This window comes from Octopus sinensis, linkage group LG10 (assembly GCF_006345805.1).
Source record: "Octopus sinensis linkage group LG10, ASM634580v1, whole genome shotgun sequence".
In the NCBI taxonomy this organism is placed as follows: Eukaryota; Metazoa; Mollusca; class Cephalopoda; order Octopoda; family Octopodidae; genus Octopus; species Octopus sinensis.
Genome location: NC_043006.1, coordinates 26,971,498 through 27,111,907, shown reverse-complemented (window position 1 = coordinate 27,111,907; position 140,410 = coordinate 26,971,498). Strand labels below are relative to the sequence as shown.

The following is a 140,410-nucleotide window of genomic DNA, read 5'->3' as shown; positions in this document are numbered from 1 at the left end:
GGGCATCCAGCTGTAGAAACATTGCCAGATAAGACTGGAGCCTGGTGCAGCCTTCTGGCTTCCCAGATCCCCGGTCGAACCGTCCAACCCATGCTAGCATGGAGAACGGACGTTAAACGATGATGATGATGATATATACATATATAAAGAAGGGTCTTTCTTTATGTTGTTTGTCTTGTTTTCCATTTGTGTCTTTCATTGTTCGAAAAAAATAGTTCATATTCTTTATACTCGTACTTTGTATTTTTTTGTTGTACACGTTTCATGACGTCCTGTGCCCACATATGCATATATGTATAGATGTATGTACATAAACGTATGTGTGGTGTGTGTGTGTGTATATATATATATATATATATATATATATATATAGATATATATATAATATATATATATAATATATTGATCAAAATAAAAATAAAAATAAAAACATGAGGCGAAGGATTCAGCGGTACATATGTTTCGGGCTTTATTAGACAGATTCATAACAAATCATAATGTATGTCTGTGGCCTTCTTCAGCCGCGCACAACAGCTTCCACAAGGACATGTGTTACTTCCGAAATTCTTGTTGGGGATGCAAATCTTCTCGTTCCCGTACGACATAATGCGGCAGCAGCATCGAATTGAATCGTCCATCTCCTTCTTCTCTCAGTGTAGAATGAGAAAACTTGGATGTTGAGGTAATGTAAATAAATAAATACGTATAGAGGTGAAGATGGAGGGGCGAGAGTTCGGGATGAGGGATAAAAATATAAAATAATATAAAATAATATAAATGTAGAGGATAAAGATATAAAGAGTTGTAAGGAGATGTAAAGGGGGTAAAAGAAATATAAAGAAATAAAAAAATGTAAAGGCATAATGTTGTAAAGTAAAAATAGAAATGGAAATAATAGTAAAAGAAGTAAAAGAACCTGATAAAAACATGATAAAGTGTAAAAGAATGTAAAGATAAGGGATGTATAGAGGTCGCGGACCCAGCATGGTGGTCAGGAGATTGATAAAACCTAGTTGTAGAACTGTCAGTAAATTAACGGTTTCGTCGTAAATCAGAGCTGATGAGAGTTTAATCTGGTTCCTTGAATTAAATGGACTTCCAGTACATACATATCATCATGGGTACATACACCCACATACACGCGTACATATACGTCTCCAAGTCTATAAGCAAACCACGCACTCGCGTGTAACACGTACATAAACACACACACGCCCCACACGCACACGCGCACACACACACGCACACAACAAACAGAATATCCGCATATATACCGGACATTACGCGCGTACACGCTCACATGTATATACGCGCGCCCCTCACTACATACGTACACGTATATGCCCACGTCTCTAGGTCTAGGTATAAGATATTAAAGGATGTGTATAGAACGTATGTAAAGAATCCCGTACTCATGTTAATACGCGCACGCACACACGGCTGTGTGTCCGTATGTGCGTGCACATATATATATTCACATACACACACAGAGACACACGCGCCCATGGGTATAGTCATAAGATATCGAAGTATGCATGTACATATACGCGCGCATATGTATGTATGCGCATACACACGTACGCGGACGCTCGGATACTCAAAAGGCGGATCCATAGGTAAGTAAATAAACATATATAGAGGTGTAAAGCGATAAATTAGGGGTAAGAATGAGGGTAAGGGTAAAGATTAGAAATAAAAATACAGTATAAATAAGAAATACAATGTAATAGTTAGAAATGAAATATAAGAATTATAAGGGTTATAAGAGTTAAGGTAAGGGATGAAAATGAAAATGAGAGTAAATGGCAGTAGAATAAACGTAAAAATAAAAGTAAAAATAAAATTAAAAATAAAAATAAATGGAAGTAGGATAAAAGTAAAAATAAAAATGAAAATAAAAATAAAAATAAAATAAAATAAAATAATAAAATATAAAAATAAAAAAATAAGGTAAAAATATAATTTTGTAAAGTTTAACATGAGATGGAGGTGGCCCACATATATATATATATATATATATGTGTATATGTACACACACATACACGTGTGTGCACATACACACGCACACACACACACACACACACACATACACACTCACATATAGGAAAACGGGATGTGCTGGAGCCGACAGGTTGCACCGGGTGGGAGGAAATAGCATGGGGGAGTTGGTATAAGACCTAAGCATTGTAGTATTTGAAAGTATTAATAAGTTTATGTATACAGGATGGTTTGAACTCTGACCTTTTGTTAATAAGATTGTGTTTGTCTTTGAATGTTCAGGAGTTCTACACAGCATAGTTGGCATCCTGCTCTATTATTTAAATAAGGTGCAGCTGATCCGATGATGGACCATCTGAGTTTGAAGCTTATGCATTTGTCTTTTAATTCCCAAATTCTTTTAGAGAGGGAGGTGCTGTTAGCCTTATGTCTATGTCTCAGCGAGGACCGGAACACTACAACCAAGCTCTCTATAGTGCCGGATATAACCAGAGAATATCATATGCAGACCAACCGGGAGCGTCCGTCGACCATAAGACTCCCAATTATAATCGAACTCAGCACTCAACTCACACTACGATAAGTCTAATTCAAACTCCAAACAACGTATAGGAAATAGGCGAACTAATAGAACAGCACACAATAGTAACCCTCCCGACGGGAACAATATAGATCCTATTAGGAGAAATAGAAGGGATAATAGTAGATACGCAAATACATATGGTTCAACATACCTTTCAACTTAGCAGTTAGGGGTAGGTTATGTAAAAGAATATTCTCTATAATTTCCAACTTCCCACCCACCCCAAATATAGAAGTATCTTCTCCAACAAAACTATTAGGATTTCCTACTCTACCCTGCCCAACATGAGCTGCCTCTTAGCTAAACACACTATATTAATATTAGAACAGCTAGATCAAGAGCAAACCATAGCGAACAACAGACCCCCCTCATCTAGACAGTAGGCATTATAACCAGACTGGCAACCATAATACCCAAGCAGCTAGTAATAACACCCCGCCAACACAACAGAGGAAACACTACACCCATCAACAACCAGGAGGATAACAACGCCCCCACTCGTATTGCAACACCTCCGCCTAGGATTAGCAGCACACGACCGAATAATGCAATGCAATGCAACTGCAGATGTGCATCAGAGTGCCCGTTGCAGGGCGCATGCAGGGCGAAAAACGTAATATACTCATGTGAGGTGAGTACTCAATTTAACACACTCACCTATATTGGTTGCTCAACCTCCTGGAAAGATACTACTACAACCACCGGTCCCTCGCTGAGACATAGACATAAGGCTAACAGCACCTCCCTCTCTAAAAGAATTTGGGAATTAAAAGACAAATGCATAAGCTTCAAACTCAGATGGTCCATCATCGGATCAGCTGCACCTTATTTAAATAATAGAGCAGGATGCCAACTATGCTGTGTAGAACTCCTGAACATCTTGAAATTCAAAGACAAACACAATCTTATTAACAAAAGGTCAGCGTTCAAACCATCCTGTATACATAAACTTATTAATACTTTCAAATACTACAATGCTTAGGTCTTATACCAACTCCCCATGCTATTTCCTCCCACCCGGTGCAACCTGTCGGCTCCAGCACATCCCGTTTTCCTATATGTGAGTGTGTATGTGTGTGTGTGTGTGTGTGTGTGCGTATGTATGTGCACCACCGTGTATGTGTGTGTACATATACACATATATATATATATATATATGGTGGGCCACCTCCATCTCATGTTAAACTTTACAAAATTATATTTTTACCTTATTTTTTTATTTTATATTTTATTTTATTTTATTTTATTTTATTTTATTTTTATTTTTATTTTCATTTTTATTTTTACTTTTATCCTACTTCCATTTATTTTTATTTTTAATTTATTTTTACTTTTATTTTTACGTTTATTCTACTGCCATTTACTCTCATTTTCATTTTCATCCCTTACCTTAACTCTTATAACCCTTATAATTCTTATATTTCATTTCTAACTATTACATTGTATTTTCTTATTTATACTGTATTTTTTATTTCTAATCTTTACCCTTACCCTCATTCTTACCCCTAATTTATCGCTTTACACCTCTATATATGTTTATTACTTACCTATGGATCCGCCTTTTGAGTATCCGAGCGTCCGCGTACGTGTGTATGCGCATACATACATATGCGCGGCGTATATGTACATGCATACTTCGATATCTTATGACTAACCCATGGGCGCGTGTGTCTCTGTGTGTGTATGTGATATATATATGTGCACGCACATACGGACACACAGCCGTGTGTGCGTGCGCGTATTAACATGAGTACGGATTCTTTACATACGTTCTTATACACATCCTTAATATCTTATACCTAGACCTAGAGACGTGGGCATATACGTGTACGTATGTAGTGAGGGGCGCGCGTATATACATGTGAGCGTGTACGCGCGTAATGTCCGTCTATATATGCGGATATTCTGTTGTATGTGCGTGTGTGTGCGCGTGTGGCGTGTGGGTGCGTGTGTGTTTATGTACGTGTTACACGCGAGTGCGTGTGTTTGCTTATAGACTTGGAGACGTATATGTACGCGTGTATGTGGGTGTATGTACCCATGATGATATGTATGTACTGGAAGTCCATTTAATTCAAGGAACCAGATTAAACTCTCATCAGCTCTGATTTACGACGAAACCGTTAATTTACTGACAGTTCTACAACTAGGTTTTATCAATCTCCTGACCACCATGCTGGGTCCGCGACCTCTATACATCCCTTATCTTTACATTCTTTTACACTTTTATCATGTTTTTATCAGGTTCTTTTACTTCTTTTACTATTATTTCCATTTCTATTTTTACTTTACAACATTATGCCTTTACATTTATTTATATTTCTTTATATTTCTTTATACCCCCTTTACATCTCCTTACAACTCTTTATATCTTTATCCTCTACATTTTTATATTATTTTATATTATTTTATATTTTTATCCCTCATCCCGAACTCTCGCCCCTCCATCTTCACCTCTATATACGTATTATTTATTTACATTACCTCAACATCCAAGTTTTCTCATTCTACACTGAGAGAAGAAGGAGATGGACGATTCAATCGATGCTGCTGCCGCATTATGTCGTACGGGAACGAGAAGATTTGCATCCCCAACCAAGAATTTCGGAAGTAACACATGTCCTTGTGGAAGCTGTTGTGCGCGGCTGAAGAAGGCCACAGACATACATTATGATTTGTTATGAATCTGTCTAATAAAGGCCCGAAACATATGTACCGCTGAATCCTTCGCCTCATGTTTTTATTTTTATTTTTATTTTGATCAATTTACTCCACCACCTACACCACCAAACGGTATACACAGGTGCTTATAATTATCAAGTACTCACCCCGAATTTCTACACTCAACTATATATATATATATATATATATATATATATAATATATTAAATTAGAGATAAAACCACTATTAGGCAAATCAAACAGTGAAAATCATAAGCCAATACATAAGCCAATAAAATTAATTAAAAAATATATAAAAAATATAAAATATAAAAATCCAATTAAAATATTTAAATTAAAGTTAAAATTTTTAAAAATTATTTAAATTAATAATTTAAACTTATAAATTACAAATATATATATTTTTTTATATTTTATTTAATTATTTATTTTTTTATTTTATTTTTTTTTTTATATTTTCATATTTATTTATTTATTTTTTTTTATAAACTATCAAAAAGTATTAGAAGTTTAATAAGATTATATGATTGAATGCTATGCATCCTCTTCCAAGTAAGTTTTATCTTAACAATTCTGATGCGCACTCTATATGATCTTTTTACTCTTTCGTTTTTCTTTCTTTCTCTCTCTTATTCTTTTACTTCCTCTTCTCCCACTATTCTTGCCTATTACTGTCACTCCTCCTTCCTTGCTCACATGGTATAAGTATGTACATATATATATGTATAAATGTATATATATTTGCAATCTGATTGCAAAAGGGTTAATGACTTACAAATGTCTCTACTCATGTAAACACTATATATATATGTATATATATGTATTAGGTTATTAGTATCATAATGCCTAAATGAAATATATATATGTCACTTAGGCATTGCAATACTAATAACCTGGTGTAGAACTCAATATATGTATGCCTCTAAACAAAGCATTAGTCAAGTACAGGGCAGCAATAAGAAAAGAGATGACAGAGGAATAAATGATTATCTTATGCACTTCATTTAGCTCTCAACTATAAGTCCACCACATCTTAGAGTGGAAACAGCCGTAAGCTAATGAAGTTCATAAGATATGCATTTATTCCTTTGTCCTCTTTTTCTTATATACACACATTGAATGACATATAACCTTAATAATAACCACTAAACACCATTGTTTCTTTTATAGCACCCAAGAGTAGAATTAAGTTTTTTGTGTGCCGGTAGCACATAAAAAAAGCACCAACCGATCGTGGCCGATGCCAGACTCTTCTGGCACCTGTGCAGGTGGCACGTAAAAAGCACCCACTACACTCGCGGAGTGGTTGACGTTAGGAAGGGCATCCAGCTGTAGAAACACTGCCAGATCAGACTGGAGCCTGGGGCAGCCCCTGGCTCCCCAGACCCCGGTCGAACCGTCCAACCCGTGCTAGCGCGAAAAACGGACGTTAAACGATGATGATGATGATGATGATATATTACTTATATTATTATATGATTGAACGCCACGCATCTTCTTCCAAGTAAGTTTTATACATACATATATATATCATCATCATCATTGTTTAACGTCTGTTTTCCATGCTAGCATGGGTTGGACAGTTCGACCGGGGTCTGGGAAGCCAGGAGGCTGCACCAAGCTCTAGTCTGATCTGGCAGTGTTTCTACAGCTGGATGCCCTTCCTAAAGCCAACCACTCCATGAGTGTAGTGGATGCTTTTTACGTGCCACCGGCACAGTTGTCAGGGGAGGCTGGCAACATCCACGATTGGTTTGTGCTTTTTACGTGTCACAAGCACGGAAGCCAGTCAAGGCGGCGCTGGCATTGGCCACGTTCGGATGGTGCTTTTTACATGCCACCGGCACAGGTATCACAACTACAATTTCCATTTGATTTTTGATGTCGATGTTGATGTACTTGACGCAATAGGTCTCCTCAAGCACAGCAGGTCACCCATGATATATATATATATATATATATATATAATATATATATATATATATATGACAAGGATACAGCAAATAAATTCTTTATTAAAGATATATTCAGATTTTATATGAGTGTCAAGAAATGATCATTAAAAGGCATAATACTTACTTGCAGAAGTGATGATTACATGTTGTAGAAACTGGGTTGGTCATTAAATCCAAACTAAAATCAAAACAAAAACAACAGCAATGAGCCTTTAAATGAGACTTAGATTAAATGAGAAAACTTTGTTTTTTTAATGCATAGATATACATTACATTTAAATGAAGGACATCATTATAAAAAGAGAACTGATAGTATTAAGGTTCTCTTTAAGCAAACATCTTACTACACAGTGCAGGTGTGACTGTATGTTAAGAAGTTTGCTGCACAACCACAGGGTTCTGGGTTCAGTTCCAATCTGTGGCACCTTGGGCAAGTGTCTTCTAGTATTGCCTCAGACCAACCAAAGCCTTGTGAGTGGATTTGGTAGATGGAAACTGAAAGAAACTGATAAGAGAGATAGTGTGTGTGTGTGAGAGAGAGTGAAAGAGAGAATATGTATGTGTGCATGCTTGTGTGTGTGAATGTATCTTACTGTCTCTGACATCATGTAATAGTTGTAAGCAATAGCAATAAATTTGGGAAAAAAATGCTCCTTTATCCATATATATATATATATATAAATTAATGAAAAATCAGTGCATATTATACATGACTGATGTTCTGTAGACAGTGTGACAAAATTATGTACACAATGTATCAGCATCATCATCATTGTTTTAACATTCATTTTTCTATGCTTGCATAGGTCAGATGAAATTAAATCAGAGATATTTTCTAGAACTGGACATCCTACCAGCACCAAATCTCACCTGTTTCCAAGGTAATTCCTCTAGTTCCTCAAACATGAACATCACAATGGACGTTCATGATTTCACAGAAGATTGCAAACAAATTTGTTTATGAGACAAGGGGACATGAACACACACATACATCACGTTTCTTTCAGTTTCAATCAAACAAGTCCACTCACAAGGCTTTGGTCAGCATGCCCAAGGTGTCATGTTGTGAGACTGAACATGAGCAACATTCTTAACCACACCACCATGACTGCACCTAAGAGTTAGTTCCAATGCCAGGGATTAAACCCAGGCCACCTTGGTGAGAGTCAGGAATCCTAAGTATTTAACAATAACATTATTTTGATAACTAACATTTTATTGTGCCAGGGAGAAGCACCACTGATGCTATATTTCTGGTAAGACAGCTGCAGGAGAAATACATAGCCAAAGATAAACCTCTGCACTTGGCCTTTATTGAGTTGGAGAAAGCCTTTCACCAGATCCCTTATCTGGTGATCAATGTGGAAACTAGGGATAGACAAGTGGTTGGTGAGAGCTGTACAAGCTATGTACAGGGATGCTACAAGTAAGGTGAAGGCTGGCAATGAGTACAGCAAAGAATTCCCAGTACAAGTAGGGGTTCACCAAGAATCGATGCTCACACCTCTCTTTGTTCATCATAGTCCACCAGGCAATAACAGGAATTTATGACAAGTTACCCCTGGGAGCTCCTCTATTCTGATGACTTTGCTCTTATAGCTCAATCACTACCAGAACTAGAAGTTCCAAGTATGGAAGCAAGGTCTAAAATCGAAGGGCCTTAGAGTTAATCTAGCAAAAAAACCAAAGTCTTAATAAGTAGGAAGGCAGACAAATCTTGATCTGCTTGATCTGTAGAAAAGACATAGGTAGAAACTCCATAAGATGCGAGCTTTGGACACATAATAGGTGTGGCAAGGTTAACAGGGAAACTAGCTTTTGAATGTGGAAGATGCACAGGTACAATAAACGCTGAAAATGTACAGAAAATAGATTCCATCAACTGCCAGGGGTGCAAGCTAAAAGTAGCTTATAGCTTCTGTTATCTAGATGACCAAGTAAGTAGTGGAGGTGGATGCTCCAAGAGCGTAGCTATGAGGATAAGATTAGGCTTGGCAAAGTTCAGAGAGCTCCTACTTTTGCTGGCAACAAAGGGACTCTTTCTCAGAGTGAAAGACATTATATGATGCCTGTGTGTGAACAGCCATGCTACATGGCAGTAAAACACAGGCTGTGACAGTCAAGGACATGTGTGGGCTTGAAAGAAATGAAGCCAGTATGCTTCGACAGAGTGTAAGCAACTTGAGAGAAAAGTTAGGCATAAGAGGAATCAGATGTGGTGTGCAAGAGTATGCACTGGTATGGTCACGTGATACATATGGACAAGGACTGCTGTGTAAAGAAGTGCCGATCTCTAACTACGGAGGAAACCTGTGGTAGAGGTAGACCTAGGAAAACATGGCACAAAGTGGTGAAGCATGATCTTTGAACTTTGAGCCTCACAGAGGCAATGACTAGTGACCGAGACTTTTGGCGATATACTGTACTTGAGAAGACTCATCAAGCCAAGTGAAACTGTAGTCATAGCTGATGTTGGTGTCGCGTAACTGGCACCCATCCCGGTGGCTTGTAAAGAGCACCATTCAAGAATTGGGTCTCACGAAGGCAAAGTGGCTGAGTTCCATTCAAGCATTCAGCTTCATAAAGGTAAAGTGGCTGAGTTCCTTTTGAGTGTTGGGCCTCACAGAGGTAATGACCAGGGCATTATGTCATGCTTGAGACAAAGACCCATCAAGCCAAGTTCCTTTCAAGTGTTGGACCTCACAGAGGCAAAATGGCTGAGTTCCTTTCGAGTGTTGGGCCTCACGGAGGAAATGACCAGGGCATTACGTCATGCTTGAGACAAAGACCCATCAAGCTGAGGAAAATCGCAGTCGTGGTAGATACCAGTGTCATGCAAATGGTACTCAAGTCAGTGGCATGTAAAAGCACCCATTACACTCTCAGAGTGGTTGGCATTAGGAAGGGCACCCAGTTGTAGAAAACCATGCCAAATCAGAATGGAGTCTGGTGCAGCCTTCTGGCTTACCAGCCTTGGTCAAACCATCCAACCCATGCCAGCATGGACAACGGACGTTAAATGATGATGATTAAATTCTTTAGCACATTGGTTGCTAAATGTTTCTTTGATGCAATGTGCATACAGCTCAGGCATGAGTTATTGTCCCAAGACTTTATTCCCACAATTATAGATGCATATTATATACAAATACAGTGGGGACCAGAAGGATTAACTGTAGTTTGGCAGGCAGGAAAGCTTGAGGGCTGTATGATGGACAAAGGCATTCTTTGTACACCAGACAGTGGTTTTACAAAAGTTGTGCTGCCACCCAGTTTTCGTGAGTGGGTAGGCTCCTCCAGGCATTATAGGCTTTGTTTTTTTATATTGAAACAGTTACAAGGCAGTTATGAGTAAACACTTTGAGGGACTGGATATGAGTAATCACCCTGTGCGAGGAATGTGAAGGAACTTAGGTCAGAAATGAAGCCTATGTGATGCCAGGGATAATTAGTATAAACTGATAGAGCTCTGGTCCTCAGCCCCCTCTTACTCATCATAGACCTCCAGACAATAACAGAGGAATTCAAGACAGGTTGCCCCTGGGAGCTCCTCTATGCTGATGACCTTGTTCTAATAGCCGAATAACTGCCAGAACTAGAGACGAAGTTTAGGGTGTGGAAGCAAGGTCTAGAATCTAAGGGCCTTAGGGCTCACCTAGCAAAAACCAAACTCTTAATAAGTAGAAAAACTGACAAATCACAATTCAGGTAGATGGCCCTGCTAGATCTGTAGAAAAGGCGTGACATGGTGTAAGCTATGGACACATAAAGGGTGCAGCAATATCAAAGGAAGGTTAACCAGGAAGATAGTTTTTGTGTGTGGCAGATGCACAGGGGCAATAAACACTGAAGATGTACAGTAAACAGATTCCATCACATGCCAGGGGAAAAACTAGAAGTAGTTGGTAGCTTCCGCCACCTTGGCAACCAAGTCTGTAGTGGGAGTGGTTGCTCTGAGAGTGTAGCGGCTAGAATAAGAATAGGCTGGGCAGAGTTCAGGGAGCTCCTATTTCTGCTAGCAACTAATAGCCTCTCACTCTGGATAAAAGGTAGACTGTATGATGCATGTGTGCAAACTTCCACGCTATGTGGCAATAAAACATGGGCCATGACTGCTGAGGGCATGCATAGGCTTGAAAGAAATGAACCTAATGTAATCCACTGAATGTGTAATGTCAGTGTGGCTACATGACAGAGTGTGAGTGCCCTGAGAGAAAAGTTGGACATAAGAAGCATCAAATGTAGTGTGCAAGAGAGACAACTGTCCTGGTATGGTCATGAGAAAATGCCACACCCTAACTGTGGAAGTAACCGGTGGAAAAGGTAGACCCAGGAAGACATGGGATGAGGTGGTGAAGCAAGACCTTCAAACATTGGACTTCACAGAGGCAATGACAGGAGATCAAGACCTGTGATCCAGCTTTCTGTTCTGCAACATTAAATTCTCTGAAAAATCTCTTCATAGATTATATAAACTACAAAAATAGAAGTCAAAATGGGAAAGACCCAGTAGGAGTGTTTTCAATCATAGATTTGTTCCGCCAAGGGTAACCTGGGACTAAATAATCAAAATTTATTGTCCATAAGCAAGTTATAGTGAAAAAAACTTGTCTGTAGTTATTTTATCTGTTATTTACTCCATGTATGAAACACACGCAGCCATCCTAACATGCTGGGAATAGTAAATATAAATGAACTATTACACTTTTGAAAAATAGTATTTTTAATAAGAATCATCAAATTTCATCATCTACACATTTCAAAATAGATTTCTACAAAATTTCATTAAATATATGCATTTACTTTTTAAAGAAAGCTACAAGGAAACAAAAAGTCCAAGCAAATCTATATATGAGCAAGCAATAAACACTTATTTTCAATTCCAATATGTTTGAATTAAGTATGTAAGTCTTAGGATAATCGTCACTTATATGCTGTCTCCTACCTGCCTATTCTGCTGCAACTGCAATGACCTCCTGCAGTTGCTTGGATTCATGTTATTTCTACCAACTTGTCTCTAATCCCCCATATTGTGTCCAACTCCATCAGACCTTACACTAACCACTATACTCAGTGCTTCTTTCCCAAAACATCGCACTCCAGAATTCACTTGCTGCTCAAGCCTTTCCTGCAGATGCTGACTTCAAATGGCTCAAGAGCAAAACTAATGGCATTGGCTTCACTGGTTTGAATGGCATTCCTATAGAAGTGTGTGTCCCACGACTTTTTTCCTCTTAACTTTCAGAAAAAGGAATACTTTTTTGGGAAATTTTCAACAAATCCCTTGCTGTGAATTCCAAATATATAGGAATTTGTTGGAAACATTTTTCCAAGGGGTGGGAAGAGGAGTTTCAAAAAATTCACACAACCCAATTATTTTTCCTCATAACTTTGAGGAAAATGGGTGTCTTTAATGAAATTTTATACAAATACATTACAAAAGAATTTGTTGGGAAAACATTTTTCTCGAGGGTAGGGAAAGGAGTTTTAGAAAATTCATGTATTGGCTTTGTTTTCCCACAACTGGTAAAAATTAGGTATTTCTATGAAAATTTCTGCAGATACTAGTCAGATGGTGATGATTAAGATTATATCAGAATTTGTTGAGAAAAAATTGGGGGGGGGGAGCAGGTATTTCACACACTTTTACTGTTTCCTCATATGTATTTGCTTCCCAACCACATGGTTCTGGGTTCAGTACCACTGCATAGTACTTCGGCAAGTCTCTTATTACAGCCCCAACCCCACCCACTCAGTTTTCTACAGGCAAAATGCATTTCCCACACATTGAGGTCAATTAAGACGATTGTAATGAAAAAAATACACAGGAGACAGGATCGGAAAGGGGAATTTCCGAGGAATTTCTCTAGCCCCACCCCCTCCGTTTTCCGCGGAAAGAATGCATTTCCGACAGCTTACGAGGTCAACTAAGACGATTGCACACACACACACAAAAGAACGGGGGAGAAAATTATTTAAAACTGAAATCGATTCTGGTGTGAAACTATAAAGTGACCCTCCACTCTTCAACACTTGCACTAAGAATAAACTCAAGGTGAACTTACTACTTGCTCTTATAGCAAGTTGATGCAGATAATTGAAAAGGTTGCAGGACACAACGAAAATTTTAGAAAAATAAAGAAGGAAACAAGTGGAAATTATACCGCTGAGTGGGTTAAATTATAAGGCACTAGAAGAGAATGACTCTCCCCAGACACACCAATATATATATATATAATATATATATATATATATATATATATATATTATATATATATATATATATATATATATATATATATATATATATACACACACACAAGGATAAACATATTAAAAGGGGTCCGTGAGAAAAGTCATTTAAATAAAAGGGTTGGGAACAACTGAACTAAGAGGAACAGGAGGATAGAAGTTCGCTGAAGATGTCACAGATGCGTGACGAAAGATTTCCAGACAATGAACATGTAATATAAACAATAATAAACGAATGAAGAACAATATATAGTGCTAGTGTTTATTTGGGAAAAAAGACCGTCCTCAAATATGATATTATATATATATATGGTCAAACTAAAGCGTTAAACCCTTTAGTTTAACCATATATATATATATATGTGCATGTCTGTAAATATACTTGTGTGTAAAGGTGGCTCACCAAATTGGACAGTCCATATTCTTCTTCATACTGTTTAGAATTTTCTGAATCTTTTGCTGGCTCATTGCGGAAGGGTAAAATGTGAATGTCGCAAAGAAGTTTCAATTTTTTTTTTCTTAGAGCAGCTAGAAACTAAATCAAATTAAGTTATTTTCAAATTAAATCTATAATAATATTGTCTACATAGAATCTTCGAGTTCTTTGAAATAAGAAACTTTTCAAACTACAAAACATTGTAATTCCCGCCGAATTATGTAACTCTTGCGTGTGATGAGAGTAGCCTCCCTTGATCATTCTTGCCTAGTTTCGTTTCACCTGAATTGCAGCAGTCTTAAAATATTCACGTAGCCTGTCGGCGTAACAAGACGCGACCTACATACAGATGCGTCTTTCCAGTTTTATATCGTGTCTCTACCTAACTGCGCACTGCTGCGATAAATTGTATGTGGTGCAGTGCGACCATCTGGACATGTTGCATTCTCTCTATTGTCCAGTCTATTTTTATCCCCCTGCAGGATCTAATTTGATCATTTTCAAGTTTCAGAAATAAGGTCTAAAATGGGGTAAAATGAATGCCTAATTTCAATAATTTCTTCTCTTAAACTACACGGTGAGTGAATATATCACGAAGTGGACACTCCAGCAGATCATGAAGAAGATATAAATATTTTATGTTGAGTTTTATATATATCATCATCATCATCGTTTAACGTCCGTTTTCCTCGCTAGCACGGGTTGGACGGTTCGACCGGGGTCTGGGAAGCCAGGGGCTGCACCAGGCTCCAGTCTGATCTGCCAGTGTTTCTACGGCTGGATGCCCTTCCTAACGCCAACCACTCCGCGAGTGTAGTGGGTGCTTTTTACGTGCCACCGGCACAGGCGCCAGGGGAGTCTAGTATCGGCCACGATCGGTTGGTGCTTTTAACGTGCCACCGGCACGGAAGCCAGCCAAGGCGGCGCTGGCATCGACCACGTTCAAATGGTGCTTTTTATGTGCCACCGGCCCAGAAGCCAGTCGAGGCGGCACTGGCAACGGCCACGTTCGGATGGTGCTTTTTATGTGCCACCGGCACAGGTATCACAACTACTATTTCCATTGATATTTATTTCGATGTTCATGTACTTGACTCAACAGGTCTCCTCAAGCACAGCGGGATGTTCTGGGATCCAAGGTACTTTGAATGGGCAGGGGCTATGCGGAACTGGTACAGGAAGCAGCCCGGGTCTTTGCAGTCACAGCATATCTCCAGAGATCTCGGTCCTTCGCCATTGCCTCAGTGAGGCCCAACGCTCTGAGGTCATGCTTGACTACCTCATCCCATGTCTTCCTGGGTCTACCTCTCCCCCTGATTCCTTCAACTGTTTGGGAGCGGCACTTCACACATCTCTCCTCATCCATCTGCAGTACATGACCATACCATCGCAAGCGTCGGTCTTGCACACCACATTTGATGCTTCTTATGTCCAGCATTTCTCTCAGAGTGCTTATACTCTGTCGTGCGTGCACACTGACATTACACATCCAGCGGATCATGCTAGCTTCATTTTTTTCAAGTCTACACATGTCCTCTGCAGTCACAGCCCATGTTTCACTACCGTGAAGCATGGCAGTTCGCACACATGCATCATACAATCTACCCTTCACTCTGAGTGAGAGACCCTTTGTCGCCAGTAGGGGTAGGAGCTTTCTAAACTTTGCCCAGGCTATTCGTATTCTAGTGGTGACACTCTCTGAGCATCCACCTCCACTACTAACTTGGTCACCCAGGTAGCAGAAACTAGTGACTACTTATAGTTTCTCCTCCTGGAGTGTGATGGAATCTGTTTTCTGAGTATTTGTGGTGTCTATTGTCCCTGTGCATCTGCCGCACATGAAAGTTATCTTATCAGTTAATTTCCCTTTGATGTTGCTGCACCTCTTATGCGTCCATAGCTTACACTGGGTGCATCTTATGGAGTTTCTACCTACGTCTTTCCTACAGATCAAGCAGGGCCACCTGCCCTTTGGGGTGTGTGCTGAGTTCGCCTTTCTGCTTACTATAACTTTGGTCTTTGCTACATTTACTCTAAGGCCCTTTGATTCTAACCCTTGCTTCCACACCCGAAATTTCTTTTCTAGTTCCGGTAATGATTCTGCTATGAGGGCCAGGTCATCAGCATAGAGGAGCTCCCAGGGGCAACCTGTTTTGAATTCCTCTATTATTGCCTGGAGGACTATGAGGAATAAAAGGGGACTGAGGGCTGAACCTTGGTCTACACCTACTTCTACCCGGAATTCTTCACTATATTCGTTGCCAATCCTCACCTTGCTGACAGCCTCTCTGTATAAGGCCTGTACAGCCCTTATTAGCCATTCGTCAATCTCCAGTTTCCGCATCGACCACCAGATAAGGGATCGGGGGACCCTGTCAAAGGCTTTCTCCAAGTCCACAAAAGCTATGTAGAGGGGTTTATCTTTAGCTAGGTACTTCTCCTGCAGTTGTCGGACCAGGAATATAGCATCAGTGGTGCTTCTACCCGGCACAAAACCGAACTCATCTAAGCAAATTCTCTACCTAATGAGATGGGTTATGACCCTCTGTGTGACCTTCATCACCTGATCCAACAGTTTAATACCCCTGTAGTTATTTCTGTCTAGAGCATCACCCTTACCCTTGTAGCAGTTGACTTGGTGCTGCTACACCAGTCATTGGGTATGACTCCATTATGAACTACCTGGTTTACAATGCGGGTGACTAGGCCATAGCCCACATAACCAGCTGTTTTAAGCATCTCAGCCGTGATTCCTGATGGGCCGGGGGCTTTACCTGGTTTCATACCCTTAATTGCCTTAACTACAAGGGAGCTGTCTATTCGGATAGCTTGTCCCTCTACTGGGTCAACATTTGGCAGGCTCTCCTCCTCCCATTCATTCTCCACATTCAGCAGTCTTTCATAATGGCTTCTCCAAGCCTCTTTCTTTTCACCAACATTAAAAGCAAGTGCCCCATCATCCATGCGAACACATTTCTCTCCTGTAACATCACTATTTTCTCTCACACACTGTCTAGCAATCCGAAATACCTCAGTTCTTTGGTCCTCACGTCGCTGGACATTGGCAAACTTCTTCTTTTCTGCTACATCTTTGGCTATATACCTGCCGCCCAGCCTCCCTTTTAGCTACTTGGTACAGTTCCCTGCTACCCCCATCCCTCCAGGCTTTCCAGGCCTGTTTCTTTGCACTAATGGCACTATCTACCACCACGTAACTCTAGGTCTGGAAGGGACTTTGCACCATCCACAGACTTGGTCTGTGGCACTCAGCAAGCTGTCCCGTAGGAATTTCCAGCTACCTTCTATGTCCAACGTCTGTAGCTCCTCCTCCCTCATATATATATATATATATATATATAATTATTACCTTTGAAGGTTTTTATTCCCATCCTAGCCACTTGAGATCGATATTTAAATTAACGATCTTATCCTAATTTATATAAATATATATATATATATAATATATATATATAATATATATATATATATAGTCGAGTTTCATTAATTTCGTTACATGCCATTTTTTCCTTGATCCTCTTTCATTTGACCCAGATATTACATTTTTTTTTTACATATCTGATCTTTCTGATGTCTTAGGGAAGGATGTTGATGTGTATGAGTCTGTTTTCTGGAGAACTGAAACCGCAAATTTACTTTATCTTGTACTTACTTATTTTGCCACAGCTAAATTTGTTTTTTACATGTTCAAAGAAATGGGCAACAATTTTCTGAAACAATGCTTTTAATGCATTTAGGGAAAGCTATTTGCTTAGCTGGTTTAGTTTTTGTGAGGTAGTGAACATTTGTAAAAAAAAAAATATTTTGTCTCAAAATCAAAATTGCAGTAAAAACCTAATCCCACCCCCAATGTTCGTTTGATTTCCAGTACAAAACGGAAGGGTCTGTTAAGGAACAACTTGCTGGAATCCCCAAATGTTTACAGAAATTCTAAAGTATAGCATTTTATTGGGATCTTTTCCTTTTGAACGGCACATATCAACACAATTTCTAGTTAACTAAATACTTTTAAACTTCGTATACTGGTAGAATGTGTTTATAAAACTTCATTTTTTCTTGGCTTTATTGAGAAAATTCTATATGTTGTAACGTATTTCCACTTTAATTTCAAGCATTTTGGCAATTTTAACCAATCGCTGACCTCCATTTGGGGTGAAAACATTCCGTGCTGTATGAATATGTCCCTCGTTTAAGAAACAGATTGGGTTTATTTACATTTGCGAAGAAAAAAAGAAACCCTTCCCCCACCCCTAACCCTAACCCTAAATCTAAAATAGATTGAAATGCGATAGATCGATACTAGGGTTATAATTATGGGTGACAATTTCATACGACACCGCTACGGAAAATGGGATTTTTTTCTAGCGGTGTCAAATGAAAATGTCACCCATAATTATAACCCTAGTGTCGCTCTATTGCATTTCAATCTATTTTAGATTTAGGGTAAGATTTAGGGTTAGGGGTGGGGGAAGGGTATCTTTTTTCTTCGCAAATGTAAATAAACCCAATCTGTTTCTTAAACGAGGGACATATTCATACAGCATGGAATGTTTTCACCCCAAATGGAGGTCAGTGATTGGTTAAAATTGCCGAAATGCTCGAAATTTCAGATGAAATATCTTACAAACTATAGAATTTTCTCAATAAAGCCAAGAAAGAATGATGTTTTATAAACACATTCTACCAGTATACGAAGTTTAAAAGTGTTTAGTTAACTAGAAATTGTGTTGATATGTGCTGTTCAAAAGGAAAAGATCATTTTATTGTTTATAAAATATACTATAACACGGTTAATTAAGTCAGTTTAATTAGTCTGGTTCCCTCATTGATTCATAAAATATTTTCACTGGAATTATGGAATCCTCGTTTACCTTAAAATATTCTAAAATGTACTGTTTTATGTTGGTAAAATATACCATAAAACGATGATTAACTTCGTTTAATTAATCTTTGTAGTCACTTAGGTATAGGGGCCAACTGAGAGTATTAAGAGCCCTTGGGTATAACTGTTTACCTTTGAATGTGCGTTTTAGTAGAGATAACATGTTGAGGGCGGGTCCCTCAGTGCTCTAGACCCTCGGGGGGTGCCCAGTTGACCGACGGCTCAGTCCACTTCTGCTTGTGTAAAATAATGATTTATTTGTAAATTGAGTGAATATGGCATGTTTCTATGTGATTCCTTTTTTGTATGAGAAGTCGTTATGTACAGATTTGACTTCACTGGTTTGTGTATTTCTGAGTTTATTGAGGTTTGTTTTCAAGAGAGTGAGGCCCAGGTAAAACTGCCTTCGTCCATAAAGTGTACACTTCTTTTTATTAGCCACATGCTGAACATGTGATTGCTTTATATTTGTGCATTATTTAACTCTCTCTCTCTCTCTCACCACCACCACCACCACTACAATGATCTCTGCTTTTCGGAATTGGCTAATGTTGTATCATCTTCACTCAAGGTCACCTGCTAATATCTGTAAATACAAAATAATATAAAACTGACACTTAAATGGCAGTAAGTAGTTTGATAACAATCTACATTTCAGGGCATTGAGCTGGCTAACACACTGAGCAGGATTTAAAACTGAAACTGCATTAACTTATTAAAGAGAGATCACTGCTATCAGGTGATATCGGCCTAATTGTCAACCAATAGTATTTCATCTGCAGTCATTCAATTGTACGACACTGAGTGAAAAATTTCTTATATTACAATATAAAACTTGGCTAAGAATTCAAGTTTTGCTCCACAGTCAAATCAGAGAAGGTCCATGTGAAAACAGGTTTCTAGGTCACTGCTATATCATGTGTTAAAGAAATGTTTGTCCACCATGACTATATAATTTTCTACCTCTCAAAACACAAACAAATAACTGTTTAATTCTTAGCTGTAACACAACATATAATAATAATGAAATTATTGTATACAGTGCTCAGGTGCACCACAACTTGTCAGAAAGTGCATATAAAGTACATGCAGTAATGTAAAAATGTCTGGAAAGCGAACAATGTATGAGTCAGATACATGCCTGTGTGTGTATGGAGGGGAGAAAATCAGGTGTTGTGTTGGCGAATCTCAGAAAGCATGGAAGTTTTGAAGGATGCAGTGCTCCGACAACTAACAACTGATGCCGGCAGTTTGTTCCATGCTTCAGCAACTCTCAGCGTGAAAAAATGTTTCCTGAAGTCATGGGAACTGTGTTGTTTTCTGACTTTGTAAATATGTCCACAGGTGTTAGATGGGTGGAGTTTGAAAAGGTGCTCAGAGTTATTGTTTGTACGATGGTTGATAATTTTATGGGTGTCTGCCAAGTCAGCTGCCAGACGTCGGAGTTTCAATGTGTCCATGCCCAGGGAAGTCAGGCGTTCAGGATATGGCAATTGCCTGATGGAGGGTATTCTTTTGGTTGCACGTCGCTGAACAGCTTCCAGACGATTGATATCCTGGGCAAGATAGGGGTTCCAGACCGGTGATGCAAATTCCAGGTGAGGTCTTACCATAGCTATATAAAGCCGCAGATAGATAACCGGAGAGCGGCTCACAAAGGATTTGGTGAGTGATGCCAAGACACCCTCAGCCTTCTTGACAATTTTAGCGATGTGTTTTGTCCAACGCAAATCACTGTCGACAATATTCATGACTCTACTGCTAAACAGTGATCCATCCTCCAGTAAGTAACCAGTGCAATTATTAACACAGTAGATCGTGGTAATGACTTATAAAAACATCTAATATACTGTATAGTATGTTATGGTTGCATAATGAAATACCACATACCTACAAATCTTTAATATGTATAGTTTATGTATAAATAAATGGTCTCATCAAAAATCTAAGATGAACTTGATTGTATATAGGAAACAGCACAACTCAATTCAATCCTACCAAACAGTGAACATCCAGCTAACCAAATCTTCTATATGAGCAAATAGTAACAAATACTTTGAGGCTTGTATTTTAGGAGCCTTGTGCTTTAGCATGTGCATATGTTATTTTGTAAAAGCATGTATTATAATCCCTTTCAATTCCTCTTGCATACCTACTCTTCCTATATATGCTGCACCCTTTCTTTCATTATCTTATAATTTCACATTCAATTTTCCACTAACTCTTCCTCTTTTCCCGGTAATCTGACTCACTATCTCATAATAATTCTGCTTGTCTTTCTGTTACTTAGCCCGTCTGTAATGCTTTCACATGATTAGAGAAAAGGAGGGAGAGAGGTGTCCATTATGTGAGGTAAAATGAATGTAATTGTAATGCTTTCATGTGATTAGTTGAAGGGAAAGAGAGGAGACAGAAAAAGAAGATAAGGTGATGAGTAAGACAGAAAGAGGGAGAGAGAGTCACCCATGACGTGAGGGAGGGGGAACGTGGTTAAAAAATTAGTTGAAGGTAGAGGCGGAAAGTTAAAATTATAAGTTTAGCAGAGGGGTGATGTTCTAATGGTGAGGTTAAAGGAAGGCAGAGAGAGGTGGTAGTGGTGGTGATTGGATAGTGAAAAGTATATTTTCTTTAATTGAACTAAATTTTTTATATCACCTATTACTTAACGCATGGGCATAAAGGCAATTCCATAAAATAGTCACACTTATTTAACATGGCAGGTATATGCAATTTAACTGAAGGTTGTATCATATGTGCAGGTATTTTTTCTTTATGGGAAAAATGGAAAAATAACAGTGAATATTTATTTTATTAAGTCTATAAAACTGTGTATAAAGTATATAAAGTGCATCAAGTAATTGTCATATTCCAATTTCTTTCACTTTCCAATGAGTAACAGATGAGCAACAACTATCTTTCCATACAGACACAACACAAGATATGCTTTCAGGCTTTTTGACTAAAGTTTTCAGAAATAACCCAATAAGTTCACCATTAATTCTATGAAATATGGGTTCTGCTAGTGTTTACTTGTTCTTCTATAAAAAGATCTATATGAAGTATTACAAATTTCCTCTTCTCATATAATTTCATCTCATCTTCTGCTGATGCACAACATTATTTGTTTCTAGAAAATTTAGTGATTGTTCTAGAAATGTAAAGAAGGCTAAAAGGAAAAAGAAAATATGTTAGTATTAACATACTTAATGCTGTGGAGGTGGGGGGGGTCATTGAAAAATTAGCAAGAAATAACTATACAGGCGCAGGAGTGGCTGTGTGGTAAGTAGCTTGTTTACCAACCACATGGTTCCGGGTTCAGTCCCACTGCGTGGTACCTTGAGCAAGTGTCTTCTACTATAGCCTCGGGTCGACCAAAGCCTTGTGAGTGGATTTGGTAGACGGAAACTGAAAGAAGCCCATTGTATATATGTATATATATATATGTGTGTGTGTGTGTGTTTGTCCCCCTAGCATTGCTTGACAACCGATGCTGATGTGTTTATGTCCCCGTTACTTAGCGGTTTGGCAAAAGAGACCGATAGAATAAGTACTGGGCTTACAAAAGAATAAGTCCCGGGGTCGAGTTGCTCGATTAAAGGCGGTGCTCCAGCATGGCCACAGTCAAATGACTGAAACCAGTAAAAGAGTAAAGAGTATACAGTAAGGAAAAAGCTACATTAATCAATGACTAAGATTAGTCTAATTATTTTAGCATGCATGCAAACATGGGAGAGAATTCCAGATGTGTTTTAATACCTGTTTCAACTTTTGGTATAAGACCAGCAATTTTGAGGTAGGAGAGTTTGACTGGTACTTATTTTATTGACCCCTGAAAGGATGAAAGACAAAGTCAACCCCAGTGGCATTTAAACTTAGAACATGAAATTGCAAGAAATGCAACTAAACATTTCTCAGCGTGGTAACACTTCTGTCAGTGCACCATCTAGGTATATTTTAATGTTTTTCATTCATCATATATACTTATTCGGATCTCAGCTGAAGAGACTGAAATAGTAATGAAAGAAACAGTAAATTATTTTACAATATGGTAGTTTGGTTAGTATAAAAAAATAGAATCATTTAGACAATAAATAATTCCAAGATGTCATCTACAAGAAAAATAATACTTGAATTAATTAGTATTAACTAGGCAATGCAATGCCAGACATATTTCAGGTGCTGCATTAAATATTCTTGAGTTAGGTGTGATGTAAAATCTGGAGCCTTTATTTAATGACTGGGGGTGTTGTTCTAGTCCCTTGACCTATTGTTGCAGAGGATTTAATAATATTGTATTACTATACAACTGTATGTAGAGGAAACAACAAGTTAAAAGTGTAATTTCAAGGCATTTAAGCATCGTCCCCATATTGCCTATATTTTTTTTGCTTTTTAGATAAGTTGTTTATACTGATGTTTGTTTTCAGACTTTTCCTTCAGACTTTTCCTTTCAGACTATTTCCTTCCAGACTATTTCCATCACCACCCCCACTGTCACCATTACAGCATCAACAACACCATCTTTTGGAGGAAATGCTACCGCTAGCACACTCACCAGGCTAAGTGATGTCACTGCCCATTCAGTTATCCAAATGACAGGATATATGTAAACTCACATTTTTTTAACTGTATCCTTCTGAAGACGGGTCTTTGTACCTGAAATATATAAAGGTTTTTCAACTTACCTGTCCACATTGTTAGAAGCTTTCCTCATTTCCCTATCCATTTATTATTTATTTTAATTGGACATTCCTAGACCAGCTCAAAGATAAAACTTAGAACCTGAAGATGGTTGGAAACAATACTAATCAAAATATTGTGTCAGTATCGGTGACAGTAAACATCTATGATGAGGACAATTGTATAAAAACATATCATTTTCCTTTAACATCCATTTTTCATGCTGGCATGGGTTGGACGGTTTGATCAGAGCTGGCGAGCAGAGGAGCTGCACCAGATTTGGTTTGGTTTCTATGGCTGGATGCCCTTCCTAATGCCAACAACTTAAGGGTGTGCTGGGTGCTTTTTATATGACACTGGTACAGGTGTTTTTATGTGGTGCTGGCATGGGTACTTTTTATGTGGCATCAGCACAGGGCTCTTGCAGGCCAATCCGCTTCAGCAGGGAGAGCAGCATTAACCCCTACTGTAGAGGACAGGTCTTCTTGGGTACAGCAAGGTGCCAGATATATCAGTCCTTTGTCATCTCCTCTTTAAGGTTTAGTGTCTTGAGATTGTCTTTCAGTACTTCATCCCATGTTTTTCTGGGTCTCCCTCTTCTATGAGTTCCATCCACTTTGAGTGATCAGCATTTCTTTATAGAGCTATCTACATCCATGTGCATCATATGACTAAACCAATGCGGTCTTCTCTCTTGCACACTGCATCTAATTCCTCTTATGCCTAAATTTTCTGTTAATACTCTAGCACTCAGTTGAACATATACATTGATATTGTACATCCAGTAAAGCATACCAGCCTCATTCCTCTCTAGCCCTCACATGTACTCCTCATTCAGGGCCCATGTCTCACTACCATCTAGAATTGCTGTTCATATACATACACCATACAATCTTCTTTTCATCTGAAAAGAGAGACCTTTGGTTGCAAACAGAAGTAAATGTTCTCTGAATTTTCTTCATCTTATTCTTATTTTAGCTATTACACTTTCCATACAACCTCCCCCACTACTAATTTAGTTCCCAAGTTAGCTCCAGGGCATTTGAGGAAATTAACTTTCCGAGTATTTGTAATTTTATGGCTCCTGTTTATCTTCTACATATGAACACTACTCTGATAACCTTCCTATTGTTCCACTGCACCTCTTGTGTGTCCACAGCTTACACTGGGTACACCTTATTCCTGCCTACACATTTCCTACATATCAAGCAGGGCCATTCACCTGAAGCAGGTAGAGTCTTGTCTATTTTCTTGCTATCTAAAACCTTAGGTTTTTGCTAAGTTAGCCTTAAAGCCCTTAGATTCTAGTGTTTCCACACCTGGAATTTCTTTTATAGATCTGATGTAGAAAAACAATTGGAGTGGGGAGTCAAGCACTGAAGCAATTTTAAATAAGCAGTAATATTTTACACTCAAGTGATTCAATCTACTTCTTTAAACATAAAGCAGAAAGCCAAAGATCTTGTTAACAATGGTAATTATGAGCTATAAACCCAAACAGATCTATCTGGTAAAATTGGTTTCAAATTTTGATACAAGGCCAGCAATTTCAGGGGAGGGATAAATCGATTACATTGACCTCGGTGCTAAACGGGTACTTATTTTATCAACCCCAAAATGATGAAAGGCAAAGTTGACCATCATGGAATTTGAACTCAGAATGTAGACAGACAAAATGCATCTAAGCATTTTGTCTGGCATGTTAATGATTCTGCCAGTTTACCATCTAAATTTACCAGGTTGTATTGATACCTAATAAAGGCATATATTTGGGAATTGTAAGCATTCTATTAAATTAATCCTGTTTTCATCAACCCCAGAGAAAAATGAAAAGCAAAATATAAAGGAAGTCCACTAAATGTAACGACATTTTGTTCTGTGTTCTATTGATTCTGCCATCTACAGCTTTTTTGGTTCTGTTTTTATCCCCCCCCAATTTTTTTTTCTTAAATTTTGAAATTCAAACTCTTTCTTTAAAATGAAATATCTCTTGTTATTACAGATAATCTGTGTCCTGTTATGTCAAAGCATTTAAAAGCTTATCAGAAACTGAATGATACACTTAAGTTATTTCTTTTAATCAGAAACATTGCAAAAAAAAAAGTCTTTTCATCTTGTCAATATAAATCCTGAATATTTTGGAAGACAGCAAAACTGAAATTCAGTGAACCTAAGAAACCTAATCATACTGTAGAGCTTCAGTTTTGCTACCTGATAATGGAAAAGTACCTGAAATTTTCTTTTCAAAATCAAAACTAGATTACAAATATGGTTAAATGTAAAAGATAATTCAGTGATGGACTGTTATTTTCAAATTTCAAAACAATACAAAATAAGCAAAGATATCTTATAAATCAGAGTAGATTGAACTATCTTGCATTTATGTATATTGGACGGAGATTTCTACGAAAATATTCAAATCCAGAGTTAAAAATTAGTTTGCTCATGCTATATGTAAACATTAAATTAAATTGATATTTCTACTGTAAGCATGTTAATTTTTTATGTAATTAATTAATATGAATAATTTTATTCTCTTTTAATCAAAAATAAATTATTAATCTACCTGTACATGCATATATGTGTGTGTATGTTATGTATATATGTATGCATATGTGTATACTTATGTATATGTATGATGGATTTTCTTGATTGCAGGGTAATATATCAGAGAGAATCAAAGCACCAGATGAGAAGTGAATGCAGATGCATAATGGTATGCTTGCACTCGGTGATCCTGGGAAAAGAAAGGTATAGAAGTGCTATGAGGAGAAAGAGAATCTTCCAAATATGGATTCTACAGAGAGACCAACCACTCTAGCAATACAATAAAGCTATTAAGGATATGAAGACAGGAAAAGCCTCTCAACAATCAGGAATTACCACTGAGATACTTGGGGTACAGCTTACTCATTCATATAAGTAATCAGGTTGTACAGGAAAGTATCATACCCAATGGCTGGTGTAGCAATTTCATAGTTAACCGTTACAGAGGTAAAGTAACAGGGGTATCAAATAGCTGAACCAGGTCATGAAAGTTATGGAAAAAAGTTATCACTTAATTAGAAAGAAAATTAACTGAGATTAGGTACAGTTTGGTTTTTACCAGGGGAAAATGCTACTGATGCTCTCTTCTTAGTGAGGAGGCAATTGCATAAGAAGTATTTAGTAAAAAGTAAGCCCCTGTACTTAGCATTTATTGACCTGGAGAAAGCTTTCAACATGGTGTCTTGCTCTGTGATCTAGTGGTTACTGAGAAAATTCAGTGATGAATGGCTTGTGAGGGCCATACAAACCATGTACAGAGGTACTGTCAGTAAGGTGACAGTTAGCCAACAAGTACTGCAACAAATTCAGTGAGCAAGTAGGGGTCCACTCAATCTCTTCCTATTCATCATAGACCTCCAGGTCATAATATAGGAGTTTAAGACTGGCTACCCATGGGAACTGCTATATGGTGACTACATTTTTATAACTGAATCTGTAGTAGAATCAGAAAGGAAATTCCACGTGTGCAAGCAAACCTTGAATCAAAGAGTCTTAAAGTTAGATTTACAAAGCCCAAAGTTTTACAAGCTAGAAAAATAGGCAGGACTCTATTTCCACTAGAGAAACGGCCTTGCTCAATATGTAGAAATTCTATTTGGTGTACTCAATACAAACAATGGGTACACACAAGCAGTTGTATCATGAGTAAATTAACAGAAAAAGTAAACTTTGTGGCAGATGTGCAGAAGCAATTTTCTACATATATGCAAGAGGAAAATGAAAAATAGATTTTCTTAAAAGTCTGGGAGGATCCCCAGATATACCAAGAAAGCTTCTGTTACTTAGGTGACCAAATTAGCTATGTTCTGAAAGTATAGTAGCTAGAATAAAAGCACGTTGGAGAAAGTTCTGAGAGCTATTACTCTGTTGGTAACAAAAGATTTCTGTCTTAGCATGAAAGTAGATTGCCTGAGGTTTTTGTACAAATTGCATTGCTGTATGTTAGTGAGCTGTGGGCCATGAATGAAAAATACTTATGAAAACTAGAAAGAAATGATGCTAATATCCTCCAGTGGAGTGCAATGTCTGTATGAATGACAAAGTACTAGGCATAAGAGAAATCGAATGCAGTGGGCAATAGAGAAGACTATGCTGGTATGGACATGTGATATGTATGGATGAAAGCAACAGTATAAAAAAATGCCAATCACTTAATGTGGAAGCTTGTGGAAGAAGGAAACCATGACAACATGGCTGATCTCAGAAATTTGAGTCTTTTAGGGTAGATGACAAAGGGGCAAGATTATTGGTGATATGCAGTACCCAAGAAGACCTGTCCATCACAGAAATACAGAAGTCCTGGAAGCTAATGTGCATACACATAACTGAACCTCTTGCTCAGCTTATCTCTGTCAAACTTTTCTCACCACTCCCTCATCTCCTTATCACTCATCCATCCATCACCCTCCTAACTACTGCAGTATTTTGAGGCTGTAATTACATGAGAGCAGAACTACATATTTCATCATACTTTTCTGTGCTGCCAGTTATCTCTTCTAATCCCTCATTCCACTTTCTTTGGCATCCATCTTTCATTCTGAATATCGTCCTTCCTCATCACATTTTCCATTGACCATCATCTGTATACTCCCATTATTTCTTCCTCTCTTTTGAATCACCTCCTATTCATTTACCCATTATATACCTCTGACCACTTCAACTTGTGTCTCTCAAATACATCCACCCACCTTTATATAATATGGGGTAGCCATTGCATCTCCTTTACAAGAAATCTGTTCTTGCACCTTCTTTCATATGTTCATCTGACATAAACCCACTCCTCTCTGTACTACACTCTCACTCATTTGAAGGAGATTTTAGTCTTGTGAGTTATGTGGTGACTTCACTAGTACTGGTGCCATGAAAAAAGTACTCAGTACTCTCTGTAAACTGGTTGGTATTAATTAGGAAGGGCATCTAGCCATAGAAACTGTACCATTGCAGTCATTGACACATGACAGTGTCCTCTGACTAATTGGATCCTGTCAAACTATCCATATCAGCATGGAAGATGGACATTAGGTAGTAATGATGATGACAAGCTTTAGCTGTATGAAAAAACATGTTGGTCTAATATTTTGCAGCTCCTAGCCTAACCTTACATTTGATCTTTAAAAAAAGTAAAAACAGGTACTGCAAGAATTAAGAATGATAAGCTATAAAACTTGAAACAACTCAGAAAGTTCTTTATAATAACAGAGAGTTGTATTTTCTTTAAAGGAAGAAGTTTAGGGTTTTAAATCTATTAGGGTTATCTTGAAAGTAATGCAAAGGCAAGTATAGCTTTTTGATTTAATGACATAAGTCATTCAAATTGCACATGTTAGTAGAGTGACTTTTCTCCTATACAAAGGTATTACTCAGCATACACACCACAACAAGCAATGAATTAGATTGTTTTAAAAATAATAGCAGATTTCAGAAACATAATTTTATTCTGGAAAAATTAACAATAGAAATGTTTTGATTAGTCAAAGTATGAGCTGTGAACATCTATGCATCTCTTCCACAATTCAACGAGAATTATTTATGCCTCGCTGATAAAAACTTATTGGCTTAGATGCTAAGAAATCTTTGAAAGTTGATTCCACCTTTGGTTTGGACCTGAAAGTGTTATCATTTAAAAACATGTTTAAATGCTTAAAAAATGGTAGTCAGTGGGTGAAAGATCAAGAGGATGTGGTAAAGTCTCATATCCCAAGTCTGTGAGTTTCTGCAGTGTCATTCTTGCAACATGTGGCTTTGCATTATTGTGGAGCAGAATTGGGCCATGCCAATTCACCAATGCAGGTCTTATTTTTTGCAAGTGAATATGCATTTCAGCAGGTTGATTGCAGTAAACCTCTGCTGTAATTCTCTGATTGGCTTCTAGAAAGCTGTAATGGACAACACCAATTGCAGACCACCAGGCAGTCACCATAATCTTTTGCTGATGCAACTTTGGCTTTGGAAAATGTTTGGGGGACTCATCACAATCAAGCCATTGACCTGATTGTTTATGGTTATCATAAAGGATCCACTTTTCGTCACAAGTGACTATTCAATCAAGAAAAAGATCATTAGTGTTTTGCAGAAAAAGCATTGAGCACCCTTCAAAACGCAAAACTTTTTGATTTTCATTGAGCTCATGTGGTACCCATTTATTGAGCTTTTACCTTGCCAATCTTCTGCAGATTGCATCAGACCATTGCAATACCGACACCAAAGGCCTGAGATATTTCTCTGACACATTGTAAGTTTTGTTCAACAATTGCTTTTAATTGTTCATTGTCAAAACTGCATGACCATCTTCTATCTTCTTCAAGGCTGTCATCACTACTATGGAATTTTTGAAACCACCTTCATACTGTACGATCACTTGTGGACTCCTCTCCCCATGCTCTGTTGATATTGGCAGCAGTTTGGGAGGCATTGTGCCCAAGCTTGAACTCATGCAAGAAAAGTAAGCAAAGGTCCTTTTTTGTCATGTTCATAATTAAGGGCACCTATGCTTCAAGAATGTTTTCCATCTGAAATAAGTAAAAAATTATTAAAGAGCATACATCAATTATTAAGTATGTCGAAATTCACCTAAAATATAATTATAATGCTATGATAAAATTACATTTCAAAACACAACACTTAGAGTGGTCATTATTTTCAGAGCAACCTAATATTTGCACATTCACTGAACTCAATTTCTGAATCCTCTTTGGAGAAAATTCAGGTGTGCACTATTAAACCTACTTTATCATCAAAGACTGTCCTACATTGAACCAAACATGTGGAAGGTCAGAAGGTACCAGATTTGGGCTCATATAGTGAATGGGGGATCACTTACCAACCCGATTTGTTGTCTGATTAATCGATAAAGTTATGTGTGGTCACACATTGTCATGGTAAATGTAGATCATTTTCAGATTCTTGTTCAGTCTCTTCATCCTGTTGGTTTTTCTATGCTTTTTAGGCATCTCAGTGTACTGCTCACTGTTCATGGTACAATCACATTCCAGAAAATTCTGTGCTAGTTGCTGGTTCCTAAACTTTTTAGGTCTTAGTGAAGAATTGTGATGCCTTTTCATGGACTGAGCCTTCATTTCTGGATCATAAAGATGAGGCCAAATTTCATCCTTTATCACTAGATTGGACTGCATGCTTTATCTGTTCAGAGATTAGAGAGCCCAGAACAAAGAGAAATGTTTCCACCTTTCACTGATAAACATTGTTTCTTCTGACGTATTATATCTTGTAAGACATACACTTCAGCCGTGTTCTTTTTTTTTTTTTCACACATAGCGGTGTGAATGGCGGTGTCCCAGCATGGCCACAGCTGAAACTAGATAAAATGAAAAAAAAATAGCTATAATCTGTACACCTCCTGGTATTCAATTCATATTCACTACATTTGTTTTTAATTTTCTGAAAATTTTCAGACTCAAGAAGATTCATTGCAACAACTATGTTCACATCTTCTAATTGCAAGACTGTTTTATTCACTCTTTTGGAAATGTCATTCCAAGGAATTCCCAGAAAGATTATCTCTAGTTTCTTCATTTTTTAAATTCAGTCCTTTTGCCTCTCTTCTTGACTTTTATCTTCTGTCCAGTGTCTGAATAAAATCAAAATGTCACAATGATTAAACAGATGCTTGACCTCAGCATCTTTTTTCTGAAGATGATACCAGAATATTCCATCAATGTATAAAAAAAAGAGAAAAAGTAATACAGATTGTAATGATAAAAAAAAAAAAAAACTTGGTGGCTGCTTTCCAAGTTTTATTCAAATCTATTGTTTAATTTCAGTCTAAAATATTATGGTATACATGCAGTTATTTTATATTATAGTCAGACAACTTCTAGTTGCAAGTTTCACTTTCTAAGTATGGAAAACTTTACATATGCGCACCAATTATTAGTAATATTATGTTCTGCCTTCTTAGAAAAGAAAAGTTTTATTAGTATCAAACAATTTTACAGAACCACTTATATGGATTGAGAGGCTTTAGTCAAGTGGATTTCTTTCATTATTCTCTTCACTGTGATATGTCATATCTTCTTTATCATCTGATCCTAGAACTATCAGTTTTCAGTTTTATTTTGTTCCACAACAAATGTGGGGAGTGTCTAGAACAGTGGTTCCCAAACTAGGGTCCACAGACCCCTGGTGATCCGCAAAGGTAGTACTGAAGGGGTCTGTGAACTAAATTCAAAATTTCCTATATATATACATACATAAGGATAAGCATATTAAAAGGGGTCTGTGAGAAAACTAATTTAAATAAAAGGGTTGGGAACCACTGGTCTAGAACTTGAAGCAAGAGATTATTTTTCAAGTCCCTGTCTGGGATTGAACTTAGAATCCAAGGGTTAGTAGCCCACACTCTTATCCACTATGCTGTATGCCCGTGGGCAATTATAGAGTGAATCAACAGAAAAATAACATCAGCAACATGCCTTAGGAATGAGAACAGTGTACCCCATTAGTCAAATGAAGGTTTGGGTTCGAAATTCCACCAGAACACCTGATGAAGGTTGGAGAGTACATTAGCTGAAATGTGATAACAACAAACAAGGTGAGTATACCTATCCATCCATTGTAAATAATGTACATAATTCCTCATCTCAAAAATATAGAATAGTAAGTATGAATTATGTGAAGCAGTGGACAAAGATCCCTTGAAGTCCATACTCAGGTGTTCCATAGACTTTGTTGCTTTGATAAGAGTGTCTTCTTGAGAGTGATAGCCCAGCATAGACCCATAAGATGCACAAATCTTCCTCACATCTTCTGTAGAGAAGGGAGATTCTTTGCTCCAATAAAATGCAGTAGATATTTTAATCTTGAATGACATAGTCTATCGTGTATGTCAATAAACTTGGAAATAGTTAAAACTGAACAGGTGTAAGCTTGATTAAATGTGTCAATAATTCATTCTGTAGCTTAATGCTGAAGATCCAGTCTCCACTCCCAAATCTTTGCATTATTTTTGTACACCCTATTGTGTCACTGACCTCTGATGAGAAATCAGGTTACAGTGGCACTGTTTTTTGCACTGCCTCAATAATAGCAGTTGCTTCTTTCTCTGCAATGTAGTAGTGTAATTAGCTTCCTTGTAGCATTATTAACATGAACACTATAGGCTGTTCTCATTAGTTAAGGTTGTCTGAAATATTTGCATCAGATGCATTACATTCTACCTCAAAGGGTGATATTATTCAATAATGATTTATTTTTATTTATTTATTAATGACTTAATTAGGAAATCAATATCTTGTAAATAGATGCAAAAACACTGTACTAATATGGACATGTGATTCACAAGGATAAGGACAGCTGTATAATGAAGTGCTAATCCCTTAATGTGGATGAAGCTTATGGAAAGCAAAACATGAGACGAAGTAGTAAAGATTGCTCCTAGGACTTTGAACCCTAGTGAGTAGATGACAAAGGAGCAGGACGACTGGTGGCATATGGCTCCTGAGAAGACCCATCCATCTCAACAAAATTGAGATTTTGGAAGCACAATATATATATATATAATATTAATTCGAGACAAAACCACTATTTTGCAATACAAACAAGGAAAGACTTAATCAATACATAAAAATTTTTAATATAAAGAAATAAACCGCCACTACAATCGTTTCATGTCTTCAATGACATTCGTCAGGTGGATTTTCGATCTCCTTTTTATTGCATTGCAATTAACTTACCTAGTGTATTAAATGGGTGAAGGTAAAGAGATATTTCACCATTAATTTATGTTGCAAATAAGAAAATAGAGGAGAACATTAGTTGGTTCATCAACTTTAGGACATTAAAAATGTTAATTTATTAATTTATTAAACTGATATTTTTAATAATTACTTGTATCCTTATTTTATATGCATTGAATAATATGCTATATGTATGTTGTTATTATAATTATCAGTTTAATAAATAAATAAGTTAACATTTTTAATGTCCTAAAGTTGATGAACCAACTATTGTTCTCCTCCATTTTCTTATTTGCTATATATATATGCACAACTGGGGTCCTCACCCATAAGCCCCCTCACCGTCCATCATCTCTCTATCATCAGCTCCTCTATAACCTGCATAATTCAATGTTCTGCTGCTATAATTAAATATGATCAAAATTGCATATTTCACTAGTTTTCCCTGATACCATTTATCTGTCTTACTACCAAAAAACATTTCACTTGATATCCAGCCTTCATTAATACCGTTACTCTTAACCCACATTTTACATTGATCACCATCAGGTACTATCAAATTATCTCTCTTTAACCATCATACATTTCTCACTCTCTCTCCATGCACTATGCTGCCTCTCCCCTTACCCTCTTGCAATTTACCCATCTACATGACATCTCTCTCTCTCTCTCATCCATCAAGAATTTATGCTACATGGTATTTAACATATCTGTATTTGCTTTTCAAATACACACCACCACCACCAGCCATTCTGAGTTAGTTCTCTTAGCTTTTGTATATCTACATCAATATTTATCTCTCTCTCATATATATATATATATATATATATATATATATATATATATAATATATATATATATATATATATATATATATAGAGAGAGAGAGAGAGAGGAGAGAGAGAGAGAGATATGTACACACACGTTTATTTTATGTCAAGTTATACATAAAAACAATTGAACACTAGAGCACCGTATTTATTTTCACAAGGAAAAGTTTTACAATGACTTTAAAGTTTTGGTTTACTTGCAGATCGAAATTTACCTTGATTTTTTTTTATGCCGTATAATATGGTTTCATTATATATATTTTCATTTAGAAGGGTGTGTGGTGTAGTGATGTATATGAACATTAGGTGTGATGTAACCTAGTGGGGAGAAAGAAGTAATTGTATAAGAAGAGGTAAGGAGAAGAGAAAAAATAGGCATTTATAGAGTGGGATGCAGAGGTAAGGATGATAGATATATTTTTACTGGTTTCACAAAAAGAGGTTGTATTTGTATCATATAGGAACTGCTGAATGGTTATATTTAGAAGTGGTGGTGGGGATTGTTGTTTGAATACAGTTGAGCATGTATGTAAAACCAGGTGCTGTGAGTTAGATTTGTCTAGTTCATGTGGTAGATAGATTGCTTTCAGGACACAACTTGTGGGTTTTGTTAGATCTGTTTATAATTTCTTAAAGGTTTGTTAGTGTAAGAGGTTGAAGGTAGGTGTTATGCTACTTTTAAGATTCATACAGGAATGTTTATAAATAAACATGTGATAGTTCAGATCTATATGAGTGTACGCCAAAGATAGATCAAATTTAGGGATTAGTGTTAAAAGCTTGCTTCAAAGTGAATTTTCAATTAGCTTTTTTAATGAGATTCGGTAAATATAAATTTTCTGTTGGTGTATAGACCTACCTACGTTTCTAACAAGCATTTAGGCATACATAGAGGCAACTACACATTCATACACATGCACATCAAACACACAAATACGTGTGCATATGTATGTATACACGCGCGTTATCATTAGTACAATCTTTGGCACGGTTTTTGTTTTGCGTTTTATGGGTGTTGTCAATTTTTCGTCCGGTAATCAATGTTTTTTTTTTTTTTTATTTCACAGTTAATGTTCCTTGGGAATTTTTCTTCTTTTGGACTAGATACAGTTTGTTTTCGTTCTTTTTGTCTCGAAAGCCAAGAATTCCATGCAACATAGAACGAAGATTTTTATACACTCTTTTTAATCAGAGGTTGCAGAAATATTCACTTATTAAAAAAAAAAGAAAGAAAAAACTTCTGAGACCCTCTAGGGATTAAGGGCTTAGCAGAATTCTGGTTATAACCCTTTATAACCTTCTTTTTAGTTTTTGGAATTTTCGGAAAATTTTTGCGAATTTATGTTCTACACGCGGGAATTCATACGGTTATAGAAAAAGTTTTGTGTGATTTAAGGGCGATTTAGCTGTTATTTTTAGCAATTTCACAACCACCTTCCTCGTTATTTTTCTCCCCGTAAACACATCTAATGGAATAATGATGCACCCGAGGGTTTTAAGCAAAAAATTCAGACTGTCCGTACTTTAAACTCTGATTTTTAAAGTTTCCAAAAAGAGTGGAACTCTCAGGAATTATGGGATGAGGTGGCTATGAGGGATGGGGGTGTTTAAAAATTTAGAATTCTTTTTTTCATAATCGTATGAATTCACATGTGTAGAACACAAATTCGCAAAAATTTTCTGAATATTCCAAAAAATGAAAAAAAAGTTAAGGGGTGCTTAAACCAAAATTCCGCCAAGGGCTCTTTACACAGATTAGCATTGAGCCCTTAGGCTCGTGGGGCTTCCGACAAACCAACCCAGTGTTGCTGTACCTTAAACCGGTACTAGCTGTGACTTTGGACTATCGTCAGGTATCGCAATCCTGTGTTTTTTTCTCGGAATTATATCCCCTCAATCATTTTAGAGCAAAATAAAAAATTGTTTACACATTTTGTAGGGTTTGCTGATTACAGTGTAAACATAACAAAGGCCACAACTAAGAGTGATATCAAAAATGCATTCGGTGTTGTTACTAGCAAATACACACTGTTTGCCACCAGTCATGAATATAGTAACGTGTAACGAACCACCCTTTTCTTTGTGAAGACTGTATGCTTGACCTACGATGAAGTATGACCATTTCCCCCAAAAGATGACAGACAGGGTCTGTAGTGGACAGCTGTACAATGAAGTCAAGTATATTCCTAGCAAGCAGCTTAGCTATGAAAAGAATTTTAATACAATTAATTCAAGTGTGTTGTTTAGTTTTGAACTTGAATAAAAATTTTAAGACATTTTTTTTAATGAACGCGAACGTTTATTTAAAAATTCTTTTTGGTATATACTAAACGAAAACTTAGTTTAAATATTGTATTTTTTTTTAAATCGAAATATTTGTAGTGAAAAGAAATACCTTTATTTCAAATTAAACGCCAAATATAATTAAATCACACTTCTCTTAAAAAGGAAACATCGGATAATGTAATCGTAGATAAATAAGATGAGACTGTCACGGATGGAAGGCATTTAGTCGTAGGTATACTCGATCAGAGCTGATGTGAGGTTATATGAACAGTAAATATGAGGCATTCAGCTTTCACTTCATTTAAGTTCTTATAAATCAAACTGCTTGATAAAAAAAATGCCAGTGACTCCTTAGAATTTATTCCTCAGTGATACTCTTTTGTGGGCAATTAAGGATTTCAAATTTTGGTGGTAAATAAAAACATGTTTTGAAACATTAAACAGCGGATATTACATCGTGAAACACCGCTTTGTCGAAATAAAAGTGAAAGGATAAAGCTTGATAGTAATTTCGTTTAAAATTATTTGAAATTTCAGTTTCAGTTTAGAAAATAAGAAGCTAAAATAATTTCGTGCTGCTCAATTGAATTCATTCCCTCTTGCTTTTATAATTCACTGTATTAGGTAACATGTGAATGACGGAACAATTTTGACGAACGCTAAATTCTTGAGAATAACCGAATCGGAATGACCTAATTCTGCAGTTTTGTGGACACCTCATCGTGTGGCGACTAGTTTTCTTTGAAGTGTATGAAGTGGACGGAGAATTATGGCATCGTCAAAAAATGGCACCTTAAAAGGGAAACCAGAAATTGGTATTGTGGTAAGTAGATTTTGTATGGTAACCTTTCGAAATTTAATTTCTGTTTTTCTTTTATGCTTTGTATCACGTGTAGCATGTTCTTACCTGAAATTTCCACAACGTCTAACAATCACTTAAACCATTATTTTCCTTTTACTAGATTTTACCGTGTTTTTTTTTTTTTAATCTATAAAAGATCCTGCTGGTGTTGTAAAACTCAGACTTTTCATTATAATATTTGTCTGCAACTATTTAACTATTGAAAGCATAGTTCGTTTAATGGTGATGTTTTAGTGTTAGTTTCATGCAGTGTGTAATGAATGGAATGAAGTGAATTGCTTATTATAGATTTTGGTATGACGATAGGGCATTGCAATCTATCTCTATTGATAGTATCAACAAGAATATCTTCAGTCATAAATGTGTGCGAGTGTGCTATGTACTTTCTGTTTACTGTTACTCAATGTTTACGATGTTTTATTTTCAAGCCTAATTTCACCACGAGGGAATCTCGACCTGTTGGAAGTAGCAGCCAAATCTGCTTCCACTTTATCTTAAATAAAGGAGATATTTGACTAGGGGTTGTTTCTTCGTTTGTACTATAGAATATCCGATGAAAGTAATGTGCATTCAATAATGTAAGCATTAGACATTGTTAGTTTCCCTTTTAGAAAATTTGAAATGCTTAAATTTTTTTTTTAATGAAAATGTATTTACCAATGCAAGCTAAATATATTTTAGGCACGTGGTTCACATTTGACTCGAAAACCATTGAGAGAACACGTCAGTAACATTTAAAGTGTTGTTTTCATTTTTTAAGGTGGATTATATAATTCCACGTGCAGTCAACATTAATTTATACCATGATATTATCTTTCTGCTCATTTGATTTGACAACATTTTGAGAAGGTTGGTTGAGTTAACTCAATAACTCAATCAACCTTCGCACTGATCAAAAGTGGTAAACATCCATTAATGTTATACCACCCGAAGAAATGAATCCATGAAGATGACCTACCCGATGCTCACGGGTACAACGGACTACACTAGTCATCCCTGCTATCTTGAGAGACGTGTGATTTGTGGAAACGCGCGTAGCGATGCATTAAATGTTTATAAATTCCATCCAAGAATTATTGTTATTACTATATTTATCCTACATTATATCTGTACTGCTCAATGCGACCCCAAAACCTGGTTCACCAATCAGCATAATTAGACTATGGACGGCATAATGGAATAGGAGCTTTATTTGCATATTCGAAACGTTTAGTGTGTATGTATATATATATATATATATATATATATATATATATATATATATATATGTGTGTGTGTGTGTATAGAAGTGGAGCAAAATTAGTAACCGGGGTCAGATGTGTAATTTCTGATTTCTCGTTTACCCTCCACATACACCTGTTTGAAACCATTATATTGCAAGTATTACATCATCCTGGGAAGTAATACTTGGTCACTATGGTTATTATTGAAGTCGAGCTAGTTTCAATATAGCCAGGTGACGTATTTTTTTCAAGAATTATTTCCTCCACTTCGACCCGATTGTGATTGAGGTTGTTAATGAAATAATATCTGGATAATTTTTTGTGTTCAATAATCAATATTCTTTTCTCTGTTGGTGTCCAAGTCAGTTTTACCCTCACTAATGTCCAATTTGATCATTTTCAAGTTTCAAGGAAAAAGTCTAAAATGGGGCAGAATCAGTAATATCTAATTTCAATAATTTCTTCATTTTAACTGCATGGTGCGTAAATATATCGGGAAGAGAATCGCACCAGCAGATCGTGCAGAAGCTTCAGATAATATATTACGTAAAGTTATTTATTTATTTCTTTGTTTTAATTTTTTAGTCTAGTTTCGTTAATTTCCTATCCTGTACCATTTTCCATGACCCTCTTTCATTTGATCTAAATATTTTAAATTTTGCATTTCTTATCATTCTGATGTTTAAGGATGGATAGTGATGTGTATGAGTCTGTTTTCAAATGTAATTTTGGAGAATTGAAGCAGCAAAATTACCTTGTCTTGTCTTACTCATTTTGCCCCAGCTTAATTTGTCATGTATATATGCTCAAAGAGAACGGTGATAATTTTCTGCAATAGTGTTCTGAATGTGTTATAGGTTTTAATGAATTTTTAAAAAGTCATTTGCCTAGCTTATATAGTTTTTGCAAGTTGGTGAACATTTGTAAAAAATATATTTTGTCTCATAGTCAAAAAGGCATTAAAAAAACACCTCTCTCTCTCTCTCTCTCTCTATATATATATATATATATATATATATCCTTAAAATCCTTTAAAATGTTTTAGCCCGAAGGCCGCGGCCATGCTGGGGCACCACCGATGCTCACGGATACAACTTATATATATATATATATATTATATTGCGTTCTATAACTTAGAGTGTGCTTCTTCAATTTATGTTTTGCCGACGGGATAGATATTTAACACTATACTTTTCGGATAATATATATATATAGGAAATTTAAAGTTATGGCCAATCATAGAGCGAACATTGGTTTCACACTTCCTAAAAAAATATATTAAATATATTATTGCTCTAATGCTTTAGAGTGTGCTTCTTTTTCGGATATGTAAACTATTGACAGTTTATGTGTGTGTGTGAGCCGTCTAAGAGTCCATAAATCAGGAAAAAATGCACTCGTATGTCTGTCAGTTGAGTTGATATATTAATCGAAGAGTACAGTATTATATATCCATTACGACCGATCTTACGAATCGGTTTTGCACCAGGGGTTCAACGGAGTGTTAGGTAACAGTTCGATTATGTAACCCTGCGCAGGGTTACATAGTCGGACTGTTACCTAACATTCCGTTGAACAACTAGTGCGAAACCGATTCGTAAGATCGGCCGTGTACTCTTAGATTAATATTGGAGGTGCCCCAGCATGGCCACAGCCTCAGCGCTGAAACATATAAAAGAATAAAAATGTATATACATATACGCGTGTGTAATGTTAAGCTTAAATAATAAACCGCGATGTTATAGTAAATAGGAAATAAGTTTAGAGAAAGTGCGTCAACGAGTGTCCTATATGAATTAAATCTAAAACCTTAAACGGAACAGTCCATTAGTAATAAAACTATTGCTATTTCTTGTCGGAAAGTGAAAGACGATTACTTTCGTTATTTTGATGGTTGGCTATTCTGTAAGAGAGTCGTTTTGTTGACAAGGTTAGCGTAATCTTCTATAAACCGTATTTATCGCTTGTCTTGTTTAATCAGTCAGTAATGATCCACCTTGTGGTGTTAGAAGATAGCTTAGCCGCTGTTTGATATGTTTAATATATTACATGAAAGGATTGCAGGCCCTATTGTAGAATATTCCAACAAAATTGTGTTGTTCTGTTTTACTTTCTGACTTGATGAGATAATGTTTTAAATTTTAAAGGACGAATCGTAATTGCAAAATTCTTTCGTTATGTAACTTCCTCATATATTTTGCCTCCCAAAATATGACCTTCGACCACTTCAATATTCTTATTTTTAAACGATATTTGTTTTAGATTTGTTATTTTAATAGATAATGATTTTATTGCTCGATTCTATCTCCAAGACTTTGTGATGTCGCTAATCAATGTCACATTCTGTCTTTCCGTTTATGAAAGAAATCAATATTTCTCCATTTTCGAACCCTGACTACTTATGCTTTTATTACATCGTTGTTTTACTGTATCTTTCTTTGGATAATTATATGTCGTTTTGTCGTCTAATGACATTTATTTTTCGATAGCTCTTTCCCTCTCATCTCTGTCCCTTTATTTACATTAGCAATCTTAGTGAAATAATAGTTGGTGCTGACCAAAGAAAAAAATTACATTGAATCTAATAGCGGTTAAATTCAGTTATATATATATATTTCTTTACTGCCCACAAGGGGATAAACATAGAGGGGACAAACAAGGACAGACAAAGGAGTTAAGTCGATTACATCGACCCCAGTGCGTAACTGGTACTTTATTTCAGTTGCCTTTCTTGTGTGTGTGTGTGTATGTACAGGCAGGAAATTTGTATACATGACATTTTATACAGATACCTTTCAGACGGTCTAGATTACGAGTACAAAGAAATTTGTAGGTAAAAGGTTTTTGAAGAGGGCGGGGAGAGGAGTTTCTGGAAAACGGAGTTTCGGATCAGAACGGCCCACATAAGTCGGAACGATGGGAGGCATCTTTGTTTCCCACTCTCACATCTATCGATGTTTTTCAATATTTTTCTCCCCATAAACACATTTAATGGAATGATAATGTCAAAGTAACACACGTAGTTCATTGCTGGGATATAAACAAATTTTAAAAATTTTTAATTTTTATTCGCACTCCAACTGAGCGAGGCCGTGTATGCGTGTGTGTAAGAAAAAGTATTAAAATAAATCATCTTTTGCATATCTCTTGTTAAAAATCACTCTGGATAAATCCCAACAATAATCTTCTCAGGCTTTCCAATATTTTAGAATTATGTAAATAGAAACAATCGGGAGCAGGGAGTGGGGATAAAAAAATCATAAAAAGTTATGAAAGGGAAAATGTTGAGTCGTATGAATTTTCCGAAACTCCTCTCCCCAACCTCTTGGAAAAAGTTTTCCCAACAAATCTTTACATACACTCAATCTACAGGATCTAAGCCATTATTTGTTGAAAATTCCGTTAAAAAGTATCCAATTTTCTGGAAGTTATGAGGCAACAAAAGCGGGAGTATAAACATCTGTAGTTAAACTTATATACATATATATAAATACATATATGCGTGTGTACACACACACATTATTATTATTATTATCATCAACCTGTCAGTGTTTTTGATAATTGCTGTCAAAACAACCAATGTCATCTCTTATGTCAACAGCCATGTATGCAATTTTATCAAGATCACTTTGGTTGAGATAGTAAATTACTATTTAGACATCAGCTTCTGCTGCTCATTAAATGTGGTAAACTGATGCAAATCCCTTGGAGTCGGATGAAAAGTGAAGGAACGCATAGTTCAAAACAAATGTAAAGCATCCTAAAATATTTTTCAGAAAACTTGTTGCACTAATAGAAAATACTTACTGAATTCGTTGAGAATGACTAAGGTTGAAGAAAAATTAAGAAATTATACCAAAATTTTGCTGTACAAAAGTTTTGAACTAGTTGTCTCTCAAACTCTGTACTCCACTGAAGTGAAAAAGGTGCAGGAATGGGTGGAGTGGGGTAGAATGTAAACAGTTGAATTCTGGAGAGAAAGTTCTAGAATATAGGGGGGGGGGGGATCCCAGAGGGTAAAAAAAGCCTTTTATTGTAGTCTACAGTATGAATTGCAGTGAACAAGAAATATGAATTTTAAGTTATTATTTGTGGTAAGCTGAATTTCTTTGCTTGGGAACTATTTTGGGTATATGACTTTACATTTCTTATTTAAAAGCCATATTAATTAATTTAAGTAATTTAGTAACTATGTGATGGAAAACATTATAGAAAAGAACTTGAACTTTTATTTTAGTTAAAAGTCCCACTGGCTCTCTGGAAGTTGTGACCTGAGAGAAATGTTGGACATAAGAAGCATAGGATGTGGCATGCTAGAGAGACGTTTGCTCTGGTATGGTCGTATACTACGGATGGATGAAGAGAGATGTGTGAAGAAGTGCCACTCCCAAACAGTTGAAGGAATCCAGAGTAGCGGTAGACCCAGGAAGACATGGGACGAGGTGGTCAAGCACGACCTTTGAACACTTGGCCTCACAGAGGCAATGACAAAGGACAGAAACTTCTGAAGATATGCTGTGACTGCAAAGACCCGGCAAATAAAGTGAGTTCACGGCTGTATCCAGTTTCACATAACCAGCTCCAGCCCATTCAAAAGTATCTTGGATTGTAGGGTGACCTGCTGTGCTTGAGTCAAGTACATCAACATCAAATGGAAATTGTAGTTGTGATACCCATGCCGGTGGCATGTAAAAGGCACCATCCGAATATGGCCCATGCCAGCGCCGTCTTGACTGGCTTCTGTGCCGGTGGCACATAAAAAGCACCAACTGATCATGGCTGTTGCCAGCCTCCTCTGGCCTCTGTGCCGGTGGCATGTAAAAAGCACCCACTACACTCACGGAGTAGTTGGTGTTAGGAAGGGCATCCAGCTGTAGAAACACTGCCAGATCACACTGGAGCCTGGTGCAGCCTCCTGGCTTCCCAAACCCCAGTCGAACCGTTCAACCCATGCTAGCATGGAAAACAGACGTTAAACGATGATGATGTAACCTAATTAGCAGTGAAGGAGGTTATACAGAAAGTGTAATTGCTAGACTAAGAATAGTTCAGAGAGCTTTTACCTTTGTTTGCAACCAAAGATTTCCCTCTTTCAATGAAGGGAAAATTGTATGATGCATGTGTACAAACTACAACACTGCATGATTGTGAGACATGGGGCCTGAATGTGGAGGACATGTGAAGGTTGGAGAGGAACAAAGCTAGCATGCTCTGCTGGGTGTGCAATGTCAGTGTGCATGTGCAAAAGAGCATTGTTGTATTGAGAGAGTTGGGCATAAGAGGAGACTGTGCACTGGTTTGGTCATGTAATGTAGATGGATGAAGACAGCTTAAAGTGGAGGGAAGTTGTTGAAGAGGGAGGCCCAGGAAGACATGAGATGAAGTACTGAAGGTTCATCTCAAAACATTGAATCTTACAAAAGAGATAACAGGAGAAAGATTATGTGGTGCATTGCTGTACTTAAGACCTGCCCACCGCAATAGAATTGAGATCCTAAGACTGAGGTGCCACGTAAAAAGCACTGGTGATGGTGCTAACCACTCTGTAGAGTGGTTGGCATTAGGAAGGGCATCCAGCTGTAGAAACCAATCCAAAACAGACAATGGAACCTGGTGTGTTCCTGTCAAGTCCAATCCATGCCATCATGAAAAATGATTCTAAATGATGAATGACAAACAAGTTTCTTAGTATAGTTAAAACAAAATGGATTTGTAGATATAAGGCTTTTCAATTTTAATTTAGTTGGTTGAGCAACACCTACAATCTTTTGAAGTCCCTGCCAAACTTAGGACAATGCAGTTGATATTCAGGCTCTGCAGAGTGATGCTTGCAGAAAAAAAATGGGCGTGGGATGATTCCCAAAGGCCGAAAGTTGTGAGGAAGAATGATAGGGTTGGTATTTTGTGCATTGTTTGGAGAGGGTATGATTCATGGTAAAAATAGAAAATCAAAACTAAAATATTTTCAAATTTGCAATTTCGGCAATGTTATAGTTGTGGGGTTGTCATCAGAAAGTATAAAGGATTTTGAAGTCAAGAATTTGTATTGACTTTGAAGCTTTCAGTTGGAGTGCAAGTTTGCTTCCTTGATATTGGGACACTAACAGACTTGTTAACATTTTGTTTAGTTGATTATGGTAACTAGATCTTTTTTCCTGCATTTGGAGGAAGGGGCAGTGATCATGACCTTCACAGATCTTCCAAGATTGATGAGATTGATGTCAGTTAATCCTCATGAATTTTTGCAAGTCAACATCTGCAAGAAAAACACAAGCTAGAGGGGAATTCTAGAGGACCAATATTCTGGGAAAGAAGATCAGGGCATGGTGATTAGTGCAGGGCATGGGGGCAGGTGTTGAGTGGACACAACAAGGGTAATAGAAAGGAGAAACGGGTGAGTCAAGAATCTTGAGTAGAAGTGGTTTGAGCCCAGCCAGCTCCATGGGGAAGAAGCTATTATAGTAGTTGCAAAAGAGGCTTAAGCATATCTGTGAGTTACTCCTCAGTGAAACCATCCAACCAATGCCGGCATGAAAAGCGGATGTTAAACAATGATGATGATGACTTCATGTCAGTCATTTGGGTGGCCTTTTCTGGATGCAGTCTAAAATGTTTGTGTGTGCAGCAGAACAAGTGTCCCCGATATGAAAGCAATGTTCCACCTGAGCTTTGTAGAGTATTAGTAATTGTTAGGGGCTGAAGTATGTTCTGGCAGTTAAGAGATGGGCTTGTCATTGAGATGTAATCGTGGCTATATCGAGGATGTACTTTTGTGAAGAGAGATCCTTGTTAATAGTTAAACCCAACAGTTGAAGCAATTATGAGGATTCTAATTGCAAGCTGCTCCTGATTCAAGAGGAGTATGATACAATGTTTTCTTGATGTGAGTTCATTTTCTTGCTGTTGAAAGAGTCAAGATTGACGTTCCCATTGGAAGATGGTTTGAAGGCCTCTGTTCATGGAATCACTCAATGTTGGTTTGGTGTGTGGTGTCTAGCTTGCATGTAGGTGGTGTATGGTTGGAGAACATTATGCAAGATCTTGAAGGACAATGTTTTGGAATATTCTCTTTACATTTTATCTTTTTGTAGATAGTATAGCTGTGGAGAAAAGGTTACTGTTTGGGTGATAAGTCTCTTGTTAACTGTTTGCTTGAAAATCATCAGCATGTGTATTTTCTTTGTTTCATATATTGGACAAATTTCAAAAAAAGCAGCATTTTATCTGGATTGAACACAAATTTGAATAGCTTTCTCTTTTCCTCTGATAAGTTCTTCAGAGAATTTTTGGTTTTATCAGCTCTACTTTTTCATAGAATTTGGTTGTGTTTTATTTTTATGACTGGATGAGGGTTTTTCTTATCAATTTTCACTATGGTGTGGACCAAGTGTGCTTATCATGAAACCAGCACTAAAGACATAATCAGTGGGCCCTGGAGCTTTCGTTATTCTATTTTAGCCAGACCAGTTGTGGTTACTGTAGACATACTGTGGAAATACTTCTTTCAAGTACTTTTTACTGTAGTTGTTAATCGAACAAAGAATTATTTATCTATTTGTTAGAAAAATTTTGTATTTACACTTGATTTTATATACTGTCACTCAAAAGAGTTAAATGGTAACAGAATTAACTTTGTGAATAAAAATATCAGCTGTATTAACACATATACTCCTTCAAGAGTCCAGAAAACAATTTGTGGAATATTTTGAAGAACTCTTTAAACAGTTATAATTTTATAACAAGGAGTGGTTGGCGTTAGGAAGGGCATCCAGCTGTAGAAACACTGCCAGATCAGACTGGGCCTGGTGCAGCCTTCTGGCTTCCCAGACCCCAGTTGAACCATCCAACCCATGCTAGCATGGAAAGCGGACGTTAAACAATGATGATGATGATGTAATAAGTTTTGTAGCTAAGTTTGATTTTACTTGCAAGTTTTACTATTGGACAAATCATAGACTTGATTTAAAATGCTGAAGACAGTATTCTTGAGAGAATTCATAAAATATTCTGTAATTGTTGTTGTTCAGCTCTAGGTTAACCATGATGAATATGATCTATAATCATTGTTATTCCAACTGTGATTATCCCATCTTTTTCTACAGGCATATATAAGGTAGCAATATCCATTGCCTTTTTTGGTTTATATAGTTGGGTGTTATTTGATAAAGATTTACAATTAGTTAAACAATCACATCAAGGTTTGGTTTGAGCTTTCCAATAATTGATATGTCATAATAACAAATTGAAACATACAAAATAGCTTTTGAACTAATTTTTAATTTGGATTTTTTTGTTCCTATTTATAATTCCTGGCATTATGCAAACAAATTGTATCAGTGATAAACCCTTTAGTATTCAGATTTCTTTATCAAATGTTAAACTTATTTATTCACATTGTTTTGAATTTATTAGGCATTGTCTTGTAGCTTTGAGAGTTCAATAATGTGATAGTTGCATTCTTAGAATGAGATTGTAGAGTAGGTGTGAGGGAGAGATCTGCTCTTGTTGGTTTGAACATAAAACAGATAAAATACTTGGGTCATATACGGCCGGTTTAAATGCTAAAGGGTTCAAAATTGATTTGTTCCATTCTGTCTTGAATTTGATTTTTCATTTTTTTTTCTTTTTCTTTTTTCTTATATGATTGCAGAAAGTGAGTCTGTTTCAGATGAAACTATCTATTGAAAAAAAACAATACACTGAAGAAAAAATTAAAAAGGAAGAAAATTTACATAGTACACTCATTTTGAACATTTAAAACATTCAAAATGAGTGTATTACACAATTTTTTTAAAATCTTTTCTTCATTATACTGTTTTTTTTTTCAATGGATATTTTCATCTGAAATAGACCCGCTTTCTGTAACCATGAAAAGCAGAAAAGAAAACTCAAATTCAAGATAGAATGGGACACGTTTATTTTTAATCACTAGTGGAATACAGTCATCTCTCACAATACAGAAATGTTGTGGTAACGTGTAATTCCAGAACACAAAATCTATTTTTTTATCAACTTCCCATATTATATAGAAGTCAATGGAAAAAAAGATTTTGTGATGTGGAATTCCATATTGTTGCAAGATTTTCATGAAGGCAACATTTCTGTAATACAGATGGTACCTGTAACATGAAAAAGGAAGTTTAGAAGTTAAAGTAAAACACTGGAACCATGTGGGAATCCCTTGATATATGCAATGTAAGAAATAGTCGATATCCCAATTTATATATATATAGTCTTTGTTTCAGTACTAGAGTTACTTATATAACCACAGTTTTGCATTTATTTGAAACTTTTAAGTTTACAAAAATATAATTTCAGTATTTTATAATATCCTGTGTCAAGTTACATACATTGAGGACTCTTCTTCATACCTTTCTAAAGGATATTATATATAAGATTATAGTCTTTAGAAGTTAACTTTCCTTCGAGTCTGATTAAAAAAAAATTTTTTTTTTACTTGAATATGATTTCAGATGAAGTAAAATTTCAAATATTTGATATACAATCTCTTTATAAGCAGTTTATCCTATGTTGTGTGTGTTAATATGTATAGATTATTTCTCCTACTTACATGGAACAGTTCAGATACAGTTGACCATGAAAGAAACCATGACTATATTAGATGTAGTAGATAGTTTCTATTACCTGTGCAACCTAACTGGTGTAAGTCGTAGTCAAAGTATATTTTTGGGAGCTATTAACAAGGTATTTTTCAGGCAAATGGAAAACTGTATGATACATATGAAATTTAATACATACGAAATATGATACCTCATGGTAATGAACATGAGTACTTAATATAAAAAAAAAAAAATGGAGGCTGGAGTAAGCTAAGTTATGCACGATCTATTTGATATGTAATATTAATTTGTATGACAAGTGGAATGTGAATGAGCTGAAATGGCAGCTAGGTATTAGAGGTTTTAGCTAATGCATGCTTGGTGAAAAATTGCTGTATGGTGGCTGTGGACAGTATCCTTCACAGAGGAAGACATGGGAGGAAGCTGTGAGGTTAGATTTCAAAATGTGTTACTGAAGAAATGACATTGTATGAAGTAGCAATTTACTCTTATGTTCAGAATGGAAAATAAACATTAAAACAACTGTTTAAAGCTGAATAAATGGAGGATAAAGGCTTTATTTCTATACTACTGATAGAAGCTAGAATAACTCTTACATAAATATATCATTGAATTAACTTAACAGATGTGTAATACTCAAGTATTCAAATAAATGTTCTTATAAAACAGTATGTTAGTATTTTATGTTAGTATGGAATGCATTTAAAAATTATGAATGTTTTTGCAAAGAACTAGTCTAATATTTTAATAAAATAATCCAGTGATTTTCTTTGCTAACTGGATTTTAGTGGCTGTCTCAAACAAAAAAAAATAGTCCAAACAAACTTACTTTATGATCTGGGTATTTGAGTGATTATATTTAAATACTGTTATGTTAATTTTCTTATTGCAACTAAAACTAATGGATGTTGACAAAAGAATGACATACTAAAAGGTGTCCTGCTTTTTCTGTCCTTGCTCATCACAGTTCATTTAATAGATGATTATAGTAAGCGATTGTTTGAAATAATCCCTTCTGATTACTTAGTAATTCTATTGATTTCTTTTGACTCTCACTCTCCCTATTCTTTACTTTGCTTGCTACGTTTCATTACTCTAGTAGTCATTTAAAACATGCAGGTAAACTGAGACATTTCAGTAGTGAGCCAGCAAAATGAAGTTATCTTTTTTAAAAAAATTTCATCTAATTTAAATAGGATTTTGTCTTAATTCATTTTGTTATTGCTACTGGAGTATAATGGAGGTATGTTTATATCTGTATATAATACTGTTTTGTTCTTTTATTATATATCTCTAAAAAGCTAAATGATGAATTTGCTGTTTTTACAAAATTTATTTTAAACAATTATAATCTTCTTTCATAAGGTACATAATTAGAATGTCATTTAAAAAAAAATAATAAATTTTAAAGTTGTTTTCTCAAGACATTTAAAAAAAAAATTTATACAGCATTCTATTTATTGACTACTGTTCATTATAGATATAAGCACATGGCTCACTAGTCAAAAGTATGAATTTTTAGGTCTGTAAAATATTGGTTTATTTGTGTTTATGTCTCTTAGATTTTATTTTCTTTTAGTTTTATCAGTTATGATTTATTGCCAATGAAAACCTACTTCACAACATCCCTATGATGTTATTATCTGTTATATGTATTATCTGTTATGTACCTTTACATGTCTTTGTAAGCTAGTGATGATTTTGAGTGCTGTTGTTGAAATTGTTATACAAAATTGAGTGTATTCATAATAGCATAAAAGTTTTATAATGTCAAAATTTACTGCATCAATATCTGAGCTTAATCCTGTTAAAACTTTAATTTTTACTATTTGTGGATTGGGAAAATATGTACCAAGAATCAACTGTGGTAGACAGAGTAGCTTTAAGCATTGTTTACAGATAATTATTATGAAGTAATTGCTTGGCTAGTATAAAATTGTTACAGCATAAATTAAAATTAAATCAATTTTGATATATAAATAATTTATGTAGGCATAATTCTTTTCTTTATCTCATAAATGGTTGTGTGTGATGCTATAGAAGTTATTTTAGGAAACAATACACAATGTATGATATAATGAGTAACAGAGATTTGTAATAAGCAATTTTTTAAATATCACTAAGCTGGTTTTCTTCAGGTGTTACAGGTGGTGGCCATGTATCTCCTCTTCTGCAACAAATCTATTCCTGTCCCTCTGTCATATAGTATAAAGCTGCTTCCTTCTATACTATACTCCTGTTCGATTGAATAACTTGGTGACCTCACTAGTGCTGATACCACTCTGTAAAGTGGTTAGCATTAGGAAGGACATCAAGCCATAGAAATCTTGCCAAAACAGACATTGGAGCTCTAAACTATCTTTTGACTTATCAGATCTTGTTGAACAGTCCAACCCATTCCAGCATAAAAGATGGATGTTTGATGATGATGATGATAATGATGTCACCATCATCATCATCATTTGTGACATTCCATTTTCCAGTTTTGTTTAATCTTAGTCTAAGGAGTCACTGTTTGGAAATGAAGGATACTGCTTGTATAGCAGTGGTGTCATTTACAGCCATCATGTGATGTCAAGATGAGGAGACACACACTCACACATATGATGGGCTTCTTTCAATTTCTGTCTACTGAATCCACTCAAGCTTTTAGTTGGCCCAGGGTTATAGTAAAAAACACTTACCCCAAGTGTCATGCCACGAGTGGTTACTTACGTAAAATGACTTGTGTGAATGTGGCCTATCATTTCTATGTGGCCCTTCCGTTTTGTACTGGTGGTCATTGTTTACATACAGTTTCAGCAACTTTGTATTTGGCTAGAGACACTACATAATCTTTTGAGACCCTCTTGAGCTATCTGGGTTTTTTCAGGGGTAGTTTTGAATATGTATTGTAAGATGTTACTTGTAACATATGAATTACTTCACTGCTTGAAGGTTGTTTTAAGATTGATGGAGAAGAATACAAACTGACCAGACACCATGAAGAACTATATCCACCAAAAACAGAAAATGTCCACAATTAAAACAATAGTACAAACATCTCTAAATAAAATCCAGAAGGTAATGGCAGAGTAAAGCTTTGTGTATGTCCAGGGTATAACTTTAAACTAAATGCTGTAGTGGGGCTCTGGTTCAGGAGTTCAAGGGTCTTGAGGAGTGTGGAACCACCTCTTAGCCACTATTGTCTCCAGGTCAACTCTGACCTAGAGTAGTAAGTAGCACCTGTCATGGTCCTGGTTGTGAGTTAACTAGCATATGTGATGACATTCCATTTCAGTGCAGAGATACAGACATACACTTGGTTGATGTCAGAGGATAAAGTAAAGCCATTGGGAGTGAGGGACCTGTAGTTGTCATGAGAGGAACACATTGATGCAAAGCCTGCAATTTTATGTGATTATGGGCCATCTTTCTTTGGCCTGTCACTCGGTTCTAATTCTGGTACTCATGTTCTACAAGTGTATATCACTGTAATCCAATGATGTACAAATGTCTCTTTATGGTGATCTTATTTGTCATCCCATCTGCTGAAAGTCCTGTGGTGATTGGAAAATGTTGTAACTTACTGTGCAGAAGCACATTGTAAGTTCCAACTTATGTATGTTGTTACCTATGCTTCAAACCATGCAGATGTGCAACAGAACTAAATAGTCGAGCCTGGTGCAGCCATCTGGTTCGCCAGCCCTCAGTCAAAATCGTCCAACCCATGCTAGCATGGAAAGCAGACGTTAAATGATGATGATGATGAGAGTCATGGATGAAAAGTCAGAAATGACGCACTGACAATGAAGAAGAACAAGGAGACAGCAATCATCTGTGAATATGGTGCAATCACCGTGTGTGTTATATGTATATGTCTTCTTGGTTTTCCCTCTTCCATAAACTCCAACCACTACTTATGCAGCTGTCATCACCCATATATACCACCACATGTCCACACCAGTGCAGTCTTCTTTCGTGCACACTACATTCGATTCCTCTTATGCCCAGTTTTACTCTCAGCACATCCAACAGCATATGCTCACTTCACTTCTTTTCCAGTTTTCTCAAGTCCTCTTATGCTTAAAACCCATCTATCACTACCATACAGCATTACAATTCTAACACAAGCATCATACAATCTGCCCTTCACCCTGTGGGGAATAAACCTTTGTTGCCAACAGTGGTAGTAGCTCTTTCAACTTTCTCTAACCCACTTTTACTCTGGCTACTATTCTTTTGGAGCAGCCACCTCCCTCGCTAATTACATCCCTTAGGTAATAGAAGCTATCAACTACTACTAGTTAGCCATCCAGGCATTCAAAAGAGTCCAGTGTGTTCATAGTATGTACTGTTCCAGTGCATCTGTCACATACAAAGCTGTTTTCATAGCTTATATGGTGTACAGTTTATGGAATTTATTCATACTCCTTTCCCTGAAGATACCAGGGTCCTGTCTTCATTCTTACTAAAGCCTTTGTCTCAATTAAGTTTATCGTAAGACGTCTTGATTCTAGGTTCCAGAATATCCTCTTAAATTCCCCTATGAGAACTAGATCATCAGCATATAGGAGTTCTTATGGATAATATATGAAGGAAAATAGGATTATAAGCTCTGGTATAAGCAAGTGCTCAAGAACTGAAGGATTGCAATTTTCTAGTTGGATCACATTCTATTTTTGTACTCTGAAAATTGTGTTCTCTTAATCACATTCTTCATCATCATCTATTTTCCATATTGGTATGGGTTGGACAGTTTGACGGGAGCTAGCAAGCCAGAGAGCTAACCAGGCTCCAATTGTCTGTTTTGGCTTTGTTTCTATGGCTGGGTGCTTTTTATACGGCATCAGTACAAGTTTTTTTACATAACACCAGCACCAGTGGGATTGCCAAGTAACTTTCACGACAAAAGCCTCTTAGTTGAGAGAGGGAGTGGAACCGAGGGAAGTGGCTGTGTGCCAGGCGAGAGGTCAAAGTATGATAGAAGGACAGACATGGTTGTCTTATTATAGAGGAGATATTTGACTACCCCAGCAGGAGAAGGAAGGTAGGAAAGAGATAGAGAGCCAGAATGAGAGAGAGAGAGAAATAGATGGTCTTGGAGAGTATTGGGGCCTACCCATAGTGAACGGGGGTGGGCTTATAAATAGTATAAAGGGGATGGAGGGGGGGGGGCTATCTGATATAGTTCTCTACTGTCGCCCCTCTTCCAGGCCTGTTTCTTTACACTAATGACCCTGTCTGCTACAATGTTCCACCACCATAGGTTGAATGGGGCTTTGCACCAGCCACAGATTTGGTCAGTAGCTTTCATTAATTTGTTTTGTAAGAACTTCCAGTTGTCCTCAATGCTATATGTCACTATCCCCTCTTTGCCAAATGCTTCAATTAAAATGTTTTTAAATTTCTAACTATTGAGAGGATCCTTTAGTTTCCAGATCTTTCTCTTTCAGATTGGTTTGCTTCTTGGAATCCTTGTAACCCAAAGTATGATGTCACTAATGACTAATGAGTGCACTCTTCACCTAGGAAGGTCTTTACATTTATAAGCAACTACTTTCCCTGGTCTCTGTCGAGAGTGTAGTCAATCGGGCTTGTGTGGCCACTAGATTGGTAGGTGAACAGGTGACTGGCTGGTTTCCTGAAGTTAGTGTTGCAGATCATTTGTATCGCAGGACTCCAGTAGCTTATTTCCCTCCTCATTGCAGGAACCGACTCCAAATAGAGTACAAAAAGAGTAATGTAGTGCATAGAGACATACACACAGAGAGACATACATATGTATGTACCTGATATATATGTCATGATTTCTAAAGTTTTAGTCTTTTTCTTCTAGAATAGGGTTAGATATTGCAATATTATAATGTTAAAAGTTCTGTATCTTTTTAATATCCTCCCTCAAACCATGAATCTCCATGGTGTGGATAACAACACTTTATGGTGTAGATATTAACACTTGTATAATATACTGCACAATACTTTGAATGAACTTACATCACATGAAACCAGTATGAAACTCTCTTGATCCATCAAAAAGAAGCACATGAAAAGTTGATTAAATAAGGGAAGAGTTAAAAATTAGATATACTGTATTGGTTCGTGAAGTGTGAGATGAGATTCTGCTGGGATTCGATTATATTGCTGGAAAATATGTGCAATCTCCTATTTAAAATGAAAGTGATGTAACGAGGTGAGTTGGGGGGGGGGACTTATAATAGAAAATAAATTATTGTGGAGAAATAACTAGCAAGTGTGCTAATTGTTAAGTTGTCCTTTTTACAGATTAAAGATGATTATGCTGGCTACCCTTTGAATATGTTCTGTGTTCCTAAACATTATGAAGCTGATTTGACTGATATTATGATACCTGCAGGACTCATTAATGATAGGTAAGTGTAATCTAATTTAACCATAGCTATGTTTTTAATTGTTCATCAAAATAGCATGTGATATTATCTATTTTCCTTTATTCCATAGCCTTAATTCTATTTCTTATTCCAGTGCAGCAGATTTTGTATCTCTACACTTTTTACATTCTTGTGGCAATGCTGTATAATGTGTATTTTACTTGCTAGCTGTAAAATGCACATTATATGTATTTTTTCTGCTGATTTTTATTATAAATGAATTAACTTTTATTGACTCTAAGAAATTGATTTATTAATTTAGTGTTTAGAGCTATTAACCCTTTCATTACCATACTGCCCAAAACCAACTGAATGACCTATATTTTAATGGATATTTTGTAAAAACATAATTTTACCATGTAAACAATCAAGTTACACTGTCCTTCATTTTTGTACTTGCTATCAGAGTGCTATGAATTTTTGGAGATTTTTTTCCCCCATTTTTTTCCACTTCAATCTTCTGAAATGTTTTGCTACGGAATGAAAATTGATACCGTTTCATGTAGTCAAACTGCAAGTTTGAATTCAAAGTATTTTCAAAAGGAGACAAAGAAAAGTTCAAGAAAATATACAACAAACGTAAAAACCCCGTGTATGATTATGAATCAGATATTTCTTTTTCTGAAAGTGAAAAAATACCAGCAATAATTTTGATAGTGATAAATATAAAAAAATGGAAATCATACCTGAATTTAGTAAGAATTTAAAAACTGTTTATCTTAGTTATTTTTTGGGAGATATATTAGATCTAGTTTCAGTCTTTGCAAAAAAACAATACCATTAGATTATTTTTTAAACTTTTTCCTTTGGATCGATTATTGCAGAAACAAGTTGTCATGCAAAACATAAATAAAGAGGTAAAAAAAAATATTTTGAGGTTTCCTGCACACTTGAAAGAAAGTTAGAAATACAAGCACTTTTAGGAATATTTTGTGTGTGTGTAAATAAACAAGTCAGAGATGTCTGAATTCATGATTATTTTAAAATTTGAAACACATAAGGAGTGTATTTCGGTTAGAAATATAGTAACAAAAGGGTTTATGTGTATATTTTCATTTTACTTGTTTTTGTGTATGAGTTGAATAGTTCCTAAAATTTGGACAACTGTTTATTTTTATAATTGTGTACCAATGATTGACCATATAATCGAGTCATGTCTTCAGTTGCATGTGAAATCAATCATGTGGTATCTTGGAAACTCAAGAATTTTCAAATCTATATGTATAAGTCAGTTACTCTTTTACTCTCTCTACTCTTTTACTTGTTTCAGTCATTTGACTGCGGCTATGCTGGAGCACTGCCTTTAGTCGAGCAAATCGACCCCGGGACTTATTCTTTGTAAGCCCAGTACTTATTCTATCGGCCTCTTTTTTTTTTTGCCAAACCGTTAAGTGACAGGGACGTAAACACACCAGCATCAGTTGTCAAGCAATGCTAGGGGGACAAACACAGACACGCAAACACACACGCACATACATATATACATATATACGACAGGCTTCTTTCAGTTTCCGTCTACCAAATCCACTCACAAGGCATTGGTCGGCCCGGGGCTATAGCAGAAAACACTTGCCCAAGATGCCACGCAGTGGGACTGAACCCGGAACCATGTGGTTGGTTAGCAAGCTACTTACCACACAGCCACTCCTAAGTTTTTTTTTTCTCATGTTCTGAAATTCAGTTTATTAATTACTTAAAACATTACAAATGTTTAGAAATATTCAATTAAGTATATACAGGGATATTAGAATCTGTGTTTGCTCCATCACTGAGAATTGTATATCTTACAATAGCTGTGGTATTGTACCTCTGGATAGATAATATTGTTTTAACTATCTCAGTTTATCCAACTGTCAATTAGATTCACTCATATTTTATGACATGATGTTAAAAGAAAGAAGGGCTCCAGCATTAAAACCTATTAGTCTTACAATATGTAACTATTCAGTTGTGTAGTGTTTTGCTTAAGCTAGCTTGGGAAAAAGTTTGTGTGTGCGCGCGTGTGTGTAGATGAATTGATCTATCAGAAAACTTTAGCTGAAAGGTGGTGTGAGATTGTGGTCTTAGGATGTTCCTTAGCATTTGGAATATAGTTGTACATTTCTTTTGTAATGTTGTCATCAAATGATTTTCCTTATTTTGTGTTATTATTGGTCATATTCTTTAGACTGATAATGTTAAAATGAATAAATGAAATAAATGAAACTAGGAATTTAATGAAGTAATTTATGTAGTTAGTATGTGGAAGGAACAATTATTATATAAACAAAACTCAGCTTTATTCAAACATGACTTGTGAAGTAATTACAGTGGGATATCTGCTGCTGTAAGTAATTCAAAAACCATAAGGGCTGTTGTCTTATATTTTTATTTAAATGATGTTTAATCCTTATCTAAAAATACATTTTATATTATATAATTTTATAGAATTGAACGAATAGCTCGTGATATTGTTCAAGATATAATCCCTCAAGAAAATCGAGGAATTGTGGTTCTGTGTGTACTAAAAGGAGGCTATAAGTTCTTCGCTGATTTGTTAGATAAGATTAAACAGTTAAATCGCAACAGTGAAGAATCCATCCCAATTTCTATTGATTTCATCCGTTTACAAAGCTATAAGGTAAGTAATCCATATCAAATTACTGCTGAAAAAAATGATAAATAAAAATAAAGAAATAATTTTTTATGAAGAATATACTGAAATTCCTTAGTTTTAAAATTTCTAAAATATATTTTTCTGTAATTTGAACCAGATAAATCTTCAAAATTGCCTTTCCATCTATCTCACTCATTTAAGTATGGAAAAGTGGATATCAAAATGATTATTATAATAATGATGATGATTTGTCTGTGTGTGTTAGTATATATATATATATATCATTATCATCATTTAAGGTGTATTTTCCATGCTAGCATGGGTTGGATGGTTTGACTGGATACAGTGAGCCACAGAGATGTGCCAATATCCAGTGTCAGCTTTGGTATGGTTTCTACAGCTGGATGCCCTTCCTAATGCCAACTATTTTAGCATGCATTGGGTACTTTTTCATGTCACTGGCACAAGTGTGGTTACCATGTAACTTGCAAGAGAATGATAGCAGAAAATCTCCCACTACTAGATAATGGAGAGTGATTTGAATGTGATGAAGTGGCTTTAAGCCAAGGCTAAGTATGGTAGAGGGACAAACATAGGTGACCTACTACAGAAGGGATACATTGCTACTGCACATTATATAGGGATTTACCATGCCCCTGAAAATCCAGGAAACACTGTTGTGAAGTGTATAATAATAACCAGTTAAAATTCAGAAGTGAGAAGTAACAAATATTTAATCCTGTATGTTCTCATACACATTCAATTTAAAGGTGCATACTTCATGTATATGTATTAATATATATATGCACACATAACAACATAATGTTATACTGAAGAGAACTTTTCCTCAGAAAATTTTCAGGACTGTACATATTGATTTCTAACATACAAGGTGAAAGCAACTCAATTTACAAGATTAGCAGGATGAAAAAAATTCTTATGTAACCAAAGAACTTTTTATAAGTATGTGTGTGTGTACACAAACACACACACATGAACGCTCAAAGAGGCAGCCAGTAAATTAGAGGCTAAGAGTTCTACTTGAAGCATCTGATGAATGAGGAGATAAAATGTAGAGGAAAACTGGGAGTTTCTACTGGATAACTTGCTAAAGACCATGGACCAGATGTGTAGTTGGAGCAAGGTTTCAGTTTGTGGCACAGCTGGAGTTAATGTCTGCTCCAGGTGATACTTTTATGAGAATGGCACTTTTGGGTCTGCTGTATATACCTATGTAGAGGGCAGGAAGAGGCACCAAACTCAATGGGTATCCTGGGCTGACCACACTCTAGCTTTATCACTGGCCTCAGACAGACAAAATGTGGCATAGTGGTGGGATAGCATTGTTCATAGGGTTATAAATGATGAGACAAGCTTTGGCAAACTGGATGAAAGGAAATGACAGGAGTAAAAGTTTGACATCAGGTAGAATTGCACATGCTTTTTTGGTGCACAGATCAGATTTGCAAGGTGTTCAAAATAGCAAGACAGTGTACTAGAGACAATTAAGCTCTCATCAGAGAGTAGTTTAATCACACACTGACACTGAAAAGAAAGAGGTGTGAAACTGCATGTGACAATTGCATGGGAGAGCCAGAGTTTACCCCAAGTAGACCAAAGAGAGTGAATTGGCCATTCAGGTTGACAGTAGTATGGTAGATAAGGCAGGTAAGGATGTGATGGCAAGGAAAGCATCTAGCCCATAGAAAATAGTTGCTGAGATCCTTAAAATATTAAGTGAGGTAGGCTATGGTTTAATCACCTGAATAGTCAGTCAGGTAATACCAGTGACTGTTGTAGCAGCATTATTGCAAACTGTTATAAAATCAGATGCTCTGGACAGATGAAATTACAGAGACATCAAACTGTTGGACCAGGTCATAAAAGTTACAGAAAGAGTTTTCAAAATTGATTTGGAACAGGATTAGCCAAGATGAGATACTGCTTAGTTTATCTTCATAGTGAGACAGCTGCAAGAAAAAGACTTAGCTAGAAGTAATAAGTAATCCTCTGTACCTGGTATTTGTTGACGTGGAGAAGGCTTTAAACAGGGTGCCTTGCTTTGTCATCTGGTGGGCACTTGGGAGTTAAGGGTAGATGAATGACTAGGGAGGGATGTACAAGATATGTACATAGATGCAGCCAGCAAGGTGAGAGTTAATGAGTTCAGTAATGAATTTAGCATGCAGGTAGGGTTCCTTTCTTTTTTATTATAATCCTCCAAGTCATAACAGGAGTTCAAAAGTGGATGTCCCTGGGAACTTCTGTATGCTAATGACCTTGTTTTACAGTGAAATCTGTGGAGGATTTGAAGAAGAAATTCCAAACATGGTAGCAAAACCTGGAATTGAGGCATCTTAAGGTAAACTTAACCAAGACTAAAGCTATACGTAGAAAATAAGGAAAAACTGATGCCTTTAGGAAAATCACCCCTACCACTTCATCCCTCCCTTTCTCACTAACACCTGATACTAATCTCTGACTCCTTTCCCCTTTTCTTTCCATACACTTTCTTCTCTGTTTCTCTCTATGCTATGATGCTGTCCCAACTATACATTTGTTCCTCTTATAATTTTAGCCTCTCTCTGTGTCCCCCTCTGTCTTTTATTCTTTTAGACTTGGACTTGACACAATGACCTCACTAGTGTTGGTGCCACAAAAAAGAAAAAAAAAGCATCCAGTACACTCTGTACAGAATGTTGATAGTTACACAAATCCTTTACATTTCTATAGTTTTCCTTCAAGAAATAATAATTTGCTTACTTTTCACAATCTCTTTCAGAATGACAAATCTCAAGGTTCCATTCAAGTTATTGGTGGTGACCGACTGGAAAATTTAAAAGGCAAAGTGAGTGGAGAATTTTTTTTTTTACAGAAAACAACTTTGAATGTAAAAAATTATTTTCATTTCTTCTTTTATCAAAATTATTTCCAGATAAATTCTGGAAAAGTGGAAACTTTTTCATATGTCACAGATAAGAAGGTAAATAGAAATTTGACAGTGCATTAAATTTTAACAATCAGTGACTCCTAGAACTTCAAGTAATAATGATCTAAGAAAATATTCCTGAAAATAAAGGAGGAAATGATGATACTAAAAGCTAAGATATTAGGTCTTTGTAAAACCCCATGTAATTTATGCACTTTTTTTCACAAAAAAATAAAAACTTTAGCGGGGGCATAAATTACATGAGTAGATCATTTCCAGAATTTTTTTAGAAATTTTTTTGTTGGAAAAGGACTTACAAATGTAAATATTCGTATGGGAAGTTGACTCATTTAATGTCAGAATACAGAAAAAATGTAATGAAGTAGTCTTTTATTTATGCTGAGTGGTATAATGCTTACTTTTACTGTATAAATTTACTAAAACCATTAAATGGTTAACTACTTTTTGAAGTTTGACATTCATGCTGGTAATCACGGTCTGAGCCATATTTTACATTGCTTTGAGTTTCTACCCATAGCAATGGAACCCAGCAATTCCTTAAATAGATCAGTTTTTCTCTACTTAGGGAGTCTAGCTTGCATTTGCACCAGGAAGCTATTTGCTTGCTTTCACTACGTTACGGCACAATGAAACTTCTCACTGCTGATATCGCCACTATCAGGTCTTACTGCATCTAACATCAACATCATAATTCATCCTTGCGCATGTAAACTCACTAAGTGAATATGACTTAGCATTCCTACAGAAACCTTCATTTACCTTATACGATGTTTAATGTCATTTCATATTCATGTTGAATTATGCTGCAATCTTATGTTCTCTTCATAGAACACTTGTAATGTATGTATTAGCAGTTCTTTTGGTATAGCAGATTTTTGCTATTCTTGTTTATGTCTCCTCGTAGAAGTGTATATTCTAACGAGTCGCTTCTTAAATTTCACACCTCTCTTGTTCAATAAACACTGAGTTAAACTTGCAAAGCTCTTTATTTTGGTTGGTTACCAAACTATCAGTTTGGTCTCCCAGCTAAAACAGTAATGACAAATTTTTAAGTTTGTTTGACATTTTATAAGTGTGAAAGGGATTAAAATTTCAATACTCTGTATCAAAGGTTCCGACAAGAATAGGCAGAAAATCAGAGCTTGAGACAAGACACTTTCGACCAATCAGAATTCTGTTTACATAATCAGTTTGATCAGTCACCTTCCTGTGTTGATTGAGTAAAGTGTCATCCAAGCTGATGTTCATTGGTAATTAAACTTATTTTGCAACACTTGTGCATATTTATCAGCTTTGTTTTTGTTGATAAGAATTATCAAAAACTTTTCTTGTGATCGTGATTTGAGATGACATACAGAAGTATGCTAAAGATTGGATATAATCTCTTGTGGGCAAGAAATATAAAATAAAGTTTATTATAAACAACACAAACACCTCGCAATTTAATATCTGTCAATGTGACACCTGTTAAGCAGAAATTATTTTTATTTAATGAAAATTTAATAAAATCTAATCATAAGTAAGTGAAATTATGCTAAATACAACTAAGACCTTTTCTACCTGGCCATACTGGCAATTCTGAAAACTTTTGGGTGTGAATTTTACGTGAGTAGAAGCTTTTTTTTTTAACAATTTTTATCTTGAAAATCACCTGCATAAATTACACAGGTGCACAAATTACATGGGTTTTTACAGTAATTTTAAGTTAAATATATTTCCCCATTGTTAGATATGTTTAAAGCAGAATATTGGAAACGAATGACAGTGACATTCATTTACAACTATCATGTGCTGTCAAGAAAAAGGAGACACAAAATCACACACTCTCATGCATGTATGTTCCATACATACAGACGTGTGTGTGATAGTGAGTACGTGTATATTTGTCTCTTCTTGTCTTGATATTGCATGAAGCAAAAGGTAAAAATTTGCAGATGTCCTGTAACATGAGAATCAAAGGTGTGCCAGATAGTGTAGTAGAGATAATTGAGAAATCATTGGTGAGAAGTATATTCAGAATGATGCTGGCAAGCTCACCATGGATTTAGAAGACGAGAAAATGACATGGAAATGCTATTAGGAGAGGCTAGCTGAATATAAAGAATTCCTAGGATAAAGCAGGCCTACCTCCTGATGATACAGCAATGTGGTAGATAAAGCAATTAAGGATGTGAAGTGTGGGAAACGTGTGACTCCATCTGGAATATTTGCAGAGATGTTCAAAATATTTGGTGAGTTAGCTAATCCAGTTATATAAGGTGTCATATCCAATAACAGACATTGCAGTATGGTTGTAAACTGCTACAAAATCAAAGGAGATGCCTTAACGAGAGGAAACAACAGAGGAACCAAACTACTGGGTTAGATTATGAAAGTCATGGAGAGCGTCATAGCTGAATTGACCCATGATATAAAACTCAGGTGTGATGCCATTTGGCTTTGTGCCCAAAGTAAGTACCACAGGTGCAATCTTCCTTGTGATGAAACTGCAAGAGAAATACCTAAATAAGATTAAATCACTATTCCTGGCATTCATTGTCTTTGAGAAAGTACTTGACATGTTGCCATGTTCAGTAATTTGGTGGTCAATAAAGAAACTAAGCATATGTGAATGGCTTGTGAGGGCTGTACAAGCAATGTGCAAAGATGCAGTAAGAGTCAACACTTTCAGTGATAAATTAACATGAAAATAGGAGTCCATCAACGCTTAGTCTTCAACCCTCTTCTATTCATCACATTCCTACAAGCCATCACAGAGGAGTTTAAAACTGGTTGTCCATGAGAACTCCTATATGTTGATGATCAAGTTTTCATAGTAGAATCTTCAGTGGAATTAAAGGAGGAAATGGAAGCTAAACCTACAATCATGAGGTCTTAAGGTAAACTTAGCAGGAAAGAAGACAGGACCCTAGTATCTTCAAGGTCTTGCTTGATATGCAGAAAAAGTGTAGGCATAAACTCCGTACGCTATACTCAATATAAGCTATGGACACGTAAGCGGTGTAGTGGAACCACAGGTAGACTAACAGGGAGTGAATTTTTATCTGTGAAGGATGCACAGGAGCAGTATATACTATGAGCAAACTAGAAGTAGATTCTCTTAAATGCATTGATGACTCACTAGGAGTAGATGATAGCTTTTATTTTCTTGGAGACATAATAAGCAGGAGAGATCGTTACTCCAAAGTATAGTAGCCATGGTAAAAAGAGGCTGGAAAAGTTCAGGAAGCTGCTACCACTAACAACAAGCATCTCATTCAGTTCAATGTTAAATTAACATTTTAAAAAATGAACATTCTCATCTTTTGAACAGTCCTAGTTATGTCAACGGACATGTTTTGATTTTCTTGGACCTTTTCAATGATCAATAGACGGAGGTTCTTCCATATGTGAGAACAAGAGAGAAATAAAAAAGAAATTTTTAGATATATTTTATTGTATATATTTTCAGATATAAAGATCTATTTTCTTCAACCCATCATTTTCTGTCATTGACTATTAATATTAACTTTCTTTTGTAAGATGAAAATGTAGCATTTTCTAAAGAAACTGCTTGCATTGCATATGCTTGATATAAAATCGAATATGTCTTCCTTATTTCCAGTTTCATCTCTATTATTTCTTTCTATATTTGTCATTCAAATATTTCTTACGCTTTAATGGTCATCAGTAGCTTATTAAATCTCTATTTCACAGTGTGTTCTCGTAGTAGAAGATATTATAGATACTGGTGGAACTATGATCAAACTAAAGGAATTGCTTGCTAAGCATGAACCAAAGTGTGTTAAAGTAGCCAGGTAAATATTTTTATTCTCAAAAGTGCTTTTGTAAATTTTAGTTCATCATTTCAATTTCCTTTTTTAAAACAATTCTACTGATCCCAGAATGAATAGATTACACAAGTCTGCATGATTTTTGATGTTTAAATGTCTACATAACTTTTTAGGATAATTTTTAATGCTGATTTCAGATATGTTATTAGTTTTTCTCCATTAGGTCTAGTTTTTCTGTAATGAAGCTTTGATTTTTTTCTGTATTATGGTACCAGAAAATCAGATGACAGTAATTATCTGATTTATTTTGCTGAACAAAATAGATTACTATAAACCAATGCTCACCTAATATTAGTAAAAGTAAAATAGCAGCCAATCAAACAGTTGTTGGCAACTCTGATGGATGATGTGACCTTGAAATGCTGTGTACATGATTGCTAACTGACGCTTTAGTGTTGTTTTAGTAGTTTCAGAAATCAGTTGTGATATTTACGTATAAACTCCATTTAAAATGTGTACATATAGATGTAAGTGCGTGAACAATCCAGTCATATTCTGCTGCATTTGTGACAGATATGTTGTCATTAAGCAGGGGCAAAATATAACTGATCTTGTAACAAGTCTATACTTTGCTTATTTTGGTGTTCAACTCGGTTATGAAAACAAACCTTGGGCTTCACGGAAGGGCTGACACTCTGGAAAGCTGGTAGGAAAGATGAAATGCATTTTGGAATACCAATGGCATGGTGAGAGCCAAGTAACCACGCTGTTGATTGTTATTTCTGCATTACTAAAGTTGATAGGTACAGTGCAAAAAATGAACATAAGATAGTGTATCGTAGTATTCCCTTGGTTATACGGCCTATTGCACATGGGGTTATCATTCGAGTTCCTGTCCACACATTTGCTTTGAAGAATGTTACATCAGATTGTGATGAAGAAGATAAATGTGAAGGTGATGACTACACTCCTGACAAAGTCAAAAGTTATTTACAAAGGAAGGGCTCACTGATTTGGTGAGAGATTTGAACCTACCGAAGGATGCAGTGGAACTTCTTGGTTCTAGGCTAACAACGAAAAAGCTTTTGTTACCGGGGAACCTTCTCTTGGTACCATCACAGGAAACACGAGTTGTTACCATTCTTTGCTCAGGATGAATCTGGTGTTTTGCCGTAATATTCCAAACCTGCTAAACTATTTTGAGATTGAAAGCAATCCCTTAGAACAGAGGCTATTCATTGATTCCTCCAAAAAGCGTTTGAAGGCTGTCTTGATAAACAAAGGAAATAAGTCTTCATCCGTTCCAGTGGCACATTCTGTACAACTAAAGGAGACATATAAAATGAACTTTTGTTAAATATAAAGTATGCAGAATACCGCTGGCAAGTGTGCAGAAATTTCAAAATTATAGGCATGCTTTTAGGCCAGCAGGCAGGCTACACAAAATTGTTTCTTATGTGAATGGGACAGCAGAGTTAATGGTTAAAAACTGGCCACAAAGAAGTTTGTTACCTGGAGGCAAAAACATTATGCATAAGCCCTTGATTGAACCTACAAAAGTATTGCTATCACCATTGCACATCAAACTGAGTTTGATGAAACAGTTCATTAAATCTTTGCCTGCAGATGGACCATGCTTGCAGTATCTCTCAAAAAGATTCCCAAATATAACCAGGGAGAAAATTAAAGCAGGAATATTTGTTAGTCCAGATTATGGGAAATCTATGAGCGAATTTCAAAAACAGGCATGGGTGAGCTTCAAATGTGTTATCAAGAATTTTGGGGAAACAATAAGTGTTCAAATTACAAAGTCATAGCTGATACTATGTTGCAAAGTTAAAAAAAACTTGGGTGCAACATGAATATATTTTTCTAAGCTAGTAAGATGCTTTTACATTTTGCTGGTGCAATTGTTTTTACAGTTGAGTGCACTTATTTCCACTAATCAGCTAACAATAGTAAGAAAAGCAATGGTTGAACTAACCTTTGGTGAAAAGCATTTTTATGACTTTTATCTTTTTTTTTTCCATACGGTATGTTTAGTGTGTCCTTCTTGTTTGAAAATAGTAAGGAATGATTTTAGGGTGATTTGCCTGCTATTTTTAGCAACTCAAGTGTCTATTAAGGTTCCCAAATTGGTTGTACAATTGGTTGTTAGTTGAATAAACTAGAACTCAATGAATTTGTACTTTGACCTAGGGTCAAATATAGTGCATCTACGTTCATTTTAATCATAGATGTATTTGTCGTTGAGAATTTGGATAATGATATCTCTTCTTTAAATCATTTTGTATACTTGTATAATATACCTTTCCTTGACATTGGGTCTCCAGCTTCCTAACAAAAGCAATGATACCTATGTCTGTCTAGTTGTGAATGACTATTTCTAACTGAAACACTACATTGCTTGCTCTGTATAGATAGCTTTTGCAAATGAAATAAAAAGATTCTAATAAACTTCTTCTGTTCCCGTCAACAAATTTATTGAACAACTTAAAGCTGTTCAATAAATCTTTTCACAAATAGACAGTTAAGATGCCATCAATTTACACTTGTTTACATTGGAACATAATTTAAACTTTAATTTCTTTATTCTGAATTTGTTAAATGACTAATCATAGCAATTCTTTCTTTCTTTTTTTTTTTTTGTGTGTTAATACTTCTAGCTTGTTGGTGAAGCGAAGTGCTCGCAATTGTGGATATAAACCTGACTGTGAGTAATTCACCCCATTATCTTTTGTAATGAATTTTTTTGATAGTCAGTAAAAATCACTTTCTTACCTTCATGAGTTCTGGATTTTCCTTCACTTTCTTCTAACCTGACTTCATGTTAGCAAGAGAAGGAACTCAGACTATAAAAGACTATTAATGTGATTTAGCATAGTTAATTGAAGTAAGTAGGAATGTGTTTGATTAGATTTATAAAATGATATAATGTTGAAAAATAGACTGTTTGTCTGAAATTAAATTTACTATTTAATAATGAAGTGGAAGTTGTCTGATACTTTGACTTCAAATTTATAGTGCTTAATAATTCAATAGGCCTAAGTTTTCAAAAATGCCAAATTTCATAGGAAAGAGTTTTTGATGATTGTTTAAATTCAAGCAATTAATCTAAGTTTATATTTCTGAATTGAAACTTAGCTTCAGACTAATGTGCATGGACTGTAAATATTTGTAAATTATGAGATTTAGTAAAGTAAATTTCTCTTCTCTTTCATGTTCACAATGGAAGAAGAATGATTTCTCTTTAATTATTTAGTTAGAGATAATTATAAATGAAATACTATCATTTTTTTCAGTGTTTATATTTTCATTGTTTTGTTATATTAGTGATAATTGCAATGATTAATCCCCTTCCTCATTTTTTGTTTTCTTTACATCAGGTTATACAGTATCCATATGAAATGTGTTTTATTTATTTATTTGTAATTATGTCTTACAGTTACAGGCTTTGAAATCCCTGATGAGTTTGTAGTTGGATATGCTCTTGATTATAATGAGCATTTTAGAGATTTGAGTGTAAGTATTTCTAATATATTAATAGTTCAGTCATTCTGCATTCTATTCTGCTTTTGAAAATTTTTGAATATTGAAATCAATATGGATTATTTTTCTACTGCAGTGAAAAGAAATATGCATTTGTATGTTTGTGTGAGAGAGAATAAAAATTCTATTTTACATCTTTTAGTTTGACAAAGTCTTTTTTTGACAGGGTCCACACTCTTTTATGTTCAAAATTGTCTGTGAGAATTGATAATATAGTGTGGTTCTTCCCATAAATAATTTAAGTTTCTGTATGAATATATTGCCAGATTTACATTGACAGAGGTGTTTATGTTGATGAGGGCTACTAATATATAATACTGACCAACATTGAAAGCAAACTAGCAGAATGGAGGATTGTTTCATCAGAATAGGTATGGGAGGAATTAGTGATTTGTTATAAAGGATCAGCCAATGAGGAAATTTGAATTCAAGTGTTGTAATCCAGAAAAGGAATTTGTTTAGGGAGTTTGTGTACTTACCTTTTATGTAAAGTATATGACTATTTATGTGTCGCGTAAGAGGTGAAATTCAAAGATAAGTTAATAAAGGGAAGAAGGGTAATATTTATGCCCTTTGCAACTCCTCCCAAACAAGTAAGAATGATGCAATTAATGTTTGATTTGATTTGTAGGTCAATGTTCAAGAGAATTGTAGTTCCGGAGAAGGACCACATGTGTGTTTGTATGGGGAAAGTGAGGCAGTTAGATACTCACACTTATCTCTGATCTTCATAAAGACACCCTCTAATCTCAATTTTATTAAATTACAACTGTCTCTACACCTATGACATCCTATCACCAGTATTCAGTCATGACTACCTACTCTGACAGCCAATTAATTATAACTGGCAACAAATGTCCTTCACCCTTTGACAAATAGTAAGCAGGTGATCAAAACCATATTCTGAGGTATGACTCTCATATACCTCACATAACCAAAGCTTATCACTCAAATCCCAAACTAGTTTACTTAGATACACTGTAGCAGTACACATTGGTAGAAGGGATGTGTGACTTTTTTTTTTCAAAGTATTGAAAAAATATCTCACCTCTGCCAAATGCCTCTTATTTATTATCACAACTCTTGCAAAAATACCATTCAAAGGCATCTTTTACTTTACCCTTCATAAAGCAAAAATAGTCTTCATGCATTGCACTGACTGCAAGTTCTCCCTGCACTAAAATAGTAACTGGACCGTTTGATGCCTTACCAAAAGAATCTACCAATGTTGTACACAGCAAAACATCCATTCACAACAAGGAAAAGCTAAGGAAAATATTCACTGGCAACAATCAACAGAAATTTATTACTTGATGGTCCTTAAAAATCAATTTGTATGCAGTCAAAAGAGTGCATACATCTGATGAACTGATGTGGGTTTTGAATAATAGTATCAGGGGACTCTGTAAATGTATTGCATGTCATCCACTAAAATGAAAGATTTAGAAACAAAATGTGCCAATCAACCTTGTCATGCTAAGCTAGCAGAGAATTGGGGAATTTTAAAAGATATGTAACAGAATAGTATGAGTTCTGATCTTCTGTATGATACTTTCTCATTGATTTCTGATCAGTTATTAAGGGAAATCGTCTGCCTAACAAAAAGTAGTGTCACCTTTTGATAACCTCAGATATTTCATAAGCCTTTTTCTCTACCTAACAATGCTTTTTCTCAAGGGAACTGTATCAAGAAAAGAGTGCTACAGGCCTGCCATCTTGATTAATTGTAGTTCTAATGGCAGCCTCTGAAATGACTATTTTTAAGTCATTAATAAGAGGTTATATTTTTTTTCAGAAAAGTGAGAAACTCATTGGGAAAAATAAGCAAACACAAGTTATTTGAGATAAGGATTGTTTATTAGCAGGTTCAGGCATGGTTTTTTTTTTATTTTTCAGCTGACTTAAATAGGAGTGACTTGTGACACAATTCAATACGGCTAATTTGATAACTTAGAATGCAGACAGATTTAATTGATAATTTACATTCATTGTTGTTCACTGACATGAATTCTGTCATCAACTTTCTATGATTTAGATAGCTTCTTTTTTTTTTATTATGTTCCTCTGTGGTATTACCATGTTTATTGCTGTATATGCTTTCCAACTCATTTCCACAAACATCATTATCTACAATTCAGTGGAAACACAATGCTACTTATTTGTACGATTGAAATGAAGAATTAATGCCATAATAGCATGTACTACATTAATCAATAATAACTTTCTTGTAAAATGTTTTGTTAACCAAGTCATCTGAGTAAGGTGAGTTTATTAATAATTTAGGAGTAATCTACTACTTTCCTTTTGCTGTTACTGTTAACAAATGACTTGGCTTAATAATGTCTTCTCTGAACATTCTGTTTATTTCTGATCAAATAAAATTGGCATCAGATAATTTAAATTTCCAGGTTTAATATCTGGTGAAAGGGTAGAGATAAATCTGGGTAGATCAATTTTAAGTGAGTCCAGATCTCCAATTCCATTTTTTGGTGGGGGCATCAAATTGAATTTTGGTATTCTTTCTCATCACTTGCTGAGTGTGGAAGAAGGAGCAGAACCTGCGACTTAGGCAGGCCCTCCAAGAGAGGTGAGATTGATGCCATTAATATTCCATTTGAGCTATTGCAGGTCAACATCTGCAAGACAACAGTTAGTGTAAGGAAAGGGGAGTTGGATGCACCAAGAGTGAAAATAGGTGGAGAGGCAAGTGGATTTTTGTAGGGCCACTGAACTGATTGGTACTCCATTACAAAAGGACACACTTAAGCCTCTGGTACACACCTATGTACCCAGTTGGGTGGCCCTTCTCTGGATGTGATCTAGGGTGTTAGCTGTTGGAGGATGAAATATTTTCTGAACCTAAAAAGAAAAGCTTGTCACTTGTTCTTAGCTATGCTAAGTATGTGTTTCATCAGAAGAAATATCAAGAATAGCCTCTAAGCTGCGGTTGTGTAGCACATACAAGTGTTTGCCAAACAGGCAAGCTTTTACTTCTAAGTTTTGTTCACAGTATTTCTTGGTGTAGTCAATCAGTATAATATCATTTTTTAGCCAACAACCTTAGAGCATGCGCAATTAGTTTACAGATGAAATTTTTTAAACTGTGTGTCAAGGAGTTCTTTTAGAGAAGTTCTGTGAACTTCTAAGTCAATGTTAAAATTTTAAATTAGTTTTCTAATTAGAACCTTTTGTGTTTAATAAATGTGTGCTGCAAATATTTCTATTCTGTCCTTCAGCAGATGAAAATGAAATAAAAAAAAAAAACTTTTCAAAATTGGTTGAATTTATTTATTCATTGTAATTACAATTATTCTGTTAAATTCTTAGCTTATACTGCATGTTCTTTTGTTGAATATCATATTTCATTGTACCACTAAAATCTGATACTTTTATTAACAATAAAAGATGTTTTTACTTTATATTGTTTTGAATATTATATTAAAAATATGCTGAATTAAACATTCATATATATTATATTTTATATTTATAGCATATTTGTGTGATTAATGAAAATGGAAAGAAAAAATATGCTGTGGCATCCTAAAAATCTGAGACAGCCTATCTCAGATGTGAAATGAATCTGACTTTTTTTTTGTCAAAAGACATTTAACACCTAGTGACAAAATATATTAAAATCTTATTTTTCCAATTACTTTCCTGATTTTATTTATTTTTTTTTTCAATAAATTTTTGAGAAATATTAACTTAATCTATATTCTTCTATCTTATCTAATTACATCTGAGTAATGATCTCAGTTACTCTTATTATTTAGTTTCTCATTTTACATTGTTTATTAGTTAAGAGGAAAAAAAACTGCATTTAGTCAAAAGTGAGATTGTAACATTACATTTTTTTCATTCATTAAATTAATTTTCTTCATACAACACTTTTTATTTTCATGCAGCCATTTGTGACTAACAAAAAAATATTTTGAGTTGATACTGATCCTCATGTAATGAAATCTTGGTTTGATAATAAACTGCACAACTGTTTATGTTTGTTAATTTGGTATTCATTTATATTAGATAAAAATCAGATGTCTTCCCTTGAATTGTAGATTGTTCAATAGTTTGTAGTGGACAGGTATAAAGATGATGGAAATCGAAACCAATTGTTGTAATTTCAGAAAATACTTGAAATAAATATCAGCAAACATATTCTTACAAATACACTCTGTTGAAATAAATGGTAATAAAATTTTTATTCTTTTCTGACAGTCTTGTATTTTGTTTTGATTCCATACATTTGATATCTCATATAATTTCATCAGAAATAAAATCTTTATTAGTTTCGGAAAGTGGATTCTAGCCCATTAAAATCTACAAAAGTCTTTTCAGTAATTAGTATTTTTTTAAACCTTGAACACAATAAGCCATGATTATTTAAATTGTATTCTTTAAAACTCATTAATGTTATAGTATAAAAATCTATTCTATTAACCAAATTCATTTTAGTTTTGTAATTGACAAATTGTTGTTGGAACTTTCTCAAAGCATTTCCTCTAACCACTAACATTTCTGGGAAGGACATCTGACTGAAAGCTCTTTTGGTAAAGAGGTGCAGGTGTGGCTGTGTGGTAAAAAGCTTGCTTCCAAACCACATGATACTTTGGGCAAGTGTCTTCTACTATAGCCTCAGGCCAACCAAAGCCTTGCAAGTGGAATTGGTAGATAGAAACTGAAAGAAGCCCATTGTATATATGTATATGTGTTTATCCCCTCATCACCACTTGACAACCAGTGTTGGTGTGTTTACGTCTCCATAACTTAGCAGTTCAGCTAAAGAGACTGATAAAATAAGTACTGGGCTCAAGAAATAAGTCTTGGGGTTGATTTGTTCAACTACAACTGTTCAAGGTGGTGCTTCAGCATGACCACAGTCAAATGACTGAAACAAATAAATTAATAAATGTTCCAATTTGGAGATTTATATATGCCGCATTTGAATAGGAAAATAGATTTAACAAACAAATCATTTTTATCTTTACAATAGTTGTACTTAAAGTGAACAAACTGAAATCTACTGTTGCCCCAATGTTTTTACGCTTTTTCTTTTAAAGAAATTACATGATTTAAAGGCTATTTTATGAATATTGATTATTGGCTTGATTATTGCTATAATTTTGATCAGGATAAAATAACTTATAGTGATTGAAATATAATTCTAATACCAAACTGATTACAGGTTTCTTTGAATATTATTTTAACTTTCTTTTTGGCATAAGATGTGTGAAGTTTTTTATCTATTCTGTGTGCACTTACTTGCCTACATATTTGTTAGTATTACTCTTAGTCTTTCATCACTTGACACAAAAGACAGATCAAAACTTATGTCTTAAGACAGGCTGGATACATTTTACTATTCCACAGTCACTAAAGAGGTTAGAGTCCCTTTTATTTCTTAGCCTCACCTGGCCCCCATGCCGGTGGCATGTAAAAAGCACCATCTGACCGTGGCCGTTTGCCAGCCCTGTCTGGCACATAAAAAGCACCCACTACACTCACGGAGTGGTTGGCGTTAGGAAGGGCATCCAGCCGTAGAAACATTGCTAGATCAGACTGGGCCTGGTGCAGCCTCCTGGCTTCCCAGATCCCCGGTCGAACCGTCCAACCCATGCTAGCATGGAGAACGGACGTTAAATGATGATGATGATTTGGAACTTATTACCTCTTCCATGAATTATCTATAGTGTTACTTAGATGAGGTGGGGAGGGGGGCATCAGAGGTTAGATATTGTCAGCTGCTTTAGTGGATAGTACCTATGGAAGAGGAAGATATAGGATGATATGGCAAAAAGATACAGAAATTACAAGTGATGACAACAATTAACAACATGCTGCATAGCATAGAGTATGCTAACAAGAGGAGTAGTTGAGGTGCTCCTCCTGCCTCTTCTTTGGTCCCCTTTAACTTCTTTTACAGCTTTCACTTCCTGTTTCGTTATCCTCTTCCCCCATGAAACTTTTCTTTATCACTTTCTCATACCCCATCCACTCTTATTCATCTTTATAGTACTGGATTCCTCCCATTCCTCTTTCTACTCTTTCTCATTAACCCTTGATGCTACCCTTTCCCTGCCCCTTCCATTCTTCTGTCTCTCAGCAGTGGCTCCTCTGTTATTTTCATCATCTCTCCTATTCTCCTTTCAGCTGTGATTCTTTAGTCTTGCCAGTACAAGGCAACCTCACTAGTGCTGGCACCACTAAAAGGCATCTAGTATTTTTTGCTAAATGGTTGATATTAGAAAGGACATCCAACTGCAGGAACCATGTCAAATCTGAGTCATTGGAGCATGATGCAGTTCTGACTTGGAATCCAGCTGAGCTGCCTAACCCTTTTCAGCATGAAAGGTAGATATAAAATGATGATGATATATTTCCACTTGCAAAGTTTTGATCAGCTCAATCTATGTTAAAAAGCATTTACACAATGGGACCAGTTGCAAAATAATCTTAAAAACACAGCCTACTCAGATAAGATGTATTGATTTTCAAAAAAGAGAAAAAGAATTTTCTTTAATATCTGAGTTTTTTTTTTTTTTTTTTTTTTTGGAGGGTGGTGGATCTTGGCTGGCATGGGTTGGATAAGTCACTTGTTCACATTCCTTTACCAGCTTGCACACAACCAGAGAGAAAATCTGGTTGTCTTATTGTGTATTTTTTTCCATAGGTTTTTGGGCTGCCTTTGCATTCACTTGAAATGTGGATTGGCATTATAAAGAAGGTTCCTCTTTCAATACTAGAGTTTCATCTCTGTTCCTTCCTTGTTAAAATAGATTTAGTTTAGCTTTTGTTGTTGTGTTTAATTTGGGAAGATATGATTTATATTCTAGAACAGTGGTTCTCAATATTTTTCCATTCTTAACTACTTCCTAAACCTAATCTATCTCAGTTTACAAAGACTGTCAAAAATCAATTTTAATAATGCATACTTTTTTTTACAAAGGAATTGTTACAAACAAAATATTCTAATAATGTGCTTGAATCTTGCTTCTGCTGTTTGATTGCGCTGTAACTTAGAGTTTTTCCTGTAATGTAATGTCAACATCAACTGCATTTATTTGTCCCAGATGGATCCACCACCAAACTGGGAATGCTTGACTTATGTAAGTCATAGTTTCATAAGGAGTAAAATAGGAATAAATGCTGTAAGATAAACATGTACAACTAATTTCACTATATGCAGTATTCAGGTGTTACCAAATATATTCAGAAAAATTGTTAAATACTATTATTTCTGTATAATTGGCTGGTGTCTTTTAATGAACTATTTTTATGTTTGTACTAATTTCAATTAGTACAAAGAATAAAATATGAGGGTTAATGCTTGTCAACACTGAAAAAGTGAGATGGCCTGTGATTAATAATCTGTTCCTAGATCATCATTTTATATGATATCAATATGATGCTTCCTTGCTTGAATTTGGTGAAGGTGAGGTATCAGGGTATAACTTCAAGGCACAAAAAGGTGGATAAAGAGAGAATAGGGACAGAGGATCTTGGATGGATAGGTTTGTGAGAGTGAAAGAGTAACATGTTTAAAGATGAATGGAAAATAAAGGCGGTGGTGATATTCAGTAGTGAATATCAGTTTTTTGCCAGCAGGAAGGTGAAGGAAATAGTGGGTGAAGAAGGAGATAAAACTAGATAAATGAAAAATAGTGAGGGTGAGAGGGGTGCATAGATACAGTGCAGAGGTGGAAAAAGGGAATGATAAAGGTATTGGGGATGATTGATGGCGACATTAAAGGATGTACATGGTAAAGGGACATTCAATGGAAAATAAAGTAGTTAAGGCAGAGATTGAAAATGTTTGAATGGTTAACAAATGGAAGTGGTTTTAAGAAGAGGGATAACAGGTATCACAAAAGTAGATATGGAATATGTGCAATTCTACTCTCATATAATTACAGTACTTGAGTAAATAGGGCTCTAGTTAGATGGATGTTAGGAAGGTGAATTGTGGGGAAGGCATGAAAGAGACAGATAGGCATAAACAATATGCTTTTAGGACCATTTTTTGTTGAGATGCATTGGTTTTTTTCAAGTACAGCAAATTGCCAATCATCTGGTTTATCATCTCTTCCATAAGGCCCAGCATCCTGAAGTTAATCTTTACTACCTCAGCTTTTGTCTTCCTAGGTTTCTCTCTTTCACAGGACCTATCCACTTTCAGTGATTGGCATGTCTTTATACAGCTGTCCACATCGCATGACCACAACAGTACATTTCTCACTTGCACACTACATCTGATAAATTTTATGCTCAACTTTTTCTCTTATGTTTGCACTTCATTGTACATGTTCACTGATGTTGCACATCAGCCGTGCAAGCTATTTTCATTTATTTCTAGTTTTCACATGTTCTCTGCATTACAGCCTACATTTCACTTTCATGTACTATTGCTATTCATATGGAAGCTTCACACAATCTAATTTTCACTCTGAAGGAGAGACTTTTTGTGATCAACAGAGGTAATAGGTGTCTGAACCTTTTCCATCTAGTTGTTATTCTAAGAACTATACTTTCAAAATGTTCTTTTATACTGCTTATTAGATTACAGAAATTACCTCTAAGGGCTCTTTTGATTATTTAAGAAAATGTATTTCTCGTTGTGCATTTTCCACAACGACTACTCTCTCTCTCTCTCTCTCTGTTAATCTTGTGATTTTACTGCACCCTGTATATGTCCATAGTTTGCACTGGGTACATTGTATGGAATTTCAGACATATTGACACTCTAAATACCACTGATCTCTTTCTCACTTCCTAACCCAGCCTCTGCCATCATCATCTCTACACCAAGCAGGTCATCTGATCACTACTTTAGCAAAGTAGTTAAGACAGAAAACAGACTACAAAGTTTGTAGTAAGTCACCCACCTCTACAAACTGGATAGTTTTCACTCTACATTACCAGCCCTAAATATCTATCATCCAAATTGTAAAGACTGCTTCTGAGCAGCTCATTGCTTTCCTAAACAAGCTGAGTGGCTAAGAACAAATGTTCTTCATGAAAGCAACATAGGTTACTGCTTTTTCAGTAACTGACTGAAATTTAGAATTCTTCCATATCCTGAGTATGATGGTTGTGAACTGATAGCAAAGATCTTGGAAATTTGTAGTGCTAAATTATTTCTTCGACCCACTTATAGATTGCATTAAGGTTTTGCTGTAGGTTTGCAGTAGTAGTGGGGGGTTCTTTATTACCTGAAATTCATTAGTTTCATCAGCAAAGCTAATGAGTGGTTGTTTGTATAAATGGGGCTTGTCAGACAGAGTCACCACAAACTGCACTGGGCTGTCTGTAGGTGCTGTTGTTGAAGTTAAAAAAATTATTTTGTATAACCAGAAAAAAGTCATTTTATCAGTGCACCAAGGAACTTAATTTATGTCTTCAAATGTGGCAGGTGTAGTGGTGACTACATAGGTCAAATGAGCTTGACCTTGAGGGACAGAATGACTGTACACAGGCAACAGGTTTGGGACCCCACAATGAGGAAAATTCCTATAAGTAAACACCTAGATGAATGTCCCTCTTTATCAATGCACTGGAAACGCTTCAGCCCAAGTCCAATTAAATAAGGAAAATATGTTTATCAAAAAATATAAATCACAACTGAATATAGGATATAAAACAAGAATTTATTCATGGAAGACAGCCAGGGACAACATATATAAATCAAAAGTTTAAGTAACAGGCTTCCTCGGGGATTCAAAACCCTAAATTCAAACTACTGTACAACAACATACCTTCTCAAACATCAGTTGCCCATGTCACCCCAGACTGAGCCAATGAGATTGTTCTCTGGTCAAATCCTGGAACCTTAAGACAAATAAACACTGAGTTAACCAAACTAGTGGCCTTTTAAGGGAATTAAATAACGCTAGATGACTATCAGGAAAAGGCAAGTTACCAAGTTCTTTGACTTAAGCAGAAAATCACCCAGCCAGAGCATTGGACTTCTACTGATCAAGAACAAGGAATCAAAATGTTCAACCCACACATAAGTGACCACGAAAAGAAAATGACTCTCTCCAGACACAACAGAATATGCTTCAACACATGAACTCACATAAAGAATCTTGCAAACCAAATCCAAAAACGAAACATTTTAAACTGTTACCAGCAAAACCATTCATGCACTATAACAGAAAGTGTAAAAACGTTTTTCTTCCTCTCCATTAATTTCTCTTACTCTTTTTAAAAACTTTGTATCTAATTGTTAATATAATTCAATGTTTCTGAACTTTCAATCATGTATGACTGTTATGAACTTCATTGAACATTTGATCTCATATTACTGTCTATCTCTGTGAAACCTGCTAAACATGTAATTTTCAACTCTCCCAAACCTTTTTCTTATTTACTATTTTTATTTTTAACATTGATAAACAAAAAATTGTCATAACCAGTTTGACATTTGAATAAGTCTATTACAAAATTTTATAGTGACATGTTTTGAAATTTAGGTGCATTTTGAAACCTCAAAACAAATTCTCCTATATTCTTTCCTGTGTGGGAATACACTTCTTCTCCCTACCCACCCTCTCTTTCTCTCTCTCTTTATATATATATCTATATATATATATATGTAGGCACAGGTGTGGCTGCTTAGTTAGAAGTTTGCTTCTCAAGCACATTGTTCCAGGTCTAGTCCCACTGTGTGACACATTGAGCAATGTCTTCTACTACACCCCCAGGCCAACCAAAGCCTTATGAGTGGATTTGAAAGACAGAAACTGAAAAGAAGCCCATCGTATATATATTCTTTTATTCTTTTACTTGTTCCAGCCATTTGACTGCGGCCATGCTGGAGCACCACCAGTAGTTGAGCAAATAAACCCCAGGACTTGTTCTTTGTAAGCCTAGTACTTATTCTATTGGTCTCTTTTGCCAAATCACTAAGTTATGGGGATGTGAACACACCAACCTCGATTGTCAAGTGATGGTGGTGGGGACAAACACAGACACACATACACATATATATAAAACAGGCTTCTTTCAGTTTCTGTCTACCAAATCCACTCACAAGGCTTTGGTCAGCCTGAGGCTATAGTAGAAGACACTTGCCCAAGGTGCCACGCAGCAGGACTGAACCTGGAACCATGTGGTTGGTAAACAAGCTACTTACCACACAGCCACTCTTATACTTTTTTGTCCTCCACCACCATTTGATAACTGGTTTTGATTTGTTTATGTTCCCGTAACTTAACAGTTTGGCAATAGTAACTGACAGAATAAGTACTAAACTTGAAAGAAGTACTGGGATTGATTGATACTCTTGAAGATCATACTCCAGCATGTCCACAGTTGAATGTCTGAAACAAGACATATCATCATCATCATCATCATTTTACATCCATTTTATATGCTAGTATGGTGTTGTATAGTGAAACTATATACCCAACTCAGTAAAAAGTGGTAGGCACCAGCCATTATAAATAGACCAGTAGCCAGTCGTCAAAGAAGGGTCCAGAGCCAAAGAGTCGAGAGTCAACATTTGTAGTCGGTGTCTATCAGCGATAATAAGACAGAAGTTAGTGTATTACAATTCCAGTATGAAGAGATACAATGGTATCCGATGACTAGTAACTACAGTTCTATATTTAAGAGATGAGGAATTATGTACATTATTTACACGTTTCGGCTGATATACCCTCCAGCCTTCATCAGGTGTCTTGGGGAAATTTTCGAACCTGGGTTCCTAAGGTATTTTTTGATGTTTTTGTTATTGTTAATTATTATTATTATCATTCAGGTCACTTCCTGGAATCGAACTCGGGGTTAGCCCACACTCTTAACCACTATGCCATATGCCTGTGGGCAATTATGGAGTGAATTTTAGGGCTTATAAATCTAATATTTTCCTATCCTTCCTCAATACCGGTTCCCATATGCTATTCATATTTGTACTTGGTCTGCTTGGGAAATTGTTGTGTCCTAGCATATGTGCCCCTGTGGGATGAAGTTAAAATGATAGACAGAGAACACCACTGGAAAATACAAAAAACTAAAAGAAGCAGCACATAATAATAATAGTAATAATAATAATAATAATAATAATAATAATAATATCATCAAAAAATACCTTAGGAATGAGAACCCAGGTTTGAAATTTCCCCAAGACACCTGATGAAGGCTCGAGGGTATATCAGCCAAAACGTATTAACAACAAACAAAATGAGTACAAATATCTGTCAAATGTAAATAATGGGCTAGTAACTATTTTGGCTACTAGCGTAAAACAGCAACTACAGTACACATAGCACATCACACCAGTGGGAGGAACCCATTTTACAACACATGTCGAACAGTTTATCAGGAGCTGGCCAGCTGAAGAGTTGCCCAGGCTCCATGTCTGTTTTGGCATGGTCTCTATGGCTGGATGCCCTTCCTAACACCAACCACTTTACAGAGTGTACTGGGTGCTTTAAATGCAGCACCAGCACAGGTGTTTTTTGTCTTTATGCTGACTATGAAAACATACTAAATGGTTTAGCATTGATGTCTGTCACTCCAAGAAAGGACCTGGTGTGAGTTGTTTCACTTCACTGTGACTTAATTTCAGGTGTCTTATATGTTACACCAGGCACATAGAGAATATATCCTCTTGCGCTAAAAACCACAACTGACCCATGAACTAACAACACACACTCTATGTATGTGTGTTCGATTTTGTTTATGTACTTTGAGCTACTTCTAATTCGTATTTGAAGTTTTTCTGTGGCATGAAATGGGACATCACAGCAGATGATGTTTAAACTCTTTAGCATATAGTTATAGTTGGCAATATGGCTTGCAGTGGGCCTTGTTAGGTATGTGACATTGATAAGTCAAAGCAATGACCAAACATTGATGTCCGTCACTCCAAGAAAGGACCTGATGTGAGTTGTCTCGCTTGACTGTGACTTACTTTCAGGTGCTTTTTACACCAGGCGCATAAAGAATATATTCTCTGAAGCCTAAAAACCGCAACCAACCTATGAACTAACAACGCACATACCCTGTGTATGTGTGTTCGATTTTGTTATAATCATCATCATCATCGTTTAACGTCCGTTTTTCATGCTAGCATGGGTTGGACGGTTCGACAGGGGTCTGGGAAGCCAGAAGGCTGCACCAGCCTCCAGTCTGATCTGGCAGTGTTTCTACAGCTGGATGCCCTTCCTAACGCCAACCACTCTGTGAGTGTAGTGGGTGCCTTTTACATGCCAGGCGAGGCTGGCAGTGGCCACGATCGGTTGGTGCTTTTTACCTACCACCGGCATGGAAGCCAGTCAAGGTGGCACTAGCATCGGCCATGTTCGGATGGTGCTTTTTATGTTCCACCGGCACAGGGACCACAACAACAATTTCCATTGATTTTTGATGTTGATGTACTTGACTCAATAGGTCTCCTCAAGCACAGGGTCGAAATGGTGTTTCTTTACTTGCCACCTGCACAGGAGTCAGTTCAGCGGCACTGGCAATGGCCGGGTGCCAGTCATCGAATTTGGTTCGATTTCACTTGCTCCAACAGGTCTTCGCAAGCAGAGTTTAGTGTCCATTGAAGGGAGGTTGGCATGGGTGCCAGTCGTCGAATGTGGTTCGATTTCGATTTCACTTGCCTCAACAGGTCTTCGCAAGCAGTTTTGTGTCCAAAGAAGGAAAGGTATGCATAAGTGGGCTGGCTACATCCTTGGCAAAGGCCACAGGTTATGGACTCACTTGTCCTGCCAGGTCTTCTCACGCATAGCATATTTCCATGCTTTAGAGTGTCTTCTTTTTCGGAGATAAGAAATACTGTGCTAAGAAGCTTGCTTCCCAGCTACATGGTTCCATGTTCAGTCTCACTGTGTAGCACTTTGGGCCAGTGTCTTTGGACTGACCAAAGCCTTGTGAGTGGATTTGGTAGATAGAAACTGAGAGAAGCCCATTGTGTATATATATATAATTATATACATACATAAGTATATCATCATCATTTAACGTCTGCTGGCATGGGTTGAACAGTTTGACTGAAAACTGGTAAGTTGGTGGGGTAGCACCAGGTTCCAATCTAATTTGGCAAGGTTTCTACAAATGGATGCCCTTCCTAATACTAACCACTCTGAAAGTGTAGTAGGTGTTTTTTTACATGTCACCGGCATGAGTGCCATTGACCTGACACCAGCATTGGCCATGACTATGGTCTCGCTTGGCTTGATAGGTCTACACAAGCATGGTGTATCACCAAAGATCTTGGTCACCTGTCACTGTTTCTATGAAGCCCAACACTGTTTTTTTATGTGCCAGTCAGACAGCACTGGCATCGGCCACAACTATAATTCCACTCAGTCTGACAGGTCTTCACAAGCATAACACATTGTCCAACAATTGAAGAGTACTTTCAATGGGCCAGTTATATGACATGACTACAATCTCACTTCTCAAGTGTGGCATATCGCCAAAGGTCTCAGTCACTTGTCATTGCCTCTATGAGGCCCAACATTTGAAGATCGTGCTTCACTACCTCATCCCATGTCTTCCTGGGTCTACTTTTTCCACAAGTTCCCTCCACTGTTAGAGTGTGATACTTCTTCACGCACCTGTCCTCATCCATACATATCACATGATAATACCAGCAGAGTCGTATCTCTTACACACCACATCTGATGTTTTTATGTCCAACATTTCTCTCAGGGCACTTACATTCTGTCGTGCATGCATACTGACATTACATACCCAGCAGAGAATACTAGCTTCGTTTCTTACAAGCCTGTGCATGTCCTCACAGCCCATGTTTCTCTGCAAGAAGTATGCCCACACCACCTACTCCATCACTGTTACCTTCCCAGAAGATTTTATACCTATCTGTCTTACCTGTGAGGAATCTGGCTGAAGCTCCTCTCCAACATACATCAATGCACCTCCATTCAAGCAGCTCTACAATTTCATGGAAAACGGACGTTAAATGATAATATTTAATAACGAACCATGTAATTCACACTCTCGAAAATTTCTGTAAAATGTTGGGAGTAGGTAAAATTTCCAAGGCTTCCACTTCACCCCACCCACCCAGTTTTCTGGATTGCAAAAGGGTTTTGTAGCATATTAGGTGGTCACTGGAATTCATTAAGAAAAAAAAAATTCCAATGATTCCAGGATATTGGGGGAGGGGTTCCAGTTTCCCACTACTTTTTTCAAAAACAAAGTAAAGGATTTGCAGCATATTAGAAGGTCAGGGTACTTGATTCCACACAAAAAAATCTGATTTTTATTTTTTTACCCTTAGTGAAAATCGTGCGGGTGAAATGATCAATGGGGTGGGGGTGAAATTTCTGTGGCTTCCACCTCACCCAACCCCGTTTTCAGACCTCAAAAAGGGTTTTGTAGCATATTAGGTCACAGGAATTCATTCAATGAAAAAAAAATTTTTTCCAATGATTCCAGGATGGGCGTGGTCACCCCCTTCCTTCCGAACCAAAATAAGAAATTTGCAGCATATTAAGTGAGGGTAATTGACTTCATGCAAAAAACCCAATTTTTTTTCTTATTGAAAATCGTGCAGGTGTTAATATAAAAATTTATCCCCAAAAGATCACCTGACTGATTGGCACGACGTTTTTGGTGGTTAACGCATCGACGTCGGAATTCCCTCCCTGTCCATTTGTCTTCTGCAACCGTCAACTTGTAGCTGTTGGTCATATTAGTTAGTCTCAGAGTATTTGTGAAGGCCACAAACACAATACTAGGCGAGTCGTTGTTTTTCTGGATTGAGAGGACACAGCTCTGCTATAACGGACAAGGGATTAGAATGCCATTGAAAAGAATTGTAAAATAAATTCAAGCTGAGCCATCCAGCAGGAGACCTAGGGGTAGACCAAGAACGAGATGGTTGGATAATAGTTTCAGTCACCGTTGGGAATCTAGTCAGGAAGTCTAATGACAGCTGCTTTTGATAGTATCCTACAGAGATGTCTGAAGACTCTGTTCTACAAACTTCCCTAGAAAAATTAGTGGAGAAGACGGATGGATTCTCTAAAGAAAATAACAAGAGATAGAGAGTGTATTTCTTTATTCACCATAAGGTTGAGAAAAAGAGGGGACAGACAAAACAAACGTTGGGGTCAGGGTATCGAATGAGACGAAATGTATGAATAAACAAACAATTAAAATATATACAATTAAATGAGAATGAGTGAATAACAAAAAATGAAGCGGAGGACGCGGTTAACCCCACAAACCACATACTCACACTGAAGACTTTGCTTTCTGCTTTTTTACATTCTCAATTAAACAGGTTCTTTCACTTGCAACATACTTGCTATATACTTCCATCTTTTACGAAACACACTTTGCGACAGGCATTTCTTCTCCAGCCTTATTTTCCGTTTCATGTGGAAAACGAAAAAGTTGATTAGCTCGAGACTGGAGATAAACATGCCTGTTGCAATTCCTTTTACTCTCGTCTTCCACACTACTTCTTTCGCTATAGCAACTACCGAGAGACAACAGGCTCGCTCCTCCCTATTCAGGGAGGTCGGCGGAACTATCTTCATTACAGATTCGCTCGACAGTTGTACACTTCTCGAATGCGACAGCAGGTGTTCGACATAAGCCCAGAGTTCAGTCACCTTGGGGCATTGCACAATCGCGTGCGGGACAGTTTCACTGTCCCTCTCACATCTTGCACAAACCGGCGAAGGTGCACACCCATGTCTAAAGAGCTTATCTCGAACCGGTAAAGCTTCTCTGTAACATTGCCAGGCCAGGGACTTTTGGTAATTATCCATAGGCCCTGGACCGAATGTTCTTTGGAACAGGCTGGCCAGTTGATTTTCGGCGAAGCCCAGAGTTTCTCCTAGGACGTCGTCACACTTAAACTCTACTAACCCTCTATAGAAGAACGAGGTAGTACCCTCGCCACCAGCGTTGCCCGACTGGGAGAGAAGCATGAGTGCCTGATGGCACTCTACATTCCACACGCCCAACCTCGGTCTACACTTGATCCATGGGTTCAGTTCGTTAAACGATATGAATTGTAGAAATAACAGCTTTACGAACGGAGACCACACCTGCTCACTGTCCAGGTAAATCCAGAGGTGCCTAAGCCTGAGCGCATGTCTGCGCATTTTTAGCCACGGCATCCCTTCAGCGGCTATTGGCAGCAAATAGAGCGCCTTACAAGAGGTCTGCTGCCCCTCCACAAAAAGCGAAAGAGCATGCGTTCCAGTTTGTTCAGCCACGAATCAGGGCAAGGCACGACGGTCAGGCGGTAAGTGATTACAGAGGTGATAAACACCACTGCAACCTCCGCCCTCCCTTTCAAGGACAGCTTCCGCTCAGACCATGTCTGAGTTAGGAGAGCCACCTTTCTCGCCACCTCGCTCCAGTTCTCTATCTGGAGATCTGGACCTAACCAGATTCCAAGCATTTTCACTGGTCCTTCCGTCCAACGACGCTGTCTGAAGTCATCGACTTGCCCCTCCAGGTGCGGAGTTGCAAGCCGAGCGATTTATCCCGGTTGACTTTCACTTCTGCCACCGCTTCATAGTCCCTTAAGGCCTCACCCACCCACTGTAGGTGCTCGACTCGGGAAACGATGACGGTGATGTCGTCTGCATACACCGAAGCTGACTTTCCACACCCTAGATCTTGCGGAGTGCCTCTCATAGTTTCCAACCTCCTCAGCAACGGCTCGAGGGCCAAAACATAGAGAAGCGGGGAGAGACGACACCCTTGACGTACCGAACGTTCAATGCTGAACGGCTCCCAAAGGAAACCATTTACCCGAACTACCGATTCGATGTTGCTGTATAAAGCGATGATCCATCCGCGGAAGGTCGGGCCGAAGCCAGCTGCCGCGAGGACCGCCGCCAGATACTGATGGTCCACCCTATCAAATGCTTTCGATTGGTCCAAGTGGACCATAGCCCCACCCTTGCCAGGAATCCTATTTACCCTTTCTAAGGCATAGCATAGAAAGTGGAGATTGTCGTGGTTGGTCCTTCCAGGGATGGCGCAAGTTTGTGCCTCGCCAACAAGTTCACTCATGACCCGCGCCAACCTTTTTGCTAAGACCTTGGCCAAAATCTTCAACTCTGCGTTAAGCAGAGTGATGGGCCGAAAATTATCAATTAAATCCCCCTTGTTTGGGTCCTTTCTTAACAGCGCTACCACCCCTCGGCTCAGACTTAGGAATTCTCCTGTTCTGCTGCCAGTTGGTGTACACGCATGCATGTAGGTGCTCAAACAAGTCTGGCATGCTACTATAGAGTTCGTAAGGCAGACCATCGAGTCCCGGCAATTTGTCCCCGCCGCAGTCTGCCAACATATCCTCAACTTCTTTGGCTGTGATCGGCACCTCACAAGATTCCGCGTCCGGCCCCGATAGACGTGGCGAACCGTCTAGGAAGTCTACGAGCTTCTCCCCGCGCTCCTTCCGAATAGCTGGGCGAAATGATCATGAAACACCTTGCACATCTCCTCGGGTTCGTTTACTAATCGACCATTTGGGCCAGTCAAGGATCGAATGGTTGAGTTGTTGCCATGCTGGCCCTCTACCACCCGGCTGCGTTGATCCCTTCCTGTCTCATTGCACGGATCTTAGCCCTGACAATGCACCCTTCATGTTTAGCTTTGAGATGTTGGTCGAGTGCTAACCTCGCCGCTAACACTTTCGATGCACTGCCTTCTCTATTGCCTTAACTAGTTCTTTTCAACTTTGTTTCTAGCACTAGCTAGTTCTTTGCTAAACCTAACTGACTCAAATTTGATGGCTCTTTTCAGGGCGTACCACCATTTGTTGTTGATAATGGATCCGGTTAACGCCCTCATTACTAATTGTTTAATCCGATTCCTGTAGGCTTCACAGTCCAAAAGTGACTTGTTTAGCTTCCAGTAACCGGTACCTCGTCTACACATGCTATCTATGTCGAGCATACAGGTCACTAATTTGTGATCGCTGTAGCTGACGATATGGTGTGTGGACAGCTAAGTATTTTCTTATCTTTCCTTCTAGTTATGATTCTATCAATGTAAGATCTGGACGACCCGTCGTTTCTTGCCCAGGTCCACGCTGGAGTGTCTGGGTGGTCCAGTCTGAATCTATCTGCCAATTCGAAACGACTTAGCATATCGTTGAGGTGAGGTAATCCCCTCCTATTCTTTCTCGAGCCAACATAATCTACGCTTGCATCGCAAATTATGTTGAAGTCACCAAGCAATACTAACGTGTTCTACGTGCCAAGAAAATTCTCTAGGCTTTTGAAATACTCTTTCTGCCCGGCTTTTCCTTCGCAGGGAGCATAGACAGCGACCAGCCTGAACACTTTACCACTGCTGTGCGTCACATCCAAAACGACCAACCTGCCTTCCGGATCTATAAAGACAGTTCTAATCTCTAAATCCAGGTTTTTCCTGACCAGCACTGCCACTCCTCCGCCCCCTCCAGGTCGACAGGGAGAAACGTATTTCTCGTAGCCGTTTAGAAGGGGCGTAAAGGCCTGCAGCCCACTCAGTCTGGATTCGGTAATTACCACTACATCCAAACGATGCGACCTAAGGTCGTTAAGGAGGTAGCCTTGCTTCCAATACGACCCCAGGCCGCGAATATTTATACAACCGAGTTTAAACGAGAATGTGAAAAATTAGTCGAAAGTTTAAAAACTTACTGTTTTAACGGAAGAGAGGGTGTAGTTTCACCCTCCTCTTTTCTGTCTGTGAGTGTTGTGTTTTGCGAGGTCAGTTTTTTTGCGAATTGCTTGTACAGATGGCTCGTAAAGTTCATCTGTAACGGGCCTACGTCCTCCGCAAAAGATTTTTTTTATTTCAAAATAATCAGCGTTATCTATTGTATAAAATTCTACAATTTCAGATATAGTACTATTTATATCTGTTACGATATATTTTTTCGCCGATTTCAGTAAAATAATTTTTTCTCTTAATGGGTTATTGTTTTTATTTATCGCCGTGAGGGTGTTTCTTTTTTTTTTTGTTAGGCGATTGTGGAGGGTGGGGTGTTTGTGGGTGGGTGTGTGCTTGTAGAAGCGTGGGTGTTTGTAGGTGTGTGTGTGCTTGTGGTAGGTGTGTGTGTGTGTTTGTGTGTGCTTTTTCCAGTGTGTGTTTTTTTGGCTACGTGTGTGTTTGCGACTGTATTTGTGGGTGTGGGTGTGCTTGTCTGTCTCGGAGTATAGTCCTGTGTATCCGAAGAGGGTGGATTTTTCCGTTTCCGTCTTCTTTTTGAAGGTTCTATGGTGACCCACTCCTGGATGTTGTTGTTTTCTCCCGTAGTTGGCTGAACTTCGGCAATTGGGGTGCGCGACGTGGCTGCTATTTCTAGCAGTGTAGTTGTTTTCGGCGTCGTGCTTGCCTCTGCAGTATTTTCTTTGGCTATCTTCTTGCAGCTCGACCTTATGTGGCCTTTCTCGCCATATTTATAACACCTAGGCTTTCTTCCCTCGACTATTACCATCATGCTGGTATTATCTCCAATGGTGAGGGAGCTGGGCAATTTTTCCAAGTCCGAGGGGTTTGCTTGGATCACAAGCTCTAAGTCTTGTCCATACCAGTTCATGTGGCGATATCTCTTAGACTGAAGAATGGCAATTTCTTCCTCTTTGCCTAAGAGAATCGCTGCTATTATAAAGTCCACATCTATTTCGGGCGGAATGTCCGTGACTGTTATCCTGGAAGTTCTCATTCCTAAATAAAATGGTAAAAGAACTACCTCGTCTGACTTCAACGTTCTTGTTGAATGTTCCCTAGCTATTTCTTCGCTAGGGAAACGCACCTCTACCGTGCCGAAGCGACTGCCCCTCGTTATATAAGTAGTTTGTTGCCATATCGGCCTCAAGCATTTTTCTATGGCTTCTCTCTGCACGAAGTCAATTTTCCTATTTTTCACATTATATGTCTTGTATATGACAGTTTTTCTCTCCGTCGCGTAAATTAATTCACTGGGAGGGAACAACTTCACATTATCACCTTCTTTTTTTAATAAACTTTGGTACTTCTTTAATCTTTCTTTGTTAATAACGATGTTTTCACAGGGGCGAGTTGCTGCACTCGCAAAATTTATTTTTGACTTTTCCTGTTGTGTAGTAGCCTCACTAGACATTTTGTCTTCTGCTTTTGTAACGCGCGCCCGAGACGCCTCTTTACTTTTACCTTCCTCCTCCCACATTTTCGCCTTCATGCCTTCAAACAAATTTTCAAAGTTTTCCTCCGACTCGGAAGAAATTGGTGGCAAATTCATGTTTTTCGTCGCTTCCCCCTTGAAACAAGGGGAAAAACAGCAAAATTCTGATGCAACAGCAGAAAATAAGTGGTCTCGACGACCAAAACAGCAAATTTTCACAATTTTCAGCACAAAAACAATCTTTCATTGCGGAGAAAAAGAATAACACGACCGATCAGAGAGAGAGAGAAAGAAAGAGAGAGAGAGTCCTAGTATTGATAGAATTTTAAAAATAAACGGAAATAATATAGACGCATGCGCACTCGTAGGACCCGGAAGTTTTAGATTTTTGTGTGAATTTCTTTATGTTCCCAAATTGAATTTGATATTTATCATTGTCAGGATCATATTTACCTATCCTTAAAATAATTGTATAAATCATGGGAGAGTCTCCTAGTTGGGGTTCACCCGCATTGTTTAACGTCAGTCGTGGATCGAGTGATGATAAGTTTGGAGTTCCAAATACTGTTAGTGGAGACAGTCCTGCAAGTGGAGGAAGCCCTTCAAAATTACCATGGGGTTCGCCTTTTTCACCAAGTAACCAGTCATATGTTTCGCCTTTTTCACCAAGTAACCAGTCATATGTTTCGCCTTTTTGCTCCTCGAGTCCTAATCTATCGTCCACTGATTCGGGTCGATCCCTTGGACATGACAATCGCAGTGGAAATCATTATTTTCAACAAAGACATCCTCATCGAATAAACTCACCAATTTCAACCCCTTACAATTGTCGCAACCCCTTGCTTCCTCCACATTCTGCTTACCCTCATTACCAACAAGATCAAAATTGTCATATTCCTCGATGTCCTGCAACTAGAAACGACAGATACTCCCGTCAGAGTACTCCTTATAGTTCTAAAGTAGGTATTTACTTTTTTTTTCTTTGACGTTTCATTTTCTTTTATAAAGAATATTGAATGAGAAGTCGGACTATCTTTTGGAAATTCTCAATAACCTTATATTGCATTCGTCTTTATTTTAAAATAATTTTAACTGAAAAGAAAGTTGTTGTGTATGCTCGTGCGCGCGCAAACACGTACATATATGTGTATATATATTGTGAGTGTTCAATAAAATTACAGAACGCATTCAAAGAATTAAGTTTTAAGATCTTCGAGTAAGTATAGTTTTAGTAGTTATATTCACCCCGATTACTGTTTCTTGCTGTCTATCAAACATTTATGACTCCAGTAGTCAATTAGAGGGTCAGAAGTTTCACTTCGTGTATTTCCCATTCATATTTTTGGGGTGGGTGGGGGGAAGCATAGAAAGGGATTATGAACGAGTGAGTAGATGTGTGTTAGATGAGCCATATGTGAAACTTGATATTCATTGTAGATCACCCGAGAAAACAAGTGGTTATAAGAAGATTTAAAAAGCAGCATCTAAAGTCGAAGATACTTAACAATAGCTTGCAATAGGAAAAAAGAAATTAATAAAATTCGTAAATTATACCTTACGATCTTACTTTTGAACTAAAGTTCGTGATTTGATGGGAATTGTAACGTTTTACACAAACTGATCTTTGGATGGATTCGGAAAACATCTTTGAATAAAACATTTTTCAAGCAAAATATTGGAAGTGGTGGTGGATTCTCTGTCGGCTTCGATGATTAACATTGAATTATTCTGTTAACTTGTGAAATGAACATAAGGCCAAATTAGTACGACATAATGCGTGACAAGATTGCAATTTTGAATTCCAGTTTAGAGAAGAATCGGTTCCAGTATTAGAGTAGTGCTTTATTTATTGACTCCGAACATTTGAAAGGCAAAGTCGACTTCGGCGAGATTTGAACCAAGAGCTTAGTGAGCTGGAACGATTACCACCATCCATTTTAGTTGACTACTCTTACAACTCAACTAACTTGTCACCTTGTAAAGATTCTTTAATAAAATTGTACTCTTTCACTGCGTAGTATTATAGTAAACTAAAGACAAATAATAAATTAATGCAATTCGACGAAATTGGGAATGTATAAAACATGTTGCTTCACATGAAAAACCGAAACGAAAACAGAATAGCGTTTACTACCGACAGTTGTGATGCTGGGCTTGCAAATGTCCTTAATTTATATTATTTACTGATTTTTTTGTTCAGAAAATTTTAATATTTACTTATTAGTTTTATATTAATCACAGAGATTCTGGGTTAGGGTAATGTAGGAACATTACATTTACACGTGTTTTTAGCCCCCACGCAACAAAAACATTATGAACAAGAAAAATAAGTATTTGTTAACTTAGGATTCAGTGACTAATTATTTGGCGGACAAATTACTTGAACTTGCATTGCAAAGTATTTTCTTTTTCTACTTTCAGGTCAGTTTTAATAACAGCAGATCTTTCAGTGATGATAATATTGCAAATTATTTTAAGCCATCTATGCTAGAAGATCCTTGGAAAAATTTGAAGTGTAAGTTTAGATAATAATAATTATAATTATAAGCAATTTCAATATTTTAAGAAAAAGTTTAATTTTGACCTTTGATATCTTCAGTTACAGGCAATTTTTTTTATTGAATTTGAAATAAGAACATTAAGTACCAATCATGGCAACTTTTGTAAAGAATGGGTTTAGTTAATTGAATAAGTCCTTGTATGCTTTAATTTTCTTTATATATAACGTTTATAGGTCCCTTGAGTTTGATGCTGTTAATGTTCCTTTTAAACTTTAGCAGGTCAACACCTGCAGAAAAGACATGAGAAGGAAGAAGATTCCAGAGGGAAGATGTAATTGGAAGGAAGGGCTGAGTGTAATGGTTAATGTGGAGTAAGTGGGATAGTATGAAACTAGTCAGCTTTGAGAAACCGGAATCATTATAGTAGTGATAAAAAGGGGAGACAGCAAATCTGAGGATCAGAACCTGGAGTATGTCAGTGATTTAATGCCAATCAGTTAAGTGACCTTTTTCTGGATCTGTCTGTATGTAGCAGTAGCACCATCCTAGATGTAAGAGCAGTACACCATTGTGGCCCTCAGTCAAGCCTTACTGAGTGCCAATAATTATTGTGACTGAAATATATTCTGCTCTGAAAAGAGGGGCCAGTCTTCACATCCTTATTAAGGATGTGCTTTTACCAGACAAGATCTTTGGTGATAGTGAGGCCTGCATTTAGAGTGACCATGAGGTCTTTACCTGAGTGCTTCTTGTGCTTAGAGAGGTGTGTGGTGATGTTTTGTTAATTTTTTTTTTTTTCTGTTAAAAGATAAGATTGATACCTCCACTATCACCACCACAACTGGAGGATGCTTTTGTGAAGTCACTGCAAGTTTGGCATGTAGATGAAGCATGTTTGGGAAAGGTTAGAGAGAAATGAAAGGTTATATCAACGGCATCAAGGTGGGAATTGTTGGATGTGGTGACAAATAGTTCATTGCTTATTTGTGCTGGTGATATGATAAATGAAGTGAAACTTCTAAACTGTCTAAAGCTGTTGTGTGCATCAGTATCATTGCCCTAAATAAAATAAAGCCTAAAAAATTATGAAAAGTTTAGAGGGAAAAGTAAAAGGACACTAATGATAAAATGTTTTCATAATTAAATTTCAGAGTAGTAAAGAGGTGTTGTCTGACAGGTTTTTGGTTGAACATATTGGTATTCTATATAAATAGAGCAAGAATGTGAAGATCAGATTATTTTAAGAAAAAGTTAGTTTTGACTTTTAATGCTTTCAATTATAGACTATTTTTGTTGAATTTTGTCTAACTTTAAACTAAAACATGATGTACTAATCATGGCAAACTTTTGTAACATGGGTTTAGTTAATGAAGTTTCAATATGTTTTTTCTTTTATATTTTCTGAATCTGGAGGAATAGAAAGTGCCATGACTTTTATAGGTCCATTGAGACTGTTCAGTTAATGTATTGGATAAAAATGCAAAATTTAAGATTAACAACCCAGAAAACAAGCATTGCGGAGAAGAAAAATACTTCTCTGTATAAATCTTTCATCTAAAGAAGTAGTAGAGAACTTCTTTTTAGTACCTTGAGTAAATTGGTGTTGAAAAAAATAATGAATCTTAAGTTTCACAAATTCATAGATTTGAAATTATATTAAATTAATTAATAAATTATATTAATAAATCAATAAATTATATTAAATTAATTAATGCATTTTTTACAAATGGACTTTTAAAGACTTCATCTGTCAGTGGTCTTCCAAATCAATCTAAAGTATATTTCTTGTAAAATCTCCCTGAAAAATGAAACAAACTAATTTAATTTTTGAGCTTCATTTAGAATTTAACATCTAAAACTTTTCTATTTTTCAGCTTTGAATGAAAAAGAAAAGGCTGTTTGATTCTTACCTTCTTGATTAGTCAAGCAATTTTTCTTCATTCTCTAACACTGCCATCATTTTCAACTTAAAGTCTTTCAACAGTTTTCTTAATGAACAATACTGAGTAATTCTTTGATATATGTTTCTTTGCTTTAGTTGAAAGAAATCATCATTTTACATATTTTAATAATTGACTTTTTCTGGCCAAAAGTCATACAGACTTCAAAACATTCTGTGTCATTTTACAACTTTTCATTGTCTTAAATCCATTATATTGACAGACATAAAGAGTGATATTTTTTGAACGGCTCATTGATTTCAAACATCACTTCTTCAGTAGGCAGCATTGCTAATATGAGAAGCAGCAACATTTATTGTGCTTGTATAAATATTTTGTTGATAATGTTAGGATAGCTCCAGTTATTGTCATTTTGTTATGTTAAAAGAAATTCCTCTATTTAAATTCAGATATTATAGTGACCAGTTTGATTTATCTAGCATGTAGGGTGTGGTTGCTCAACTTGCTAGAAAAAGTAACCAAATTACACCCTGTGAGCTTAAGAAGGAAGGGCACATTGCATTGTGTTAAAACATGCTCCTAAAAAGAGTGGTCCTGATTAAATTACTATTTTTGTCAATATCTGAACTCTGCAGAAATACGCAACACTTGCGAGTGGAAGTTGCATATCCCAGAAAAATTCAAGAGGAAATGTTAGGTTATTTTATATAATAAACTTTCGTGTCTATATTACTAAGTCAGATTTACAGCAACAGTTGTCTTCTATTATTGAAGAGGTATGCATCAAAATATGTCGGTGTTTTTGTGTAAATGAGTATGATACTTTCCCTACAAACTCTTCACTCTATTCTTTTTGACACAGCTGTTTGCTTTCTGTAAGATACGAAGATGGGGTGAATAAAAAATAACTATATCTAATGACATAGCATTGGCTCTCCTTGTAGGAATAGTGAGAACATTTACTTGTTTAAAGATATATATTTAATTTTCAAGTATCATTTAATTTCTCAGTATAATGGCTACTAGAAAATTAAAAAAGAAAAATAGAAAACAAGATTATCACTTTTTTTTTTCAAAGAATTTGTATATTTCTTGTTTTCAGATTTGTATATTCTCTAAAATTCTGTGTTTTAATTTACCTAAATACCCATTTTAGCATTTAAGTATTTTGAGTTTACCAATTAATTGCATGTTGGTAAGATTACATTATTGATGACATATTAATTTCACAATTGCTATTTTTTATTCACTGAAATTTATAGAGTAGTTAAGAAATTAGTATTATGTATTATTTTCCTTCTCACAAAAATAATGAGTGCCAGCAATTTCTTTATTAAGAAATTGAAAAAAAAATCAAACAGTTTGATATATTTACTGCATGTCACTGCCAAAAGGAAATTGATTTAATTTTTGATATATTGTAAATAAATATTTTTTTTTATGAACATGAACTATTTGTTTCTGAGGTTTGTGTATCTTGATGAAACCGAAGTAAATAAAAAGGCATATCATTGTAAATACATTTATAAGCAATAAGTTATAAATAAATCTATACACTGTGTTACATATATTGTGGTTTTATTGTTGAGTTTTCACAGTGAAATTTTGCACTGGGGAGTGACATCATGAATTACTCTGTATGTATCAGCTCTCAATATATAACAAGTTTCAAGTGTTTCTTGATAATGTAACTAAAACATACCAGAAAGACTAAACCAAACTACTTTTAATGATTCATTGAAAGTGGTAAGTACACAAAGAATTTAAAAGAAGTCTTAATATACCTTAGCTCTGGGGAGAAAAATAGAGCAGCAGCTAAAAATTACAATTTTTGTGAAATTTTTGTGAAATCTGTAAGAATGCATTGTTTTATGCAGCAACCCATCAAATCAATATTTACAAGTATCAGGTCACCAAATAATTAGAGCTTGTCAGTACAAGGAATGTTTGAAGTTACAGAGTGTAAGCTATCTGAAAAGAAGTGTCCTCATTGTAAGACTTGGTGTGTTCTTTAATGCCATAATGGGGACGTGACAGTAGTTTTTATTGCTAAGCTAACACTGAATGAACTAGTTTCATTTTCCTTGCTATGTCTGAAATAATGAATAAATACTTGTAAATTTTTCATCTCTGTACAATTTACATGAAGCTCACCACAAAGCAGAATTCTAATTAGTGATAGGAGTAGTATTCTCTGTTTGTTCCCGTTATTTTGGAATGTTAAACCATGATCCAGAACCTTTAAGATAGTCATTTGATTTGCTAGAAATCATCATCATCGTTTAACGTCCATTCTCCATGCTAGCATGGGTTGGACGGTTCGACTGGGGATCTGGGAAGCCAGAAGGCTGCACCAGGCTCCAGTCTGATCTAGCAGTGTTTCTACAGCTGGATGCCCTTCCTATCGCCAACCACTCCGTGAGTGTAGTGGGTGCTTTTTACGTGCCACCTGCACAGGTGCCAGGTTAGGCTGGCAACAGCCACGATCGGATTGGTGCATTTTACGTGCCACCGGCACGGAAGCCAGTCAAGGCGGCGCTGGCATCGGCCACGATTCGGATAGCGCTTTTTACGTGCCACCGGCACGGAATATCATTAAAATAAAACCATAGAGTTTTAAAAATGGAAAGCTGCTTTGTTGATGTGATCCCACTGAAGAAATCCTTTGTAAACGATGACCTTTCAGAATTTCAGTGTGGCTTTCATTGAGGTAGAGAGACATCTACTGCAGAAGTGTCTCTTCTTCAGGCCCTTATAAGGCGGTGATGAATGTCAAGACGGCTGTTGTGGGTTAAGCCTAACTGTGGTGTGAAATTATTATAGATTAAGTTGGCTGCATGTGTTGTAAACAGGATTTTTTATAGACTTAGGATATAGAGATGGACTTCTAGTGTCTAAATTCTACAGACATTAATGGTTTACTCAAGAATGAATTAATCTTGAATGAAAATTAGGAGGTGAGTTTATCTGAGTAGATTCAGAAAAAACTTGCATGTGGCGAGAAATGAAATGACATATCTTTAACTGCATTTACTCATCTTGGAGATGTGAGACCACCTTATCTTATTGAAGATTTGTCCTTGATTCACTTGGTAAGAGCTAAGGTGTGTTTTTTTGGGGTACTCTCAAAACTCTGCACTTTTTTTACTGTGAAATTGCTTATCATTAGAGAAAAGAGAGTGAATCACAAGGACATTAACTGTCATTTTAATTCTATGGTGTGATCTCCTGCAACCAATTTGTCAATAAATAAGGTGTTTCAACTAAAGTTCACCAATGGCACTAACCTGATTATTTAGAAAAAGAGGTTTGAATTGTAGGGCTCGCAACACTTCCAAATTCTGAGTGAGCCTCTGGGCAAATACAAAATGAAAACACATAGATCACAGGCAATGAATAAACTAAGTCTACATACAGTTCTCCAGAAAATACAGTATTTAGTGACTGCAGAATGTGAAGTTAGTAAGTGTATTTGAAGCCAGTTTATATTTTTAGAATAAATATGCTACATAGTAAAGTTATTTTAAATTCTTTTACTTGTTTCAGTCATTTGACTGCGGCCATGCTGGAGCACCGCCTTTAATCGAGCAACTAGACCCCGGGACTTATACTTTGTAAGCCCAGTACTTATTCTATCGGTCTCGTTTTGCCGAACCGCTAAGTAACGGGGACATAAACACACCAGCATTGGTTGTCAAGCAATGCTAGGGGGACAAACACACACACATATATACGACGGGCTTCTTTAAGTTTCCGTCTACCAAATCCACTCACAAGGCTTTGGTCGGCCCGAGGCTACAGTAGAAGACACTTGCCCAAGATGCCATGCAGTGGGACTGAACCTGGAACCATGTGGTTGGTAAACAAGCTACTTACCACACAGCCACTCCTGTCCACAAAAACAATACTAAAGAGCTTGTTAAGGTTTCATCAACCATGCTGATTTAACACTGCAATGAAAAAAAAGTACAGGCATTGTACTCTTCTAGCATATTTAACCCATTATAAATGGCAGCGAAATCATCAGCTTTGAAAAGCATTTTGAAAAGGAATGACATTGTCCTAAATGCACAGAACAAAAAGAAATCAGAATTATGTAATCAAAGTTGTGCTGGATCAAGGCTAAATGGAATTCCTGGAACAATTCAGTGAAGTGTGTTGGGCGACGACTGGAGAAACTAACAGCTGTGATGCTCCCCCACTACTGCTTGTGGTCAGAGATGCACATGTCAGCCACTAAGGGACATGCTCAACTGGTTATTATGGTCAAGCAAATCTGTGGTATTGAGCAGAATATTTGCTGTAGCCCATTATTATTATTATTATTACCAATACTAATTTCACTGTTTCTATACCTTAGGTTACTAGTTTTGTTGTGAATATTTGCTTTTGCATAGCTGCTCTTGTTATTATATGTGTTTACCTGTTCAGATATTTGTATGATGTTTTTAGCAGTTATTTCCCTTGCTTCGTTTTCCTTGTTAACTTTATTTTTTTCTGGCTAACCACAAAGTGGGGGTGTTACTGTAGTTACTGTAACTTTTTAGCCCCAGGAGATCATCGTCTCCAGTTGGCTTTAGACACACTTTCTGTGCTCTTGAAGTATTTGCAAAGGGAGGCCATCCCTTCCTCGCAAGCCTGAGTGATACGCACGGACCGGTTTCGAGATTATTGTCTATCAATGGGTGGTAACCACCAGGTCACGATGAAAGACAAGGCCTGCTTTGCAAATATATAAGAGTTTTTCTAGTGACGTCTGCTACTGATTTCGAAAAACTGACTGTAAGCATTATTAAAGCAGGCCTTGTCTTTCATCGTGACCTGGTGGTTACCGCCCATTGATAAGAGACAATAATCTCGAAACCGGTCCGTGCGTATCACTCAGGCTTGCAAATCCCTTCCTCGCAATTTGCAATGCCACTATGAAAGGTTGCTGAATAAAGAAAATGAATGGGATAAAGAGAGTCTGCTGAATGTCAACCCAACAGAGGGACCAGCCATCCGAGTTGAAAATTCTTTGGTAGTAAAGCAATTAGAAGCATGAAGACAGGGAAAGCCCCAGGCCCATCAGGAATTACTGCAGAGATGCTCAAAATATCTGGCAGTGTCGGCTATAACCTAGTCACCCGTATAGTCAACCAGGTGATACACGAAGGAGTCATACCCAATGACTGGTGTAGCAGCATACTAGTCAACTGCTACAAAGGTAAGGGTGACACCCTAGATACAAATAATTACAGAGGTATCAAGCTGTTGGATCAGGTAATGAAGGTTACGGAGAGGGTCATAGCCCAACTAATTAGAGAGAGAGTTAGTTTAGATGAGATGCAGTTTGGGTTCGTGCCAGGGAAAAGTACCACTGATGCTATATTCCTGGTAAGGCAGCTGCAAGAGAAATACCTAGCCAAAGATAAGCCCCTGTACCTGGCTTTCGTTGACATGGAGAAAGCCTTTGACAGGGTCCCCCGATCCCTTATCTGGTGGTCAATGAGGAAACTAGGGATAGATGAAAGGCTGGTGAGGGCTGTGCAAGCCATGTACAGAGATGCCGTAAGTAAGGTTAGGGTTGGCAACATGTACACAGAAGAATTCAAAGTAGAGGTTGGGGTCCACTAGGGTTCAGTACTCCGCCCCCTCCTATTTATCATAGTCCTCCAGGCAATTACGGAGGAATTCAAGACAGGTTGCCCCTGGGAGCTCCTCTATACTGACGACCTTGCTCTAATTGCTGAGTCACTATCAGAACTGGAGGAGAAGTTCCAGGTGTGGAAGGAGGGTTTAGAATCGAGGGGCCTTAGAGTCAGCCTAGCTAAAACCAAAGTACTAATAAGTAGGAAGGTAGACAATCCACAAATGTCTCCAGGAAGATGGCCCTGCTCGATCTGTAGAAAAGGTGTAGGTAGAAACTCTATAAGATGTACCCAGTGTAAGCTATGGACATATAAGAGGTGCAGCAATGTCAAAGGTAGGCTAACTAGGAAGATAGTTTTTGTATGTGGCAGATGCTCGGGAGCATTAACCTCCGAAAATCTGCAGAAAACAACTTCCGTCACTTTCCAGGGGGAATAACTAGAAGTAGTTGATAGCTTCCGTTATCTAGGTGACCAAGTCAGTAGTGGGGGTGGGTGCGTTGAAAGTGTAACTGCTAGAATAAGAATAGCCTGGGCAAAGTTTAGGGAGCTCTTACCTCTGCTGGTGACTAAAGGCCTCTCGCTCAGAGTAAAAGGCAGACTGTATGATGCATGTGTACGAACAGCCATGCTACATGGCAGTGAAACATGGGCCGTGACTGCTGAGGACATGCGTAAGCTCGCGAGGAATGAAGCCAGTATGCTCCGATCGATGTGTAATGTCAGTGTACATACTCGACAGAGCGTTAGTACCTTGAGAGAAATGTTGTACCTAAGAAGCATCAGTTGTGGTGTGCAAGAAAGACGATTGCGCTGGTATGGTCATGTGGCGAGAATGGATGAAGATAGGCGTGTGAAAAAGTGCCAATCCCTAGCAGTTGAGGGAACCCGTGGAAGAGGTAGACCCAGGAAAACCTGGGATGAGGTGGTGAAGCACGACCTTCGAACTTTAGGCCTCACTGAGGAAATGACCAGCGACCAAGACCTTTGGAAATATGCTGTACATGAAAAGACCAGGCAGGACAAGTGAGCCCAGCCCACTTATGCATGCCTTTCCTCCATTGGACACAAAGACCTGTTGAGGCAAGCAAAGTCGATATCGAACCTCATCCGACGACAGGCACCCATGCCAACCCCCTTTGCTTGCGAAGACATGTTGGGGCAAGTGAAATCGAAATTGAACCAATCCTATGACTGGCACCCAGCAGATGCCAGGACGCCTGGACTGGTGGTACGTAAAAAGCACTATCCGAATCGTGGCCGATGCCAGTGCTGCCTTGACTGGCTTCCGTGCCGGTGGCACGTAAAATGCACCAATCCGACCGTGGCCGTTGCCAGCCTCGCCTGGCACCTGTGCGGGTGGCACGTAAAAAGCACCCACTACACTCACGGAGTGGTTGGCGTTAGGAAGGGCATCCAGCTGTAGAAACGTTACCAGATAAGACTGGAGCCTGGTGCAGCCTTCTGGCTTCCCAGATCCCCGGTCGAACCGTCCAACCCATGCTAGCATGGAGAATGGATGTTAAACAATGATGATGATGTTGGTATTCTTCTCTATACTATATATCCATTCATTTTACCTATCTTTATCTCTATTACTCTTATAATTATAGACATTATCCTTGGATTTTAAGTTATTTCCCTTATTAACCTCATTGTCTGGATCTATATATATATATATATTTTTTTTTTTGTGTAAGTTCAATTTTTTCTTTATATCCTGGCTTACTAAATGCTAGGTTATAATGGTTTTCATTTTGTTTGAATACTTCATCTACTGATAGGTTTGAAATACATGAAACATTTTCAACTATTTTCTCTGTTATGCTTCTAGGATGATTGCTGTTTTATTTATGCATTTTAAGTTACTGTTAGGTTAATGGTACAGTTTATATGTTCCTTCACTAAGATCTAAATTAATATCAAGGAAGTTAGTTGAATTGTGTTCATTTTCAACAGATATTGATAGTCCTATATTTCTAAAGAATTTGAAGAGTCTTTTCTTATACTTCTCAATTTGGCTGTTAGAGTGGTTATCCAGAGTGAATAGTGCATTATCCCTGTATAGATCGCCTCCTAGCTCAGCAAATTCCCTATTTATTGTAAACAGTATATATATATATACTACCATTCACCACTTGAAGGATAAAGTACATTTGCCAACTACTGACCTATTCTTGGACAGCTAGTCACTTATTTTTCTAACCAGCAGAGTTGAAACGGTCAGAATTTAGGCTAATTTTAGAATACTAAAATGTGTATGGAATATTTGGTTGGACTTGTACTTAGTTCAGATGGGATCTAAAATGCTATTAATAGCACCCTGAAGAAGCAGCAATTAACACTAAAATGCACACCAAGATGCAAAATTTTGCAATGTGCATAAAACTGTGGCAGAAATGGAAGGATGTTGTTGACTGCAGAATAAAAATGTATATATAAATCTCTGTTCTCCTTATTATTAATACATTATTTCTTCTCTACCGACAACATATGTCTCAATAGAGACATGTGGATTTACTAATGTGAAGATTTATTTAGGATAGTTAAATAAATTAAGTGGAGTTTTTAGCCAGCATTATTAACTGGTAAAAGTTAATATGGTACTCACTAGGATTGTATGTCCCTACCAACCTAATTTAGAAATTTACCTCGGCACTAGTTGCCATGACAGATCGTTAGCCACTACACACATTTTTTTCTCTCCTTGTTTTTTCTGTAGAAGAGCGTAGGCTCGAAACGTAAAAGACTTTTTCTATTCTTGAGCGTTTACATCTGTTTGTTTTGTACACCACCTGTCTTCGTCTTTTGTTTTTTTCGTAAACTCTCCCTAGATATATTATACATTTGGGATGCTGACATTATTAAAAGTGCACTTTTAAAAATTTTATCTTAAAAAAGTTAGTAATCAGTTTCAAATACTATAGAAGATAGAAAATAATTTGTTCTTCATCATTTCAGATTTATATTTGTGAAATATTCAAATTTTATACTGCACATTTTATAATGTTTTAGAAAAATTAAAAAGTTTAATAGAGCATAATGCCAGAATATTTTAGCAATATAAACAAATTTATATATGAAACAATGAAAGAATAAACTATTCTCGATTCTCTATGATACTGCATACTTAAATTTTCACTCATTACTTAGTCTGCTCAGACTACAGAATATAAGTCACTCTTCAGGTTGAGGAATGTAATATAGAAGTTGACTGTTAGCTCAGGGTTTTATTTTAAAAATACATTCTTAAATTTCTTTGTAGAGCATTGCACAGTGTTTTTGGATAATTGGAAATGTAAGATATAGTCATTTTCTTAAATAAATATACAATTTTAAAATCACTGTAAAAAATCTCACTATATGTTTATTAAAAAAAGCATACCATTTTTTCAAATTATATTCTTTATATAGACAATAGGAACCAGGATTAAATTTTGAGGTAATTCTTAAAAATTATATTTCATAAAGATTCAATTCTACTAAGGATATAAATATTAATTATCCAAATTTCACTTCCATAAATTTTGTTGGGGCTAAAATTTGTATATTGCTTTAAAATGGAAAGTGATAAATTAACCCTTTTGTTATTGTATTTATTTTGAGATGCTCTGTATTTCTTTCAATTACTTTAAATATAACAAAGAATTTAGTAAAATAACTTAGTTATCATTAAGCTGGTGTTAGGAACATAAATTGTGACTAAGGTTTCGTGGAAGATTTTAATTCAAAACTTATGAAAACAAGACATTTGTACTCAGAGCCAGAGCCAGTTTCAGCTGGGTTGGTAACGAAAGGGTTAATGTAAATATAATTTTTAAAATTTTGTGATTATTATTTTTAAATTACATTATGTAATCACAATGTTGCAGCTCCATAAGGAAGAAGAATTAAAGTGTATGATGATCTTGTTTCTTTCAAAGGCATCAGAGACTTAAATGAAGTAAACTGGCACCGACGAAATACTGAAACCTGGTATTCAGGAAAATAACTATTTACAGCAACAATTCATGAAAATTTAGCAAATCAACACCCGAGATAACAAAAAAAGTTGTTCAAAAAGAAAATTATAAAAACTAAAAGGAGTAAAAAGATCTCGGAAAAATTTTCAGTTCCTGTTTTTCAGATTTCACTTCCATACTGTAGGTGCATGGGTATGTAAATACAAATTTAAATTTTCATGAATTTTCAAACTGTAAGACAACAATTTTTTTTTTTATTTTGTAACAGAAATTTTAATTATTAATTTCAAAATATAATGTTCACAACAAATCTGTCAGTTTTCAAGTTCTTTCACTTTAGCTTGCTGCTCAATAAACTGAATATAAGCCTTCTTTTCTAAGGACGTCGATGGAACATAATGGCCACCAGCATGCTGAAGTATTGTACAGTTAGTGTAATTTTCTAAAAGTTCTTCACTCATACCTAAAATAGAAAGAGACACAAAATAATTAAATGAAAAACAATTGAAAATAGTTTTGACAATTGAAAATGTAGCAAGATGCAACAAAAATTAAAAAAAGAAAAGAAAGAAATTGAATAAATAATTATTCTTAAATATCTTTCCTATACTATTATATGACAACTGAATACTAAATCTACCTTGAGTGTAAGACACACACACCCATATATATATAAGAGGGCAAAATGTACGTACGCCGCTATATATATATATATAAAATACAAAATGGACAAGAACGCAAAATATCCGGACAGCTAGGTGATACAAAAAGGGACAATAAAACATCCAGATAGACAATATAAAGAAAACAAGGACAGGTCATTTGAAGTTTTCTATCCTCAGTCAAGCACCAGATTATCCTCACAATTTCGGCTGATATATATATACATATATATATATTACAGGGTAGGTGAAAAAGTAAGTAGGCATTGAAAATTGGCAATAAAATCCATATTCTTTTTACAAATTTATTGAAACAAATGATACGTGTTCTTTATTACATGGGAAAATGAAAGTAAATCTTCATATTTCAACGTAAGCATCGGTGGCGTCAACAAGTTTCCTGAAACGACCAGGGATGGAATGAACAAACTTTTGAAGGACATCGTCTGGGTTATCATTGAGAACTGCCTGAATCAGCATCTCCAAGTGGTCCAGTGTGCAAGGTTTTGTCTTGTACACCTCTTCTTTTGTGTAACCCCACAGGTAAAAATCACATGGAGTGAGTTCTGGACTTCTGCAGTCACAGTCTTCAGGTTTTAGATCCTGCATGTAATGGAGTTTCCATGGACGAAAATTCAATTCTTTATGCAACACCATTCTTATTGTGTGTCTTGTTAGTCCACTTTCATGAGCTGCTTGACGTGTTGATTTTTGTTGGCTTCGATTAAGCATTTCCTGCACTGGTGCCACATTCTCTGCTGACGGGATGTAGTTGAGTGGCCACTTCTTCTTGTATCATTCAGAGAGCCTGTGGTCATCAGCTTTGCATGACAATTTTTTATTGTCTTCAGATGTAGTGTTGCATGCTTACCTTTCCATGCATGCCACCATCTCAGAACCAAAACAATGGAATTCCACACTTCATAGTGTGCTGCTATCTTAGCTTGCTCCTGATCAGTCAAGAGACTGGTCATCTGGAGAATAAGAAACAAGAAATAAGAAAATAAGAAATTCCCATTAGTGTTGTTTGTTTAAAAAATGTTTTCGTCATGACTTCAGTGATACTAAAAATTCTATAAGCGATTTCTAATGCCTAGTTACTTTCTACCCACCCTGTATGTGTGTGTGTGTGTGTGTGTGTATACATACATACATACATACAAAGGGAAGTATTTGAAAAAGTGAAATGGCTTTATACGTGGTGTTATGGCTAAGTATGTTAAAGAAGAGATATATAGCTACCTTATACCATATAATGGTGGGTGGAAGCAGCTGCGAAGGGGATAAAAAAAATAATGGTAGGGTGCCAGAGGAAACACTCTAGGTACAAAAAGGTGAGGATGTGAAGGGTGGATCATTGGAGGAGAGAGGGATAGTTTCCTAAGAGTGTGAGAGGAGAGTAAAGATAGAGATAGGGGTAGAGGTGAATGTAGTGTGTGCTAAACAAGGGTGGAGGTGCACTTCCTGGCCCTAACTCCTCTACAAGTTCCATCCACTTTAAGCAAGTGACACCATGCTAGCATGGAAAGTGGATGTTAAACGATTGTGATGATGATGACACTTCTTCACGCAGCTATCCTCATGACCAAACCAGTGCAGTTTTCTTTCTACATCTGATTCCACTTATGCCTAATTTTTCTGTCAATACCTTAGTATAGTAGTGTACATATATACAGACATTGTACATTTTAATGGAACACTTTAGCTTCACTCCTCTCTAGTTGTTACATGTCCACTGCATTCAGAGCCCAGGTCTCATTACTATGTAGCATTGTTGTTCAAACACAAACATCATACAATCTACCTTTTACTCTGAAAGAGAGACAACTTTTTTACCAACAGGACTTTGTTCATGCTATTTTTATTCTATCAACTATACATTTAGAACATCCTCCTCCACTTCTAAGTAGGTCACCTAGGTAACACAGTAACTACCTACTATCTCCATGATATATGAGAAAACCTGTGTCCATAGTTTGCACTGAATATCATATGGAATTCCTGCCTGTACCATTCCTACATATCTATCTGAGGGGAGTGGAGTCCTGTCAGTTTTCTTGTTTACTTTGGTCTTTCATAAGTTAACTTTAAGGTCCTTTGATTCTGAGTTTTGGAATTTTTTTCCAATTCTACTACAGATTTCACTATGAGACTGAGGTTACACAAAGGTAGCCTGTCTTAAATTCCTGTTATGGTTTGGAGAACAATGACAAATAAGAGAGGACTGAGAGCTGAACCTTGGTAAACTCCTACCTGTTCCCTGAATTCATCACGGCTAACTCTCATCTTACTGATAGCACCCTTGTATATGGCTTTCACAAGCTACCCCTAGTTTCCTTAGAGGCTACCAGATTACAGAGCAAGGGACTCTATTGAAGGCTTTCTTCAGGTTAATGGCTTACTTTTAGCTAGTCCTCCCTGACACAAAATAAATTTCATCTCATGTAGGATAACTTTCTTTCAAATTAATTGGGCTAGAACTCTTTCCATAATTTTCATGACCAGGCCCTGCAATTTTAAACCTCTCTAATTACTTCTAAGGTATTTCCTAAACTATTGCAGTAGCTGACAATAATGTTACTACACCAATCATTTGGGATGACAACTCCCTATACAACTATATGAGTGACTAGGCCATATACTACTCTGCCAGATATTTTCAGCATCTTAGTGGCAATTCCTGATGAACTAGAGGCTTTCCCTGCCTTCATATACTTAATTGCTACTGTCATTTAGGACAGTTGGTCCCTCTGCTAACTGCATACTATAAAGACCCTCTTTCTCCCAGATATTCTTCATGTTTAAAAACCTTTCATAGTGGCATTTCTATGTCTCTTTCTTCTCAGAATCACTAAGTGCAAGTGCACCTTTATTTATCTACAAACACTTCTTACCCACAACATTTTGATTTTCTCTGATACACTATCTTAATCTAAAAAAACCTCTGATACTCACACTGTACAACATTGGAAAATCTACTTTCTATTTCTCCCTTTGCTACATAAACCTGTCACAGGTGCACTAGAGCAATACACTCCAAGAAAGACTTTCTTAAATGCTCTGATGCTTCACTGGAAGTAGTTGCTAACTTCTATTACTTAGGTGATATAATTAGCAGGCAAAGTGGTTGTTCAGAAAATATAGTTGCCAGGATAAAAGCAGGTTGGTAAAGAAATTCATGGAGCTACAACTTCTGCAGGCAATGAAGCTTTTTTTTTTCCTTCAGAATGAAGATATGACACAATCATTCATGCTGAATAATAGTGTGATGTGGGCCTTGAATGTACAAGTCTTGTAAAGGCAAGCATGCTCTGTTGGATGAGTGATGTGAGTATGAATGAATGCCTGTATATGAATAAACTACGAGAAAAAATGAATGCCTGTGTATGAATAAACTACGAGGAATCAGGTGTTGAGAAAATGCTAGTTAGTGTCGGCATGTGATGCACATGGAGGATGATTGCTGTATAAAGAAGGGCTGAGCACTCCAAGTTATGGAACCTACAGAAGAAGAAAACTAAGGAAGACTCAAGACAAAATGGTGAAAGCTGATCTGAAGATGACAAAGGACCATCACAATTGGCAATATGCAGTGTTGTAGAAGACTTGTCCACTCATGGCCAATGTACTCTTAATTCAAGGGTAATGTTTAGTGGCTGCAATATTTGTCCCTTGTCAGGCCTATATTTGTTGTCCTTTTATCTCACATCTGTGACTTCCTCTGTCAATGTCTTTCATCTCCCCAACCATTTGCATTGATCCCGCTCTCTTTACAACCACATATATATATCATAATCACTTAATTTCCACTTTTCCATGCTTGCATAGGGTTGGATAGAATTTACTGAGGCACATTTTCTATGGCCAGATGCCTTCCTGTCACTTGTTTCCAAGCAATGGTGATATTCCCCCATAGCCAGATATGTTCTTGAAGAGTATTGGAAATGAGTGACACTTCTTGCATGACACTCACTTACAACTATCATGCAATGTTAAAGCAAGAAGACATACACACACACACACAGAAGCTTCTTTCAGTTTCCATCTATTAGATCAACCCACAAGACTTGGCTGGCCCTTCTATTGAAGAAGACACTTATCCAAGGTGCCAAGCAGTGGGACTGAATCTGGAAACGCATGCTTCTTACCACACAGTCATGTCTGCACATACATATTTATATCTAACACACATTTTTAATGTAATTAGTTCACAATTTTTTATGCTTGTGTTGTGAAAAGCAAGTTAATATGACTACATTTTATTAATCATCTTGAACATAATAAAGTATGATTATCCTAGCATACCTCAAGGCTGATTCATTGCTCTTCTAAGCACATGCACCATCTCACTCTCTTACATATGAAAAACTTATCAATGATGGCTATGCAAATCAGACACAAACAATTACCAGTCAGAAACAGTGATAGCCTTGCTATGAAATTCTCTTCATAGGCAGAAGGGTAAAGAACACTTGTCCTTTGAATAGACTTTTTTTTACTTACTCTTTGGAATGACACGGTCTGTTTCTCCAAAAACATGCAGTGTTGGAATGGTAACTTTTTGTTCATACAATGACTGATGTTGTAAACTCTTACTTTTAAAAGAAGCAACCATAATTGCAAATGAAAATTTCAGGTCTCCATCTGTAATAGAATTATGAGTAAATCATACAATAAAATTTTATATTTTTTTAATAGTGAAGTACAATGGCTCAATGATTCAAGAAGTGAGTTATTCAAGAAATATGCTGGAAATTTTTTCATAAAAATTGTGTCATTGTCATCATTAAATGTCTGTTCTCCATGCTGGCATGGATTGGACAGTTTAACAGGAGCTGGTCAGCTGCCCTGACACTATATGTCTGTTTTGGCATGGATTGAAAATGTACTCTATCTCAGCTCCCTTTGCTGAAAGTCTGCAGCTGAATATCTATTCCACAAGTAAATGTAATTCATTATTGAATCACATGCATGACCCGAAGCCAAAACCAGACTGCATGTTATGCAGATAAAGTGACATTGAACTATTCAGATCCACTCAAATAGATATCTGTCCCATATACATCATCTCAGATTCTCTTTTCTGATATCTATGATTTTTCTTGGCCAGGAATCACATCAATCTGTGACTTCATACTTTGTATTCGCAATTTTGAATGTTCTTCAATTTTCATACAAAGGTAAAGGTGACACCTTAGATAGAAATAATTACAGAGGTATCAAACTGTTGGATTATATGATGAAAGTCACAGAGAGATGCTATATTTCTGGTAAGGTAGCTGCAGGAGAAATATCTAGCCAAAGATAAACCTCTGTACTTGGCTTTTGTTGACATGGAGAAAGCCTTTGACAGGGTCCTTTGATCCCTTATCTGGTGGTCAATGTGGAAACTAGGGATAGATGAATGGTTGGTGAGAGCTGTACAAGCCATGTACAGGGATGCTGTAAGGTGAGGGTTGGCAATGAGTATAGCGATGAATTCCAGGTACAAGTAGGGATTTACCAAGGATCAGTCCTCAGCCCCATTTTGTTCATCAAAGTCCTCCAGGCAATAACAGAGGAATTTGAGATGGGCTACCCCTGGGAGCTCCTCTATGCTGATGACCTTGTTCTTATAGCTGAATCACTACCAGAACTAAAGAAATTTCAGCTGTGGAAACAAGGTCTGGAATCAAAGGGCCTTAGAGTTAACCTAGCAAAAACCAAAGTCTTAGTAAGTAGGAAAACAGACAAATCCCAAATCCCTGTAAAAAGGCGTAGGTAGAAATTCCATAAGACATACCCAGTGCAAGTTATGGACACATGAGAGGTGCAGCAATATCAGAGGAAGATTAACTGAAACAATAGTTTTTGTGTGGAAGGTGCACAGGTACAATAAACACCAAAAATGTACAGAAAATAGATTCCATGGAGTAAGCTAGAGGTAGTTGATAGCTTCCGTTATTTAGGTGACTAAGTCAGTAGTGGAGGTGGATGCTCCAGATGCGAAGCTGTGAGAATAGGAACAGGCTAGGCAAAGTTCAGAGAGCTCCTACCTCTGTTGGCAACAAAAGGCCTCTCCTTCAGAGTGAAAGATAGACTGTATGACACCTGTGTGCAAACAGCTATGCTACACAGCAGTGAAACATGGTTTGTGACTGCCAAGGACATGCAAGGCTTGAAAGAAATGAAGATAGTATGCTTTGTTGGAAGTGCAATGTCAGTGTGCATGTGCGACCGAGTGTAAGCGTCTTGAGAGAAAGGTAGAGCATAAGAGGCATCAGATGTGGTGTGCGAGGGAGATGACAGCACTGGTGTAGTCATGTGATGTGTATAAACAAGAACAGCTGTGTAAAGAAGTGTTAATCTCTCACTGTGGAGAGAACCTGAGGTAGAAGTAGACCCAGGAAGATATGGGACGTGGTGGTGAAGCATGATCTTTGAACATTAGGCCTCATGGAGGCAATTATTATTGACCAAGACCTTTGGCGATATACCATGCTTGAGAAGACCCATCAAGCCAAGTGAAATTGTAGTCGTGGCCAATGCTGGTGTCATGTAACTGGCATGTAAAATGCATCATTTGAGCATTGGGCCTCATGGAAGCAATACCAGTGTTGCATAACTAGCATGTAAAAAGCACCTTTTGAGCACCGGGCCTCATGGAGGCAATGACAAATGACCGAGACCCTTGGCAATATGCCATGCTTGAGAAGAAGACCCATCAAGCCAAGCCAAACTGTAGTCATGGCAGATACAAGTGGTATGTAAAAGCACCCATTACACTTTCAGAGTGGTTGGCATTAGGAAGGGCATCCAGCTGTTAGAAACCATGCCAAATCAGACTGGAGTCTGGTGCAGGCCCTCAGCTTACTAGCTCTGGTTGAACCTTCCAACCTATGCCAGCATGAACAATGAACATTAAATGACGATGATGTTCTAAACACCAGTTTATTAACCTTTGATTAATACCAATGATTGGTTTTTCTTTCTATAATTCTTAATGATTTTCAAAATAAATAAAAACATGAGTATTTGAAATATGTTTGCAAAAGGTTTAAAAATTATAATACTATCTTACCAGGATTTTGTTCTCTTAATCCACATAAGAGTGATACTAAAGAAGCACCCTGGCTAAATCCAAATAATCCATCAAATGGTCCCTACAAGCATGAAATAGAACTCTAACAAATTATCTAATAAATTAAGGCTTAAGGGAATGAATTTAATATATATTAGTTGGTGTTAAATTCTAATTTAAGGCTTTTTACATATTTTATATTTGATAAATTTTATACTTCAAAATCTTTCAATTTTAATCATCAAACAAAAATATGGAAAATAAAAGATAGTTTCATTCCATTAAATAAAATGAGTGCTGGAGAATTTTTTGTCTTCATTCTGAGACTAGAATGCTTTCTCCTCTTTATTTCTTCTGTTAACTTCAACTTACACAAAGCTAATATCAGAGTCACTACTATGTCCCTACTGCAGAATATTCTTAGATCTCTATTCTTATTTATTTTTTTACTTGCCGAGTTAGGAGAGCTGGACAGTGTCTATGGCTCAGAAGTAATACAAATCTGATGAGGGTTGTCTGCTTTCCATATTAAGGACACATCTATGCAAAAGATTGTGAAAGAGTGAAATGTGGTATCACCTGCATGTTTCCATCAACAAATCTTTTGATTACTTCTAAACTGAAAACCTAAATTGCCAACTTTTGAATTCTATCAATATCTTACATTCTGTATAACAAGTTTACTGTCTGTTTGTACCATCAGAGTATGTATCAATAGGGCACTTTCTGATCTCCATTCTATCTTCTCAAGTGTGCTTTGTTTGATTATGTCTCTTTTGCTTTCAATAACCAAACAAACTCCTATGAAAATGATACCGTCTTCATTCTTCCATAATCTTTGCATAAAGCCATTCCACCTGCAGTCTAGAAATATACCATGAGGTGTATATTACATGTACAAAAAATTACCTCAAGAACATCCTGATTCTAACTTCAAATATTTAGTTACATAGGCAATAATCAGAGAAAAAATATTTGTAAAAGGAATGAAACAAAAAGAAGCACAGTTTTTATTAGAAATCTAGTGAAAACATTTCTCTTTAAAAGAATAAAGTTGAAAAATACTTAACAAAATTTAAAATCAGTTTTTTAAAAAATGAATGAAAAGTGTAAAAGTTCCATAGAAACCTGTTCTTTCAAGACGTTTTTAATCATTTCTATTGATTGTTCATAACCAATACAACAATTTGTTTCTTCTTGAGCATGGAAATATTTGTCTTCTCTTGAAAACCACCAACCTCTTTCATCAATATCTGGAATGGCAAACAGTTTTAAAATGTTCTGTACAATAAAAGGCAGATATGTAGTTATGTATACTGTTATAACTGCTAACATTGCAGAAGTGGTCTGGACAGCAATTAGCAAGTGTCAGTAGTTAATACCCAATCATTCATACAGTGATGCAACAGGACAGTTTTTAATAGCTAAGTTTACCTAATTAAATAATTCATGGATACCAACTGCATGAAAAACAATTAGCAAGCTAGTGTTAATATATTTAAGTACCATTAAACAAACTGACTAGAAATAATAATGCAATATTTGTCAATGGCTAATATTATTTTCATTTTACCAAAAAATAAAGATGAGATTACATGATATGTTTTACTTTTATTCTGACCTCATCAGAAATACACCCTTTATAATACCTGCCAAAATAGTCACTAGTAAATCATTAAATATATTTTACCACTGTAAGCAATAGCAGTAATGCTAAATTGCTGACAGTTTCACAAACTATAGTGCTAACTTCAGTACCACTCATGATAAATGACAAGAGTTATTGGGTTTCACTCATTAAGGACACATGAGTCAATAGATATATTTCTTTACAACCCACACAGGGCTAAACACAGAGGGGGCAAACAAAGACAGACAAATGGATTAAGTTGATTATATCGACCCCAGTGCGTAACTAGTACTTATTTTATTGACCCCGAAAGGATGAAAGACAAAGTCGACCTCGGCGGAATTTGAACCCAGAACGTAGCGGCAGACGAAATACGGCTACGCATTTCGCCCAGCGAAGCTACTCACACTCATGCATAAGAAATGCTTTAGGCTTTTTTCATTTAAAATTTAGTTTTATTCATATATGTATATAGCTCATATCCACATCTTACTTTGGCTTTGAAAATTGTTTAATTTCTTTTTTAATGGCTTCCAAACTAACATTAATGGGACTTAGCTGAAGTTAACCATAAGCATGGTTTGCTTAGAGTGAAGTCTTAAAACAAAATTAAAGCACAAAAGAACCATTAATGGATTTTGTGAAGAAATAGCATATACTGCCTAGTTGCTTGATTTTCTAAATTGTTACTTTGAAAGAGTTGGACTCCAACTAATTTACCAATCTTAACACTGAAATGAATAAGACCATTTCCATATATTTCTATTTTATTTCTGCATGATTTCATGATTATGCCATAGATTCATGTTCAGTTACAAAAACTACTTAAATTCTAACATTCTCACAAAGGGATAAGTAATTTAGTTAAAAAACAGAATACTGAGAGCATAAAACTAAATACCAGAGCATATTTAGTTTCTTCTGCAATCATAAACTTTGTTAGACACAAATAATGAATGATAGTTTCACACAGGTGTAAACGTGGCTGTGTAGTAAGAAGCTTGTTTCTGAAACATATGGCAACTTGGACAAGTGTCTTCTACTACTTCTATTATAACCTCAGGCCAACCAAAGCTTTGTGAGTGGATTTGGTAGGCAGAAACTGAAAGAAGCCTGTTGTGTGTGTGTGCGTGCATGTCTGTCTGTGTTTGACAACCAGTGTTGGTGTGTTTTGTCCCCATAATTTAGTGGTTCGGCAAAAGAAACTGATAGAATGAGTACCAGGCTTGAAAATGAAATAAGTATTGGGGTCAATTAGTTTGACTAGAATTCCTCAAGGCTGTGCTCCAGCATGGTTGCAGTCTAATGACTGAAACCAGTAAAAGATAAAAGATATTAAACAAAACCTCTTATAAGTACTCTTGATCTCAGAACTTTTTTTTTTTAAACCTGGTACTTATTCTATCGATATATTTTGCTGAACCACTAAGTTATGGGGATGTTAACAAACCAATATAGGAGCAGTGGTGATACGGCAAACACAAAAAGACATGCATACACACGTATATGTGACATGCTTCTTTCAGTTTCCATCTACAAAGCTACTTGCAAGGCTTTGGTTAATTTGGAGCTATAGTAAAAAATACTTGCCCAAAGTGCCATGCAGTGGGACTGAACCTGGAACCATGTTTGGGAAGCAAACTTCTTACCACACAGCCAGTTTATAAGGATTGTTTATTCTTTTTATTGTTTTACTTGTTTCAGCCATTTGACTGCAGCCATGCTGGAGCACTGCCTTGAAGGGATTTTAGTTGAATAAATTGACCCCAGGACTTACTTTTTAAGCCTAGTACTTATTCTATCGGTCTTTTCCACTAAGTTACGGGGATGTAAACACACCAACACCTGTTGTCAAGTGGTGATGGGGGGACAAACACAGACACAAAGACACAGATACACACATACACACAGATATATATATATGTGACAGGATTCTTTCAGTTACTGTCTACCAAATCCACTCACAAGGCTTTGGTTGGCTGGAGGCTACAGCAGAAGACACTTGCCCAAGGTGCTATGCAGTGGGACTGAACCCAGAACCATATGGTTGGGAAGCAAGCTTTTCTAAATTTTTTAAACATAAACATTTTTAATTATGTTTTTAAAATTTATTTTTTAATATGGAATATCCTAACCCATACAGAGCATGACTGTAAATCTAAGTCAAGTTAGTGCCATTATATTCAATGTAGTGAGGAAGAAAAAATATTAAATAATATTTATGCAATGAAGAGAAGAAAATATTGACTGGGTGATTAATATTATTTTAATCTGATTAATAAATCTGGATAGGATTTCAATCTTATTAGATTTTCTCAATAAAGCATAGTCATATACAAAATCATGCTAGAATATTACTCCTTACTGCATAAGTATTATTGATTAAATATTTTCCACTATTACATTAAGTATGATGGCATTAACAGCTGTTTTTCATACAGAATATGCCTTAGGGTGACTTCTCTCAGTCATTATTCATGTAAATAACTTCAATTCAGAACACAAAATTACAATTATGGAGACAAATTACACAAAATTACAAACAAAATGACACAGTATATAATTTCCAATGCATAGATTAAGAAAAAAGGTAATAATTGAACAAGGAAAATATTTATAAATCAATACAATATGTACTGGAATTTTTTTAAAGTGAACAAAATCTACTGTCAGCATGCTAAGCCTGTTCTCACCTCTAAATCTGAATAAAAAAGTTTCAAAAATATCTTTTTCATTCTAACCTTTGATGTCTTTACCTTCATGTTCACCATCATCTGTATTCACAGGAATTTTGTTAGGAGCACTGACAAATACTGCAAATATAAATATATGACTTAATATCTCAGAATTTAAAGTCTTTTCTAGAAATTTAGGCAAGCAAACCTACTCGTCTACCATAAGTTTCCCCCATGTATACATCTTTATGAACATATTGTATTTTGCTCTCTTGCAGAGAGCTCTAGCTCCTCAGCAGTATTTACAGCAACACTTCTAGGAGAGTAGTAACTGAATAAAAACAGAGAGTAGAGGGCACACTTTAACACTTTAGTCCTAACAGACATCCTCTCTTGTAGTGGTGATAGGTTGGAATACTTCTTTTGCTTAAACCAAAATATATACTTAAATTGATTGACCCACAGACTGAATTCAAACACATTTGATAAACAACAAAGTTTAACACTTCATTTTTATATTCACTATCCCACTTTCCTACAAAAGAATTAGTTAATGGAAATTATTAGCTTGAAATATAACTTATTTTTTATTGTCATTGGTTTAAAATCCTTTCTTAATTAAGGTTTCCATTTGGTATTCATCTTTCTGCTTACAAGCTTCCAAGAGTAGAAATATAAAACTTGAGAATCTTATTAAAAACTGCTATGATCTGTGTACTTGATAATGAGGACACAAGATTGAAAAAATTATATAAAATAACTGCAAATAATTATACCTCACACCTGTCTATAGGGTCTTACAATTAATGCTACTGAATATGTTGTGATGCTGGAGACAATTGTTAAGCCCTGGGTAGATGAAGTATGCAGTGGAAAGTCATATATGTTTCAACAAGATTCAGAACCTTCTCAGAGAACCCATATAGCCCAAGAATGGATATCAAACAATCTTTATGATCATATAAAACTAAACTTATGATCTCAGAGCCACCCCACCGATTTAAATCTCATGGGTTACTACATTTAGAACATTGTTGAAAGGAGACTAATCAACATCCTCACATAAATGTAAATTCACTGAAGGCTACCCTTGTCCAGGTAATGTTGAAATAGGGATCATTTAGTGCAGACATATCGATGATACCAGTCCCACATTGCAGCAATCATCAAAGCTGATGGCAGATTCATAGAATAATCTTATATGAAATCTTATCAAGAATACATGCACAAATTTTCATGAAAATACATTTAGTTTTTTTTAGATTAGAGTTAGTTTATTAAATTACCCAATATGTCCTCAAATCAACCTTGCAGTCTGTATACACATACACATACATGCATTTTTGAAAATGTTCATTTTTGTAAATCGCAACACTTACGTAATTGTTCCAAAATTAATAATATTGATATATTTAAGATTATCTTACCAAATTCTACTTTATTTTTGAGAAGTTTTCTGAAAGAGCCTGTTTTCTCTCTGAATAACTGAGCATTTTGTCTGTAAAAGAAATGTATTATTCTTAGTTACATGTAAATAAATATATATATACATATTATACTGTTCTGTGATGGTAAGATCAACAAAAAAAGTACTCCATCTGGTGAGAAATAAATATCATTTAACAAACACAATACATGTTTTTATGTGCTACTATTAGTTTCATGTGATGAAAGCATCTCAGTATTTTTTAACACATCTGGTGCCTTAGCGCAATCTTCAGGCAAAGCCCACATGGCATAACAAGTTAAAAATAGGATGATAGGATGAGACAAAAAACAAGAAAAGGTGAAGAAGAAGGTGATATAAAAGGTGAAAAACTTTTTCATTTTCTGGTTTTTCACTTTCCATCTTTTATATCACCTTCTTTCTCACCTTTTCTTGTTTTTTCTATCATCCTATTTTTTGCTCGTTATGCCACGTGGGCATTGCCTGAAGATAGTGCTAAGGCACCGAGTGTGTTAAAAAGTGCTGCCTGAGAAGCTTTCATTGCATGAAACTAATAGCAGCACATAAAAATATATATTGTGTTAATTAAATAATATATATACTCTTTTATTGTTTTACTTGTTTCAGTCATTTGATTGTAGCCTTGCTGGAGTACTGCCTTGAAGGGCTCTTTAGTTGAACAAATTGACCCCAGGACTTATTTCTTTAGCTTAGTACTTATTCTATCGTAGAAAAGATAGTAGGAAAGCTGTTGAGAGAAGACAATAATGAATACACAGTGCAAGTAATTTGTAATCTCAGGTAGAATGACAGAAAATCAGGATTTAAAATATGCAAATGTATAAGAGTAGAGGTATTTGATGACAATAGAAGCTATTCAAGAGAGACCAAAACGTGGCAAGATCAGATATTAGGATGCTGGGTTTCACAGATGTAGTGATGATGGTTCAAGAATTGCAAAATGCCATATAAAAAACCAGAGACATGCCGCCTAGGTAGGCAGTGCCTACCTTGAATAAAATAGATTGACAGCAACATTTTCCTTTTATGGCAAAATATGCACCTAATTCAATAAAATTATGAAGGTTACTCTGATTACTATGCATAAAATGCAAAATATTTTATTTTTTTCTAGATTAGGTAGGCATAATTCGCCCCTGCCTTTATATCTCTGTATTTAAGCTACACATAGTACTGCTGTAGTACACATGCTGTGTACACTCCTACAACACTGTTTTCTTTACGTGCTATAAAGGCAGAAGTAAATCTGCCTTCAACTCAGTCACATGGCTGTGTTTCACTTATTTTTTTGTGCGTTTTACTACATAAAGGTCACCAACTGCCTACCATGAGTAATTATTGATGGCACATGTCTGTAAAAGATCTACTGAGCCAATGTCAACAAGGAAAAACAGTGGTGGCAGTGATGATGATATTGAAGAGTAAATTTTGAGCTTTGTTTCAGAAAGAATATTAACCAAGAGCTGAACAAACAGATCTGCTGGAGATGACATAAGCGAGTAAAGCACTAAAAAAAGTAAAACAATAAATAACAAGGCAGATTGTTGTAAAGCTATTGCTTGGGTGCAAAGACTAGTAGCCAGCAATTCATTGTAGATAGTTATTAAGAGAGAGAAAGAGAGAGATGCAAATAATAGTATATTCTTACCTGTAACCATGGATGCATAACATCTGAAACAGAATAATCGTTTAAATAATATAACAAACACCACAGGACTATAATTTATTAAATCAAAAACTATAATGAATGAAAGGAGAATTATGAAAAACAAATATCAAGAGGATTATGTTTTACATGAATAGCAGCAGCAAATTGGACCACAGGTTTCCCCATAGCTGCTCTATAATAACCAAACTTTATACTCTTATATTTATCCAGTAGAAATGGAAACATTTAAAATACATCAAAATTAATAAATTAATAACAGCTTAAGAATGGACTACACTGACATATTCGTGAGTCTTACAGCATTAGCAAATGAATACTTCTCTACACTTTGTGTGTGTGTGTGTACATAAAAATGCACATAGATTAGATAATGAACTTTGAATATTGCATGAAATATAAACAGTGAAAAGGCCTAGCTTGAAATACTTCCTCTTAAAGATTGCTTCTATGCATTCCAGAAAGCAAAAATATCCCAACCTTTTGTACACAACCACAAATTTAGTTTACCAATTATTTTTGGAGAAATTCCTGCATACTTCGCCAGCTTTTCCGATATACCACTTATTTTTCTCACTACCTGAAAATATTTCACTTGATATCCAACCTTCATTCTTAATACAGCCGTCTCCATCCATATTTTACATCGACTACCCTCCTGAACCACTAAATTAGTTCTCCTTCTTCACCACCATACATCTCTCACTCTATCTCCACACTCTTACAGCCTACTGAATCACGTCATCTCTCTCTTTCTCCCAAATTTATATGTAATGTGGTTACCTCCACTCCTATCTACACCTCAACTCTACGCAATCTTTACAGTTGTCACCTGCTCTCTTCCCCACCTCCCCTACTTGTCATTTGATCATTACTTGTTCTTCATTTATAATATTAACTCCCTCATCTGTTTCCCCATCTCCTATACACTCTTTCAACCACTACCCACCCATATTCCCTTTCCACTCTGACACCTCATACCAACTATTTTAATCTCTTTCCAGCCTCACACTCATTCTCCTTTCTATAAAGTGAATAGCCTCTACAGAAAAACCTTGCTCTGTCCTGGTCACTTCTCTTAACATAAACACTCTCTCTCTCTCTCTTTTTCTCTACTGTAGTCTCACTCAGTCAGAGGAGATCTTAGTCTTGCAAGCTGAATGGTGATCTCATTATGCTAATGCAATTAAAAAAGCACTTAATACATGCAGTCATAGAAGTAATGGAAAGAAGACATTGGAACATGATGCAATCTTTGAAACTGTCAGATCCTGTCGAACCATCCAACCCATGCCAGAAGGGAATATGGACATTAAATGATGATGATGGTGATAACTATTATTAATACAATTGTCATTTGTATCATTAGAAATACATTAATGCTATTATTACTATTATTATTATTATTATTATGGAAAAGGCAGTGAGCTGGCAGAATTGCTTGCATGTTGAACAAAATGCTTTGTGGCATTTCTTCCAGTTTTATATTTTGAGTTCAAATTTTGCCAAGATCAACTTTATCTTTAATCTTTTCTGGTTGATGAAATAAGTACCAGTTGAGCACAGAGAGGGTCAACATAATCAACTAATTATAATTATTATGGAAGACAGTGAGCCAGCAGAATCGTTAGCATGCCGAGCAAAATGCTTAGTGGCATTTCATCTGTCTTCACGTTCTGCATTCAAATTCTGCCAAGGTTGACTTTGCCTTTCATTCTTTCAGGGTCAATAAAATAAGTACCAGTTGAATACTGGGGTCGATGTAATTGACTTACCCGCTCCCAGAAATTGCCGGCCTTGTGTCAAAATTTGAAATCATTATTATTATTATTATATGTTTGGCTATTGGTTTGTATTTGTATAAGTTGACTCCAAGTCTCACCTAGAGACCTCAAGAGACAACAAGTTAGAAGTTCAAGTTGGAATTATGAACTAGAGTGCCGTATTTTTGGTCCAGAAAATATTTGTCAAAACATAAGAAATTTAGAAGTTTGTTTAAAAGTAATTTGATTATAAGACGTTAGTATGATCTTAAGATGACAGTAAAAGGTATTTGCTATTATGTACATTTTGACAATGTTTTCAGATTAAAATGTTTTGGGGATTACACAGACAATATTTTTCATAGGATATGAGCAGTTTCCATGAGCACAATTTTTTGAATATCTTTATATCAGCTCCTTTTGCTATCATTCATAGGGCACCTATCACAACAGGCATGGTTTTAGTCTTGAGGTTCCACATTTTGCCAATTTCTATTTCAAGGTCTTTATATTTGCTCAGTTTTTGGTAGGTCTTGACAGACAGATTTATGTTGATCGGGATAATTGTATCAATGAAGAGGCATGATTTTTGTCTGAAATCTTTCAATATAATGTCTGGCCTATTTTCATCTATCTTTCTGTCAGTTTGAGAAGTAAAGTTCCAAAAGAGTGAGATGTGATCATTTTCAAGCACTGCAAGTGGTTTGTGTTCCCACCAGTTTTTATTGTAGGGCAGGTCCAGATCATTGCAAATTACCCAGTGAATTTACCATACCACTCTATCATGTCTGTTGAGATACTCCATAGGTACAAGAAGGCTGCACATGGCAACCCGTTTGGTGCTGGTGGAGCCCGACAGATGATGCAATATGGAAGCTGGAGTGACGGTCAAATGAACCCTGGTGGAGGCAGGAACTGATGTAGCGCTGGCTGAGGCAGCCAATTTCTAGAGAGTGGCACCGAGGATTTGTAAAGGACAAACCGTGGGACTGTGCCAGGCAGTGGGCCAGTGGCAGGCTCAGTTGCATCACTGCAGGAAGGTAGTTGAGGTAGATGGTGGTCTGCCTGTGCATTTACAAGATCTGTTCACACGGAATCGCCAGAGCTTAGATGGCACTCAGGTGTTGCAGTTGAGGCAGCTGCTAGCAAGGTGTGCTGATAAGTTCTCAGCAGGAGATCTAGACGTTGGTTGTATGGACCTGGTGGAGCACCATATCGATACGGGTGGCCATTGCCCAATCAAGCAGCCAGCTCAGAGGATGGCCCCCGTTCAGCGATGGGAAATGGAAGAAGTGATGGAGAAATATCAACGACAGGGAGTAGTGGAAAAGTCGAGCAGTCCCTGGTCATCAGCAATTGCTTTAGTGCGGAAAGGAGATAGTACAGTGAGATGCTGTGTGGATTATAGAGCACTAAATGAAGTGACAGTGAAGGATTGGTTGGTTCCTATTTGTGTAAAGGAGTTGAGGAATCTTTTAGGACTGTGCACCTATTATAGGTGCTTTATAGAAAACTTTGTAATGTTGGCTGCACAGGCTACTGGGGAAGAGCCAAAAGTTTGAGTGGACTGCCATGACACAGGGCGCTTTTGATGGACTCAAACAGGTGCTAGTGAGTTCTCTGATGTTGCCGTACCCAGACCCGAGCAAGCCTTTCATACTGGACTGTGACACCAGTAGCCATGGTATTGGTCAAGTACTGTCTCAGAGGAAGGGTGACAAGGAATATGTGGTGGTGTATTACAGTAAAAAGCTTAGCCCACCCAAATGAAACTACTATGTAACCTGTAAGGAGCTTTTGGCACTGATGAAGAGCGTTGAATTTTTTCGTTTGTACCTGTACGGTTCCCACTTTACCATCAGAATGGACCATGCAGTACTCAAGTGGCTGAGGACACTGTGGAACCTGGAGGAACAATTAGCGCCTGGCTAGGGAAACTGGACCAGCACAATTATGAAGTACAGCACCGTTTGGGGCAGGTACATGATAATGCTGATAGCTTGAGATGTTGTCCTTGTAAACCGCACCGCAAGCATTGTGCAGGAAGGGAAGAGCACAGTAATAAGTGCAACTGTACTGCAATGACTGGACATGTGTCAACCGGAGAATTACAGAAGAGGCAGACGAGGAATACTGACTTAAGACCAGAGGCAGCGAGACCACCAGGGGAAGAACTGCCCATGGAAACCTCCAGCTATGTGAAACATCTGCAAGAGAGGCTGACTGAAGTACACCAGCAAGTTAGAGAAGCTCTGAAGTTTTCAGGTGAAGTGATGAAGCGTCGGCATGACACCAGGGCTACTGAGAACGACTTTAAGGAGGGTGATGAAGTGTGGTTTCATAACCCCCAGTGGAAGAGAGGGCAGCCACTGAAGCTGCAGAGTCCATGGGAAGGACCTTATATCATGAGGAATCGCCTGTCTGATGTGATGTACAAGATTTGAGGAGGCAGCAGGACTTCTCCAGAAATTGTGCATGCAAACCGTCTGTTGAGGTATCATGGATCTGGCCTGTTCACTTGGAGCACGCCTTCAGGGGTTGGGTCCACCTGTTAAGAAAGTACAAGGGAGGACCACGAACTCTAATTAAACAGTGACGACAAGTTGGTCAAAGAGTAAACATTTGCTGGTCTGGGAAACTGACATCATAGGGGCTTGATGCAGTTCTCTCCCTTGCCAGCTCCTGTTAAATCGTGCAAGCCATGCCAGCATGGAAAATGAATATTGAACGATGATGATGATATAGTGAATTTATCCCAGTCACCAATTTTTAGTGTGGTAGTTAGACATTTCTTTTTGTTAGTAGTTCACAATATATCGGTAGGCCATGTGAAAACAAGAATGACCACACTAATATTTATTTGAGTTTTCATTTATTTTATTAACCCATATTGTATATATGGAACAATGTTCATAAAGCAGCAAACATAGTAGTTTGAATCTTCTGATAATACTATGAGAGAAGTGCATAATCACTGAAGACAAAGCAAATACAAGGAACTAGCAGTATTGCCTGGCATTGCTCGGGTTTGTTTCAACCCTTTAGAATTGGAATTTTTGAAAAGTAAAAATTTTGCATTATGTAGCTTGTTATTCTCTTTAAGTGAACATTTTTCCAGTTGAAATACACCGAAAAATGGCGACACAGCAGTAAAAAGATCATAAAAAATAGGGATTTTCATAGAAATAAAGCACCTGTTTGATGTAAATAATTTTTGGTGTTAACAAGGTCCGATTTGAATTTTTTCTTCTATGGAAGGAAGAGCAAGCCTTCTTCTATCATACTCTCAATTTTGGTCAACTTGCACCGCAGGGTCTCGGAGGAGATAGTGTTAGTTGAAGGCTACCAAACCTGCCATACACGGACAACTTCAGCTTTATATTATATATATATATAATATAATATAATATAAATATGGGCAACACACACGTACGTACACCTATTACATGTTTTGTGCAAGCATACATGTTCATAAACAGAAATGAATGGAAAAAATGTTGGTAAATTTGTAGATTAACACTCGCACGATTTTCACTGCATGGAATCAACTACTCTGGCCTCCTAATGTGCTACAATACCTTTTTTGTGGTCCGTGGAATGGAGTGGGGTGTGGTGGAAGCCTTGGAAATTGTACCCATTTATATTGTGTAATTCACTGACAAACTGTTACCTACCTCTTTGTTTCTTTGTTGTTAAATAAATGGATTGTCAACAAAACACATTTTTACTCGACGTAAAAACAAAACTCTTTCACACCCAAAGTAATGTGTGTGTGAGAGAGAGGGGGGAAAAAGATGAACGATTTAAAATAAATATATTGTAATTGTTGTGTGAGAAAGTATATATACTCTGATTATAAAATATAGAGTCTTTCAAAAACATCCTAAATTTGAACACTATATCTCGTGTTTAAGAAAAAACAAAACATATTACATTTTATTTTTTATGAACGCTGTGACTTACTCTCCCTCTCTCTCTCTCACTTTGTCTTTACCTTTTTTTTTTGTTAGACGCTGTCAAACTATCTCCCACTCTTCCTTACACATACTTTTTCTGTACTATTTTTGTTAGACGTTGTGAAACACTCTCTCTCCCTCACACACACACACACATACATCAACACACAACTTCTCTCTCTCCCTAACACACGCACTTTCGTTTGGCTATGGCTAGAAGGGACTTAACTCATGTTATCAACCTTCCAATTTGGTAAAAGCTATGGCTGAAAATAGATTTTTACCACTATCCGAGGGTGCCTCGAGAAAAAAATAAGTTGACAAAACCCAGGTAGGATGTTGACGAATGTCCTCCTAAAATTGGAGCGACATGTGTGCTAATTTGTGGACATGCATAAATTACAATCACGTACACACACACATATAGATACAGATATAAATTACTGCATATAACCAATGTGTGTTATTTAACTCTGCAATTTAAGGTTGGAGCCTTTTGTCAGATGACATAAGCATGTTAAATAAGAAAAATACACAAATGACAGTGAGAGATGAACTTACTGAGCAAAATGACACAGTTGAATTTGGCAGATTTTTTAACTGTAAGCCACATCTTCCAGAACATTCAACAAATTCTTTGATGGGAAGACTCACACACTACTGTTCAAATTTGCTACATCAACCTTAATAAGTCATCCAGTGCTGATTGAGCCACATTCAGTTAGGAGTTAATGTTTTTTATGGTGCTAACCCTAACCCTATTATGGTAATACAATAGGTCATAGTTCTGAGCTGGGAAAATGAGAATTATGGCTCAAAAGCCAGTAGGAGTGTTGCTACATATGTAGGTGTACATATTTTTTTCATGTATCAAAACAATCTGTACTCCTGTTCTTTGTGTAAATTACCTTCCTTGTCTATAGGGAACTGACAAGAACACAAAAGAAATTTATATTTGTATAAATATAGACAGAAACGTCAAATAGGCACCCAAGCCCTTTTTTAAAAAATTTCCTCAGATACCTGTTTTCAACTATGGAGATTATTATTTTATCACAAAAGTAACATTTCACATTTCAACTTATAACATTCCACCCCAATTTATTATAATTTTTATTGATAAAAATTCTGAAAAGTTTTTTATCAAAATTTCAAGTTTAAAAAAAAATTGCTTGCTGCTCCCATTGTCTTTCAAAATACTCACCTCCACAGAGGTTTGACTCAGCTGTTCATTTGCATTGTATGCATGCTGATAGGGAAGCTGGTATTTGTAAATTAAAGAACACCTGTGATAATATATTTCTTGTTTCATGTTGGGTAAGTCTTGTTATTCCAAAAAATGGAATCATAATCTCACTATACCATCCAATGCGTCCTTCTCGTTTTATACGACATTACCGGCATGGTATTTACAGAATATCTGGCTGTAATTTCTAGTATGTAGAGCAATCACATTGAAGCCTCATTCCTTACAGCCATCAGCTAGTTCAGAGATGGGGAACCTGCAGCCTTAAGGCTGCATGCGACCTTCCAAGCCATCAAGTGCCTTCTGTGGCCATTGGTATATTTTCTTTCTTTTTTGACATTGAATATTTTTTTTGTCTAAAATCATTATACACCTTAAACTTACAATAAATGCACACATAGATGAAAGGAGATTGGAAGCATTTTTCTTTGAACCCAATGAATTTAAACTCAAAGCAACAAGTATATAAAAGTAGTATTTCCTTGTCAGCTACACCAGCCTAGTGGGAGTAAGTGTCTCATCCATCTTTTCATTGTGATCTGTGCACCATACTTAGTAATTGCGTAGTCATGGCCAACTTCATACTGACTGGTTTTGTGAGACTGAGTTAGTTAGAGCCTTATTTGAAACTGTAAATCCATCAGTGCATGCATTAATTTTACAGACTTGTTTTTTATCATTGAGACTTGATAAGTGATACAGTGACTGTATTCATTACTACTCTGTTAAGCCAGCTGTAGACTGCTTCAGACAAAATGGTCTTAGACAAGACAATATCAATCAACGTCTGAAACCATGTTATTGGAATTTTGGTCATAACTTCAACAACTGTCATTATTTTGTGAGATTAGAAACTGGTGATATTTTACATTATTTCTTCAACAATTAGGGAATGATAAATAATAGCATTAATTACAGAAAAAAAAATAGCTAATCTAGATGTTGTTCAGTCTCGAATTGTAGTAACAATTGCTAAATTCAAAACCAAAAACATGGTTTTGGATGTAAATTTATTGTGTCTTGTCTAAGACTGTTTTATTTGGGTCAATGTGTGACTGGTTTTACTAATTTGTTATTAAACTTTTATTTTTTTATAGTTTTTCAGAATAAATACACTCCTTTTTAACCCATAATTATCTCAAAAAAATTAAAATGAACTTTGAAAGAAGAAAACAGGATCTTGAATTGCAATATTTTTTAGTAAATAGTGGAGGCAAAATGTCTTGCTTGTTTTGTGATACTGCAATTGTAATTGTTAAGAAATTCAATGCACAGCAACATTATGCTCTTCATAAAGACTATAAATATGCCAAATTAGAGAGGGAGTCTCGAAAGATAGCATTGCAGAAAATGAAAGATGGAAAACAAAAGCTAAGACAATTTTTCCAATCTGTGTTGCATCAAGGGAATGCTACGACAGAAGCTAGCTATAAAGCTGTATATTTGCTTGGAGAAAAGGTAAGCCATTCAGCGATGCAGAACTCATAAAGGAAAGTATTTTAGTAGTGGTATGATGTATAGATCCTGATAAAGGTAACAAATATAAAGCAGTGCCTCTTTCAAAAAGGACAGCATGAATTGGCCTGTAATGTAACAGAGCAACTGAAAAATATAATCCAAAAAGAAAATGTATATTGCTCAGTAGCTTTGGATGAATCAACATATTCCAAAGATTCAGCACAAGTATTGTAATTTATTTGTGCTATAACTGATGATTTTCAATTATAAGAAGAATTATTTCCTTTAGGCACCCTTAAAGGAAGGGCACGAGGGATAGATATTTTTAACAATTTCAAAGAGCAATACCACAAAGTAGGACTAAATTTTACTAATTTGACAAGTGTGTGCATGAATGGTGCTCCGGCTATGATGGCTGAAAATGAAGGATTTATTGCACATCTTAAAAGAGTAACCAAAGAACCAAATGTACTGATTTCTTTCATTTAAATGTCATTTTAAATGACACTTTGCAGAAGGTTATAAGTATTGTAAACTATATTCGAGCAAATGCCCTGAAGCATCGTCGATTTTGAAACATGCTAATGATGGATGATGAAGTAATTAATGTGGATTTGCTTTATCACTCAAAAGTACATTGGTTGTCGCAAGGGAAAGCATTGGTCAAAATTTTGTCTTTACAAAGGCAAATAATCGACTTTTTCAAAGAAAATAACAAACATTGTGATTTATCAAATCCAAATTTTTGCAGAGATCTTGCATTTTTATGTGATGTGATGTCAAAATAAAATGAGTTAAACATTTCGTTGCAAGACAAAAATAAATGTATTTATGATATGTGGCAAAAAATTTGGGCATTTAGAAAAAAATTGTCATTTTTCAAATTCCTTTTGGCTCAATCAAAACTTTCAGAAGGACACTTTCCTCAGCTTGTGAAGGTAATGAGTGAAAATGAAGAAGATATCTATCAATCTTTTGAAGAATATGGGTCAGTTTTAGACTCATTAATAGGAGAATATAATAAAAGATAAAATGATTTTGAAAAACATAACATCACTCTGAAACTTGCTTTTCAGCCTCAGTCCATGTATCAAAGGCTTCCAAAGAGTTACAAATGGAGCTTATTGAAATGTCTGAAATTTCTGTTTGACATGAGGGAAATTCCCATTGAAATTTTGAAAAATGCAGTAGAATATCATCTTTGTGAACATGCACACTGACTAATTTTCTCACTTTTTTTCAACATACTGTTGTGAAACCACATTCTCGTACTTGACGCAAATCAAGAATTCGCTGAGAACACAATTGACAAATGAGCATTTGGAGGCCCAACCGAAATTAAGAACCACTATGTTAGAGCCTGATATCAAAATGCTTTCTCAAAAAAAGCAAATTCAAAGAAGTCATTAATTTGTACAAAAAGTACGGACTTGCCTCAGTTAAATTTTTGAAAATGTTATCTTCTTGATGTTCATAAGCTGTCTTTTTATAAGATTTACTTATTACTTGTATACAATGTACCTACTTAAAATATTTGAAAATGTCTTGCTTTCAATATTATTCATTTACTTATTATCTGTATCATCATCATCGTTTAGTGTCCGCTTTCCATGCTAGCATGGGTTGGACAGTTCAACTGGGTCCTGGGAAGCCAGAAGGCTGCACCAGGCCCAGTCTGATCTGGCAATGTTTCTACGGCTGGATGCCCTTCCTAATGCCAACCACTCCGTGAGTGTAGTGGGTGCTTTTATGTGCCAGACAAGGCTGGCAAACGGCCACAATCGGATGGTGCATTTTACATGCCACCGGAATGGGGGCCAGTCGAGTCGGCGCTGGCAACGGCCATGTTCGGATGGTTCTCTTACATACCACCGGCACTGGTATCACAGCTGCAATTTCCATTGATGTTGATCGATTTTGATTTTGATTTTCACCACTTGCCTCAACAGGTCTTCACAAGTAGAGTTTTGTACTTAATTAAATAAAATATATGAAAAGTTATGCTTTCAATTTCTACACCAAATTTTTACTGCTGAAAACCTGAACTACACAAAGAACAAGATATAATGGTAGAAGGCGATATTCTCCCAATATCGTAAACCTTGCCTTCCATTATAAGACTTACAAGGTCAATATAAAGACCTTCACCTGGGAACAAAAAAAACAAAAAATTAACCAGCCTGGAGGTGTTAACAAGTGTATGGAAAATGAATATGAAACAAAAAATGTGTGATGATGACCCTGGGGACTTCCGGAAAATTCACAAGATCCGATTTTTCCGTCATAAATTCGGGTAAAATGGATATATATTGATTTTTTTTTAATGGAATCCCTCGTCTTTGGTTATGGAAGATCCGATTCTGAAAAATTTTTTTTCAAAAATCACATTTTCAAAATTTCAATTCCCCCACTACCACTTCATTTTTCACTTTTTCATCATCGTTAGTGCGTTTGTACTGGTTTTAAGGTTTAGGGTATTAGAGTTGGGGTTAGGGTTATCATAAATAACAGTGACAAACGAAATATACACCGCCGGAAGTTCTTGTTGACAAACAACAGCAGTAATTTTATTCAGCTAAATACACATCATTGATTGGTTGAAATTACCGAAATACGAGAACTTTAACGTGAAATAACTTCATAAATATAAGATTTTCTCAAAAATGCTAAGAGTAAAAGATGTTTTATATGATACCTTCTACTTGTGTCCTGAAGTTTGAAAGTGTTTAGTTACAAAAGATTATTTTTTAAATCTGTAGGTCAAAAGGTAAAGATCCAAAATTTGTTTGGAAAATTTCAATTTTTCAACAAGAAATAAAATATATATATACCCTCAGGCCTTCAAGCGGCCTATCCACATGCTAGAAATAATAGCCAAATCTCACAAAACTGCGATAACATAACGAAATTTCGAAAAATCGATTTTTGAAAACTTTTTTCGGAATCGGATCCTCCCTTTCAACCAGTGTAGTTTTGTGTGAATGTGAAATATGTCATTAAACATGCCGATTTGACCATTGACTAAGTCAATGTGCGACTTGTTCTTTGTGACAACAAAAATATATTATTTGCCAAAATAATATATTCATTTGCATACGCGCAAGTCGTTGTAAGATCGACTACTTACGACTAGCTAGCGTGGAAGCGCGAGTGCGCGCACCGGGACCACTATTCGCTAGTAGGACCGTATTTCGGGTTAAGGTTACGCCGAAAACGGGTGGTGTGCGTATCCTTTACCTCCGCCGGCGTAACTTCGGTATGAGTACCGGATACATTTCAAGAAAGTGTTGTTTTTTTTTATATATGGGAGGGTTAGGATTAGGGTTTGTGTTAGAGTTAGGGTTAGGGGTGGGAGAAAAGGGTTTCTCTTATCCTCAGAAATGTAAACAAAGTCACGTGTGTACCTATACCGAAGGTTCGCCCCTCCGCCTGTTAAAATTCCACAATAACAATTTTGAAAAATGAATTTCTAAAAAAATGCTCTTACACGGACAATTCTTCTCGGAGACGAAATATTTGGCTGTGATGCTAACATGCTGGCCTTGTTGATAAAAAGCGGTGTATAAGTTCCTCCTATAAAACTATCCACTCTGAAATTTCATTATTCGTAGTTTTGAAAACAAAAAGAGTGATAGATACTTTTGAGTAGGTTTACCATAATTTTCAGAGGTGACACCGACACCAAGGGGAACATCATGCAAGGTCTGAAGAACTGTAGCGTGTGGGTTGATTATTTATAGGAGGTTGAGTCTCTTCTCTTCACCGTCCAGAGGGTCTGAGGATTTTTTTTTTTACGACAAATCTAATGACATAATAACACATTTTCTTTTGAGCTGATTAAACATACAATTTGTCGGCGAACTATTATTTTCATATTCTTATTACTTGCTCTGGCTGATTTTCATGAAAATCATTTTTTCTGTCTTTTTGGATCCCCCAAAAAGTAAAACTTTTTTTGTTGTACACGTTTCGTGACGTCCTGTGCCCACATATGCGTATGTATGTATGTGTGTGTGTGCGTGTGTGTGTATGTATGTATGTATGTATGTATGTATGTACGTACGTATGTATGTACGTATGCATATGTATATATGCATATATATATACATGTTATTTATATTGTAATATGATTGAACACCACGCATCCTCTTCCGAGTAAGTTTTATCTATCAGACAGACAGACAGCAAAAGGTGCTGTAGAATAATAGGAAGGGTATCAGAGAAAGTAGTGTTCGTATGTGGAAGATGCATAGGAGCCATAAAATCGCACTTAAGAAATCAATTTTTCTGAAATACCCAGAGTATCTTTAGAGGTAGTGGATAATGTCTGCTACTTAGGGGACTAAATTAGTTGTGGGGAATGTTGTATGGAGAGTGTGATAGAATAAGAATAGGTTGGAGAAAATTCAGAGAGCTTTTACCTCTGTTGGCAACCAAAGGTTTCTCTCTCCAAAAGAAAGTAAGGTGGTATGATGCATGCATATGAATAGCATTGGTAGTGAGATGTGGGCTCTGAATGCAGAGAACATGCAAAGGCTAGAGAGGAACGAAGCTTGTATGCTCTGCTAGATGTGTAATGTAAGTGCACATGTGCGACAAAATATTTGTGTATTGAGAGAGAAGTTAGGTATAAGAAGAATTAGGTGCAATGTACAAGAAAGAAGGCTACACTGGTTTGGTCATGTAATGTAGATGGATGCCAACAGCTCCACAAAGAAGAGCTATTCACTCAAAGTGGACAGAACTTGTGAAAGAGGGAGACCAAGGAAGACATGGGACAAATTACTGAAGAATAACCTCAAAATGCTGAGCCTTTTAGACAAGATGATAAAGGACCGAGATATCAGGCACTTTACAGTACTCAAGAAGACTCCTTTTCCACAGCAGAAGTATTAAGGCTGCATCCTCTAGCGAAGGGGATTGGCCTGCAAGAGACTTGTGCTGCTGTCACATAAAAATCACTTGTGCCAGTGCCACATAAAAGCTCTCATGCCAGTGCCACGTTAAAAGCACCTGGCACATGCTGTAAGGTAGTTGGCATTAAGAAGAGCATCCGGCCATAGAAACCAAGCTAAATCAGACTGGAACCTAGTGCAGCTCCCTGGCTTGCCAGCTCTGGTGAAACCATCCAACCCATGCCAGTATGCAAAATGAATGTTGAAGGATGATGATGATGATAAGTCTGTGTGTATTTATGTTTGTCAAATAATAGGATGGGTATCATTATCATTGCAAGGAGTACTCTGATGGACTTTCTCTCTTAGTTCTAGATCACTTTGTGCCATCTTGCTTGATTCAAAACACAACAGTATCTTCATCTAAATGTTGTTGTGCTTCCACAAATAAGGAAGTCTTTCCAGTGTTGTAACTTTTTTCCTTGAACTGCAGGACTTTGGAACTCTCTTCTATCTCATTGTTTTTTCTCCTTATGATCTGAACTCTTTCAAGTCTAAAGTAAATTTATTCCTTTTGTCTTAATTTCTCCTTCATAATCCCTTACACTAAGTGGTTTCTTGCCTTGCTTAGGACTTTCTTATAAAAAACAACAACAAAAATCATTAAAAAAAACTTAGCAGTTCAGCAGACGGAATTAATAGGATAAGTACCAGGCTTTAAAAGAATAAGTACTAAGGTTGTTCACCTGAAACCTTCAAGGTGATGCCCTACCATGGTCACAGTCCAATGACTGAAACAAGTAAAAGATACAATAAAAAACGATTTCATTAATATTCATGCAATATTTCATATTAAGACCCAGAAAGTGAAATGACTGAAGTTAGTTGAGGTCAGCATAAAATAATCACCTTTACAATAGGCACGAGGCCAGCATTGTTCGGATAGTTGATTACACTGACCCCAGTACTCAACTGGTACTTATTTCATCGACACCCCTACCCCACCAAAGGATGAAGGACAAAGTCAACCTTAGTGGTATTTGAGCTCAGAACATAGAGACAGATGAAATGTCGCTAAGCATTTTGATCCAGCATGCTAATGATTCTGCCAGTTTGCTGCCTTTAGATCAGCATAAAATAATAAAATAAAAATAAAATGCCTTACTCAATGAACATCCATGAAAATTGTAACATCATTAACATTGATGAGCTGACCGAAAGAAACTGTGTCTTATTTGTATTAATATGATGAATATTGAAAGTGTAGTTAACTTTCTTGCATTGTTAAAATCAATTCATACTTCATCAGTATCCTGTAATGAACCAATGCATTTGCGAATCATATCACATGTTTAGATGGTAGAGTTTGGAGATACTATCAAAGTATTAGACAATATAGGCCTAACATGGCTGTGCCAAAACATCTCATACTCTGCAGATGTCTGCCAGACAGATAATAAATCATGGGGTGCTTGCAGAACAGTTTTTTTTTTTTTTTTTTTTTATCTAGTTTCAGCTCACAAGCTGTGGCCATGCTGGGGCACCGCCATTTGGTGTTGCTACATGATTTTACTTCACGAATGCTTTTTAGCAATTGCCATTTGGTGCATAAGAGAGTTCGATGCAGCTACCCTCATCTGCACCTCCTGCTGTGAAGTTGGTTCATCTGGGATACCTGACAAGAAGTGATCCAGTTTTATTTTAAAGACATCTGCATCCACCCCATGCAGGTCTCTTAGGTTCTTCGGGAGGATATTAAAGAGCTGTGGGCCTCGGAAGCCCAGGCTATCACAGTATCTTGTCCTACATCTTGATGGCAAATTTGGAGTCCTTGGCACTATGCAGTGGCGCCCAGTTCTGGCATTTGTGTAACTCTTGATGCCAAAGTTTGGGACAAGCCCTTCTAGGATCTTCCAAATGTATATTATGGCATATCTTTCTCACCTACGCTCTAAGGAATAGAGTCTCAATCTCTTGAGTCTTTCCCAATAGCTTATATGCTGCACAGAGGCTATCTTCTTTGTGTAGCTTCATTGGATCGCCTCAAGTTCTGTGATTAACTTGACACTGGATGGTGACCATAGCTGAGAGCAATAGTCAAAGTGGCTTAGGACAAGTGTCCTCCAGAGGACCATCATGGTTTCCTGGTCTCTTGTTCTAAAGGTTCTAAGAATCCATCCAGTCAGCCGCCTACATTTCATTGCTAATTTAGCAACATGCACATGAAAGGTTGCATCATCACTCATGTAAATACCCAGGTCCCGCACTGATTGTGCTTCTGGGATTGCAATCCCTCCAGGTCCAGTGTATTTATTGGGTATTGCATTTAGTTTTGCATGCTGATAGCATATAGCTTGAAACTTTTCAGCATTGAACTGCATGCTATTCTTTTCAGCCCACTTGTATATTTTGTCCAGCTCACATTGCAGGTGCTTAGTGTCTTCAGGGTTCTGTATTGCGTGTGAAACTTTTGTATCATCTGCATAACTTGTGATCGTGGCTCTCTGCATGGCTGAGGGCATGTCTGAGAGGGCCATTATGAACAGTAGTGGTCCCAAAACAGTGCCTTGCGGAACACCGCTCACTATTTGCATGTTAATGGAAGTGGCCCCATTGGCTTCTACCACCTAACTTCTATCCTTCAGAAAGTCATGAAGCCATTCTCCCAATTTTCCAACTATGCCAAGATCACGCAGTTTATGACATACCATTCCATGATCGACTTTATAAAACGCCTTTGCAAAGTGGAGATATATGACTTCCACATTTGAGTGGTTGAGCAGTCGTTTCAGCACCCAGTCATAGTGTTGTAGGAGCTGAGTTAAGCAGCTTCTTCCTGGTCAGAAACCATGTTGGGTGTCAGGCAGCAAGTAATTTTTTTCAAGGAAGGTGATTAGTTTCCTTCTGACTATTCGTTCCATGACATTGCTGATGTGTGAGGTCAGAGAGATAGCTGTTTCTTTGGCATACCCGTAGAAAGCTCTGGGGTTAGATTTTATGTTGTCTATAGCCCAGGCTTCTTTGTCTGCTCTTTCTTTTCATGGGAGAGTTGCAGACATTTTTCAATTTCCAACAGTTTTATTTTCAGGCGGGACTTTTCACTGCTTTCAATTTGTTTGTTTAGGCGATTTGAAACTTTTGTACGCCGTCTCATTAGAATTTTCCTCTCTCTGGGGATTTTGCTCTTGTGTACTGTGGCCTTTCTCTCTGGGACACATTTGTAGCATATGGCTTGCATTACAGACATGAATTGTTGAAGTTTCATGTCGATATCTGGCGAGGAGAGACATTCAGGCCAGTTTTGTTTGAGGATCTCTTTCTCAATTTGTTTCCAGTTTGCCTTAAGGAAGTTCAAGCAGGAAAAATTCTGAGAGTTTCTTGTAGGCTGCATGTCCATGCTTTCCTTTGGCCTGTACATGGTCAGCTCTACCATGTTGTGATCCAAGAGTAGTGTCGGTGTCACTTTCACATTATGGATGAGATCCATATTATTTGTGAAGCAGAGATCCAGTATGTTACCTGCCCTGGTTAGTTGGAGTATTTAAACAATAGTGCATCCATTCATTCTTAATACATCTTGTCAGACTCAAACATGAATATTTGGTCGCTTTAGGCAATGTTTTTTCATAACACTTACAATTCACCTATGTAAGGGAACTTAGAAACACTGGTATTTCAATCTTGTTTGTGTCTCCTCAGCCAAAGCTACTCCATTAGACCAATAAACTTCAGAGGCACATGCGCCTAGCTCCATGAATTATTATCTGTTTGATAAATGTTTGCATGCATCAGCAAATAATTTGTTCCCTGATTCCTTTAAACAAGAGCTCATGCTCTTATGAGATTCATTGTTCTTGTGAGGTAGCTTTGCTTGAGGAGACATACAATGAAGCCCAAACACCACAGTGGTTCGAAGACCTTTTGCACTGATGAACTCATGAATCACATGCTATCAACACACAATGCCTAAAGGGAGATATTTTTGGTTGTAAAGAGCAATGATCTGATGTTAACATTCGAATTTTCAAGAAAGTGTAGGAGTCAGGAAAGCTATATTAGTTGTTGCAGCATAGCATGGTTGTGCTATGGCATACTCCAGCCAATCAGAGATGGGTGCATATTAATACCAAAAGCAGTTATTTGCCCTATAGGTAAGCGCACACTTTTTAATAGTCAGTGGAAGAACATGAAACGAACAACATCGGTTCTCCAAAAGATGGGACCAGCCCTTTTGTATTTCTCACCAACTTAGTGCCACAAACTTCTGAATCAATTCTCTCAACGCTGACCACATCATGGACATCCTATTTTGTTTTTGTTAACTTTGCCTTGCAAGCACCTTTTCAGTTAGTCTGTATCAACACAACGCTACCTATATCATGAGTGGTTTATTTACCATCTCTACTAGCCTTTAACAGCTTTCAACTGAATCCATTCTTCAACTGTAAGTTTTAACACTTTTCTCCGACTCCTACACATGTCAGCTCTCATTGCTATATTAATAAAATTACAATGTTTTGCTTAAAATCTACCTTCTGATATTCATTTACACATGCTTCTCTAAAGCGCTTTTACTGGACTTTTCCACAAACATTTTCATACTTTAAATTAGTGACCACTCACACTAAATTGGTTACTTTTTACACTGCAAAATGATTACATTGTTGACTTACCCAAAATGTATTAAGAATGGATATGTTATTGTATGGATTCTCCCTGTTTTATGAAAAACCCATGAATTAAATCGAAAGTATTTTACAAAAAAAAAAAATCTATTTCTGCAATTACCATTTTGCTACATCAGGCTTGTATCACTTTTATTTCATTTTAAAAACATACTTTTCACTTTCGTTTCACTGCCAAGTTTCCGGCAAACGACGATTTCTGTCGTCTTCGGAGGCTTCACTTTTGATATCATAAAACGAAACTTCATTAATTTTGATGATTGCAGGGTGTAATTTGAAGGAGATTTGGTTGTTACTTCTAGTAGCTAGAGTGACCGCATATAAGCTTCATCGTTCATTCGACTTGTCAAAGCATTGATTAGATTTATTTTTTATTGCATAAATGTTACTTTTTGTATTTTATTCACTATTATCATTGAACCTTAGACAAAATGAAAGCGTTTCCTAGGAAAACAGCTCGGAAGACGTACTAAAAGAACCGTAACAATCTGAGCGGCTGATTCTTATGGATGGCCATAAATCACCCATTTAGACTAGCATGATGGCTCAGTGTGAGAGGGAGTTACGATGCCAGACAATAGGTTTGAAAAGAAATCTATCAAAGTGCAACACATCGGGAGACAAATCCTGACAGCGATTTTACCAGGTTACTACTGGAGAAAGTATTTTTGTAAGGTGCATCCTATATAAGTGAGTTGTAGCTTTGGAAGATTGTGCTAAAATTTATTGTCTTTTCGACATCCGTATTTCTAAACGTATGCCGATTTATTTCCCATAAGACAAATCTAGGCGACTTTACAAAGATGCGCAATAAGTTTTTGTAATCGAAAATTTTGTATTTTCTGAAATTTATTAGCTATATTAGCAGTTATAATTACATTGATTCGATGTAAGACAATTACATATAAAAATTATAAAACGCAATTTCTATAACCCGAAACTATAAATAGACGGAAGTTATGGTTAATACAATTAGCCAATCAAAAACAAGCACCGAAATTTAAAATTCGAGTCGAAGATGGATGCTGATAAAGACGTGCTTAGGAAAGAGCCACTTACATCGAAAAAGGTGAGAGATATGCTTAACTTTCAGAAAAGTTATTTGTTTCTCTACTGTTTAGTGCTTTCTGACTTTGTTTCTTCATAATATTAGTAAGGCATATATAAAAAAAAATAAGCTATCTTATAACTCGGAGCGAAAGTATTGTGCATGATATCCTGCAAGATGACTCATTCCCTTTATTTGGCAACGTTAAGTCATGCAATGATCAGGAGAAAGTTATGAAATGCTTGTACGGAAATCAAATATAATTCTCGCCATTATTGTGTTTCGTTTTCCTACATCGTTTTGATTTAGCGGTCGTCTTTAATGATGTATCGAGTTCCATATTTACCTATCCGTCTGGATCAGTCCAGCAGTCTTGTCTGTGTCTTTTTATGTATTTGTTACATACCTCTATATATCTGCTTGTATGTCTGTCTGTCTTTTTATGTATTTGTCCATTACATATCTTTATATCTGCTTATGTGTCTGGCTTTCTACCTGCCCTTCTCTTTGCATATCTATTTGTCTATCTACATATATCTGTAGGCAACGCTAACTGAAACATTCGCAAGTCTACAAAATATTCGTTGGGAGCCAATGACAGTTATCTCCATTATTTACAATTGACGGATATTTGTCCTCATCTTCTTTATTAACACAACGTTTCGGCTGATATACCCTCCATCTTCATTAGGTGTCTTGGGGAAATTTCCGAACCAAAATAAAGGATTTGCAGCATATTAGGGTAAGGAGATCAGAGTACTTGATTCGGTTAAACTAACGCGTTTAACCCGGTCATAAAAACAAAAAACAAACGAAAAAAAAAAATAGTGTAATAGGTGTAAAACAACTTCCTCTAAACGAATATGAAAAAAAAATGCGCGCTCGCGAAAGGGGTGGGGGTGAGGCCTCGGAAAATTCATATCGTGAATTTTCGAAAGTGTCTGACCCGGGCACAAAAATAAACAAAAAAAATAGGGCGAAGTTTCGTTTGTCGTAGCACACGTTTCCGTCGATTTCCGTAAAAAACTTTTATTTTTTTACATATGGCTTTGCGGGAATATTTGAAGTAATGAGAGAGAAAGCGATTGTATGACGAGGGAAGTTCTTTTGAAGTTACCGTGCATGGGAAGCATTGATGTACATGTGTGTGTGTGTGTGTGTGTGTGTGTGTGTTTGATGGGGTGTGGGAGACAGACAGTATGTTGTGTAAGTGAAGTGCTTCTGTTAGTGTGTGTGAAGAGACAGAGAGAGTAATGTGTGAAAGAGAGAGATAACTGAAATTTTTTACTCGGTGTATGTGTATATGTATGTATATTACTTCAAAAGTTCCCGCAAGCCCATATGTAAAAAAAAATTTTTTTTACGGAAATCGACGGAAAGGTCTACTAGAGACGAAAGATCGCCCGCATTTTTCTTTTTTTTTCTGCTGACTTGTATTATATAGTCTTTAACTCAATTCAGCAGTGCCAAACCAAAAGTATAGAAACTATTATTTCACTTCAATGGTGTTGGTTAATGTATTGATATTGATAAATTCACCACACACACACACATTCAACTCCATAATAATAATAATAATAACAGCAGCAGCAGATACTAAAGATGGTGCTATGGCCTTTTCTTTGATAATATCTTTCTTGCTTATTTAAATTCAGTTCAATGCACACTTGCCTTGAACCAACCATTTCTCTTTGTGTGTGTTTCTGTGCTTGAGAATCGTGTAGAACAAGAAGTTTTACACCATTTACACCTTTTTTTTTTCCTTTTTTCCGGCCCGTATCAAACACTATAGTTTAAAGGCCATGGACTGAAGATGTGAATTTTCCGAGTCCTCTCCCCCACCCCGTTTAGCAGATTCGTATTCTCCTTTACCGAAAACGGAGGTTTGTATCGAAAAAAAAAAAAAATACATAAAAGTGGGAGTTTGTGGAGTACAAAAGAAAGTCTTGCACATGCTATTAGATATATATCTCTCTATATATAAAGCTGAAGTTGTCTGTGTATGGCAGGTTTGGTAGCCTTCAACTAACACTATCTCCTCTGAGACCCTGCAGCGCAAGTTGACCAAAATTGAGAGTATGATAGAAGGCTTGCTCTTCCTTCCATAGAAGAAAAAATTCAAATTAGACCATGTTAACACCAAAAATTATTTACATCAAAAAGGTGCTTTTTTTTTCTATGAAAATCCCTATTTATTACGATTTTTTTACTGCTGTGTCGCAATTTTTCGGTGTATTTCAACCAGAAAATTGTTCACTTAAAGAGAATAACAAGCTACATAATGCAAAATTTTTATGTTTCAAAAATTCGAAACAAACCTGAGCAACGCCGGGCAATACTGCTAGTGTATATATATATATATATATGTATGTATGTATGTATGTATACTAGCAGAGATACCCGGCGTTGCTCGTGTTACATACAGTTGAAGAATTAGACTTTCTCTTATATGTTCTCTAATGAACTGGAATATGTATGTTTCGAATTTCATCAAAATTGCAGATGAGGGTTATTTACACACCCCACAAAAAATTGTAATCGTGCCACATGTATCCCATACTACTGATTTTTTTGCGCATATTCCAAAATTCCAGTCTTATTGAATCTGTTAAAAAGATTTTGCTCCTGAAAAATGAAGGTCATGGAGCTCTAAAATGTGATAGTTAAGGCCCCTGTTGGGGGTGGGCATCTTAATGTCAACCAGAGAGTTGAATTGTTGAGAATCTTTTTAACTTGGGTCTTAAATCTATTGTTTGAATTTCTTTGAAATAGGAAATATATGTTCACTGGGTTTGTAAAAGAGTGCAAAGCTACAGGAAACCAAAAGACGAATGACCACAATAAGCAGTCAGTTACCTTACCCTAGTCGTTACCACTCCCAATGTAGGATTCTTCACCATCCAGGTGACAGGCACAGCTGTAAGATGCATTACAAATCTATAGCAATTGGAAGGGCGTGACTCAACTGAAATAAACATTAACAACTGTGTGACGTGAGGGCTAAGGAGAAATGAAAGTTGGAGTTTGCAAATGACCACTATACTGATACGTAACTGGACAGAATAAATTTACAATCTATAAATGTCTTTGAATAACCAGTCACTCATCTGAGAAGGCCTTGAAATCAATGTTACCACCTGGGGACTGTGTGACCGAGTGATAATAAAAAGACTGAAAGGAAGTCTGCAATCAAATAACTTTACTCAACACTTTGCAACTGAATCAGTGGAGGCAAAGATGCCTCTCATTTACTTGACAATTTATGCACCACATTGCAGTGTTGTACCATTGAATTAGAAATAATGCTCAACTTTTATGGTCGGGTAACCCTACAGCTTCCAAGAGCACAACTGTATTCGTTTTTGCTTAGATAAAATGACAAAATTGTGGGTGTTAAGTCCCCATGGAAGTCTTTCTATTTTGTAAGAAGATGAAATTTGACAAATATTACTTCATTTGCGTCTAATATCTATGGTTAAGATTTCATCAACAGCAAAATCATATGAATTGTCATGGGGGTTATGGCCCTTATGCATAGAATATAATTTCCAAATTTCATAAAGATCCATTCAGTACTTTTGACCTAGTTTTGGATCAGAAAAGAAATGACTAAAATTTGGGAGTTAAGGCTCCCATTAGGGTGTTATATATATATATATATATATATATATATATAATATATATATATATATACACACACACATACAAGGATAAATTGACAGATACATCTGAGTGGGCAAACAAAAATATGAGACACAGCCTAGTGCTTTTTTTATGTTGAGAAGCCTGGTACTTATTCTGTTAGTTTGTTCTTGTGAAACCAGTAAGTTATG

General features: G+C 36.5%; 5 protein-coding genes and 1 long non-coding RNA gene across 25 annotated transcripts in view; 3 read left to right on the top strand and 3 right to left on the bottom strand.

The window, feature by feature from the left end:
• Positions 1–14,291, bottom strand: part of LOC115216805 (breast cancer type 1 susceptibility protein homolog) — a 69,067-nt gene extending 54,776 nt beyond the window's left edge. For 2 of the 6 annotated variants that reach the window (XM_036506410.1, XM_036506412.1), the window contains exons 1-2: positions 13,874–14,286; positions 7,343–7,396 (exon numbers count right to left, since the gene is read on the bottom strand). In XM_036506410.1, coding sequence (XP_036362303.1) covers positions 7,343–7,396; positions 13,874–13,938 — 119 coding nt within the window. In that variant the 5' untranslated portion in view covers positions 13,939–14,286. Of the gene's footprint in view, positions 1–7,342; positions 7,397–13,873 lie in introns of all 6 variants that reach the window. The other 4 variants (XM_036506411.1, XM_036506409.1, XM_036506413.1 and 1 more) reach the window with 4 other exon arrangements.
• A 14,654-nt stretch (positions 14,292–28,945) lies between these two features.
• On the bottom strand, positions 28,946–36,971 carry LOC118765066. Its single transcript, XR_005000915.1, has 2 exons — positions 36,455–36,971; positions 28,946–30,043 (listed from the first exon to the last, which is right to left on the bottom strand). It is a non-coding gene; the product is annotated as an uncharacterized LOC118765066 (long non-coding RNA).
• Positions 36,972–37,028: 57 nt separating this feature from the next.
• Positions 37,029–71,485, top strand: LOC115216604 (hypoxanthine-guanine phosphoribosyltransferase). Of its 6 annotated transcripts, none has more exons than XM_036506422.1 (9): positions 38,892–38,976; positions 49,208–49,254; positions 54,276–54,382; positions 56,828–57,020; positions 59,779–59,844; positions 63,643–63,743; positions 66,386–66,432; positions 67,165–67,241; positions 70,759–71,485. In XM_036506422.1, exons 1-9 carry the CDS (start codon positions 38,907–38,909, stop codon positions 70,810–70,812), a joined length of 762 nt encoding a protein of 253 aa, XP_036362315.1. In that variant the 5' UTR covers positions 38,892–38,906; the 3' UTR covers positions 70,813–71,485. The 6 variants fall into 6 exon arrangements, with proteins under 6 accessions (XP_029641937.1, XP_036362315.1, XP_036362318.1 ...); XM_036506425.1 differs by lacking the exons at positions 38,892–38,976; positions 49,208–49,254 and adding exons at positions 48,190–48,207; positions 53,260–53,292 and having other exon boundaries at positions 70,759–71,432; XM_036506423.1 differs by lacking the exons at positions 38,892–38,976; positions 49,208–49,254 and adding exons at positions 48,409–48,441; positions 53,260–53,292 and having other exon boundaries at positions 70,759–71,432.
• Positions 71,486–88,704: 17,219 nt separating this feature from the next.
• On the top strand, positions 88,705–94,224 carry LOC115216459. 3 transcript variants are annotated; one of them, XR_003882077.2, is made up of 4 exons: positions 88,705–89,330; positions 90,793–90,886; positions 92,024–92,122; positions 92,747–94,224. XR_003882077.2 is itself a non-coding variant. In XM_036506429.1 (4 exons), exons 1-4 carry the CDS (start codon positions 88,851–88,853, stop codon positions 92,773–92,775), a joined length of 570 nt encoding a protein of 189 aa, XP_036362322.1. In that variant the 5' UTR covers positions 88,710–88,850; the 3' UTR covers positions 92,776–94,224. The 3 variants fall into 3 exon arrangements, 2 of the variants coding, with proteins under 2 accessions (XP_029641674.1, XP_036362322.1); XM_036506429.1 differs by lacking the exon at positions 92,024–92,122 and having other exon boundaries at positions 88,710–89,021; positions 89,055–89,330; XM_029785814.2 differs by lacking the exon at positions 92,024–92,122 and having other exon boundaries at positions 88,707–89,330.
• Positions 94,225–102,248: 8,024 nt separating this feature from the next.
• On the bottom strand, positions 102,249–129,797 carry LOC115216458 (esterase OVCA2). Of its 4 annotated transcripts, none has more exons than XM_036506427.1 (8): positions 129,605–129,797; positions 117,509–117,531; positions 115,820–115,890; positions 114,459–114,530; positions 111,216–111,340; positions 110,088–110,169; positions 107,531–107,671; positions 102,249–102,828 (listed from the first exon to the last, which is right to left on the bottom strand). In XM_036506427.1, exons 1-8 carry the CDS (start codon positions 129,644–129,646, stop codon positions 102,680–102,682), a joined length of 705 nt encoding a protein of 234 aa, XP_036362320.1. In that variant the 5' UTR covers positions 129,647–129,797; the 3' UTR covers positions 102,249–102,679. The 4 variants fall into 4 exon arrangements, with proteins under 4 accessions (XP_036362320.1, XP_029641670.1, XP_029641669.1 ...); XM_029785810.2 differs by lacking the exon at positions 129,605–129,797 and adding an exon at positions 129,437–129,568 and having other exon boundaries at positions 107,624–107,671; XM_029785809.2 differs by lacking the exon at positions 129,605–129,797 and adding an exon at positions 129,437–129,567.
• Positions 129,798–135,934: 6,137 nt separating this feature from the next.
• LOC115216772 overlaps positions 135,935–140,410 on the top strand; it is a 55,249-nt gene continuing 50,773 nt past the window's right edge. For 2 of the 5 annotated variants that reach the window (XM_036506416.1, XM_036506415.1), the window contains exon 1: positions 135,937–136,598. In XM_036506416.1, coding sequence (XP_036362309.1) covers positions 136,548–136,598 — 51 coding nt within the window. In that variant the 5' untranslated portion in view covers positions 135,937–136,547. Of the gene's footprint in view, positions 136,599–140,410 lie in introns of all 5 variants that reach the window. The other 3 variants (XM_036506418.1, XM_036506417.1, XM_029786340.2) reach the window with 3 other exon arrangements.

What these genes read in the sequence shown, in the direction of transcription:
- LOC115216459 (XM_029785814.2), top strand. Translation starts at nt 88,851, where the DNA reads ATGGGAGAGTCTCCTAGTTGGGGTTCACCCGCATTGTTTAACGTCAGT. An exon ending in GTACTCCTTATAGTTCTAAA is followed by an intron (nt 89,331 to 90,792) that starts GTAGGTATTTAC and finishes TTCTACTTTCAG; the next exon opens with GTCAGTTTTAATAACAGCAG. An exon ending in TCCTTGGAAAAATTTGAAGT is followed by an intron (nt 90,887 to 92,746) that starts GTAAGTTTAGAT and finishes TCTATTTTTCAG; the next exon opens with CTTTGAATGAAAAAGAAAAG.
- LOC115216458 (XM_029785809.2), bottom strand. Translation starts at nt 129,484, where the DNA reads ATGTTAGCATCACAGCCAAATATTTCGTCTCCGAGAAGAATTGTCCGT. An exon ending in CAAAAATAAAGTAGAATTTG is followed by an intron (nt 114,531 to 115,819) that starts GTAAGATAATCT and finishes TTATATTTGCAG; the next exon opens with TATTTGTCAGTGCTCCTAAC. An exon ending in AGACCGTGTCATTCCAAAGA is followed by an intron (nt 102,829 to 107,530) that starts GTAAGTAAAAAA and finishes TTTCTATTTTAG; the next exon opens with GTATGAGTGAAGAACTTTTA.
- LOC115216604 (XM_036506422.1), top strand. Translation starts at nt 38,907, where the DNA reads ATGGTGCGTAAATATATCGGGAAGAGAATCGCACCAGCAGATCGTGCA. An exon ending in GCAGGACTCATTAATGATAG is followed by an intron (nt 54,383 to 56,827) that starts GTAAGTGTAATC and finishes ATAATTTTATAG; the next exon opens with AATTGAACGAATAGCTCGTG. An exon ending in TCCGTTTACAAAGCTATAAG is followed by an intron (nt 57,021 to 59,778) that starts GTAAGTAATCCA and finishes AATCTCTTTCAG; the next exon opens with AATGACAAATCTCAAGGTTC.